The 118,533-nt window shown below is 46.9% G+C and overlaps 1 protein-coding gene across 1 annotated transcript; it reads left to right on the forward strand.

Moving 5' to 3' along the window:
* Positions 1-6,131: 6,131 nt before the first annotated feature.
* Positions 6,132-116,053, forward strand: THRA (thyroid hormone receptor alpha). The gene is made up of 9 exons (XM_028704969.2): positions 6,132-6,319; positions 77,055-77,318; positions 96,007-96,068; positions 101,736-101,836; positions 105,505-105,652; positions 106,056-106,261; positions 110,743-110,889; positions 112,063-112,321; positions 114,560-116,053. Exons 2-9 carry the CDS (start codon positions 77,266-77,268, stop codon positions 114,808-114,810), a joined length of 1,227 nt encoding a protein of 408 aa, XP_028560802.1. The 5' UTR covers positions 6,132-6,319; positions 77,055-77,265; the 3' UTR covers positions 114,811-116,053.
* The last annotated feature ends 2,480 nt before the right edge of the window (positions 116,054-118,533 follow it).

Here is a 118,533-nt window from a genome sequence, read left to right on the forward strand (position 1 = left end):
GTACCCCTACTTCCATTTGCTCCTCGCCTAAGCACAACCTTGCCATTTTGCTTCTGTTAGTCCAGACCAAAGATTCTTCGCTATTTCCAGCGAATGTCGCATGTTGAAGGCATGTCCGAATTTCAACAAGCCAGTTTGGAAGAGCTATTTTCTCAAGAACTCCACACACCACAAGTGAGGGATTACCTCAAAGACTGTAATTGCAGTACATATGCAGGGCCTTTAAAAGAAAATTTATTATATGAAGGTTGTGCACAAGACCTCTGCATCAGAATTCAGTACAGTGGTACCTCTGTTTTTGAATGTCTCCACTGACAAAAGTTTCGTTTTTCGAACGCCATAAACCCAGAAGTAAATGCTTAGGTTTTCAAACACGCCTCAGATGTCAAATATGCCACACGGCTTCCTTATTGAGTTTTCTGTATTGAGTTTTCTGGATCGAGTATTCAGTTTTCGAACGTTTCGAAAACCGAGGTACCACTGTATTCCAATGTGGCTGCATGTTTTTGGGTGGGGGAAAATGTGTGGTTGGTTGTGCTGTTAACGGGGCTTACTGGGTATTTTATATATATAGCACTATTTTGCTAGAAAAAGAGGTGCCAGAACTCACCATGAACGCCTCCCTCTTTCTCTTAGAGTGGTAATGCCATCAATCTGGGAGGTGCTGGAACTGAGCTCCGGCAGGGGGGGAAAAGCCCTGTATATATTCTGTATGTATAGCCATCCAACCCAAATGAAACAGCATATAGGTAAATATTTCGCTTGTGCAAGACCTTGGTATAATTACAAAAACAAAAGGAAATGTATGTTGCTGTTCCCACCTCAAAAGCTCAGCCCTCCATCTTGCCTATTGAGAAACACACTAACTTCGGTCTGGTAACATTTGCTCTTCTTCCAGTGATTTTCTTGTCTGTTCGTTTAAAGGTGTGCACACCCATGCCCAAAATGGGGGGGGGGGGGAGGGTAGTGGAGTGGCTGAGGGGAAAAGACAAAACAACACAGAGCAGAAATATTCCCCAAGCTTTCCTCACAGGTTTGGGCAGCAAACAAACTGAAGAGCAGTGAATATCCATGTGGACTGTGTGGAAGCGATGGTGTCAATGGTCACACACATCTGACTGGCTTGTTTGCGACACACAAAGCTCCCAGCTGGAAGCACCCTAAGTTCCGCAGTGCAAAAGGACTCCGTGTTGTTGGTCACTGTTGTTTCCTGCTCTTTTATTATCCTGTTAAAGTTCAACTAAAAATGTTTATATCATCCAAAAAGAAAGAAAGAAGAAGCGTCATTTTCTCTTCGGTGTGAGGGGATGTCAGAAGAGCTCTGCTAGATCAGACCAGAGGTTCCATCTAGTTCAGCATCCCTGTTTCCCGCCATGACCAACCAAATGCCTCTGAGAAACCTACAAGCAGGACATAGGACATGACGTCTCTCCTGCTGCTCTACCCTAGCAGCTGGCAGTCAGTAGCAAAAGTCGTCCGAACCTGGAAGTAGCATGTAGCCATCATGACTAACAGGAGCTACCGAGAGCTTTTCTGAATGAACAGTCCTTTTAAGGCAATACCTGCCACTTGTACTGTTTTAACTGATCTGAGGGCTTTTCAGCAACTAACTGACCAAACTTTGCAGCCTTAGAATTAACCCCTCAGAGGTGCCCACTCCTGATGGTTACAGCACAAGTCTTTGTTTTGTGTGTGCCTTCTAACTAGAATAAGTCAAGCCCAGAAATGCAACATACAGCCAGCTTGAAAGATGAATAACTTGGCTGGGTCTCTACGCAGGAAGGGGTTGAATAAGCCAACTATTATGGAAGTCCCTCCAGATTTGGGGGGTGTTGCAGATCTCACAGCATGTCATTGATGCAACAAAAGTGCCTTAATGCTGGATTTATACTGGACTGTCCACAAACATTCCTCTTTGTTAGTTTTATGTTCCTACCCCAGTGTTATAACTTTATTGTTTTCTGAAGGGGCACTCTTGCCCTGTGGAGGTTTGAGGTTTTTTTTAAAAAACAGTCAATTGGTGTATATTTTTAATGAAACAAACAAACAAACAAATAAGTGGGACCAACATACCCTAGCCTTGAACATATGGGGTATAAAAAGTTGCAGGATTTCAACAGGAAGTTACGGTACTGGACATGCACTGATGGGAAACGGAGCATTTTGGCCGCCCTGAAACCTTTGCAAGCACAAACGGTATTGAAAGAGGGATGACACAGAACTGCCTCAATACCATTGTGATCACAAATAATAAAGGATCCACAATACAAAGGACGTCAGAAGCGGCCCACAGTCAGAAACCCATAATGTTCCAATTATGCAACACAGCCAATAACGATGCATTAAAAAAAAAGCATTGTTTCCACTAATGAATTTGGGATATCCCCATGCTTCAATTATATGCTAATGCTCTTCTAGGTTGCATCAACAGAAGCATAGCGTTCCGATCGAGGGAAGTAATCGTCTTGCTCTATTCTATCTTGGTCAGACTGCACTTGGAGTATTGTGTCCAATTCTGGGCACCACAATTTAAGATAGATATTGACAAGCTGGAAGGTGTGCAGAGGAGGGTGACCAAGATGATCAAGTGTATGGAAACCAAGTCCTGTGAGGAACAGTTGAGGGAATTGGGTATGCTTAGCCTGGTAAAAAGAAGACTGAGAGGAGATATGATAGCCACCTTCAAATATCTAAAGGGCTGTCACATGGAAGATGGAGCAAGCTTGTTTTCTTCTACTGTGGAGGGCAGGACCCAAACCAATGGCTTCAAGTTACAAGAAAGGAGATTCCGACTAAACATCAGGAAGAACTTTCTGACAATAGGAGCTGTTTGACAGTGGAAGAGACTACCATCAAAGGTGGTGGACTCTCTTTCCTTGAAGGTTTTTAAACAGAAGTTGGATGGCCATTTGTCATGTATGATCTAGTTGAAATCCCTACATTGAGGAGGGTTGGGGTTTTTTCAGCCATGCATTTACTTGGTGTCAGGGACTGGACTTAGGAGGAATGGTGGGGACTGCCCCCGCTCGCCCCGAACCTTCCCGAGAAGAGGAGGACAGTATAGATTTAGAACAGTGGTTTGCAGAAGGTTGTAGTTCAGAGGGGAGAAGCTGGGAAATATTGGGAGAGCAGCAGGAAGCAGCAGCAGGGGAGAGAGACAGCTGGCAGACTCAGTGTTTCTAGAAAGCATTCCTGACCCCCCCTCTCAGGACCCGGCGTGCATTGAGAGTAGTGGAACAGAAAGCTCAGAGGCAGAAAGCACAGATCAACTGGCACAGGGATGACGTAGAATAGGAGAGACAGATGGGGTGGGACTTTACTTGGAGCAATGCCATTATCGGAGAGGCAGCAGCATCCGTCTCTCTCTGTGAATATTAAATAAAATACCATGGTAAGAACTTTTTGGTTTCCCATTTCTGGCTGGCAGTCGTGAGGGAGGGGGGGTCGGATTCCCCGAAGCCTGACACTTGGGCATAACTCCCATTGATCTCAGTGAGGGTTGCTTCCTGGTAGGCAACAGAATGAATGACATGGGCGATAATAATAATAATAGTAATAATAATAAATCCCTTCCTGTAGCACCTTAGAGGCCAACTAAGTTTGTTATTGGTATGAAAACTCATACCAATAACAAACTTAGTTGGTTTCTAAGGTGCTACTGGAAGGAATTTTTTTATTTTGTTTCGACTACGGCAGACCAACATGGCTACCTACCTGTAATAATAAATCCATCCACCTTCTTAATCCTCTTGAATTCTGCTTCCAGAATAATGGTGTCTAAAAGAACAAATGAAAAAAGACCAAAAGCAGCCAAACTCTGTTTCCTTGATTTCCCCACTGAATAACTAGCACCGGTCCTAAATTTGATGGAAGAAGAAACCTATAGAGCTGCCTTCTACTAAGTGGGCATATGTTTACATTACCGCTTACTCTGCAGCCAAGGCGTTCTCACTGCTGTTTTTTTAAAAAAAAAACAAACCAAACATTTTTATCATGCTACAAAACAAATAAAACGGGGAAAAGTAAATCTTTCATCTCTTTCACCATGATGTTAGCCACAATCCATATTGATCCTGTAGTTTCTGGACAAATACTGCTGTTGCTTTGACTTTCCTTTCTCAAACCAGCTTCAATCCAATTTGAAAGCTGGATGTGGAGCAAGTGGTAATGTGAACATTTGAGATCACTGCTGTGCATTAACAGGTGAGAGTGCACATGCGCAGACTGACAGCTTCCTGAATAGGAGTTCCAGGGGAAGGGGATGCTGCAGGGGCAGTCATGTGCCTTGGGTGAAGACATCCTTGCTTACTTTCTGAAGTGAGCAACGTGGTGCAAATGTAGCTTGAAACACAGTGTGGGTACGGGGGGGGGGCAGGGGGGATGACCTTGCTGCGTGTGAACATATCTGACTGATCAGACTGTTTGCTCCTCTAGCCCCGTAATGTCTTGTCTACTCCACTCTTGACTGGCAGTGGCTCTCAGGCAAAGAGAAATGTCTTCCCCTGTTACCTGCAATTTGATGGGCGATGCAAGGGATTAAAACTTGCATGTGTGCTCCAGCGGAGAGTGGTCCTTTTAGGTCAGTGATGGCCAAACTTGGCCCTCCAGCTGTTTTGGGACTACAATTCCCATCATCCCTGACTGCTGGTCCTGTTAGCTATGGATGATGCGAGTTGTAGCCCCCAAACAGCTGGAGGGCCAAGTTTGGCCATCACTGTTTTAGGTGAATGGGGCAGGGCCATTCTCACCAACCTCAGTAGACTCTTAACCAGCCACCACCTCCCATACCTTATTACTTACAATTGGGTGGCCCTAGCTGTCAACACCCTTAGGTAACCTCCATACTTCACTTAATGTGGATTGTGAAGCCACACTTTCTACTTCTTAAATCCGAAGACTCCCTTTGCAACCAATGTAGCCACATGGATGAGAGAGAACTGAAGGAGGTACCAAGGGGGTTGACATTCTGCATTAAGCCAAGGAATGGGCAGGGCCTTGGACCTGGATGGGTCCATTGAACTCAGCAGGGAGAATGATAGGGACAATACAAGTTGGCTCCACTCCCCGTCATTGGTCTTGGACCTCCCTATCTCCCACCCTACCAGAGATGTGTTCTACTGCAGAGACATGGTTTCTCAATTAATGAGTAGGATAGCTGTTAGTTGTGGAGTGGTATGAAATAATAATAATAATAATAATAAGGTCCCAGTCTTTCCTTATTTATTGTGTCTATCCTGAATTTCTTCCATGACATTCAAGGCAGCATAGAGGACAGCCACGTGGTTTAGCTTCAGCAAGATGACCCAAAAAACCAAAATGTGCCTTTCAGACCACACCCTGGGGCTCTTTCCCAAGAACGGGAGTACCAACTTTCCCCACCCTCCAACAGGTATGCCAAAATCAGCGTGCAGCCCGAGCAATGATTGATGGGAACGCTTCATCGGTTGGGTTCCAGTCTGTTGCCCAGACCGTAAAACTTTCGAGGGAAAACGCTGAAAGCTTCAACACCTTGGCACCTTTGTTTATTTATTTATAACCCCGGCAGCAACTCTCCGAGCATTCCCTTTGGAGTTTTGCCCCGCGGAACTCAAGAGGGAATCACTTTCTCATCAAGCCCACGCAGGACCCGGCTTTACAATCCTATGGAAAAAGCTCGAGCAGAGATGCTGCGAGAAGCCGGCGGCTTGTCCGCTTGGCGCGGGCCGGAGTGTCTTTCCGCGCAGCGCGGGGCAACGCTGTCGGGGGACGCGGGCCGGCGAGAACTTGGCGCCGGGAGGAGTTGGGCGCTTTCTCTCTCCAAGAACCCACCTCGGGCCGCGCAAGATCCGCCGCGCAGGGTCCGCCGCCGCCGCGCGCCCTGGCGCACTCGCCCTCGGCCTGCAGGGTGCAGGCGTTAGCCAAGGCGGCGGCGGCGGCGGCGGCTGTGGGGAGGAGGAGGAGAGGAGGAGGAGGAGGAGGAGCCAGGCCGGCCTCCTTCCCTTCGGCTCTCGAGTCCATTTCCCCAGCTCGAGTGACACAAACACACCAGGCGAGCGCCGCCGCTGCCCAAGCCAGGATCTTACAAACCCCTCTCCGCCGCCGCCGCCGCCGCCGTCCCTGCCGCCGCCTTCGCCGAGCCGATCCCCTCCCCGGGGGCTGCACCGAAAGAAGCGCGCGGGGAAACTCCAGCTTGCAAGCAAGGCGAGGGGAAGGGGAGGGGGGCACGACGCCAGCTTCCTGCTTGCAAAGAAGGGGGGCGGGGGGAGAGAGAGAAGAAGAAGACGAAGAAGAAGACGAGGAGAAGCGGCGGCGGCGGCAGCAGCAGCAGCAGCAACCCAAGGTAGGTTACAGCGGGCCGAGAGGAGGCGAAGGGGATGGCGCGTTTCCGAGGATCCTCTTTGGGGAGGGGTGGTGGTGGTTTCCTTCCTTCGCGTTCCTGAACCCCAATATGTCTTCCGTTCCCGGTCCCCCACCCTCTCCCAGCTGTCTCCACCCTGCGCTCCCCGTCCCATCGCAGCTGTTCCTGTCACTGCCAACGTTGCAAATCTAAAGGAGATCGGGCAGGGGTGGTGGGAAAAAGGTGGAACAGCCCCCCCCCCCACTTTCCATATAGGGATTTTTTTTTGGTCTCTGGAATCTTGTGGAGCGCAATGTTTTCTCGTCTCTCTTCCACCCCCCCCCCCTTCTCGTTTAATCTCATCACTTACTCTTCTCCACCCCGCATCTTCTCTCCTCCCCCTTCGGGTTTGGCACTATATATATATATATATATATATATATATATATATATATATATATGCGTGCCATATATGTGTGTGCATGTGTGGCACGCACATACAGACACACATATATATATACTGTCTTTCCCCCAGCAATGGAGAGGAGAGTGCTTTTAAGGAGAGAGGGAAGAAAAAGGGACACACACACACACTTCCTTTAACATTTTTTGCTGGTTTGTTTACTACCCTCATCAAGAGCTTTGTGCCAACTTGGGGTTTGCAGTAATTTTTCCCATGCAGAAATAAGAGGTTGGAATTGGAGTGATTCCCCACAAAAGCGAAATTCTCTATAATGTACCCCAGTAATCAAGATTATGTGTTCTGCAACTTAACTAGGAGATAAAGCAGCTATTTGGGTTGGATTGATATCTCTCTCTTTTTTTTTTCTTGTGTGAATCCAGTACTTGGCACTATTGGTGCCTCGGATTCTAATCCCGAGTGGGTTTATGTTTTTTTTAATTTCATTTTACTTGTTATATTTAACTCTTTTTAAAAAAATGGTTTGCAAAGGCCACAGCTAGGAAAGTAGTTTTGACATTCACTTTGGGGTGGAGGAGTTTGGAGAGGGGATGGCGTTTTATTTTCTATTGGTGTTTAAAGGGGGGCAAATATGGGTAAATATTTTCTTAAAAAATAAGGACGTTTGGCATGTGGCTGGCCGATCACAAGTCTGGGGGGGCTGTAGGGGGGACTGCGTAGTGTTTGTTTCACATTGGCAGCAGGGCCCATTTTCTGGTTGAGCTGGATTTAACTTTGCATGTTGCAGTCCTTCTTGCCCCCCCCCAAAAAAATATGGGAGGGGAAGGGTCGGAGGGGTGAGTGATGAGTTCCCCCTCTTGGCTTGATCATAGAGAGGGGGGAGGAAGGGGGTTACTTTGGGTTGAAAGGGACCCATGCAGCAGGGAGCCTGTCCTTGAAGGAAGGGGGGTCCTGACGGTCGACGCTGATCCTCAGTTCTGTGGTCGCGGTGACAGCTGTCCATGATGGGACATGACTAGGGGGGGGGGGTTTAATCCTTGCTGCTAATGCATCCTGGTTCTTAAAAATCAAAAGCCTTGAGATGTGTGTCTGCAAAAGCTTCTCGCCCCCAGCTCCCTGTGACATATTTTATTTAAATGTGAAAATGGAGACAGCGGTGGTGGCAGTGTGTGTCAGGTGCAGGATAGCTCCGATATGCTGCTGTGGCCTGGAATTGTGCTCCTGTTTTTATGTCCATGGCAGCCCAGACAGCATGCAAGTTTTTGCACGCATCTGGCCCGAGGGGGGAACTGCAAACGCTGCCACTGCTGCTGTGCAAGGAGGTGCTGCTGTGCTCTGCCCCTCCCTCTTCTCGTCAGACTTGGACTTGCTGTTTGTATATGTATATATATATTTAGTTGCAGCAAAAGCTCCCCACTTCCACACATTTTGCTTGCTGGTGCCTGTTAAGGTGGGGTGCAGGACGCAAAGGAAGGGGGGAAAAGAGTGGCCTGCCCTTTGACACGAGGCTGTCCCTAGAGGGCTGTCCCTTACTGTGGGTCAACAAGAGGTGACAGGGTCAAGCCAGGCACCTTTCAGCCCCTTTCCCCTGAAAATGTGGGGCGCAGGGGTGGGGTTTGGATGGGGGAGAGGAGGGGGCAGGTGTGCTGGAGGGGAAAGGTGACTTGGTTAGGTGGAGAATTCAGTTTGCCTCTCAGGTCGGACCTTGTTTCTTTCTGCGTGCGTCCAGCGCTCTCTGTCTGGATGTGTGCATGTGCGACCCCCTCGACTCCCTCTGGACCCGTGTCCCTCTCTCTTCTTTCACTAGCCTTTGGCTCCCACTCTGACCCCCATGTAGGGATCTCCCTATGTCCGCCTTTAGCTGCCTTGCCCTGCCATATCACCATGCAATATTAATTGTCACATTACCTCCCTTCGGTGAGCGAGATGACTTTTGCTCTGTGTATGGGGAGAGGGGGGGTGGTATCAAAGTCACCTTTTACTGTGGGGGGTGGGGAGGCGCAACTGTGCCTTTTCTTTCTTTAAAGAAAGAAATTCTATAGCTAGTAGGCTTTGAAGGAAGTTACAAGTGTTGGTTGCATGTTGGTAGTGGGTAAAAGGGCAAAGGTCGTGACCTGGAGAGCAACTTCAGCCTTGCCCATCCTAAAGGAGCTTATGCGGCCTGTAAGCAATGGAGGGGTGAGCGCAGGCCAGGCAATGTGACTTGTCCAAAGTCAGAGGTCAAAGCTGGGAATCCAACCCATAAATCCTTTATTTTCCTGCGAGAGCAGAGTTTTGTCAACATCGCAAAGAGCTTAGGGCAGACTTGGGGCGTTTTCCTCTGTCGGTACACTGAAAGTCCTTCCCTGTCGTTGTCCCGTCCTGTGTCTCCCCCCTCCCCGCATTCCCTATCCTTATAAAACGTTACAGTAAATATTTTAACATTTGAAATGTCCCTCTTTGCCTTTGTATATCACAATGGCACCATTTGTGCATTTAAAAGACTCTAAAGGAAGTTGTAAGGGTCTTTTGGTAACACATGTGAAAACACCCCTGCTGGATTTGAACTCTGTGTGTGTGTGTGTTACACATGCCCCCCTCCACACACACACACACACACACACACACACACACACACACACACAGACAGACACAGACACAGACACACACACATGGAGGACCTGTAAATTCCCTTATTCCCAGGCAACTGGGGCTTGGCAAAAGCATCAGAATGTATTGTCCCTGCTGTTGGCTAAGGAAAGGAGAGAGAGGGCACTGCTTTTCAAGTATCCTTTCAGTTTCTCAAGAGAGAGAGAGGTGTTGTGCTGTCCAGCTTTGGAAGCCCTTACGTCCCAGTTCCAGAGGCGTGGAAGAAGCAAACTGTGATTACTCTACAGTGGTAGGAAATACACTTTGTGTGTGCTCAGATATGCTGTCCTTTGCATCAAAAAACAGGTTCCTGGCTCTGGTGACTTGTATTTGTAGATGGAACATTTTTGGTTGGTACTGGAATGTAAGTAAGGGGTGCTTGTCCTGAAGGTGGGGCTGTGTGTGTGTGTGTGTGTGTGTGAGAGAGAGAGAGAGAGAGAGAGAGAGAGAGAGAGAGAGAGAGAATATATCTGATAGGGCAAATGGGTGCTCTGCTCTGCTATGGCTGTGCCCAGGCAATGTTTCGTAGGAGCCCAGAGGTGCCACTGTGGGGAATAATCTGCAGTGGGCAGCTCAAGGGCAGCATTCTGGTTGCAAGCCTGAACTGCCTGTACAATATGTGGGTGATTGTGCTTTTGCTGGAAGCTTCCCGACAACAACCAAACAGGTTTCCCTACCTGTAAACATTATTAGCTGTGTAAATAATTATTAGCAGACGAGTGCCCACACTCGCGTGGTACACCTCGGACTTGGTGGCAGCACCGTTAGCCAATGCTGTGTGCCGTGGCTTCTGGCTGGTGAATGCTACAATACTGGTTTGACCTTTGGTTGCGATGACTCTGGGGGATACCCTTCCCCTGGGACCACTGCTGATTCTCCATTCCGTATTGACAAGTTGCTGCTGCCATTGCAGAGAACAGAGCAGACTGCAGGGTGATATGCTGGGTTTGCTTACCCACTTGAGCATTTGCTTCTAGGGTTAATCTTCCATCGTTCATTTCCCTTCTTGCTCAGAGACGTCCCAGGTCAGTCTGTTTACCGTCACAGATTACTGGATTATTTTTCATTGTAAACAGTTCTTTACGTTAACGTGATTGCATGCACCCCCCCTAAACTCAACACTTGCGTATATTGGGGGGTGCTTATGTGTATCTTCCTTTTAGAGGTGTGTACTGGTGTCTGGTCTGCGCATTGTTCGGGTTTGCTGTGCAAGGGTGTGTATGCACTCGTTGTGTGCCCAAGCTTCTTGCTTGCTGTATATGTAGGAAGTATAATATTTGCACGTGCCTTGTAGGAATACAGTACCTATATACATTTGCTCACAAGTGTGCAATTATACATACAGTTAGCACTCAGCTTGCATGACCACCCAAGCAGTTGTGGGGGATATACCTATGAGGAGGCTTGGCCAATAGATAATACCTTGCTTGGAGCCATTTGGTGAGCTTCATGGTCGGGTAAGGGTGTTGCATCTGTCCCTGGTGCATTTGACACAGTAGTCTTTCCATTGCACCACACTGGTTCTTGTGTAGCAACAGCAGCATAGGCTGACCTTTTACACAGTATGGCTGTCTGAGTTTCACTGCTGCAGTGGAGGAGGCCCTGGAAGCGCTCAGCCAGCATTAGTGGCACTATCCTCTGGTGCCAGACACCAAGGACACATGGTCTCTTAGCAGGAAACCCAGGCATGGCAGACTCTCCTCAAAGATTAGAGATCTTGGGTCCCAGGAATGGGCAGAACACTGCCAGAGAAATAGCCACTCTTTGCAAACTTTCAACAAAGTTAAATGACCACTAATAAAACAATTTCCAACAGTGTTTTGTTGTGCCTAGAAACATGTTATTGGGAGCTGGAAAAGCTGTGCCTTAAAAAAAAAAGTCCATATGCACATTGGTTTTCTGAGCTGCGGACTAAAAAGCTGACATTTCCAAGGGCATTCAGAAAACCCCAGAGTGCAGAAACTGTGAGTTGTGTGTTTTTGTAACCACGGTGTGCAGCGGCTGTGTTTGGTAGGGGAGGTTGATGCCAAGAAGGTTATAAAATAAGAGGTGCTGGAGCTCAGACCTAGGTGGGAACCATCTCTTTAATCCCAAAAGTTGTGGCAATTCAGTAATGAGGGAAACACTCTGCACATGCCCATAGGCATTCTTTCCCTTACTATCTTCCAGGCAAATGTTGGTATTCAAGCCTAGAGGTTTTGTGCTACATCAGCGAGATCTGAGGGTTTGTTTCTTTCTCACTGCCACTGGTGTTGGTGGTGGAGTGTGTTGTTATAATAATACGCTGAAAGATGTAATGCTCTGTCTAAATTGTAAGTGCGCTGTGCGTATTTATCTCAGTAATCCTTACAACAAACTTGTCAAGAAGACCGGTGGTGGTATTAGGCTGAGACGCAGTGGCATGCTTAGGACAATCTAGCGAGCAGTTTGTGACAGAAGCGAGATCCTCCGATAACGTGACAACAGCTTATTAATGCCCTCTCTGCCAAAAGTTTCGCGTGGGGAATCAGAACTCCCTGGTTAGATGCTGCAATTTCTCCTTTTGGCCCATATTTGCACCCTCGCTTTTGCTCTGCTTCTGGCAGGTAGCAGCAGCTGAATGCTGCACGCCCATAAGCCACCCCTTTGGTGAAAAGCAGCTCTCGGTCCCTGCAAGGCGTCAGGGAAGGGCAAACCCTGCTGGAAGGAAGCCACCCGAGAAGCTGGTCTGGGGAGAACTTGTTGATCAGACACGAGCCAAGCGGACTCGCCCCTCCCCTGTTGCTGTGGCCTAGCACGTCTTCAGGCAGTTCGCCGTCAAGTTACAGTACAGTATAGGCCACCCCGGCTGGGTCTTCTGAGGCACGCAGGTCTGCCGCCGCTTCTTTTTCTCTTTCCAAATTCCCTCTTGCTTCCCAAAGGGAGATGTGGAAGTGGAGCAGAGTTCACCACGCCTGGCATGAGCAGGTGGAGTTGCTGTGTGAGGGTGGCGGTGGGCGGAGGGTATGTCAGCTGAAACCCACGTGGAGAGTCTCTTCCCCTGACAGTTTTGATATAAATGGTTGATTCAAAGGGGCGGGGTGGGGAAGATGGGGAGAAAACAGGCCCAGCTCCACTGGGCAGAAATGCTGTTTCTGAGGCCACTACAGAGGCCTCCTCTGATTGAGGCCTTAAAGATTCCCTCAAACATCTCCCTAGGAAAGGGGCAAAAATGACATAGCCTGGAAAAAAGTGGAAAAGGAGCCGGGGTGCAGTGTGTAGGAAAATTTTGGCTGAATATTGTCACTGTTACCCACATTCCATCATTTATCCTTCCTCTTGGTTTTAATGTATCTCTGTGGGGTTTTGTTGTCTGCTTGTTTGGTTCCAAATTGCTATTGGATGCCTTGGGCAAGACAAAGCAGCTAAAAAGGTAAAGGACCCCTGGACGGTTAAGTGCAGTCAAAGGCTACTATGGGGTTGCGGCGCTCATTTCGCTTTCAGGCCGAGGGAGCCGGTGTTTGTCCACAGACAGCTTTCCGGGTCATGTGGCCAGCATGACTAAACCGCTTCTGGCACAACGGAACACCGTGACGGAAGCCAGAGCGCACGGAAACACCATTTACCTTCCTGCTGCAGCAGTACCTGTTTATCTACTTGCACTGGCGTGCTTTCAAACTGCTAGGTTGGCAGCAGCTGGGACAGAGCAATGGGAGCTCACTCCATCGCAGGGATCCGAACCATCGAGCTTCCAATCGGCAAGCCCAAGAGGCTCAGTGGTTTAGACAACAGCGCCACCTGCAAATTTAATTAATTAATAATAATGATCATTCGTTCACCTTTGAGGACTTTGCCTCCCATCAGCTATGGGAGTTCTCTCAGGCTCCTGTCTGTTTCTCCATTTTTAGACTACAGCCAGGGATAGTTTTGCAGACATACAAATTGGTCTGGAGGGGCTTTGACCTGGGCACTGGTGTTGTAGCTGTTTCTAAATGTACTGGGAAATCTGGACAGGTGGGAGATTTGATAGGTGAGTGGTTGTTGCATTGGAATTTTATTTTTGTTGAGTTTTATTATTGCCATTAAAAAATTGTTCTTTGAATTGCATATTGAAAAGAGGAAAACTGCACACTGAACATCTCCCCTTGCATTGGCATTTCTGTTAATGCTCAGCCTTTGGCCTTGAAGATACGGCTTCGTCCAAGTCAGGTTACCTGGAATTTAGAGAGGGGACCATTGCCTTCTTTCTGTCCTTGGTTGTTCGGTTGACTTGTTTGAATCTGCCTGGAGGTTCCTCCCAGGCCACTGCCACAAATGTCTCTTCTGTAGTGCCTCTGCTCTCTTTTACACATGGGGATTTCAGCCTTGTGGATTAATGAGCAGATGCAGTGGTGGTGGCAATTTTTTAGAACAGCAACAACAAACACTTCTCATCTTTCCAGTAATGGCGCCATGTTTAAAATGAAATGAAGATGGTAAGGTATGGAAAGCTAACATAGGCTTCAGTGTTAGTATGGGGATACTGCTAGGAGTTTGGAAAATATTCAGACGCAGTTATCAGAATGCTGTCGAAAGGATAAAGGGGCAATACTTAATTGTCGGAAACAGAGGTGACCTGGCTTGGACCTGCATTGGGAGCCTGTCGGCTGCCTTAGAAGTAAGACTGCTTCCTTAATTCCAGATGTGATGGAATTTGCTCAATAAAGAGGGGAAATTAGTCTGTGCATGCTCAGAGGTGCATTATCCTGTATATCAGGGATGGGGAACTGTGGTCCTTCAGATGTTACTGGAGTCCAGCTGAAGGATTAAAACAAAATCCTTAGAAACAGCCCATAAGGAGAAGGAACTCTAAACAGCCCAATGTGAACTGAGCATGCTCCGTGGCTGTGGAATACAGTCCGTTTGCTGATGGTGAGGAGTGGAAGCCTTGATCTGCGGCGGAGAGATGTGCAGTAGAATGAAATGGAGTACTGTATCCTGAGATGTGCAATGGGAGTACTATATCCTGAAAGAGTGGTTGTGACCTTGAAGAGGAGCACTCCACACTGCAATGCTTTGTTGAAGATTACATTTAGAACAGAACATTGTTTTGTTATCTTTGTCTTTTAATGAATGAGGCGGGACCGTCAAGAGGTGGCTAACGGAGAAGGGGACTTCAAGGCCAATGAAACCTGAACATTTATTTCTTGTTTCTATTTACACTTCCCTTGTCTCGTGGTTTCTATCGAGGCACATTTATTGTAAGCTGCAAAAGGAGCCATAGTTGACTTTCTATGCTAAATGCGTGTTGGGGAAGGGGTATAGCATGTTGCATGGTTTCTCTCTCTTGCCCACCCTAATATTTTGCATCTGCGCTGGTCTCTAGCCTAGTCTCTAGTTGGTACGATAAAGCCTTATGGGTCCCCACCCAGGACAATTCACCTGAGCACCTCGTTTTGATTTTTTTTAAACACTTTTTAAATAACTGGGGGGGGGGGGAGGCGGGAAGAGACTGTGCTAAGACACCTTTGAAATTTCAATGTTTCTGCACAGTTTCTTAAAGTAGAAGATGCTGCCTAGGAACCCTTGAGGTCTGTGATGGAAGAAAAGTGATAAATATATAAGAAAAAACGAAATAGTGCTATAATAGTGCTGATGCAAAAGGAAACGCACACACACAGTTAAAATCAGTGTTCAGATTTGTGCTAAAATGCTTGTCAGAGTAGGTGCTATTCTGAATATATTTTAATAATTTTAAATATATATATAAAAGCTGCAAATTAAAAGATTGATTTTGAAAGGGGGAACTGAACTGGCACTGGTGGGCAAACGAAGTGTGCGCCAGTGAAGTTGTGCCAGATTCTAAAGGTGTGTCAATAGATGCACCCACTGGATAGGTTGCTGCGCGGGTCAAAGCCACAGTTGAAAGAGCAGCACCAAGCTGGGACTGCACTACTATTGCCACTTTTTTCTTTTTTTTTTTAGGGTGGCAGTGGGGGGAGGACAGATTTTTTTGAAGTTGCAAATAAGACAGAAGAACCTTACAGGGTTGGGGAAAGCAAACTGATATGACATCATGCCGGTGCCCTGTAAAAAGTGGACAAAGGATAGCTGTCCCACAGTAGATTCCTAGTACTCTTTTTATTCCCATTTTACAGAGAAGGGGCTGGGAGACGGTGAGCTGTCCTAGGCTACAGCACTATGAAGACATTGCTAAACAAGGCCCAAGACTTTTATACAAGGCCTTTCAGATATGAATCCAGTTCTCTGTTCGGTTATATGGATTTGATGGACAGTTAAAGTGGTTCACACTTGTCAGCGATCTCTGCCTGAACACCAGCTCTCTGTGCTTTCTTGTGGAGGCTGTATATGCAGCTGCCGCAACGTCAGGTATCTCAAAAAAGGTGCCGCCACAATCCGTGTTAATCGCAGCATGCGTCCGGTGCATCTCCCCATACAGTTGTAACTTGGAAGTAGGACAGAATCCTACTTCCTGCAGCCAATCAGAAGCCACGGAAGCCCCGCTGGATGTTTGGGTTCCCAAATAATGTTTGCAAACCGGAACGATGACTTCCGGGTTTGCGGCGTTTGGGAGCCAAATCGTCTTGAGTTCCAGGGCGTTTGTTAACCAAGGTACAACTGTATAGAGACTCCAGTTCACACGAACCACATTTCCAGGCAAATTCAGCCTGGGGCAGAGTTGCACTTCCTATTTATATCTTCACCAAGAAATGAGTGCAAGGGAGGAACTGTGCAGAAGTGGTATGTTACTTCACAAGGGCATAGCCCTGGTAGGCTGCCTACAAATCTCTTAAACAAACAAACAAGTAAATAATACGAGGGGGCCTTTAATCTTTTCCCAAACTGCAATGCTACAGGTTTGCAACTCCCAACAACTGGGCTCTAAGCCATTCTTGTTCTAACCTTGTGGGCATTTAGAAAAACACCAGAATGTGGGCTCCCAGATCCTTTTCCAAAGCTTATTAACCCGTTAAACCCAGTTTGGATTTCCACATCTATTGGGCCGGAAGCAAGAAATTGTGGATGCCTGGCTCTTGTGCACCAAGAAATATGCTGCAGGGTTCAAATGAGTTGTATCCAACTTAAGTTGTACTCAATGAGTAGACCCATCAGAATTAATGAACCTAAGTTAGTCATGTTAATGAACTTCAGCGGGTCTACTCTGAGTAGGGCTAGTATTGGATACAACAAGGCTAAGGCTTTTTGAAATATTTATTGTTCCGCTTGGTACATTTAAAACACAGATGTCTGGGCATTTTAAAATGAAGACTAAAACTTGGGGCTGTGAGGTGATTCAGGGAGCCAGTATAACAGAGCAGAGCAACTTGGCGGTTTGAGCATATTACATGGATCCAGGCCCAACTGCACTGGCTGTCGACCGGTTTCCGGGCCCAATTCAAAGTGTTGTTGTTGTTGTTGTTGTTTGTTGTTTTGACCTATAAAGCCTTAAATGGCTCAGGACTGCAATACCTCAAGGACCACCTCTCCCCATATAAACTGACCTGGTCTCTGTGATCATCATCTGAGGCCCTTCTTCGCGTGCCTCATCCAGGAGAGGTCAGGAAAGTGGCAACAGGCCTTTTCTGCAGCAGCTCCCATTTGTGGAATGCTCTCCCCAGGGAGGATTGACTGGTACCTTCATTATATATCTTTAGATGCCAGGCAAAAACATTCCTCTTCAACCAGGTCTTTGGCTGATTAATATTCCACAGCCTTTTCAATGTGTTTGTGGGAGAGCGGTTGTTTTGTTTTGTTGAAACTATTTATTTTGTGCTCTTATCCTGTATTTTAACTTGTGAACTGCCCTGAGATCTTTGGATGAAGGGCGGTATATAAATTTAATTAATAAATTAGCAATAAAGACAGGTTGCATGCAAACACATTTATTGAAGGGCGCCTTATTCCAACAGGCTTTTGAGAACTGACTGCTTTTAATGAAAGGGCTGGTGCCATGCTGTTTTTATTTGTATGTTTTTAATATATATTTCTATTAATGTTCAATTGTTTTTTCACGATATTCCCCCCCCCCCCCAATGCTTTTAGCTGTTCTTATTTTATCCGTAAGCCGCCAAGGGTCCCTGTCAGGGGGAAAAGGCAGGTTATAAAAAAAGTATGTTATAATAGTAGTAGTAGTAATAATAATAATAATAATAATAATAATAATAATAATAATAATAATAATAATATATGACTTTTAAGAAAGAAAAGAAAAACAGCTTTGAGAGGCTGCAGTTTTGAGCAGTGAGGAAGCAGAGGCGGTGTTCCCTATCAGCTCTCCCTGCTCCACCCTGCACAACTGAAGGTGATTTTGAGTGGGAAAACAGCCGGTGGGGAAAGGATTAAGTGCGCCCCCCTCCCTCTGCTTTTCTGCTCTCAATTCCCTAAGTGGAATAACCCCTAAGTGGGAAAGGGAGGTTGGATCAGCCTGTAAGAGACAGATTAAGGGTGAAGACAGGAGGAGCTTGTCTGCGATTGTGTCATGAAAGTAGAATGTACAGCTGCTGACAGAAAATCTACTAGCTTGTCATGAATGTGGCAAGCTTATATTGTAGGCTCCTCATGGCAGGGACCTGCCTGTGTGTCTTTTGTTTTGCCTGTGGTATTATGCAATAGGCTACATACACAGGTAGCCCTGTACTGAAACACATTCCTGTGTTTATCTTTCAAAAGTCACGCTTCTAGTCCCCTTGGGGGAAAAAAACAAAAAGCCTGCCTGCAGTTTCCACCTCTCGGCAGCAAATCTAGCCTCCCTAGGAAATGCTAGGTATCAGGAGTCTCAGTCAGTGCAATCTTTAAATCCTTTGCTGTTCTTGCAGCCGTCCAATCAGCTTCTGACTCTCTCATTCCTCTGTGACCTGTTCCCCCTCCTTACTCTGCTAACTAGGCAGGCTGTGTTGGCAGTTGGATCCAGCGGCTAGAATTAAAGCTGCATTTGAAGGATGGCGTAGCTTTGTTTCCATATGCTCATCTGTTAGTGAGAGTTGGAGGGGTTTCCTGAGTGGACTGCAGTCCTCTGTCTTCCGAAGGTCTTGCATATCCGCTCTTCTGTGCTTTCATGTCAGGACTGGGATCAAGCTTCGTGACAGGAAAAGGCCATAGCTCAGCAGTAAAGCAGAACGCCCCACATTCAATCCCTGGCATTTAGAGTTTGGACTGAGACTGTCTCCTGTCTGAAACTCTAGATAGACAGTACTGAGCTAGATGGACCGATTGGTCTCACATGGAAGATGGAGTATGTTTGTTTTTTCCTGCTCTGGAGGGTAGGATCTGAAGGAGCTTCTTCACCCCCATCATCCAGCCTGGACACTGAGATCCAGCTCCGATGGTTTCTGGTGGTTCCCTCATTGCGAGAGGTGAGGTTACAGGGAACCAGGCAGAGGGCCTTTTCGGTATTCGCACCCACCCTGTGGAACATCCTCCGAGCAGATGTCAAACAGATAAACAACTATGTGATTTTTAAAAGACACCTGGAGGGAATTTTTTAGTGTGTGATGTTATGTTGTGCTTTTTGTTGGGAGGCACTCAGAGTGGCTGGGGCAACCCAGTCAGATTATTATTATTATTATTAATTGAATTTATATATCACCCTATACCTGGAGGTCTCCGGGCAGCTCACAGAATAAAATCGAAATATAAAACCACAAAATACATAATCAAAATAAAAAACAAAAACCCAATAACTCCCCCCCAAAACCCCACATTTTAAAAAGGCATAGAATATCAATCAAATCAGCCAATAGCCTGGTTAAAAAGGAACGTTTTTGCTTGGTGCCTAAAGGTGTATAATGAAGGCACCAGGCAAACTTCCCTGGGGGGAGGATCCCACAGACGGGGAGCCACTGTAGAGAAGGCCCTGTTGTTGTGTTGCCACCCTCCAGACCTCTTGAGGAGGAGGCACATGAACAAGGGCCTCAGAAGATGATCTCAGGGTCTGGGTAGGTTCATATGGAAAGAGGCAGTCTGTGAAGTATTGTGGTCCTGAGCCGTTTAAGGCTTTCTAGGTCAAAACCCGCACTTTGAATTGGGCCCACAAACTAATTGGTAGCCAGTGCAGTCGGACCAGGATTGGTGTAATATGCTCAAACCATCTTGCTCCAGTTAGCATCCTGGCCGCTGAATTCTGCATTAGCTGAAGTTTCTGAACCATCTTCAAATGCTGCCCTACGTATAACACATTGCAGTAATCTAACCTTGAGGTTACCAGAGCATGGACAACAGTAGTTAGGCTATCCCTGTCCAGATAGGGGCGTAGCTGGGCCACCAGCCGAAGCTGATGGAAAGCACTCTGGGCCACTGAGACCACCTGAGCAAAGGATCCAGGAGTACCCCCAAACTACGAACCTGCTCCTTCAGAGGAAGTGTAACCCCATCAAGAGCAGGCGATCTCCCATCCATCCAGTCTAGTAATCTACCCACTAACAGTGCCTTGGTCCTATCTGGATTGAGTTTCAGTTTGTTGGCTCTCATCCAGTCCACTACTGAGGCAAGACACTGGCCCAGCAGTTCCACTGCCTTACCTGCAGATATAAAGGATAAATAGAGCTGAGTTTCATCAGCATACTGCTGACAATGTACTCCAAACCTCCAGATAACCCCACCCAGCAGTTTCATGCAGATGTTAAACAACTCAGGAGATAGGATTGAGCCCTGTGGAACCCCACATTGAAGGTTCCATGGGGCTGAAAAGCATTCCCCAAGCAACACCCTCTGGGAACAACCATCCAAGTAGGGCTGGAACCACCACAAAGCAGTGCCACCCACCCCTAGTTTGGACAGTCGCTCCAAAAGGATACCATTGTCGATGGTATCGAAAGCCGCTGAGAGGTCGAGCAGAATTAACAGGGACATGTTTCCCTTGTCTCTCTCTCAACAGAGGTTATCATACAGGGCAACCCAAGCAGTTTCTGGGCCTAAACCCTGATCGAAATGGATCCAGAAAACCAGTTTCTTCCAAAAGGGCCTGGATCTGGTCTACGACCACTCACTCCAGAACCTTGCTCAGGAAAGGGAGATTAGCAACTGGCCTGTGGTTAGTTAGGTTTTCCAAATCCAGGGAAGGTTTCTTAAGGAGTGGTTTTTACCGCTGCCTCTTTCAAACAGGCAGGGACCACCCCATCTCGTAAAGAGGCATTGATCACCTCCCTGGCCCAGCCAGCTGTTCCCTCTCTGCTGGTTTTTAGCAAGATGGGCAGCATATAATAAATTACTACTACTACTACTACTACTACTACTACTATCAGGACTTTTTCAGCTGGAACTTGCCAGAACTCTGGTACCTCTCGGGTGGGCACCATTGCCATTCTAAGAGTACGAAGGAGGTGTTCATGATGAGTTCCTGCACCTCTTTTTCTAGAAAAATAGCTCTGATTACTATTATTATGAACCAAGAAAGGAGATTCCTACTAAACATCAAGAAGAACTTTCCGAGGGTAGGAGCTGTTTGACAGTGGAAAGGTCTCCTTTGGGAGGTCTCTCCTTCCTTGGAGGTTTTTAAGCAGAGCTTGGATGGTTATCCGTCATGGATGCTTTAGTTGAGATTCCTGCATTGCAGGGGGTTGGACCACGGGGTCCCTTCAAATTCTACCGTTCTATAAGTCTAAGGCAGGGGTCAGCAATCTTTTTCAGCTGTGGGCCGGAGGTAAGAGTCTTCACTACTTCTCACTACAAGGAGTCACTTAGACTGAGTAACCAGCCTGGACGGAAATAATTTATAAGGCCAGGTGTGTCTCATGGAATCATATGGCAACGCTGGCTCATTGGCTCATGGAATCATATGGCAACGCTGAGTACAATGGTACAAGGCCCCAATCTGCTCAGCCCAACCTTGTCACAGGTGTATGAGCTTGGGTCAAGATCTGAGCCAAACCCAGAGTTAGTTCCGCTGCTGTGGTGGTCCACAGATTCTGGAATGGCTTGTAGAACTTCCTGCGCTGTTTCACTTCATCCAATAAAGAGGTATGGTACAGCTCTGATCTGAGGGCAGATGAGATCTCTTGGTGCCTTATTGGCTCTTTCAGCCTTCCTAGCCTCTCTCTTTTTTTTCCTGGCTAATGGTAGAGGCCCTTCTGAACCTCAGCTTTTGCAGAGAGGACTCCAGACTCCTTTACCAACCGCTGCTGTGATGTCGGTGGCCCTCAGTAGGCAAGAAGGGCATTATCTCAATGACATGAAAAGGTTCACTTGCTGAATTATGCAGATCAAGCGGCTGCAGTTATCTGTTCCCCCACCTTCACTGATAATCCTAATTGCAGAGTCACGGGGGATTCCCTGCTGACAAAATCTGAGACCTAAGTAGTGGCTCCTGGAATTCAGTTAGTATATATATTTTAATAGATTTCAACATGGTTCTGATATCCCCCAAAGGGCCTAATTAATAAGAGTGTTGCCTATGGGATCCTTGCCTCCATATATTTTTCTCTCTCTCTCTCTGATGTAGGATCTAATTCCCTCTCCTCCTCTCCCCCCCCCATTTGAATTTCCCTTGCCAGTTGTCGGAAAGCATTAAGCGATGGGCTGCCACTGCCTCTGTGCCAAATGAAAACTGAATCCTTCTTTCGTAGCTGCCTGCCGGGGTGGTAGAGAAAGGGGGAGGGAGTGAATGGGTGGGTGGGAGGAGAAGAGCTGACCCTTTTTCTTAGATGTCTTCCCCTCCCCACTCTCCTCCTCTTTGGAAGCCTGTGTGTGTGTGTGTGTGTGTGTGTGTGTGTGTGTGGAAACAGTAGCTAGCTGTGTCGCTGAGAAATCACTGTGAGCTGAATGACCTTCTCTCTGTGACACAAGGGGGGTTGATAGTTGTATTCCTTTATGGGCAGCAGGTTTGGGAATGAGATGGCAATGCTGAATATCTGAAATGAGGAGGGGCCAGACTTCCCCTGAAGGCCCTGGAAATCTCCTTCCCTACATTTTCTCTATTTTGTTACTTAAGCAACGTGGCGATATTTAATGGATTTTACCGGTCGCCTTTTCTGGGTGCTCAAGCCGACATGCTGTGGCGTTACAGTAAAATCGCCCAAACCTGAAGCAACCGTAAAAATAATGGCTAATGAGAAGCTGAAACTAGGTTCCCCCCTCCTTTGAAAAATTGGGTCTTTAAAAAATTAAAAAAAAAACACTGAGAAGGCGTTTAAAAACAGGACAGATAGTGTAATGGTTGAGGTAGTCAGGCCAAAATTAGATGTTACGTTACTCATGTTGTTAGCTCTTGTGCGATTGTTTTTTTTTTAAAACAATAATTTTCAGGGGGATGAGGCAGATCAGGACTGTGGCTTGGGGGGAAAGGGGTGGTGGTGGTTATCCCTTTGCCCCTTCTGCTGTTCTAGTTGGAATTGGGGTCCTAACTGGAATTGGGGCTTTCCTCCCCCATTGCAAAGAGAAGGGCCTCTTGATCCCAATTGAGGCTATGGCAAGGCCAAAGGCCCCATCCTCTCACCCCATGCCTCACAGCCTCTTGGACTGGGGAGAACTGAGTTTACACCCTTGTACGGCTAAGAGTGGATCCTTAAGTCACAAAGGGTGGCCCAGCAAGATCAAAGCAAGCCGCTGGTTTTAATGGACAGCTCCACAGTAGAAGAGCGATTCTCAGAACCTCTAGTCAGGCATGGCCAAACTTGGCCCTCTAGCTGTTTTGGGACTACAACTCCCACCATCCCTAGCTAACAGGGCCAGTGGTCAGGGATGATGAGAATTGTAGTCCCAAAACAGCTGGAGTGCCAGGTTTGGTCATGCCTGCTAGCTGAAAGGTCCAAGTAACCGGGGGGGGGGGGGAATTGTGCCTAAGGACTCTGGAAAGCTGCTGCCAGTCAGAATCAACTTTATTCTCCTAGATGGATCAATGATCTAACAGGACTTCACATGTTTAAAACGTGACTCCTCCCGAATATGGACAGCAGTGAAAGCTTAGGAACAAGTTGAGGAGATGTAACAGATTTGGCCTGCATCCTTTTCAGTGGTGTTTATAGAGTGAGCAACATATAGCAGCTTACTTTTGATATTTTAATCACATATATTGTGTTTAGCTTTTGCTATCGTTCTCTTATCGGACCTGACTTCTCCTCCCCTCTACTTCTTCTTAAAAAAAAAACAACAACCCACCAAAACATGATAGTTGTGGTTTCTTGCTAGGCCGCAAGCAGTCACCATTTCAAAGCAAAAGTTATAGCACAGCCTCCCCAAACCTGGTGGCTTCCAGATGTTGTCAGACTCTTTTAACCCCTTTCAACTCCAGCCAGCATTGCCAATGGTCAGGGATGGTGGTGTTTTTTAAGAGCCCAGCAACATCTGGGAAAGTCATGGGTTCCCCAGTCCAAGACTAGATACTGGGACTGAGAGATCCATATTAAAGCTGTGAAGGCTTCTGGGTAGCCCTTGACAAATCACGCCTCAGCTTTCCCCTTCTAAAACTGGATTATTACTTGGAAGGTAAATGAGCACTAAAAAAAAGTGCTAAATTAGCACATGCAAAAAGGGGTCTGAGCTGCAAGACAGGCCTTCCTGTTCAAATCCCATCTTAACCACTTAGTTACTAGGTTGGTGGCCTTAATTAAGCCCTGGTCTCTCAGCCTCATTCCACTATTTGCATATATGTGTATAATGCTGCCTTTCTTAAGGAGCGTTCAGGATTGCTGAGATAATGCGTGTGAAGTGCTTTGAAACACTCGCGTGACATTCATATATTGCTTTTTATCACTAATAATGTTAATTATAGTCCGTATGTGGTGGTGGTGGGGCGGGTCTGGGTTTTGCATTAAGAGGGGCTTATAAGGTGGGAAGCTGGTTGCCTAGGCTTGGGCCTAGCTTTCTCAAAGAGCAAGACGGTGAAGTGGCAAACCTTTTCACCACCCCCGTTGCCTGTTCCGCTTCAAACTGCGGTTGGGGGCAGGAGGATAGAGTGATAAATGTGCCCCTCCAGAACCCATTACAAACCCCCTTCACCCGCCTGAGAGGGAGTGGAGATGAGGTTGTGGACAAGAGATAAGAGGAAAAAGGCCTCCTTTGCCATTGTGTAATGCCAAGGGGCCCTTTCACACCACACACGCTGACCGTGTGCATCTGTCACGGTGCTTCTCCGAAGGCCAGGAGGCCCCCCAAGTCATTGGGCGGAAGTTCCCTATCTAGCTGCATCGACCGCCAGTGCTTCCTGTTGAGAAGGACTTTGCAACATCCCTGTAGGGTGGGGAAACCGAAGCCCCCATTTCTCTCCCACAACAGGGACGAGGAACCCAACAAGGCCTGTTTCCAGCCCCGCTGCTCCGTTACCCTTTGGATTCCCGCATGCTCTAACATCGCCATGTTGCGACGATGGGTGCATTTTTAGAACGAAAACACTAAACAGGCTACATGGCAATGGGAATGGGGCCTGGTCTATTCAGTGGCATTCCAGGCTCTTTCCTTACGTTTCCAGCTTTCCCTTTTAAATAAATAAATACATTTTCCATTTTGTAGATTTCAGGAGAAATGTACGTATGCTATTCTACCAAATTGTTTAGTAAGGAAGCGCCCTGCTCCCAGATTCTAGTCTCCCTGCCTGTGAGTACAAAAAACATCGGCGAGATTTTGGCAGCCTTTTTAAAAAAAATTAAATTAAAATTGCCCACACTGGGCGCTGAGCCCAGAGGGTACTGCAGGAGGCATCGCAACAATGACTTAGAATGGAAGGTGGGACAGGGGGCGCTGAATTTTGGCATCTCACAAGGCGCCTCTGAAATTTTTGAAAGCCCAAAGTCCTCCGCTGGGGCTGCGTTTGGCCCCCGAGCTGAAAAAGGTACCCCACCCTTGCTATGCAGGTCTGTTTCAGAAGTCGAAGAAGAAAAAGGACACCTTTCCCACTCTCCAGAACTGCATCCTCTCTAGTCCCTGGCTGCATAAGATGTTCCAGTTCCAGGCTGGAAGCTCTCTAGCCTGGGCCACTTTGAGGGCACCCTGAGCAGAGGGCTCTCTGGTGACCCCCCTCCCCTGTTAGTGGGCCCTGACAAGCCTTCCTGGACAGTGCTGGTGTTTGTGTGCGCTCTGTTGAAATTTACCACAATGTCCAGAGCGACCCTACATTGTAGGAACTGTAGGAAACTATACGGCAGCAGCTAAACCAAACCCATGAGCTTCTTCTCGCAGCAGCAGCAGACCAGAAAGAAATTAAGCTTTGCCTAGGGCTTGATTTGAGCCAAGTTTATCTAGTTTCAGAAGTGGCTAGTCCACCTGTGTGTCTCTTCTTACAAGTAGGGCGTGAAGCTGCTGGATATCTTCTCCATTTTTTCCCTCCCTTTAGGCTCGTGTGGCATTTAGAGATACACTGCCGCTGCACATGGAGGCTCCATTTTCATAATCCCTAACAGTAGCCAGTGATTTAGCTTCCATAAAAATTTGCTTGCCTAATCTTTTTTCCTTTCTTTTTTTAAAGCACCAGTGCTTCTTTCAAAGGTTCTTCTTTTGTCCCCCCCACCCGTCTTTCTAAAATATTTTTAAATCTCAGAGTCATTTAAACCTTGCCTAATTATGTTAAGGCTGATTCCAGGGGACCTTTGACCTGCTCCCAGAATGGTTGCCATAGGTTCTGTTGCCCCCACCCCCGCCCAAGTTTTTGCTGCACATGTAACTTGCATTGCCCAATGACATTGATTGTTTGCTTCAAAATCCGAGCCTTTCCCATGGCGTTTTTAAACAAGAAAATCAACCTTGAGATTGCTCAAGGGAGCTCCCTTTTGCCTCCGCTTCCCACTCAACAACAGAGAGCTGTCACAGAATCAAAAGTACGGAAGGGGGAGAAAAAGGGTGAGGTTGGGGGAGAAACGTCTGGCTGCTACTTTCGCAGAAAAGCTATTTTTCCTGTTTTTCTGGGTGGGTTGGGACTTTGCATGCAGAGACAGAAAAAGTGAGAAATGTAGATTTTTCTCCGCTGAACTTGATGCAGCGCTACACTTTGCAATTGCTGCAAGGACGCAAGGGTGTTACACCCGTGTTCCTGCAGCCAACAAAGTGAAGTGTGTGATTCAACGCCCATGTAAACGTATGATTGGAAACCCTGGTCCAGGCAAGTACACAGGGGTTTAAAGAGGCGTATATGTGCAGGTATATCATTCACACTTCGCATGTTGTGGGCAAGGTTGATGCCAGCAGCTGGCGTCCTTTGGCAGCTGTGGGGCTGATCGCCAAATCCTACTTGCGCCTACATTTGAATCCGCCATCAGGGAGGTGAGCCCAGGTGCTATTTTAATTTTCCAAGATTGCCCCAAATGTAGTGTGACTGTGGGTATTCTGAAAACTTTAAATGGGTTCTGTTTGGAATACTGCTGCCGCTGGGACACACCAACAGAGAAGGGAGTCCCTCCAGATATCACTTTGCCCAGAATGTTCCCAGGCCAGCCCTGCATATAGGCAGCAGCAGTGTGACAACAGGGTCGCTTGCACCAGTTGCACAGCTACCCAAAAATACTTGTGGCACAGTGTGTGTGTGTGTGTGTGTGTGTGTGTGTGTGTGTGTGTGTCAGAGAGAGAGAGAACAGGTGTGTGGGTTGTGCACCTTGGTCCCATTGGGCAGAGCTGACAAAATAACTTTTGTTGGACTGAGTGAGTTTGTTATTGGAATCATAGCTTTGGAAGGGACATCTAGTCCAACCCAATATTTTGCCCAACCTGGGGCTCGAACCCACTACCCTGAGATTACGAGTCTGATAATCTACTGACCGAGCCACACACTCTTGTGTGCGGACTTTGGAATTCCGCAAAAGTAAGCAGCAGCCAGATTTGAAAAGGAGCAGAACCTTGGTTACATGCAAAGAGAACGTGCCTGGGGAAAAAGGAAAGGTTTTTCGTTTTGTTTTTTTTAATGTAACGAAAGCATTCTTTTTTTGGGCGTCCACCTAACAAGCAACACAGCCTGGATAAATTCCACATTTCGCCTAATCCAGCATAGTTTGTGGGCATTTTGGAAATCTCCACCTCGTTGTGAAAACTGCCTTCTACATGAAGAGACCGAAAGCTTGCTCTCCGAACCCAAAGGATCGATTCCTTCTCCCAGCCTGCCTTGACTCATGCTAGCCCAGAGAGAGCGAGAGAGCGCCCTATGCCGTCAGTTCATGACCTCCAGATATAGGTCAGCTGTTTTCCGGATCAATCGTCGGGTCCGCCTGTCACAGGCCCAAGCAGAGGGAGTTCCTCTTTCTGCTTCATGTTCTTGGAATCGGAGGGACGCGCTGGCAAGCCACGTGACCTGGCCCTTTTGTGTTTTTTTGCTTTCTATTGCGGTCTCTCTCTTCACCTCTTACAAGGAGACGTGTCTGTTTCACAATAGCTTGTCCTGTCGCCATGCCGATGGGAGTGTGCTTTGCAGGGCGAGGCATTCTTGGACATACATCTGGCGTGACCTCCCCTGGCGCCTCGGTGTTCTTGGGCTCTGCTTTGAGAGACCTGACGTGATACTGTTGGGTAACCCCGGGCCGTGGATTTGTTGTGGGGACAGGCACTGCGAGTGACTCAGTGTCTCTCCCACTCCAGGGACCACACTCCGTTTCCTTTGCTTATGTCATCCTTGTGGCATCCTCCGTCCGAACCAGAGCTGCTGGCAGTCTCAGCAGCTGCTGTCCCTAAATGCTTTGGATTCCAGTTGGGTTTGCTAATGGAGGGGCTCAAGATAGATCCTCTTTGGGGGAGCATGTGCCCAGGGAACAAGTACGTATTTATTTGCACGTTCGTTTGCACACCCGTTTTTGCACAGGTATTTATTCTGTATGTCCCTTTGCCTTATCCTTGGTTTTGGATCTCTTGAACGTGCTGGCGGCGTGCAGGGTTTGCCCTGCTCGTGACATTAGCTCAGAGGCAGTCAAGATTCCCGTACAGATGCGTGCAGGCAACTCCTGGCCTTTGTGCTAGCTCACTCTTGCTTGCTGGACTCTGGAACCTAAAATCTGGGTGTTCATTTTGTGTGGGGTAAAACCTGTAGTCTGAATAGTTTTGGAGAGATATTGGAAGATATGATGGTGAGAAATGAAAGGTTTGGGATTAAGCATACAAAATGTCCAAAAACAATGTTTTCAGCCAACCTCTCCCCCCACAAAAATAGTCGCAAGTTGCAGTTGCTGCAATAAATTGCCCAAATGTTTACAATCTGCATAGATGTGATGGTCCAGATCTCCGCCTTGGCTCCCCAGATGCTCTTGAACCACAACTCCCATCATCCCTGACCACTGCCCATGCCGGCTAGGAATGATGGGAGTTGTAGTCCAACAACATCTAGGCACCCAAGGTTGAGAAAGGCTGGTCCAGAATCCAGATAGATGTGGCTGCCTGATTCATTTTACCTGGGGGGTTCATAGAAGAGAGCATTCTGTCCTCGGAGGTGGTGAGCCTTCTGTTCACCCACAAACCATAGATCTATGCATTCACTGGAGCATTTACTCAAACCCAGGCAGACATCTGTTTGTGTCTTCAGCTAGAAAGGCACTTAGGTGGGCAGAGAGTGATGGCACAGGCTCTCCTAGAAAAGGAGGCTGAATTTATTTTCCCCTTGTCTCTCTGCACACATTTTAAAAGGCCCAGATTAAACCTGCACAGAGCAGGTGCACATTTGACTTTTGTTATATTGATTGCCATCCACGCAAACCTGTTGGGCCTTGCAGCAAGGTATATCACCTGTTGACATGTCCAGCTGCTATTAGGCATACACATTTGTCTGTATAATATGTGTATGTGTACATATAGATGTATGCATGCATGCAAGCATGCACACACGCGCGCGCGCACACACACACACACACACACATAAAGTGTTTATTTGTTTATTGTTATATTTATATCCCACCCCTCTCCCAAGGAGCTCAAGGTGGTGTGCATGATTTCCCCCTTCCCCATTTTATCCTCGCAACATGGAAACTAGAAATTCAAAATTGTTTTGCCATGACTGCTGTGGCCTAAGGAACCCTTGGAACTGTAGTTCGATCAAAGGTGTTGATAACTGTCTGCTGGAGGTCCCTGGCAGCTTTGTGGAACTATCAGACCCAGAGTTCTTTTCATATTTAATTGTAAATATTTTTAAGCTGGTTTTCTAGTCTTGGTAGTAATAGAGGAGTGAGTCCCAAACAGTGCGATGAGGCACACCATTGCACCGTGAGAGAACTGGTAGTGTGCTGCAAAAAATTTTTAAAAAATAAAATAAAAAGCCAAATAATGAAATGGTTCTGGTGGGCTGAAAGCTCCCACCTGCTCACAGATTAGGCTGCCTCTTGTCTCTCTGTGTGATTGATTGCTCTGGCCTTGATTCCTTACCATCAGTCTCTGCTGTGGGTGGATATTTCTGCCACACCTGTACACTGAGGGAGCTTGAATTATTCAGATGCTCCAAAAGCAAATGCAGCAGCCTCTGAAGAGGCTACCCGTTGTTTCTCTGAATGAGTATGTATGCTGGGTTTACCTCCTTCCATGTAGAAGCCATGTCCAGGTCAGTGCCAGAAACACACAATATGGTCTCCTATGGGGGTAAGTAATGCTTACTCTTTCCATACTCTAAAAGCAATAATACGGGATTTCCAGAAGTGTTTGAATCGGGAATTTTCTTGCAAAATATTCTGATGCCCAGAGATCTGATATAGCATGCTTGTTTGATGCACAGTGTAATCCTATGCATGTTTACTCTGAAATAAGTCCTGTTTTGTTCAGAGGCTCTTGCTCACTAATTGGTTGTGTTCATGATTGCAGCCTCATATTTCATGTGCATAATTAGAAATATGTCATGCTAATTTCATGTGCCGTATAAAATATCTGAAAAGTTGTTCTGGTAGCCAAAAGTAGTTTATTTGAAATAATTTGATTTAAGGGGGAAGGGGGCAGGCTCTATAAATGGCATTTATTGCACATTAAGTTTTATACTCAAAACAAGTGCAAAGCTTTAACCTAGAAATTATTTTCATTGGGATATTTGTAAATATTTTAAGACATGTTAGTTCAGTAGCATACACTTCCCTAATGTTATTTAGATTTTAAGAAAAATGAGGAAGGTGCTGAAAACTGTTTCAACATACTGTATGTTGAATAGCTGTGTGCATGAATATGTCCTTGGAAGAATCACCGGGGGGAAACGTTAATTGCAGATTTAAAAAAATTGAGTCGTACAGTATTATGTCCTTTCCACTTTCAGTTTTACTTTTATAGTGTTAGTTCATTATGTTACTAATTAATTCTATCTATGAGGAAAATACATTTCTAAAAAAGAGTGTGGGAATCCGTGGAAAAATTTAGTACTGGATTTTTTCCTGGGGAAGAGATTGCTACCACACACCACTGTTTAAAAGCAAACTTCTTTCAGATGTGTGAGTAGAGTGGACGTCAGCTCACAGAATTTTAGGAAACAACTCTTGCAGAAAAATACCTGGAAGTGAGTAGAGTTGGGTCTTTTCCCCAGCCCTAGTTGGAGATATCAGGGATTGAGCCTGGAACCTTACTCATGCACAGCAGATGTGCTACCACTGAACTATGGCTTTATAGGGCTGCCCGCCACTCGTATGATTTAGTTGATTATAGGCACATTTGCACATTAATGTCCCTTTTGAAGCATATTGAAGGAAGTGGGTGTGCAGTTGTTAAAGAGTGTTTTGGACTTCCCAAGCTGAAATCCTTGCTCAGCTACAAAGCTCTCCAAGTGACATTGAGTACGTCTGCTCGGGTTTCCTTAGAAATCTGGGGGGGGGGGGGGGGGGTTAAAATGTGATAAACACTACTACACATTAATTAGAAGGAAAAGTTGCCTTCTAATATTTTGCTTTTTCATTCCCTGCTCGAGTACACCAGGAACAAAATAGGGTTTTTTTTTTAATCTAACAAGGGTGCCCTTCCGTCTTGGTCTTGGTGTATGTGGACATGCTGGCTGGGGCAGAAACATGCCTACTATTGTGGCTCCACTTGTAGAAGGAGCCACGCATGTTGCCAGCACATAACTGCCCGTGTTAGTGAACGTGTTGTTGCCATGCGCTTTCGGCATGCGCTAAGACTTGGCCACTATGGCAAATTCCTTGATAACATCTAGATCAGATTACCGTAACATCGCTTTGCGTGAGGTGCCTTTGAAGAATTTTTTTGGAAACTTCAGCCGGTCCAGTAGATGACGGCTGGATTGCTAACTGGAGTTGGCCGCAGAGAGCGTATATCGCATGTGCTTAAAGTGGTACTCTTAGCTTGCAGTGAAGTGAGCTTCCAGGAGCAAATTCAGCCTGCTGGTTTTAACCTATAAAGCCCTCGGCTATCGGGCAGCCGGGCTACATTCAGGAATGCTTTGTTTGTGTGGAATCCTAAGGCGATGGTGTTAAAGAACCTTATTAGTAACTCTGATTTGGAAAAATCAGTCATTTGTGTTCACATTTTGTTAACTGCATTTTAAATCCCACCTGTCCTCCAAGTTGCTCAAGGCAACAAATTCATTTTTCCCCTGGTGTCCTCACAACAGCCCTTTGAGGTGAGTTACACTGAGACTGGCTGAAGATCACCCAGTGAGCTTCATGGCTGAGTTGGGTTTGAAGCCTTGTCTCCCAGGTCCTAGTCCAACACTCTGACCACAGTCCCACACTTGCTCTCTTGTCATGGCAGACGAGCTTCCTGGAAAGACATACTGTATTTTTATTACCATCTTCCCCTGCAACCTGCAGATGCAGGAGAGTGTCAGAGAGGTTCTAAAAGTGCTGGGTTTAAAAGTGGATCTGCCTGATGGGAAATAGTTATAAATCCTGTTCGAAAGTCTAAAGGTCCTGCCTTTAAATGAGGGGCCACAGGGAGTTGGGTCACTTTAGTGCGGAGGCTTATCCTTGTGGAATTTGCATCCCAAGGAGAGGGTGATATTAAGAGGGTGGTGGAAAACACCCCGTGGTCTTCATAGCCCTTATCTGATTTATTATTTTTTTTAGAAGGTGGGTGTTCTTGCGGTTTAATCTTCTCTTTTTTCCTGTGCATTGTTGTATTAATAGTCAATACTGTGTGTTAACTTTTGCCATCTTGAGGGCCTGTTTTTGGACTGCAAGGTAGGGTGAAAACTTTTTTAAAAAGAGAGAGCAAATGAGAGTCTCTAGCATTGCAACCGCACCCATGCGTGCAAATGTTCCCGCCCACCGACACATCTGCAAGATCATGCAAACACTTACGCCTAGCCTTCCCCCCAATCCTGTCACTCATCCTCCCTCTTGCCAGATGTTGCTGATTTTTTTGATTTTTTTTGTTAATCAGCTTGCGTTGTCCCTACCCTCTGCAAAGTGTTCTCTGGATTAAACCTAAGCAGGGCTGAATCCTCACGCAGGTCACTTAACGCCATTCCCTGTAGCCCCATCCCCCCTTCTTCTGTCTGTCTGCTTGCCAGATGGGTGCTGGTTGGCAGCCTTGATCATGCTGCAGTCTGGGGGTGGGATTGGGAAGAGAAGTGGTGGTTCCCCAGTTGAGTAAAGAAGCTTACAGAACCACTCCAGTTGGAAGGGATCTCATCAGATCCCTTTGCCCTAAGCCCCCCACACACCCTGAACCATCTCCAGCAGATAGCAGCCCTGGCTTGGAAAACCAGCTACAGAAAGTGGTGCTTCTTGCTATTTGTGGGGATGTATAATCTGTGGCCCTCCAGATGTCGCGGAACTCCCATCACTCCAGACAGCGTGGTCAGTGGCTGGGGATGTTGTGGTCCTGCAACATCTGGAGGGCCACTCGTTCCCCACCTCTGACCTTCCTCCCCAAGATTGCTTGCCCTAGGGCTGGAATTCTCTGAAAGGTGGAATGTTTTTCCCTAATGCCCAACCCATATCTACCTCCCTGTAATTTATCATAATCCTACAGCAACATCAGTGCGCACAGTGCTTTTCAGAGAGTGCAAGTCAACTGAACCTTGCCCCCAAGGAGCTTACAATTTAAAATATGACACAGGAGAAATGAAAGAGGGGGAGGATGTGCGAGAACTTCAGGTACCTATACATAGGACTAGTTGCAGAAGGATATAGAAGCTTTGGGGTTCTGCCAAGGCCTTCACAAGAGAAGTGGGTTTTGAGGGCCATCGCTTAGTGGCTGAGCATCTCCTTTGCATGCAGGAGCTCCCAGATTTGATCCCTGGCATTTCCAGGTAGTTCTGGGAATTGTCCCTTGCCCACGGAGAGGTCTGTTCAAGGTAAGAAGGAGATGTTCAAGGTAAGGAGGAGGAGCCCAAGGAGGTAGTTCTTTGCATGAGCAAGGGGATGACGACAAGCATAAGGGGACTTCAGATGACTGAGGATGATGTAGCTGGAAGTGCAATGGTCATGAACAGAGACACATCAGGGTATAAGAATGGGGAAATATTGGTGCGGGGGAGGCCGTTGAAGACTTTGAAGTTGAGGCCAAGAATCTTGTGCTGGATCCGGGCGAGGGATCATATTTCAGTGACATTGTGTGGTTTGCATGCAGCACCCGGTCCAATTTATTTTAATTTTTTGCAGCATTTGATTCATGAAACACACCTGGAAAGCTGCTGCCTATGAGCATAAATTGTATAGTGGTACCTCTGGTTACAAACTTAATTCGTTCCGGAGGTGCGTTCTTAACCTGAAACCGTTCTTAACCTGAGGTTCCACTTTAGCTAATGGGGCCTCCTGCTGCCGCTGTGCTGCCGGCACGCAATTTCTGTTCTCATCCTGAGGTGAAGTTCTTAACCTGAGGTACTACTTCTGGGTTAGCGGAGTCTGTAACCCAAAGTGTTTGTAACCTGAGGTACCACTGTACTGGGTTGGACGGACACTCTGATATCCTGTAAATCAGCTTCCTGTGTTCCCATGGGAGCAGACAGGAAGCCTGTGTAGGGATGTGAGGAGGGGCATCATGTTATCAGAGCAACGAGAGAGATGAATGATTTGGGCATCAGAGTGATGGATCGAGAGAGGTGCCTGGTCCAAAGTGATACAGTAGTAGGAGGAGAGGAGATAGCAGCAGTTACTCCAGGTGAGACATTAGCAGCCATGGAAGAACGTTTTTCCCCCTGAGTTTTTTTTTTAATAAAAAAATTAAACACGTGGCTTCTTACCGAAAACTGCAACTAGTCTTTTTTCCCCCTGGTGTGCTTTTAAAATATTTCAATGCCATCATCTGTATCCCCCTCTCCTTGGCCCTTTATGCCATGAATATACCTGGTTCCTTTAGCCTGCCCTGGTGGGTTTGGCACCTGAGACCCTTTTCCATATTAATATACAGCGGTGTGGACTTTTCCCTATTAAGGTTTGTGCTGCAGTCAGTGAGTGGGGTTTTTGCACACAAGGTTTAAATTGATTTGGGCTTATGTTGTGGTGCAACGGGAGTGGACAATTTGATTCCTTTTGCAACATCTGTCGTTTTTTCTGTTTTGTTTGTCGCCGTCTCGTGTGCAAATGGCCTTAGTCTTGAGGATGCCACACGAGTTGCAGCTGCTCTTCTAGAGTTTGTCTCCTCTCTTCTAAGTCTTCCCTCCCAATGCCCCTTAGTTTGTCAGCTTTGTTTTTGGAACAGAGGGGACAGTCTAAAAAGCCGCCTGGGGAATTAAGGCCCCTTCTGCACTATACATTTAAAGAGGTATCATACTACTTTAATCAATGATGGCTTCCCCCAAAGCATCCTGGGAACTTGAGTTTATCAAGGGTGCTCCCATTCCCCTCACAGAGCTACAATTCCCAGAGTGGTTTCACAGTCAATCCCTCTTCCATGGAAACTCTGGGAACTGTAACTTTGTGAGAGGAATGGGAGCACCCTTACGAAACTGCAGCTATTTTTGAAGGGAGCCATGATTGTTTAAAGTGGCATGACACATCTTTAAATGTATATCTTACATATATGTCATGCAGATTGGATAAATTTCTCTTTTTTGCATATCAGTGGGAAGGGCACTGAACTATGGAAATCTTTTAAACATTATACCTCTCTGGCATCTTGCCATTTCTGTAGGTACAGTGGTACCTTGGTTCTTGAACTTAATCTGTACCTGGAGTCTGTTCGACTCCTGAAACCATTCGAAAACTAAGGCGCAGCTGCAGGAGCTTCCTGCACTGAAGCAGAAGCCGCATCGGACGTTCAGCTTCCGAAAAACGTTCACAGACTGGAACACTTACTTCTGGGTTTGAGGCGATTGGGAGCCGATTTGTTCAACAACTAAGCCTTCCGAGAACCAAGGTATCACTGTATTGTCCATGGGAACGGTATCCATCCACACTTTCTTTTGTGCTGAGCTTCCTAGGTACAGGTGCAGGATTTCCAAGTCCATGTCCAAGCGATTCTTTTTTCCTTCTGCCACTGTCCCAGGGAAAATCTGCACTTTACCACTGAATCGGAACCAGCCGCAATCCACGAAAAACCTGGTTGCAGTTTGCTCCGATCCAGTGATAAAATGCTGGTTTTCCTGGGAAAAGTGATGGAATCATAATTTTTTTAAAACCCACTCAGACATGGACCTGGAAATCCTTTTGTGCTGCATGTATAGACACAGCTTCTGGAAGTGTGGACAAGGCCTAAGATCTCAGAATAGACCCATTGAATTTAACCGAACTTAAATTAGTCATGTCCTGATTTCAGCAGATGCACTCTAAGCATGACTAAGGTTGGATGCAAACCTGATGTGTTTTAAAAGCCTATATTTGCAAAAAGGGGGATACACACGGTTGAAATATTCAGAGTGTTAGCCATGTTGGCCTGTGTTGCAGCAAAAGCAACAAAGAATCTTGCAGCATCTTAAAGACTATAACACAGTTATTACGGCATAAGCTTTTGTGAAATAAAGCCCACTTCATCAGATACACAAAGTGTCCTTCTCAGTTGCAAGCTATATTTCCATATGAGTGGGAGGGTTTGTAAGTAGTTAGGTCAGAGGGAAATGAAACGCAAAAAGCACGCGCAATTAGAACTTGAATGTATGAAAAAGAAAGCACAGTGACCCTTCAGAACAGCAATGATAGGTGATAACATAATCAACTTAGAAATTAATATCTTTTGTCTCTATTCAGAACCAAATGAATGGAATTTAATTCCTTGATTAACTGTAAGCATTGGGACTTCGCTTTCAAGTTCCATTGTTCAAGGACGACCATCTTTAAGATTAGTAAGAGGGTGGCCTGGTAGCTTGAAATGTCTCCTGCCAAGTTTCTGTTTACAGTGGTACCTCGGGTTACATACGCTTCAGGTTACATACACTTTAGGTTACAGACTCCGCTAACCCAGAAATAGTACCTCGGGTTAAGAACTTTGCTTCAGGATGAGAACAGAAATTGTGCTCCGGCGGCGCGGCGGCAGCAGCAGGAGGCCCCATTAGCTAAAGTGGTACTTCAGGTTAAGAACAGTTTCAGGTTAAGAACAGACCTCCCGAACGAATTAAGTACTTAACCCAAGGTACCACTGTATAGCAGAGGTTTTCAATCTTTTTGGCTCCATGGCTCCATTGACCAACTATATTCTTTCTGCAGCACCCCTGTGGGGCTAAGGAGCCCAGATATGTCACCCCTTGCCTGCAGAACTGGTAGCCTCTCAACCCTTTTTGAACACCCTTCCTTGTGGAGTGTCCCCTCAGCCTCCTCTCCTCTCTCCTCTGGGCAGCCACTGCTGTCACCCCTGGTCTCTGAGCTGCCCCCCCCCCCACTCCAAAGAGAGGTACCTCCTCACACTGCCCCACAGGAGCCTGGGAAACAACCCTTGGCCGGCCCCAGAGACACCATTCACCTGGGGAGCTTGTAGCTGGGGCTGCTGCAACAAAGAGCTGTGCAAACCTTTGGGAGGCAGAGACACAAGAGGGCATCAGAGGAGGGAAGGCAGGAAAGAGGGACAGAGGCCAGTGTTACCCATGCCACCCCTGACCATCATTCAAGGCACCCTAGGGTGCCATGGCACACTGGTTGAAAGCCACTGATTTATAGTATTGCCATTTCTGTTGTCAGATTTGCGTCCATTGATTCTTTTTCACAAGGACTGGCCCATTTGTTCTGGCTAATAATAATAATAATAATAATAATAATATTTATACCCCGCCCTCCCCGGCCAGGGTTGGGCTCAGGGCGGCTAACACCAAATATGAATTACAATAAAACATAATAGAAAAAAACCAACAACAAACAAACAAACAATTAAAATACAGCTTAAAATACAGCTTAAAATGCAGCCTCATTTTAGTAGTAGCCTATAAATCAAGACCATAAAGGGAGGAAACATCAGATATTCACCCGAGCCAGCTATCCATGCTGGTCCTACATGGGCCAGCAAAAAAGCCAAGGGAAAATTTATATACCAAATCCCATATAAGGGGTCAGAGTGAGTCTAAGCTGAAGGCCAGTCGGAACAGCTCCGTCTTGCAGGCCCTGCAGAAAGATGTCAAATCAAATGCAGAAGGGCATTTCTGGCTGATGATAGTATGTATCCCATTGGAAGATGAAGTACTGAAAATTCAGTTTCTTGAGAAGCTGGATTCTGTGAACTGCAGGCTGGTGATAGAGTTAGCTTCTGAGTCTTGGAAGCCTCGTGTCAACAATCGCAGCATTGTAGTGATGAGTTGTGTTTGGTTTCTTACCTGCTTGGAGAACTCTTAAATCAGCCTTCTTCAACCTGGAGCCCTCCAGATGTCTGGGACTATTAACTCGCATTAGCCCCAGACAGCACAGCTGTTGTAGTGCAAAAACATCTGGAAGGCACCACGTAGGAGAAGGCTGCCCTAAATCTTCCCAGGGAGTGCTTCTGGCCGACTAGCCCTCCTGTACTTTGTACCTGTTCCTTTGGCTCTCTGTTTGGTCTGCTTATTGCTAATTGCTGAAGTGAGCGAGCTTCCTCTAAAGCATCTTACCTGCCTGATCCACTTTAGGCCACTAAGCTGACAGGTTGTAGAAATGGCTGGTGCAGGAAGTGGCCATTGCATTAAGCTTCACAACGCGGCCTTTGGCATGGTGGTTTGTGATGGTTTCATGTCTCTTCTCCATTTGGGCTGCAGAACGTTAAGCCTAAGAGTTTCCTGTGTGTTCATTGGGCATCTTTCGACTTTTTTTTTTTAAAAAAAAAAGACTGAAAGCTTCTAGCCCTTGTGGTGAAACAAAACCTTTGAATGAAAGCCTGGGTTTGATTATTTTTTATGCATGGGATTAGATAAACGGTATCCTGACCAAGGCTTTTGGAAATCACTCGTATTCTTCTGGACTTCCAGAGAAATCTTATGCATGTTTACTTGGAAGTAAGACCCACCGTATTTAGTGGAGCTTAGTCCTCGGTAATATGTCAATAGGATTTGAGACTTAATTGGCTTATGATTTATTTATTTATTTGGGTGGATATTCATGCTGATATGCAGGAGCCATTATTTTAAATGTGCATTTTGTAAAGTGGAGTTGACTTTTTTTTTAATTAAAAGAATCTAGTTTTGAGATGGAAGGAATTTGATTGTGAACAGCAGGTTGTGCATAGGGATTTTGTGTGTGTGTGTGTGTGAGAGAGAGAGAGAGAGAGAGAGAGAGAGAGAGAGAGAGAGAAATTGACTAGTGCAGAAGATCAAGGACTTCCTCTCTCCATATGAACCGACCTGGATCCTGCAATCACCACCTGAGGCCCTTCTTTGTGTGTCTCCTGCAGGAGAGGTCCGGAGAGCGGCAACACAAAAGCAGGCCTTTTCTGTGGTGGCTCCCCACTTGAAGAATGCTTTCCCCAGGGAGGCTTGCGTGGTGCCTTTGTTACGTGTCTTTAGGCACCAGGCAAAAACATTCCTCTTCTTCCAGGCCTTCAGCTAATTAAACCATCTTTGGCCTTTTAAACTGTGTGTGAGAGAGGTGTGTGTGTGTATCATTTTTGTTTGTTATTTTAATATGTATTTTTGTGTTTTTTATATTGTAAACCGCCCTGTGATCTTCGGATAGAAATTTAATCAATAATAACAGTAACAGTAATCTTCAAGCCAGATTCCAGAAAGAACTGATGACATATCACATCGTTGACAGCCTTAAACATAATGAAAGGCTGTGCAATGCCTTACAACATGATGTGGGAGTTGAGGTGTAAGCATTAACAAATCCTATTCATTTTAGGGAATGAGTGATGTGCCCGCTTAAAATAAATAAATCCTGCTTTTGCACCTCATCTGGTTTCAAATATTCTACCGTGCATTGACGATGCACACGCAAGTTTGCTTGCCCAACCTTGAGGTCTAGAAACTTACTTTCTCAGAGAGGAGCCTGAGATTCTCTGCAAACCGGAAGAGGAGATACTAACTGGTGGTGTATAGAAATCATTTCCCTTTCCTTCCCCCACATGCTGTGGCAGAGGGAAGGAACCCATTTGCTTATTATCCCGTTAGTCTCGGTCCTCCCCACTTATCTCATTGCTGCCAGTAAATTTCAGCTGCAACCTTATAACCAACCCCAACCTCCTCCCTTGCACTGCTGTTTATAATCTCCGAGATTTATTATAGGCACATGGATTCTTCTTATTACAGCATGCAAACACCCCCACGCATCTATCCCAAGTTGCTTCTTTGCTCCCTTGTGTGTGTCTCTCTGTGTGTGTTATGCCACACTACAATATCGCAGCAGGGTTCCCTTGCTACACACACACACACACACACACACACACCCTCCTTCGGCCACCACTTTGTTTCCAGGTGCAGCTTGGCTCCCTCTCAGCCCTGGACTTCGGCCGTGGCTTGTTTTGCAGCTGCAGAAGTCCTGAGTCAGCAGGAAAAATCCTTGCTGGGTGCAGGGATGGTGGGAACTGGGAGCCAGCCAGGCGGTTGCATGTTAAGAGGGTTGTTTAAACGGCTGGAAAAGGGGAGCCAGTTTATCTCCTGCAGTGACAAATTTTCTCTTTCGTTCGGGGCTTAATTTGAACTTGGAGCCTGGCCAAGGCTAAAAGCCCTGGAACCTACTTGCAAAGGGTGGTGCAGAGATGTGCTTCTCTTCTCCCTAAGAAGAAGAAGAAGAAGGAAAAAGGGAGCCTCTGAACATGGGCAGAGCACTTTCCCTTCTCTGTCAAGGAGCCAGAATAACCTCTCGTGAATCTTGGGTTAAGAAGAAGGCCAGCTTTCTTGGCAGAGGCGAGGGTGATGTGCAGGCAGAACTGGGACCTAGAGAATCTGGAGCCTGAGAAATAAAGCACAGTTTTGTCTACGTGCCAGAACGACTCCTGACAGAACCGCTCTTGCTGATTCTTCCTTCCTGTGCTCCAGTGACGGTGGCCTAGCCCCATAACCCTTTAGCAGCTGGTGGTTGCCGCGGTCTGATGAGGATGTGCTATCCAGTAATTTTCCACGCAGGTGCAATATTTATTATATTAGGGTTCTCTCCCCTGCCCTGGCATGCCCCTCTTCTGATGCTATCAATCATGGTATCTAGACTGTGCTGCTGGAGTAACATGAGGAGGAGCTGTAGTATCTCTCTGTGTTTGAGGGAGGACCATAGCTCTGTTGCAGAGGATCTGCTCCTCCTGCTCCTTGATCTAGGAATGTCCATTGTCTAAAACCTTCATGAGTTGCTACTGGTCAGTGTGGGAGATGCTGAGCTAGATGGACCAGTGACCTGACTCTGTGCAAGGTAGCTTCCTATGATCCTAGAAGGCATGGTGCTACAGTGCCTCTGACCTTTCTGGAGGGCTGGATCTGAAAGGTGATGTTGCACCCCATGGCTGTTGGGGTGGCTGCCTCAGGGTTCCAGCCTTCCCCTCATGCGTTCTGAAACATCTATGTGAAATCTCTAGAAGAAGTCATCCAGAGGTTTGAGATGAGCTGTCACCACCAGCGTGCAGAGAACACTCAACTCCTTTCCATTAGCTAATCCCAAGGAGGTAGGGTGGGGTGGGATGGTAGGGCAAATATCTTGAAACTTAATCCAGATAAGATGGAAGTACCGTTGGTTGGGAAGACCACTAATGCAAACCGAGGTTTGCAACCAGTTTTGGATAGGGTTGCACTGACCCTGAAGGAATCAGCTATTCGGTTTTACTCTTGAGTAGACCCATTGAAATTAAAGAACCTAATATAGGGCTCATCCAGGTTTCCACTTGTCCCAAACAGATCCACAAAAGGTTATCTTGAAAATGCTAGAGGTGTTCAGTAAGTGGTCTTGGTCATCACCTAATTTTTACAGAAGAGACACCATGAGCCTCCTGCCCTACCATCTTGCAAAACAAACCACCAGGAAGGCCCGTTGCTACATGCACCAGCATGCTTCCTTTTGCCTCCAGGTTCACAGTCAGTGTTAGAAATTAGCCAGGCGCCAGGTGCGTTTTTTGTGACTGGGTTCGGATCCAAATGTGACCACATGGGAGATCTCTGGGTGCCTGGTTGGCAACTAGGGAAAGCAGAATGTCACTTAGAGAAGGATCTGAAATATTTTCCTTGAAACTTGAAATTCTTTTCATTCTGGATTGTTTCATTTGAAGTTTTAATGTGTTGCAAACTGCTTTGAGATTTGTTCTTTAAAATATAAAGCGGTATAGGAATGAAGTGAATAAAAATAATACTAGTAACGAACTTCATTGGAAAAGAAATGCACCTAGACATTCCATTGTGGCGACCGTAACCTAGGTTTAAGGCGCCTTTTAGTGATTAGATTATACTGTATATTTGAATTTCTAACATAGTTGGCCACTTCTTGGGGTGTGTGTGCAGGATGTGGCTCAGTGGTAAACCATTTGCTTCGCATGCAGAAGGTCCCTGGTTCATTTCCCTCCAGCACCCCTAGGTAGGGCTGGGAAAAATTCCCTGCCTACAATGCTAGAGAGCCACTGTTAGTCAGAGCACACAATACTGAGCTAGATAGACCCAGTAGTCTGACTCAGTATAAAGCAGCTTCCTCTGTTCCCATGCTTTTAAGGTTGCAGTATTTGACCCTGGAGTACCCCAGTTGATGTTCCCTACTCAATAACTTGCATGCTGCTGTGCGGATGAAGTATAGAATTGGAGTGTGTGTATGTAATCTCTGAAATTATGTATTTTGACCACACAGCATTTTAATGGCTTCGATTCTAGCGATAGCCGGTGTTTGTGTGCTGTGCGGGAGAATCTTGGAAGTCACGCTGACCTTCAGATCCGCAAGAGCGTTGGCCATCATTCCAGACACTAAATCTGCAGGCGTTGGTTATGTGACATGCTCTGTGAACTGGATTATATACGAGTGTTTGTACATATATTTATATAGTGTGTGTGTTTGTGTTTTTATCTGTTTGTCTCTTTTCTCCAGCTTGAAACCCTCTGGTTATTTGGCACAGTAGGAATTCTGTGTGCTTTTATAGGAAATGATTTGCATCTCTTGTGTTTTGGGAAGTGGCCCGCTTATGATGTTATTGAAATTAGTTGCTGTATTAAATCTCTTTTTTAAAAAAACAACGAAAACTGAAATGACAGTCCTAGACAGCACTTACTCACAAGTAAGCAGGGAAGTAGCAATTGACGCGGATGATTGGGCCTAGCTGTCTGGGAGGCAGACTTTCACAAAGGGCATAAAGAATCCATTTATAAAGAAAGCCATTCGCACAATTGTTAATTGTATGAGTGGCAACTGTCTAAAAGTAAATCGTAGGTGTAAATTGGTACCGTGACATGGGGGCCATGTTGTCGTTTTTTTTTATAAAAAACCTTTGTCCCCACTGCAGTCATAATTTGGACTGGGGCTTCCATGCCCAGTATTTACACTGGATATTTTAGTTGGCGTGAATGGGAAAACAAAAAATTAAAAGCAATCACACCCCTTACCATGCAACTATTTTATCAGTGTTGCTAATAAATAACGCACCATTTTTGATTAGCACTTTCAAGTGTGCAAAGTGCTTCTTCGCCTACATTATGCAGTTACCATCTTTACCTATAAGGTAGGTTAGTGGCATTGTCTCCTATATTGCAGGCGGCAGTGGACTGAGTCTGAAAGAGAGAGCGTGTGGTGAGATTTGAACCCAAGGACTGGTTGCTCAGTCTCTTAGCTTCTCCGCTAAACCACTTTACACCACTATGTCACCACCTTCCCCCAAAGCATTCTGGGAGATGTAGTTCGTTAAAAGTGCTGGCAGTTGTTAGGAAGGCCCTGTTCCCCTCATGGAACTACAGTTCCCAGCGTGGCTTTACAATCAGTACCTCTTCCCAGGGAATTCTGGGAATGGCTGTGCCATAGGACCACACAGTTGTTGAGCTGAAAATTAGCGGTAGCAAACATTTGGCTTGAAAAGGTTTTTTGTGAAGGTGAAAGGTATGCTGAAGAGCTCAGTGGTGCATTTTGTTTCTTTCCTAGAGCTGTGCTGAAATTTTCTCCTTCATTTCCCTCCCCCCGCCAACCACTCTCCCATCAGTTAGCGAGAGAAGAAATTGCATTTGAAAATTATCAAAAGGAAGGGGGAAATGTTTTGGCGAAATTCCACTGTGGAGGGCTCTTGGTGTTCTTAATTTACCTTTGAAGATGCCCTTTTATTTCATTCTGCAAATCATCTCTCCAGTGGCCTGGACCCTGCAGCCCAGGGGCAAGACACCATGAGTTAATTCTTTGCGTGAGCTGGAAGTGTGGGCAGCCAGGGAATCTGCAATGTGCTGGATAAATGTTTATCGGAAAGAAAGAAAGAAAACCCCTCATGCATCACACTTGGCCCCCTCTGAGTTCAAAACCCTTCAGCCAACGCAGTTCTTAAATGCCCTCTGAATGAGGCAGAAAAACAGAAACCTCTTTCCAAAGGGAAGACAACTTTTGAGACATTGGAGGATGGATTTTGGCACAGAATCAGCTTTTTCACCTCCATATTCACAGTGCTGACGCTTCTCCCACCAGCGATGGCAGTTTTTCTCTCGACAACAGAGAGCTGCCATGTGTTTCCAGCAGAAATTCCCTCAGAAATGCTCAACGCCATGGCTCTGAGGGAGCTTGTGGGTAAAAGAAAAAATATGATGGCAGCCCGAACAGTGTCACGTGGTGCCAAAGTGGCCAACTCTGGCTTTAATTCCCAAAACTGGAGGGAAAACCAGAGGTTTGTTTCGATGCTGAATGGTCAAGTGCACTGAGGGCCACTGCCCCCCAGCCCCAAAGCGGCCAGCCCCAGAGGCAGAGATCTTCCCCCTAACTGACATGCTCCTAAGCACAGGGCACCTGTGGAGATAATGGATGCCCGCTTCCTAGCTCCAAGGTAAAGAGGAAGGCTTTGACACCCTCACTGAACAGCCATGGGTTATTTGCCTTCTTGGGGAGGATGGTAGGCAGCTAGCCCAGAGGTATTTGTCAGGCCGCACAACGACCGCCTCATCCAGTTTCCAGAATATTCCGAGTCTACTCCTAAAATGGCTCCCCTTCCATCATACACAGGGTTCAGACCTTGGATTGTATTTGGGGCAGAATGAGACCCCACCCCTAATTTGAAGGCCAGGCTTCTTGTTTCTTGCTCCACGTTGTGGCTGCTGTGTGTGAAGCGAGACGGCTGCAGTGGGTTTGGGGTGACATTAAGGGTGATGGGATGGGAGCCAGGACAGATGGTGTCCTGTGGGGCAGAAGCAGAACAGTCTGCTGTGCAAGCTCTGCTGTGGTAAGCTCTTGCCCAGCTCTGCCTCCCCTTTCAGTGAGGCTCCTGCAAGAGAAACCTGCAAGTGGATTCCCCCCCCCATGTTAATTTGGTATGTGCAGCATTTGGATTTCCCACCTCCAAACCAAATTGCATACTGTAGTTACGCTTCCCCAACCCCCACCGCCTCAATGAGGGTTTCTATTGTCAAGTTGTTTATTTTCAGAAAATGCAGCTTCCAAATTTCACAGAAGCTTTGCATTCCATGAGAATTTTAATCATCACGAGGGTGTGTTTTTTTGGAGGGGGGGGGGGGGCTTGTTTGTTTTAAAAAAGTGACTTTCAATTTACACATCTAAATTTCAGAGGAGCTTTGCCTGTCCCTGCTCATCTGGATAAGCAAATATTTCAAGCATTGTTTTGGCATGTTTTTTTTGGGGGGGGGATCCCATTTGTGTGGAACGCAGGGGTGTTGGGAAGAGCCCTAGTGTGCAAAGGAACATGGAAGGGGGACAAGTCAGGTACAATTTAATTCCTTCCTTCCTGCAGCTGAGCTCTCTTACAAGGCTTACTCTGTGTGTGTGTGTGTGTGTGTGTGTGTGTGTGTGTGTGTTTGCACAACTGCGTGCCTGCACTGTGCACAGAAGAGGGTGTGTGGGCCCTGGCTCAAATTTACGTTGGAGCTATGGTGGCCTCCCGCAACAGATGCTCTGTGGTGGATTGTGCTGCATTGACTGCCCTTTTCTCCTCTCCACCCCCCTCCCCGCTTTTCCAAGCACTTAGGCTTAATTAAACATCTTCCGAATTGGCTGGACAAGGAACTGCCTGGGCCTGGCTGCATGCCACCCCTTGCAGGGTGGAGAGGCTTTAGATGGGGACACTGGCAAAGGGCTTGGATTTGTCACAGTCAAGCAACAGCACCCCCTCCCCATCTTCAGCAGAAAGGTTCCCCCCCTCCCCCTCCGCCTTCTCCTTTGGGTTTCTTTTGGACATACAAGCTCTTTAATCTCCTTTACCTACTCATGCACTCCCCCCAATTCTCTCCTAATATGCATTCAGCCTCAACCAAGATAGTCCAGGCAAGAAATCGCTGTAGGTGTTGATGGCTAGAATCTAAGGATATCTCCCCAACCACTGTGCATTCTGCTCAGCTCTGGTTGTTTAAGTCGGTTGGCTCTGTTAAAACTGGCAACTAGGAATATATTTTTCTGACCCCAGTTGAGTTTCTCACTGCTTGCTGTCCAGTTCTCCTCTTGCTCCTCCTCCTCCTCCTCCTCTCCTAAGCACCACAAGCCTTTTGGCTCACTGATAAGCGGTGGAAGAAGGACTACACCATTCCTGTTAAATCGGGGGAAGTCTCATAAAAATAGGAAAGGGCACACTCAGATTGATGACACTGAGCCTTCGTTTGTGGAGAACGTCCAGCCTGCAGTGGCTCCATCTTCGTTAGGCGGAAGGAGGAGTCAGTGCGGGATGCAGAGCTAAATGTATACATTCAGCAGCATTGGGTGATGCAACTGGTACGATGCTGTACCATTTCCAGCTGCAAAGGGTGGTGGGGGTGGGGGTGTTGCATGTTTGAATAACCTCCCATTTAAAAGACAGAGAGATTCCCTGTGCATAGAAAATAGCCTGTCAGAACTGTGCGCTCTCTTTCTCTCTCTCTCTCTCTGTGTGTTTAATGTTGGAGGCTTTTAAATGTCCGATTTCCCAGCCTGAGATGGTGTACTCCAGCAAAAGCTGCATCCCATAATTTTGTTTACCTGAAGGAAGCAAATTTGATAACCTGCAAGAGGTGCTTCCCCTGCTGGAGTTCCACCACCGCCTCCCCACCTCCCCCAAAAAAGACTGTTCATATACTCAGGGTGGTTGAACACTACCATGTTTCCAGTTTTTAATGCACTCAGAGTGAAAATAGATGAAGTGTTGAATGTGGAGGTCTGTTCTGTGCGCTGCTGTTCACTGTGTAAATGAAGGTGGTTCCTAACTCCCATCCATTAATCTCAAGGGTCGAAATCCATGTTGGGCAAAAGATTCCTGCTTTGCAGGGGGTTGGACCAACTCTATAATTCTATGAAGTACATAAATAAGCTGGATAAGGACCTGAAGATGGGATGTGGGTGGCGCTGTGGGTTAAACCACAGAGCCTAGGACTTGCCGATCAGAAGGTCGGCAGTTCAAATCCCCGTGACGGGGTGAGCTTCCATTGCTAGGTCCCTGCTCCTGCCAACCTAGCAGTTTGAAAACACGTCAAAGTGCAAGTAGATAAATAGGTACCACTCCAGCGGGAAGGTAAACGGCATTTCCGTGCGCTGCTCTGGTTCCCCAGAAGCGGCTTAGCCATGTTGGCCACATGACCAGAAGCTATATGCTGGCTCCCTCGGCCAATAAAGCGAGATGAGCGCTGCAACTCCAGAGTCGGCCACGACTGGACCTTTACCTTTAAGGACCTGAGGTCTCTCCCCCTCCCAAAACACACACAAAAAAGAGGCTTTGTGACACCCTGTATTAAATACATTTCCCCCACAAACTAACTTCAACTTCAGGCTCCTTAATGGTGAGATCCTGTGCGTCCACTGCATTTGTTTGGCCTCACTTCCTGGTGCATGCACATAGGACCTTATTCTTTTGCACCAGTAGTAGAGAACCTCTCTACAATTCTTTTTGCCCAGGTGACAGCCTTGCACGAAGTGGCTGTACAGGAGTAGAACTTCAGGAAATGTTAGGATGTGTATGACCTGGGGATGGGGCTTGAGACGTGTGCGTTCGCCTGTTTCGGGTCTCTGTGTGTACAAGACGCCCTGCCCCCACCAGCTCCTCGCAGGCTGGCCAATTGGTGGTTAATTACCCCTTATTGTTAGCATGGGCTTAGCTAAACCCTGCTAATTCCTTCTAATTTGTCCTTGTTGATCAGGTGGTGCAGGTGGTAATGAGATGGGCAGAGAGTCTCCATCTGTCTATGCCCTGGTGTGGGTGGGTTGGGGTTTTTTGCTGCTGCCTCCGCCCTCTCCACCCACAGCAGTTTCCTCCACCTATGCATTCTGCTTTATTGAGTGGGGTGGGGGTTGTTCTCTCAGGAGCAGAGCACTCTAGGCAAGTAGCATTAGAGGACAGAATCTAAAAACTTGGTGACTCAGCGCCCCCCTCCTTCAAAACAACACCACTTGCCAATTCTCCCCCATCCTCTAAAGAGCAGCCAATGGAACCCCCTGCCATCCAGGCTTGCAAATCTACCTGTTCTCATTCAGATCTCTTTAGCCACTTCCCTGCCTCCTTAGGATAAATATTAGACGAGGCCTGGATTCAAATCCAGCCTTCAGCCAGGAGCTTTCCAGGTGGCCTTGGGGCAACTCTGTAAAGTAGAAATAAGAAGCTTTGCCTATTTTGCAAGGGGACATTCTGAGAATGCATATGCATGCATGCAGCTGAATAAACCATATCAGGTTTGTCCCCCAATGTGCGTGTTTTTCATTCCCTTGCCTTAAATCCATGGATGCAGTTGATACTCTGTGCAACTGGGGTGGAGAATGACCATCTTAAATTTTAAATTAGCGCCCCTTAATTGGTGTAGCTGTTCAGTTTTAAGATGTGTTTGGGCACATCTTCTGATTTTTGGGGATGCCCATTGTTGGCTATTTGACTGTCTTTCCTCCAGTTTTCTCCCCCCCCCAAACTTGGAATAGGCAGTAGCTGGGGGGGCAGGGGGCAACCCCCCCCAAATAAAGTAAATTAATAAAAATACCTAACTGAGGTTCTGGCCTCCCTCCTCAACATAAATCCTGACTACACCCATGGGCACTGGTTGCATGAATATAGCATCCCTAGTGTATGTTCTCTCAGAAGGAAAGATGAGACCATGAGGCCCCCTCCTTCAGCCTAGCTAAGGCCAAGTGCCATTTGACTCCTCCCCTACCCAAACTGTCCATTTGACATAGCCGCAGCAGAGGGAAAGATGGAACAAGTGTTGTTGTGTCAGTGAAGCTAGCACCATTTGATTCCTTCCATCCCGGAACTGCTTTCATTCAGTTAAAGTTTTTTTAAAAAAAACACACCAAAAAAAACCCCTTTGAATGAACTAAAAAAGCTGCTCTTGTGCTGTTATTGGTGACCGCCTTGAACATCACTTGACGGAAGGATGGGTCACAGGTTTAATTTAATAACTAATAAGTTAAAGTATAGCTCTGTTGTAGATATTTCTGTTAGATCAAGGTCCTTCTGTATGATGGATGTGTTCGTGTACTTTAACGAACTGAACAGAATGAAAGATTATGAGTCATTGGGCAGGGAGAAGAGAGTGTGTAGACTTAATACAATTGTTCCTTGGAAGTCAAACAGAATCCGTTCCAGAAGTCTGTTCGACTTCCAGAACGTTCAGAAACCAAAGCGCGGCTTCCGATTGGCTGCAGGGAGCTCCCTGCAGCCAATCGGAAGCTGTGGAAGCCCCGTTGGATGTTCGACTTCCAAAAAAAGGTTCGAAAACTGGAACACTCACTTCCGGGTTTCGATCAGGAGCCAATTTGTTCGGGAACCAAGCCGTTTGAGATCCAAGGTACGACTGTATAGCGCAGGCTTCCTCAGACTCTGCCCTCCAGATGTTTTTGGCCTGCAACTCCCATGATCTCTAGCTAGCAGGACCAGTGGTCAGGGATGATGGGAATTGTAGTCTCAAAACACCTGGAGGGCGGAGTTTGAGGAAGCCTGGTATAGTGCTTTGCTTATTTTTTAAAGTTTTTTTTTAAAAAATATTGCTTTATAAATTATAAAAATGCCTTATTGATTTGTCAGTCGTATGACTTAGGCTGTAATTGTGATGTTTCGCTTATGTACATATATATAATGTACATGTATAAAATACTGCTATGTTGCCATCAGTGGAACTGCCAGCCTTGACTGTTGAGATGGTGTCACTGAGGGCAGAATAAAAGTTCTGTGACTTGTGAGTTGCTGGGTGACGTGTGTCATCATTGCAGAGGCGAGGAAGGTCAGAAAGCAATTTAAAGTTCTCTTGTGGAAGCACCTTAGTTTGCTAACACCTTTTGTCTACAAAACACATGTAAACCAATTTGAAGCTGGTGCTACTCTCTCAGACTGCTTCAGAGATCCCTGGGAACAGCAGTCTGGGGAAGGCGCCGGAACATCTGCGTTGCATGTTCCTTGTGCTCTTGGAGCTGCCATTTCCAAGGTTCTGATAATTGTGACAGACCTAATTCAAACAAACAGTGGGTGGGAGATGGGGAAATAGTCACCTCTGTGTATTTGAATGTGTCGACACTGAGGCAAACTTTTAGCCATCCCTCTGACATACTAGATTTTTGTGTGCAGGGATTTATTTTACTGGGTGCGGGAGATTCTCCAAGCTGTGGTCTGAAGTGGCACAGTCTAGCGTGAGTTGTATGATGTGACCGATGTGTAGAGTTATGATGTTTTTCGGTGGGGAGCAGTTAAATATGCAAGCTCCCTGATGTCTATAACTACATGGTCGAGGTCCAGATTTGCCATCCGCTGTGCTGCCTGCCTAGATTCACCTTTTTAAAGGATTGCAACTAGTTTAAGGTTTTAATGTAGAGACATCCCAAAAAGTCCTGTTAAATTTGTTACTGTCTGAAAAATGTTGTCTCAGCCACCCAAATAAAAATGTTTAGGTGCTGCCCTGACTAAGAATGGGAAAGCTTTTGTTTTGTTTTCTAAGTTCTGTGTCACACCCTCATCATGTGCTTTTGCTTGGCGGGAATGTATAATTGAACCGGGATGAAAACTCTTGCTTGCCTTAATGTTGTATGCGTGTGTAGAAAGCTCTGGCTTTTGCATGGTTATAACCTACTGTACAAAAAACACCACCACCAGATTTGGATAGCTCGATTGGTTAGAGCACGGTGCTGATAATGCCAAGGTTGCAGGTTCGATCCCTGTATGGGGCAGCTGCATATTCATGCATTGCAGGGGGTTGGACTAGAGGATCCCCCTTCCAACTCTACAATTCTGTGAAAAGCAAGAATGTGGAACTTGTGGACCTCCAGATGCTATTGGACTACAACTCCCATCAGCCCTGAGCCAGCAAAGCCAGTGGATTGGGATGATGGGAACTGTAGTTCAGCAACATCTGGAGCTCAGTGAGCTCCCATCCCTGGTACACATGGAAGACTAAATCCACCGCCCATGTTTGCCTGTGACCAGCACCGCCGCTTGTATGCGGCCCCTGGAAAGTTGCCAATGAGTTGCCTTGGGTTGAAACAACTTCCTCACTTCAGACTGTCTACATTCCTTTTATGTACAGTATAACTTAGGTACATTGCTGTCAGGCTAGTAAAAAAGTTCCCTGGGCTTGTAATTTTTTCCAGATTCATTTGCAAGGCTGGATTAGAGGAGAAGAGGGTTATTGGGTTTTTGGTTTTTTTGTAGTTAAAGACCTGGGACTTTACAGCTTTACAGAGACGAATAAGGTCTTGTGGTTTGCGGAGTGTGGGGAGGCTTGGTGTCAGGACATTTGGATTCCGCCTGCACTTCTGCATAAGGTGGGTCTTGTGTATCGTTTTGGAACAGGCTGGGAGCCAAGACTCTGGGGTTCCCTTCCCAGCTTCAACTGCTGGAAGCAAATGGGGCCTAGCTGCTTGCTGCGGTTCCCACAATGCTGCATTCTTTTGGGGGAAATGGCATGCTTGATGCTGGACAGATGCAAAATTGCCCCTGCCTGCCCCGCTTGATCCGCCACGCTTGTCAGCCTTAGCCATGTACGTGCGTCTTCTTGAAATGCGACCACAACCATGCGGAAGCTGCTCTTGTGTGGCAAGCAGATCTGTGCAGAGCTGGTTTAGACGCATTCTTTGGCGATCTCCACTGCTACACAACCTGCAAACGGCAAGCAATGAGGATTCACACCAGCGTGATGCAAAAATTCCTGTGGCTTTTGTTGCGTGTAAGGAAAGCGAGGGTCTCTCTCATTAATGGGTGCTAGAGATTGTAGGCTTGGCCACAAATCGAACAGAGAAACCTGTGCCTTAGGCAAATAGGAGAAAGAGCCCCATGCTGATAGCATGAGAGTTATTGTGGCTCCCACTGCCCTCTTTGCAAATGGTGGCTTTCAGTTTGATAACTAGAGCTGCGTACACACCGTACCTTTTAAAGCAGGCTGCCAAAGAACCCTGGGAACTGTAGTTTGTTAAGGGTGCTGGGGATTGTAGCTCTGCAAGCCGTAGACTGCAGCTCCCAGCATTCTTTGGAGGGGGCGTGGACTATGGCTTTAAGATATAATGTGTTTGCAGCCCTAGACGTTCACATTTGGAGGCAACATTGCTTCTGAGTATCAGTTGCAGGAAACTGCTGGAGGGAACAGGGCTCTTGTGCTTGAATCCGGCTTGCTGGTTTCCCAGAGCCCATCTGGTTGGCCGCTGCGAGAACAGGGTTCTGGACTAGATGGGCCATTGGCTTCTGATGCAGCAGGCTCTTCTTATGTTCTTAAGTCTAGGACTTCTATCTCTGTGAGAAGTTCTTCCACCCACACAGCAGCAACAAGAGTGCCGGAGTGCCGGTTAAGAAAAGGGGCTCTCTTTTCTTAACCCACCCCTTTCCCATTTCCCCTTCATTTGACCCATTCATTTGCTCTATATCACATCGAGCAAGAGTTCCAGTTTGTGGGATTACGGCTCGGCCCAAAAGCTGTCAAGAGGGGCCCTGGTTCGTGGGCCTGACCTGAGCCCAAAACAGGGAGGTTACGACCCTGAGTGCTCCGTGCCTCTCGTGTCTCAGAGAAGGGAGTGGAGGAAGGAATAGGGGATCCTGTGTCCAAGCCATATGCTGCAAAGAATCTCTCTCCACCCTCCCACCCCCCTTGTGCCCCTGTGAAGGACATGGATTCTGTGTACGTCCTTGGCACGCTGCCAGTCTCTATACTTGGCAGTGGCTGGTGTGCGCCAATCCCATATGGAATAAACACTCGTCTCTGCTCTCCCACATATTTACACTTCATGGTATAGGTTCCACAGCTTGGAGGGGGGCGGGAGGGGAGAGGGTTGGGACACTGCGCAGGAATGGCTAGGGAGGGCGAGAGCAAAGGAAAATCCAGCTAGCAGGCAAGATCTTGGGAGCTGGTAACTGGGGAGAGACGCTTGAGAGCTGGTAGGGCGTATAATGGTTAGAGTGTTGGACTGTGACCTCGGAGACCAGGGTTCGAATCCCCACTCAGCCGTGAAGCTCATTGGATGACCTTGGGCCAGTCACCATCTCTTAGCTTAACCTTCCTCGCAGGGTTGGTGTGAGGATGAACTTGGACGTCTGGCAACCCTTAAAGTGAGCTGGGGAACAGGAAATTCCAGGTTCAAAACTCTCACTTGCTGTGATTTCATCCAGAAGGCCTTAGGGAAGCCACCTCTCTCCCTGCCTCACCCTTCGTTTGCAGTGTGTAGGTGATAATAATGGCCTATATTAGAGCCAAATACAGTAATGTATGTGGAGTGCTTTGAACACTCTTTATAAAAGTGCTGTGCAGATGCTGAACTTTGCCACATTCCTCTTTTTGGGAACCTTCTTGCTTATTTGGTCAGGGATTTGATATTCCGAGCCTCTTTCTCTCATTACCTGATTTAACGGGCAAGGGATGACCTTTTGAGCCTCCTGAATCCTAGGCCACATTCACAACACACATTTAAAGCGCTGTGATATACCTACTACCTTAAAACAACCATGGCTTCCCCCCCTCCCGAGAATTCTGGGAGTTGTAGTTCTTTAAGGGTGCTGAGAGTTGTTAGGAGCCTCCAATTCCCCCCTCAGGATAGACGGCTAAACCACACTGAAAACTGTAGCTTTGTCTCCAAACAACACTGCTTTAAAAGTGGTATCGGAGTGCTTTAAATGTATGTTTTGAAGGTGGCCCTGGTATACTGGCCATCTAGCTTGATCCTTCTCGGAGCTGGGAATACTTCTGTTGCACTGTTTCCCCAGACTCCATCCTTGCAGTGCTTTAACCAGTTGCTCCCGCAGCTACGTCCCAGAAACAGAAAACACCAGCCAAGCATTCCCTGTGCCTCCCTAACTCATATCCATTTCCCGCACTGGGATCGAGGAATCCTTGCTCTAACTTGCATACTTTCAAAAAACCTGTGGGAAGAGAAAAGAAGTTCGCCTTTCAACATGCCCGTTTCTCCTCCCTGGGGGGCCCATGGCATCTGCGTGGTTTTTGTGGTTAAAGTGTTGGACTAGGACCATGACTTCTTCGGGAGGGAAGGTGAAATAAATAAATAAATAAATAAATAAATAAATAAATAAATAAATAAATAAATAGGACCTGTGTTTGAATCTCCACTCAGCAATAGAGCTCCCTGGGTGACCCAGGGACAGTGCCTGTCTCTTGGCCTAACCTTCCCTAAGAAAGGGAAATGTCCTTCGCTATTAAGTCTCCTCTTGGCCCTGTCCTGACCAATAGTCTCCACTCCCTAGTAATAGCTGCAGAACAAACCCAGGAGTCTTAAGTGGTCTCGGTTGTTGTCCCGCACACATGCCCTCCCCCCCAAAAAACTTTTCTCTATTCCTGGAACTAGAGTCTAGCCGTTCTGTGACTGAGACCACACACTCCCTTCCCTTCCCTTTGATAACCAGTTGCTTCCACTCCTTTCCAAGTGCTGGGAACAGTAATACTTTAGCCCTTTTATAGCGTTGAAAACACGTCCTTATCAGTAATCGTCACACCGACCCTTTAAGGTAGGTCCATGTTTATTATGTCCATGCTGCAGATGGGGTACTGAGGCTGGGAGAATAATGGGAGGTTGCGTAAGGCTACCAAGGTGAGTTCCTGACTAAGGAGAGATTTGAACCAGGAACTTCTCAGCTAGATTGGCTAGGGGGGGGGGCAGAGCCCCCAAAATCCAGGATTCTAGAGGTATCCCCTCTCCCCCTCTATATAGCTCTGCATTACCAGAACTAGAAAGCAGGGACCCATATGTTTCTCCTCCTGCACCCCCACCTGCAATGGGGTAGAGAACCCAGGTGTCCTAGATCACATCCTTCCTGCTGCCTGCACCCCATTTGTCAAAGCACCTGGGAGATATCTCTGTCTGTAGAGCATGAGATTCTTAATCTCAGGGTTGTGGGTTCAAGTCCACGTTGGGCAACGTTGGGCAAAAGATTGCAGGGGGTTGGACTAGAATGGCTCTCGTGGTCCCTTCCATCTCTACAACTCTATGATTCTATGAAAGTTGGAAACAGATCTTTGGAGTTGTGGCCTGTCTGCTGTTCTGCAGGGGCCCAAGGACGCAGCGCTGTGAGAGTTAACTTGATCTCTCTCTCTCTCTCTCTCTCTCTCTCTCTCTCTCTCTCTCTCTCTCTTTCCCCCCACCCCTTCTCCCCCATATCTGTCTAGGGCTGGGTCATGCCAGAAACTGACTAAGCCGGATTGTGCAACCATTTTTCTCCCCCACCCCCAGCTGCCTGGGGCTGTCTGCTGCTGCTGCAGCAGGCAAACTGCTTAGGGGCTGGGGGCTGAGTGGTGGGGTGGGGTGGGGGCCTTGCAAAGGGGAGAGGTGTGCCCAGGGTGGGGCAGCCAGGTGGCCTAGGGGGAGAACAAAGAAGGGAGGGGGCCTCCCCCCCCCTATTTACCCAGCCTTCAGTGTTTGCTCCGGATGGGTGGGAGAAATGGAGTGTGGAGAAAGGGGAGTGGAATTGATCAAGCCTGAGTTTCTCTCTCTCTCTTTCTGCAATTCTGGGAAGGGAATGGGAGGGTGGCTAGTGGGTTAAAGCAAGGCTGTGGGAGAGCTGTCACTCCCAGCTCTGGGAGAAAGCAGACGCGAGATAAACTTGGAAGCCTAACACTTCCTTTTAATTTGGTGTTGGTTGGCATTGCAGAGCAAGTGAGGAGGCCTCTGCCCCAAGGAACTCGCAGTGTACTCTAGATACAGACAAGGCCATCAGCAGGGAAATGAACACAGAAGGAAACCAGTGCTCTTCCACCGAGGAAATCCACATTTTCACTGCAGAAAAAGATGGATTCTGCCACTTCTATAAAATATATGGGATGCACGCGAATTATCTCACCATGCATAATTTTATATTCTGCACTGTTTGCTGTTTGGCATAGCTGTTCTGTTAATCCCACCATGTGTAGCTTTATTCAGCAACTCATTTGGCTTCTGGGATTTCGGCAGGCATTTACCTACATAATTTCAGACCTAGATCGTCACAACGCCATAAGGGTTAGAAACTTTAAGAAGAGAAAGAAAGTTGTGTTTGCTCTGCAAAACCTCAGTATACGCAGAGTCCTGGGGATGAGTACCGTATTTTTTGCTCTATAAGACTCACTTTTTCCCTCCTAAAAAGTAAGGGGAAAATGTGTGTGCGTCTTATGGAGTGAATGCAGGCTGCACAGCTGTCCCAGATGCCAGAACAGCAAGAGGGATTGCTGCTTTCACAATATTTTTTTCCTTGTTTTCCTCCTCCAAAAACTAGGTGCGTCTTATGGTCTGGTGCGTCTTATAGAGCGAAAAATACGGTAGTTGGTTTGCAAGAGGCAGGTCTACCTTGTGTCTTGCTATACAGTCCTCTGTTCGAAGGACTGTCTGATTTGAAGAGGAAGAACCCTAAGAAGCAAGAGCAGGCGGGGGCATCAAGAGTTAGTTAACATGTGGGGCGCCCCCAGACTGGCGTTTTATTGCGGGTGTATTCTGCAACACGTCATGTGACACAAAAATATAGTGCATTCGTGGTGGATTTATTCTGCTTTATCAGTTGTTTTGTGGTGCCTCCTCAGTGTTACCAAACAATTACTGTCTTGTTGAGATTTTGTGCAACAAAAGCGAGGCGAAACAACAACAACAACCACTCAGAACGTTTGTGATACAAAAAGTTTCAGGATTTCAGCAAGAAGTTACAGGATATGTATGCACTGATTGGAAGTGAACCAGCATGACTACCCCGGAATTTTTGCAAATGCAAAGAGAATCGAAAGCGGAATCCCATTTGACTGCCCCGATAGCATTATGAGCACAAATGGCCGTCAATGCACAACAAAAAAGACATTGGGGGGGGGGGGGTTTCCCAGACAGCAGACTGAGCGGGCACAAAGGTCGCCGGCTCACAATCTTGCCCGTTGTAGGGAAATGTTTTTCCTCAACCCAATTTAAATCATAGCAATCATTTCTAAATTTGAAACTGTACTTATAATTCAGCAAATGCAAATACTATTCAAGCCTCTGCCCACCTTTTGTGGGCGATGCAGCCTCTCTTTTCCAGCAGTGCATAAGTAACCACCCTAGGGGAGGGTACAGGTAGTCATAGGGAGGTGTAGGCAAAAGAAGGGCATTTTTTTGCTGAAGGCTCAGATCTGCACGCTCTTCAGCTGTCCTGTCTATCCTTGCAATCAGGCGGAACGACAAAGAGTTCTGTGGGTCCCTGAAGAATAAGTAAACTTGCTGGACGTATTTGCACGAAGCATAAGTTCAAGGTAGCCAAATCTGGAGTGGTTAAGCGGGGACTTCATTTCAACGTGTGCTTAATCTTTCGGTAGTGATTGCATATGAGAAGAACTATGAGGGCATGCAATCTGTGCGTGCGCGAACACTTTTGAGTGTGGTTTTTGTTTGTTTGCATTTGTTTAAATTTTATCCTTATGGCAACCCTGTTGGATAGATTACGCTACGGCATTTCCAAACTGCATGCCGCAGGAGAGACTGAAATGTATAAATAAGTTAAGCCACCATGTTGGATTGCATCCACCGCCCTATGCAGCATTGATTTCCCTCTCCCCCCCTTCCCCCCCTCGGTATTTTCCCTGCCAATATGTGATGTCATCTCCAGAGGAGTATGCACCAGAGTTCCCAGGTGGAACTCTGTCCTTTGCAGTGTGATGAGCACGGGGAAATTGTAGAAGCACCTTCATCACCCTGAAGGCACATCCCTGCCCCCAGAGCACTGACTAGGTGAAGAGGAAGGTGGGGTGCCATGCATTATAATTATTGACTGGGCTAGCCAGCAATCTCTGCTTTTTTTCACAGGACCTGGGGGGGGGGGGGGAGAGAATTAAAGGTGCAGCATCCAGTGTGTAAAACTGAAGTTTGCTACCATGTTTTAATCTAGAAGCAAAAACTACTGCAGCCCTAAGCATTAAAAATTAGGGAAACACTGCACTAGAGATTAACTAGAGATTTGAACCCCAAACTCCTTGGGCATGATCCGCACAAGTTCTTTTCCTAAGCAGACATTCAGGTGCAAGGGCAGTATTGGCGAGGCAGCCAGGCAGAATTGGCCGTCAATGGTGGATCGGTGTTTTCCTGAGAGAATATCTAAGCAGCTGAGATCATGGAAACTTAACTGGTGACCTGAAAATCTTTTGTTTCTTTGCACACTGAAAAGCTTGCACAACCAGGGTGTTTGCACAATAGCTGGGGCGAGGGGGTGCTGGCAAAGAACACCCGTAGACTCCCTAAGAGCAATTGTACATGGGCTGGTCTTAGTCTGTAAAAAGAGGGTGAACCTGGCAATGCTTACTGGGGGGCAAGGAAGCTAGTTTTCTGGAGGAAATTCAGCTTTCCACAGGCACAGTGCCCCACCGGTGCTTTTGGGCAACCAGGCAGGTGCAGTGTGATTTTCGGCGTACCTTTAAAATCCCAGCAGTGTCCATGGCCTTCATCAGCTTCTTGTGTGAAGAAATGTATCTGAAAACGAGCTGTTTGGTGATGGGGTGGATTCTAATTCTAAATTTATTTACTGTATTGATTTATTGTATTTCTATCCCTCTTTCCTCCCAAATTTGGGACTCGAGGCCGATTACAGCATTTTAAAAAGCACCTTTTTAGAATGCAAAGTAATAACAAACAAGTTAAAGACAGAACCAGCATCAAATTACTGATTTGCCTGGCAGCAGCTCAGTTGTCTGCATCGCCTGCAAGTGCAACCACTCTCAAACAGGAAGGTCTTAGCCTGCCAGCGGGAAGATAGCAAGGAGGGAGCCAAGCCTAACCTCTCTTGGGAGGGAATTGCACAATCTGGGAGCAGCCACAGAAAAGGCTCTCTCTCATGCCATCATTAACTGTGCCTCTAATGTTGATGGCACTGAGAAGGTACTCACTAGAAAGAGTGAGCATTCTTACCAAGGGAAAGGGGCATAGCTCAGAGTCAGAGTATGCAGAAGGCCTTCGGGGTCCATCAGTGAGACCTCCAGCTTGGGTTTGGAAAGACTCTTTGTCCGATACCCTGGAGAGCTGCTGCTTCCGCCACCAGCCCAAGGATGGGGAAGAAGCTGTTGCTCTTCATATGTTTGTTTGGGCCACAGTTCCCTATCATTCCAGGCCACTGGGTGTGTCGGCTGGGGCTGGAGGGCCATAGGTTCCCCATCCCTGGTATAGACAGTGTTGAGCTTAGAAGACTCAAGTGGCCTGACTCATAGCTTCCTGTGTTGCTTCTCCCCCGGAAGACGTGTTTCAATGCTTCATTTTATCAGTTTACTTTACTCTACTCCTAACTTTTCTTTTACGTGCGCGAAAACATTATCTCCAGATTTACCGAACTGTTTATTTTAGGAAGCAACAGTATAAATATCTTCTTCCCTTCCTCCTTTTAGGAACAATCAAGCTGGTGTGTTTTTTTTTTTTTTAAAAAGAGGGCTGCTAAATTAGCACTCTGTTCGCAAACCATGCAGATTTTGCAGGTTCAATCCCTGTTATCTCTAGGTAAGGCTGGGAATATCCCCAGTCTGCAACCCTGGAAAGCCACTGCCAGTCTGTGTAGACAATACTGCACTAGGTGAACTAATGGGTCTACTCAGTGTAAGGAAGCTTCCTGTGTTCCTTTATGCCCCAGTTAAGAGGCTCTTGGGCAGCTGAACAGTGAAGGGTCTCTACTGTGCACTCTGGAAAGCAGCTGCCTGTCAGAGTAGACCGTATGGGAACCATTGATTTGACTTGGTGTAAACCAGCATTTTATATCTGAGATGCAGATCTCACAGAGAAAGATCTGGGAACTCTTTCATTTTCCTGAGGGGGCAGTGCCTTTCGTCCTGGATTCCTAGGAACGGTAGGGTTCCTCCGGAGTTTATCAAGGGTTCCTCGCTGAGGAGATCAGTTGACAGTAGCTCAGCTGCCCAGGAGACTTCTTGTCAACCCTTTTGCTGATTGACCCCCAGCAATGTGCAGCTGTTGGGGGTGGTGTTCGAAGGATCACTCTCAGTATGCGCAAAGTGATGTCATCACACAGCCCAAGTGCCATAGCTGTGGGTGGGGTCATCGTTTCAGGTTTTCGGAAGGTAGGGAGAAAATATTCCAGTTGGGGTAGAAGGCAAGATTCACAGTGTAGCTCTTGATTTGGGGGGGGGGGTATAGGAAGGAAGTCAAGTTTTGAAATGTTAGGATGACTATAAAATTACACTATCAAAATGTATAAACCTGAAAATTATAAATCAATCAATCTTTGGGATTCTTGGTTTTTGTTCAGCACTCTAGTGTAGAGAGGGTTTGTTGTGAGGGAGAGGGAAAGAGAGCAACCTTGAACCTTGCTGTAAGTCACATCACCTTAGAAAAGTAATCCCCAAGCACATCCACTATTCCTCACACCTAGTTTGCTTTCTTGCAAAGAGAGAGACGGAAATTCCCCCTCCCTTCTCAGCTGAGCCTTTTCCACTTTAGCTTGCCAGTAGTAGGTTCTCCATCAGCCCTGACAGACTATGACCACATTCACAACACATAGCTAAGGCACTATGATGCCATTTTAAACAATCATGGCTTCTCCCCCAAAAAACAACTCAGATGTCTGTAGTTTGGTATGAGTGCTGAGAGTTGCTAGGAGACCCCTGTTCTCCACTCAAGAGCTACAGTTTGCAGAGTGGTTTAACCATCAGTCCCTTTCCCCAAAGAACTCTGGGAATTGTAGTTGTCTGAGGGGAATAGGGGTCTTCTCCTAACAACCCTCTGCATCCCTAATGAACTCCAGTTCCCAGAATTCTCTGGGGGAAGCCATAACGGCTTTAAAGAGGTAACATCGTGTTTTAAATGTGTGGTGTGAACATGGGCTGAGATGTAAAAATGAGGGAAGGAAGTTACTCCTTCAATTTGATGCTGTTTATGGGATGGTGAAATGAGTACAGCATCTCACTAATGCTCTTTTTAATTTTATTATAGCACATTCCTACCCTGCCTTGTATTCAAGGAGCTCAAGCAGAATACATGAATCTCTTACCCATCTCCCATTTTACAACAGCCCTGGGAGGTAGGCTAGGTTGGGATCACCCAGAAAATTTGAATCTGGATTTCTTCGTCCTAGTCCAACACTCTAAGCGTGCGGTGGCTAATGTGCTGACCTTCTGAGATGACAGTACCCATCAGCCCCAGCCAGCAGGGCCAGCAGTCAGGAATGATAGGAATTGGAGTGCAATAGCATCTGCAGGACATTGCGCTTAATCTTAAGATTTGCTGGCCAGCCTACAGCTGCACTGGAGAAGCCAGAATTTGTGTCTTATTTGCAAATGAGAGTCCAGAGGATTTTGTACCTCTTGCAGAGGCTCTTGATTTTTGTACAGGTGAAAGAATTTCTTCCCACCTGCCAACACGGATTCAGAGGTATATGCACTGGGGTTCCTCAGCCAATTAGTACAAATATGGGTTTGGGAGGCTAGGAAATCTGAAACTCCCTGCTGGAATGTTGCCATGCTGTCACATGCTGCCTGTGAAGGCACTTGAGAGATGAAGAGGGCAACCTCAGATGTGACGATTCTGAGAATAGCATCTCTTTGTAGGAAGAAGTGTGCAAATGGCACACTGGCAGTCATGTGACGTTTTGTGCTCACAACTATTTTACTGCACAGGCCAATGCCTAGAAGCAATAACTTTCCTCCTGGTATGTGATTGCTGCATGTATAACCAGCAAAGTGATATGTACTGTCCTCATGTGTGATAGCTGTGAATGAGAGCAGGTGTACTGTTGTGTTTAAGTGTGTGATGTGCAGAGTCCTTAGTTTAAATCTCAGCCCAGCTTTAAATTCACTAGGTGACTTTAGGTAAGCTGCTTTTTCTCTCTGTCAGCCTCAGTTCTCTATCAGCAACATGTAGATAACAATACAGGCCTACCTTTCCGGGTTGCTGTAAGGCTTACAACAAGTTATTGGCTCAGTTCTGATGCGGTTCTAAACCTTAAAGGTAAAGGTACCTCTGACCGTTAGGTCCAGTCACGGATGACTCTGGGGTTGAGCGTTCATCTCGCTCTATTGGCCAAGGGAGCCGGCGTTTGTCTGCAGACAGCTTCTGGGTCATGTGGCCAGCATGACTAAGCCGCTTCTGGCGAACCAGAGCAGTACACAGAAACGCCGTTTACCTTCCCGCCGGAACAGTACCTATTTATCTACTTGCACTTGACGTGCTTTCGAATTGCTAGGTGGGCAGGAGCTGGGACCAAGCAACGGGAGTGCACCCTGTCATGGGGATTTGAACCGCCGACCTTCTGATTGGCAAGCCCTAGGCTCTGTGGTTTAGTTTAGCACTATTACAAGATCGGACCAAAACAAGCTATGGGTTTGCACACCCCTCCCCTGTGTGGCCTCAAGGAGGAAGTTGGAAGTCACCATTTTGATTACATCCAACAAGGATAAATTGTTTAGTTTACACCATAGTTGGTGAACAAGCCAGGATTACAAACCATGTTTCAATCCTTGCTTGTTTCAATAAACCATAGTTTAAGCTAACCTTTTTCCCCCATTGTTGTAGATAAAAACAAACTATGGTTGATTTAAAAATAGAAAGCAATTTCTTCCATTCATTGCATGGCTGCAAGGAGGGTGTATGCAAGCCTGATGTTCATTCCAATCCCATTCTGCTAAACCAAAGATGGGGAATCTGTGGCCCTCCAGATGTTGTTGGATTCCAGTTCCAATTAACCCCAGCCAGCATAACCAGTGATTGATCATGGATGATAGGAGTTGTAGTCCAGTTACATCTGTTCCCCATTCCTGTCCTAAATCATGGTTTAGCTTTATGGTCTGAAGCAGGCTAATGTATGTGGACCGCTTGGAACAGTTTAAATGTGCTGTATGAATCTTGTTGTCGTCATTATACAGTTCTGCTCTTGCAAAAAAGAATTTCTCATTTATGGAGTAACTTGACAGTTTTTGTGCTATGTCTTGTTCAATTTTTATTTTTTTAAATGGACGTCTTAGGTCGAACTTTTCAAAATTGCTTTGTGGAAATGCAAACTGTAGAGTATGGTATGTTGCACTACTAAAATACTTTGAGAAAGGAAAAAGGGGTTTTGGACCAAGCAGGCAAGGCTATTTATTATTATTTCATAACAATTATACAATGCCTGATATTATATTACAATTCTATTGATGCTGTGTAAAATGTGTTCTTAAGTGCTGTGCACTGCCCTGGGATCTTTTGATAAAGGGTGGCATGTAAATTGAATTAGCAACAACAGCAATAAATAATAAAGCTAAAGTGGTTTACAAAAAGATAAAACAAGAAAATCAAGAAAAATTTCACAACCCTACTTCAAAACATACAAAAGTTAAAAATAACAAAACATTAAAATTACCTCAACTTTCTAAGCATCTGGGTTGAAGCTGAAGTGCCCTTCAGTGATTTGAAACCTAATTTGTGAGGAAAGCCTCCTCCTTACCCAACCCCACCCCACCCCACCCCCTTCATTTCATGATGGTATTGCACCTGGGTTTCAAAATGTGTGCATTTCCTTTGGAATTTGGCCTTTTCCACCACTCCAGATTCCACCTTCATATTCACACGAGCCCTTACCACAGATTTTGCTGCCAAAATATGGTTTTTGAAATCCGAAACTGGTTTTACGAAAACAGTATTTCTTGCTTGCGCATTTACACACACACACACACACACACACACACACACACACACACACACACATCTGTTCCCTTCTGGAGAGACCTTCCCTCTCCCTCTCCCTCTCCCCCCCTCTCTTTTACACCCCCCCCCCCTTTAAGGTCAGCATAAGATCATGTGTAGTGAGAGTCCTATTTAAGGAGAACCTATTCTTGGATTGAAACTCTCCTCCCCCCCTCTATTTCTGACGAACAGCTAAAGCTTCAGCTTGTCTCGCCCACTCCCCACTTATCCCTGCGACCCCCCCTCCTTTTCTCTCTTTTTTAGCGGCTCTATGCTGTACTTGCTGCTTTATAAATCCATCAAAGGAATTTCCCCCCTCAGCCAAGAAAAATGTGACCTACTTTCCGCCTCTCTAGTCTCCGTCAAAGGCGCAGGCAAACAGCATGGGCAGGAAAGTCTCCGTGGGGGGGAGTCATTCTTGCCCCTCAACCTTCGCTCTCAAGCGTGTATTTGCTGTCCTGGGGTGTCCTTTTAGAGCCCCGCTGCCTTGTTTCTCTGAGGAAGAGCGTTGTGGCTGTTGGATATTGCCAAAGCTGGCATCAGAATGCACCACACTGTGAAGGTTTTTGTGCTATTTTCTTTTTGCAAGGAATTCTCCCCCACCCCCAAAAAAAAGACAATAAAAAGGAAAGAGAGTGGACTTCAGTGGGAATAGTGGGACAGTTTACAGGTACCTACAGCAGGGGTGGGTCAACATTTGGCTCTCCCAATGTTGCTGGATTCTCAGCTCTCATCAGCCGCAGCCAGCATGGTCAGCGGTCATGGATGATGGGAGTTGTAGTCCAACTCCACCCTGACATATAGGAACACTTTCCCCTGTTTTTCCCAGTGGTAAAAATCTCACCTCCCGTTTGCCCTGCTGCTTTCCTCTGGGGAAACCTGCGGAGCAAGCAGCACTCGGGAAAGTTGTGCAGCACATTTAATACCTCACGGAGCCATGCCTAGAAAACATGGGGCAAGTGGAAAACCGCTTTCTGGACATGGGACAAGCAGAAGTAGGGACGAGCCCTCAGACATCATTCTGGCACCTGGATAATGGGACGCATGTCTTTTGAAGACAGAAAATTGTGAATCCCACATTGTGATTCAATGTTATTTTTATTTTTTTTAATGTACTCTTCTGTCATTGCTGCTTCCCTTCCCTTTTAAATCTCTCTATCTGCACGACGTTATTGTGGAACAGGTCTTTAAGGGAGCCATTTTACAGATGAGATCAACTGAGGCTGATGGGGAACTGGCTTTCATGAGGCTACCTGAGGAATTAATGGCGTGTGAGGGATTTGAGCCCAAGTTGCCTCATGGTGCTTGCCCATGAGGACTGAGTATAGATAAATGACTTGCCCATTAACCCGCCCTGCCCCCAAAACCCATATTTGACTTACCACTTTAAACTCTCAGACTTGTAGAAAGCCTCTCCGTTTGCCACCTGTGACAAATAAGAACCGCTTCCAGGCTGGGACGCTATACGCTTGTTCTCTTTTTGCAAATTTTTGTCCATGAGTAGGATTTTGTGGCAAGTGGGTTAGTAAAAATGTTGTAAGCCATTTTCAAAACCTTCTTGGTTTCCAGAGTCAAGGTGGTTAAAAACTGATAGGACAGGTGCCCCGTTCAATTTTTCGCAAAATAATCCTAAACATGTCTCCTCCAAAGAAAGTACCGTTGAATCTTGTGGGACTTAGTCCTGTGCAAGTGGATAAAGGATTGTGTGCTGAGGGTGGGTTTTTCCAATCCACAGTACCATCTATGAGCACAGAAAACAGGGCAGGGTCATTTTCCAGGTCAATTAATATAGAGTGCAAATGTTAAGAAGCAGTGTTTGATTTCTTCATAAAGAGTAGAGGGGGAGAGAGAGGAGACTGAGGAGTGAGGGTTTTTTGTGTGTTTTTTGGCGGGGGAGTCAAGTTTGCCAGAAAATCTCGTCCTTCGCCTTGCCTGCCCTGCATCCTGCCAATTCCTGGGTTGTGTATGTGCTTGGCTGTGGGTTCCTGCTGTTGTGAACCAAAGGTGCTCCACAGTATATTGAGAGTAGGGTTGCCATATTTCAAAAAGTAAAAGCTAGAACACCCCGAAAGTTGTCTTAGGAAGACCCCCCAAAATCCAGACATATGGCAGCCCTAACAGAGAAGCACTGTTGCTTTTGTCTCTCCATGTGTATCAGGGATGAATCCTGTTGTGGAAAGCAGTCTCTGGGGTGCGGGGAGTCCTCCTGGTTCAAGTTAAGCTCTGATCCACTAAACTACAGCTAAGTGAAGAGACAGAACCAGGATTGAATTTTTAATGATTAAATACTGGGCCTCAAACTTGTTGGGGGAACTATACCTGATGACTACCGCTACTACAGTATTATTTCTACTACTAGTAATTAGTGTATTAATTTTGGGGATGTAGTGAGTGATTTAGCATTCATTTGTGTGTGTGTGTGTGTGTGTGTGTGTGTGTGTGTTTTATATATATATATATTAAGCCATCCAGTGAATTCATGGCGGCATACAGATGCTGGATTATGGTATATTATATTTAGATTATCTTATACTGCTAATATGTGTATTGCTCTGCAACATAAGCCCAAAAAGAATCCCTGGCCTCAAGGAGCTTAGACTCAAGTTTCAGAGAGTGAGGAGAAGAGGCAGTTCCTGATCTGGAAGACATTCTCTCTCCTCCCAGATGCATGGAGGTAGACTGGATTATTTGGTGGCTAGGCCTGAAGTTCTTGCTCAGAGGAGTTGTTGCTTGCTATAACAGTTCTCTTACAGGTTCCTAGACTGAGTCTTGACACTGAAAACTCGTGGTAAGTGCCTGACTTTGCAGAGGCGCTGTGTACAGCCAGCCTCTAGTTCCCTGTGCCCAGCTGTAGGCTTGAAGTGACCTGTGGGAGACTCGACTTCCTCCTTTCCGTTGTTGCAGAGGGATGTGGAAACTGCAACAGCCTCTTTTTGTTGGTTCGTGTGGAGCAGGGAAGCTGTTGAAGGGGGTGGATGTTGAAAGGAATCCGCGGTTGCATGTTTTATATTCCTGAGGAAGGAAGTTATCACGAGGTAACTCGGGTTTCTTCAAGGGCAATCCTCCTGACTCTGCAGAGGAAATTAGATGGGCACTGTGCCACCTTCCTCCACGAGAGTGCGGCTGGAGTTCTGCATGCCCAGGTAGGCCCAGATACCTGCCCCTTTGCCCAGGAATGGGGAATCTGCAGCCTTCCAGATATTGATGGGACTCTAATGCCCACCATCCCTGGCAATTGAGGGGATGTGGGTGGCGCTGTGGTCTAAACCACTGAGCCTCTTGGGCTTGCCGATCAGAAGGTTGACGGTTGACGGTTCGAATCCCCGCGACAGGGTGAGCTCCTGTTCCTCAATCCCAGGTCCTGCCTACCTAGCCATTCAAAAGCACACCAGTGCAAATAGATAAATAGGTACCCCTGTGGTGGGAAGGTCAACGGCGTTTCCGTGTGCTCTGGTTTCCATCACGGTGTTCTGTTGCGCCAGAAGCGGTTTAGTCATGCTGGCCACATGACCCAGAAAGCTGTCTGTGGACAAACGCTGGCTCCCACGGTCTGAAAAGCAAGTTGAGTGCTGCACCCCATAATCGCCTTTGACTGGATTTAACCATCCAGGGATCCTTTACCTTACCTTTTACCCTGGCAATTGGCCATTTTGAGTGGGGCTGATGTCAGCTGGAGCCCAACATCGTATGGAGGCCTGTGTAGGTCTCCACCCTGGCATTATTCACACCCTCTGATGTTCTGATAAAATGTTGGAGACCCAGATGTGCCCTTCTCTGGCATCGGCACCAGAAAGTTTGTTTTCTCTCTGTGAGGTTCCAAGAACTCATTAGCTAATGGAACAAATGAACCCTTTGGTGTTGCTGCTTTTCCAGTTGCTCGTGTGTGTAAAAACCACAAAAAATGTACCGTACGTTCCTTTTGTGGTGCTGGAATGGTTCCTTGTTGGGCCTGAAAGCATCTTCATCCCCTGAGGGGATGGAGTGGCAGTTTGTATGTTAGGGATAAAAAGCAGGGGTAGTTATTACGTAAGCAGCATGTGACTTGACTCGCTTGCTTGAGACACCTGGAACTGTTTTTTTCTGCAGGTCTCTTTCCTGCAGGGTGTGAGTGCTCTAAGCTTCTAGTACACTATGGCCTGGTTTGGGTGACCTTATCTTTGGGTGGACAGCAAGTGGAGCAACGTGTCTTTCAGCCTGTGTTGTGAGTCCCGGGAGTGTCTGGTTCATATAAGAACTAACCATGGAATCACTGGTTGGCCTTTGGGCAGGCTTGCTGTTCTCTCAGGCTTAACTCCCACAGCCATGGCCATCTGCCTAGTGAGGATAAGGAGTGCTCTAACTTTTGATAAAATTGTTATACGGAATTATGAAAACATTGATGAGAGATGAGAGGCAGGACTGCGATTTGGAAATGCTTCGGAATTCAGACCGTGGGAAGTCGCAAAATTAAGATTATAATTTGGAAGACAGTTTGATTTTTATTTCATTTTAGCTTTTTATTTTTATTGGATTGTGATTTGATATGTTAATTGGATGTTTTTTATTGGAAAAGTAATAAATGCTCTAACAAAAGAAAAAGAAAAAGGAGTGCTCTAACTTTTGGGGCTGTTTTAATAGTTACACATCAGTGGCACGAGAGGCAGCAATTAATAGATAGGAGCCAGAAGGCCCATGAGCCTGGCTGAGGCTTGTTTGTCTTTGTTATTTTTACTAGATTTATGTACCACTTGATTGTAATAAAACCTCAAAGTGGTTTACAAAGAGAATAAAACAGAAAGATGATCAGTTTAAAGCCTGTTAAAAATAATAATTTAAAACATTCAACACATAATTAGCATCAACAAAAAGCTTTTTAGAAAAACAGATTAAAAACTCATGTCAACATTCTACATGTTTGGATAGGTTTGCCTAAATAAACATTTGTTTTAGCAAGTGCCAAAAAGAGAACAGTGAAGGCACCTGCCCGATGCCCACAGGCAGGGAGTTCCAAAGTTCTCAAAGATCAGTTTCTTACAAATGTGGAACGAGTATTACGTGACACTCATAACAGTGCTAATTCTGCAGATCGAAGCAGTCAATTGGGCCTGTATGGGTAAGGCGATCTCGCAGGTAAACTGGTCCCTAGCTATTGTCTTCCTGCCTGCCTCTTGAGAACTGTAGACCAGAGTCAAAGCTCACACCAAGGAACTGGGAATCCGCAGTACAAAATGACATTATTATCTCATGCTTTGGACTTGACTTCCTGCTGTCTGGCAAACTATAATAATTTTAATAATAATAATAGTAGGCTACCACTGGGCTCACTGAGGTAACATATATGCAACCCGGCAAAAGGAATGCAATGCCATTTCAATTAGTTAGTTGTCACATTTCATTTTAGATAAGCGGGTGTGGCTAGGCGGCCTTGATTTTTATGGGGCAGTGTTCACTTTACATGGCAAACATATGTGCTGCTAGCCGATTACATTTTCTCTGCTTATCATTTGAAAGGGAGAACGACATCCCTAATTGCACTGGAGCAAATATTGTTTTGTTGTTGTTTTTAAGAAGAGTGCTGCAAAACCTGTTGGAAGAACTATGCCATTTTCCAAAAGCGATGTTGATTTATTTTTATATATTTTTTGCTACAACCACGAGGACAAGAAACATTCTTTAAAAAACACAAATGCCCTGGAGTGTATCGAGAGTATGGGCTCATTGCAAAGCCAAAACTGCTGCATTTACCCCGTGCTAAATGGAAACTGTGTGTAGTAGATTGACAGTCACATAACCCAACCAAAAGAGGCCAGTCAAACCCTTCTCCCCCTCTTAGTTTATGAATGTCAAACTAGGCCTGAGATGAGCTGTAGGGCTGCCATACATCCAGATTTTCCCAAACATTATCGGGATTTCAAAGGCAGAATTGACATCTGGGGGGAATTTTGGAAAGGTAGCACTTTGTCCTGGATCTTAGGCAAGTCAATTGAAAAATCACGGGGGGGTTTTGGACAATTTTGGGGTGTCCTGGTTTTTACTTTTTGAAATATGGCAAACCTAGATGAGCAGATCTTGAAATCACGTAGAAAATAGGAGACAGGAGATATTTGGCTTAAGGGGCAGAAGTGCAGACCCTGTCCCCAAGCACTTTCCTCCCAGCTTGGGAATAAGTTCTGGAAGTGGGCTTAACTGAGAGAAAAAACACTTTTGAGAAAAGGGGGGGGGGGGAGGATATAAGTCATGGGTCTTAAATCAGAACAGTTCCACAGTCTCCACATCTGTGTGATTGTGGCAGGCCATGGCTTAAACCCCTGAGATCAGCTGCCATTGTGGTGGGAGACAGGAGGTGGAGAGAGATTCACTGTAGATGCCCACATAATCTGATGCAGCCACCCCCAATCTCATGCCTTCCAGTTGTTGTTTATTAGGGGGGATACAGCTCCCATCTAGACAGCATCTTAAAAAACCTAGACAGCATCTTAAAAAGCAGAGACATCACATTGACGACAAAGGTCCGTATAGTTAAAGCTTTGGTTTTCCCAGTAGTGATGTATGGAAGTGAGAGCTGGACCATAAAGAAGGCTGATTGCCAAAGAATTGATGCTTTTGAATTATGGTGCTGGAGGAGACTCTTGAGAGTCCCATGAAGATCAAACCTATCCATTCTGAAGGAAATCAGCCCTGAGTGCTCACTGGAAGGACAGATCCTGAAGCTGAGGCTCCAATACTTTGGCCACCTCATGAGAAGAGAAGACTCCCTGGAAAAGACCCTGATGTTGGGAAAGATGGAGGGCACAAGGAGAAGGGGACGACAGAGGACGAGGTGGTTGGACAGTGTTTTCGAAGCTACCAGCATGAGTTTGACCAAACTGCAGGAGGAAGTGGAAGACAGGAGTGCCTGGCGTGCTCTGGTCCGTGGGGTCATGAAGAGTCGGATATGACTAAACAACAACAACAACAGCTCCCATCAGCAGCACCGGCTGCGGCAGAATCCTAGACATCTTATTCCTAGCTTGGCCCATCACTGCCTTCGTTTCCTAGGTTTTATGCTCTGCCGCAAGTGTTGCAAGAAGTCCAGAAACCATGTTTATTTCATGTTCAGCAGCCACAGTGAGATTTTGAAAGAGGCTGGGAGGAGGCAGGAAGCAGGAGTGTCCTCAACTCCTTTCTCCTCCTTGGTCACAAATGTCCCGTTGCCTTCCCAAAGCTCTTTGCCTCCCAAACGTTAATCTTCAAAGACAGAAACCCCAAAATCTAGCAGCCGTTTGGGATCGGTCTGGAAAACAGTCGCCGTTTGCAAACTTGGGTCAGTTTGCCAGTCACTTTTGCAACCTGCTTTCGAAAGCAACAATAGTATATTTGTTTCCAAATGGCCGTTGCCTTGACCCAGCCCGTGGGGAGCATAGGGAGAATTTGGACTTAGAATCAAACCAAAATAAATAAAACCACAGCAGCTTGATTGGCATCAAAAAAATGTCGTGAGAGCAGCAAATGTTGACAATGGATAGAATCAGTGGTGGGTAGTTCTGGAGCACAGTATCTTAGTCCTTCAGTATTTGGAGCAGGAGGGAACAGCAGCTGAGTATCCTTGTCAAAGGAAGTTGTCATCCACCTCCCCACAGTTACTAGAAGGGAACGCTGTGGACTCTTCCAGCTTTTTTAGGGAACAACAAACAGGAACAACACTAGCTTAGATCACAGGAAAGTCTCTCTACCTGCCCCGAGTTTAACCTTGCAGGCAATCAGAATACATTCCCAAACTTACCTGTGTATCCGAGCTTTCAAGTTGTAGTTTACAAAAGTGGTACCGTTAATTGTCGGCTTCATATTGGAATGTTTTTGCAAGGACCCCTGAGAAGAGGTTGCAATATATGTTTGCATGCAGATGCTGCTTGCAGGATCTTTGTCACTGAGGGCCCAACCTTCCTCATTAATTAGGACAGGCGTAGGCAAACTGTGGCCCTCCAGATGTTTGGGACTATAATCCCCATCATCCCTAGCTAACAGGACCAGTGGTCAGGGATGATGGGAATTGTAAAAAAATAACTTACAGAAATGCATTACGTTAGAGGAAATGGCATGCCAAACTCCGTACATTCGGAGGAATGTGCACTGAAATGGTGACACTTTGCGGGCAGGGGAGGCATTTAGAAAACAAATTCGTGCATTGATGTGCAAATGTGTTGAATATTGGGGAAAATGAGAATCTGAAGGAGACCAAAAATGGCAGATTCATCCATCCCTACCTGAGAGGCACCCCGCCCCCTGTAAATCTAAGTGTATAGAAGCCCCTCCCCATTCCATCCTTTTTTATTTAGCTCTATTTTGGTGGATGCCATGGTTAGAGTAAATAAAACGGACCATGTAGATCTGACAAGCCTGAGGTCTCTCCTTCAGGAGGCTACATTCCAGCCATGCGAAAAACAATACAGAAGTTTCTATCCACTCAGACATGCACACACCTCCTTCCTCTGTCCAGGCAAGCAAGATAGATTGGTTCTCAAGGACACATTCCAGAGAAGCAAACACTCTTGAGAAGGCTGTGAGGTTGGCCTGGGAAGAGGCCTGAGGTTGAGAACACGCTCTTTCTGGCCCTGAGGCTCAGTTGCCCTAGAAGGTTCAAAACTAGCTCTTACACAGAAATAAGTTGTTCTTGTTTTTTCCCTTTTAATTGCAAGCCACCGCAACTTAAAAATACTAGTAGTCAGACAGGCTTAGAGATTATTAATTATTGCTACCTATTTTTATTATTGCTATTACTTTTTAAGGTGGGAATAGTGAAGCATTTCACTACTGAGCGATAAACGATGGAAGCGAACTTACCTTTTTGTTGATAAAGGCCGACAGCAACGCACACTTTCTGGCTCTGCGAATAAGCGAAAACAGTCCCGAGGGCCATTACATAACAGTTCTGCTTCTTGCACCCCATGATTCTGCCGTGCCGGGGGTGGGTGGGTGGGTTCAAAGTACCATTCCCCCTGCAGGCTCCCTGCTCACCCAGCAGATTCGCTGCCTCCAGGGGTTTAAGGCCAGCAGCGTAGTTTCTCTCTCCTGGAACTTGGCTGCTTCCCACCCCCTGGTGCTTCCCCATCTATGAGCATCCTGCCCCATGTCCTCGGGTAACCCTGGGTCCCAGCCTTGCTCTTAGCAGCCCATTGCAGGAGGGTCTAATCCCCCAATGGGGGGAGGTCACTTGAGGACACAGCCGGGGCCTCCCTGCCTTTTCTTTCTCCTTTCTCCTTCCCCATTCTTTCCCCCTTCTGGGGAGGCCGGCGGGGGACCTCTCGGCCGCTGTTGTTTCCATGCCGCCTTTGATGTTACAGCGCTGGCAACTTGCCAGAGAGAAGCTGCAGGTTTCCTTACAAGAGTGCTGTGCATGCAGACTGGTGGGGGGGGTTGGGGGGGTGGCCTGGCTAGAGGCGGTGGTGGCAGCGGCGGCGGCGGCCAGAGAGAAGGGGAAAAGAAATATGTCGAGGAAGAAGTGGGCCGTATGCAGGGAAGAGGAGGGGCATCACCGCTTCTTAACCTCTTTTTAACCTCTGTGTGGAGTAAAGGAGGCGAGATTCCAGGCAGCGGAAGATAACACATGTGTGGCTTGGGAAAACTGAGGCAGCATTTCTGCCCCCCCCCCCCCCCGGTTTATGTTTTTGCCATTTCCTTGCTTTGATCAACTCTCTGTCCATCTCCCCTTTTGTGACACAGTTTCTGCCATCCCTCCAATGTCCACCCTAACCTCCTTTTATCACGTTTCTGTTCCTCTCGAGGAAGGAAGTCAGCGTGCGACAGTGGAACCTCGGTTGCCGAACATAAACCGTTTTGGAAGACTGTTCAATGACCGAAAAAGTTAAGACAACTGAGGCGCAATTGCCCATTGGCAAAATCCATTGAAAAAAATGGAGAAATGCGCCTCACAGCTTCGAAAACGGAAGCATTCACTTGTCAGCGTTCGGGTTCCAAATTGTTTGGCTTTCGAAGCGTTCGACAACTGAGGTTCCACTGTAATTGCTATGCAGTGGTACCTCAGGTTACATACGCTTCAGGTAACATACGCTTCAGGTTACAGACTCCACTAACACAGAAATAGCACCTCAGGTTAAGAACTTTGCTTCAGGATGAGAACACAAATTGTGCTCCAGCGGTGCGGTGGCAGCAGGAGGCCCCGTTAGCTAAAGTGGTGCTTCAGGTTAAGAACAGTTTCAGGTAAAAATGGACCTCCGGAATGAATTAAATACTTAACCTGAGGTACCACTGTATTGAGGTGTTTGAGGGCACGGCTATTCCTGGCTGCCTTGGAACCCCAGGCGCCCAGTGCTGGGGCTGGTGGCTGGTTCCAAGTGCCCCATGTTTCTTAAGATACACTCTGCACATGCTCAGAAGCGTTATTTCACTCCCGGTGCTGAAAGCAGGCTCCGGAGCCAAACATTGGAGCTGCCAGATCTTGAGCCAGGAAGATTAGCTCCGAGAAGGGTGAGGTTGTTCTGGTTGGAGCACCAGACACACCCCCCATCCGCTCCCCACCGCCACTCCCTTGAACTGAGGCACCTTCCCAGAGTGGGTGGGGAAGGCAGAGAAAATGTCCATGTTTGCCTGACTTTTGTTTAAATATATACCGAGTGGTGGTGTTCGTCACCCTGCGCTTTTTTGAAAAGGGGAGAAAAGAAAAGGAGAAAATGTCTGGAGATGCAAACCGGTTGGGGCCACTTGAAACCAGTTTGGCAGCTCTCCTTCCCACCCCCCACCCCAGTCCTCCCAGCCCAGTTCCCTCTAGCCTTAGAGGGTGTGTGTGTGTGTGTGTGTGTGTGTGTGTGTGTGTGTGTGTGTTTTCAAACTGCCAATCTATAAATGCAGAACAGGAGCTGCAGCACAGCCTGGTGTTGGAGGTTCTGCTGCTGTTGTAGACGTAGGCCTAAATATTTTCCTCCCCTGTAGCATGCAAGCAGACTGGCTGCTTCTGAAATTGGTTGCTAGATGAGGCAGTGACTCTTACTGTAGGTCCCCCCCCCTTTTTCTCTCCCACCTTCCTTCAATGTGTCATACACTGTTCTTCTGTTTTATCTTCACAACAACCCTGTGAGGTAGAGTATGCTGAGAAACTGGCTGGCGCAACAACGTCACTCAGAAAGCTTCATGGCTATGTGGAGATCTGAACCTGGGTCTCCTCAGGCCAACTCCACGCTGTCTAGCCCAGGGACGGAGAACTCATGGCTCTCCAGATGTTCCTGGACTACAGCTCCCATCTTTCCTCACCCATTTACCATTCTGGCTGGGCCTGGTGGGAGTTGGAGACCGTCAGCATATTGAAGGCTGCAGGTTCTCCATCCTTGCCGTCATCGCTACATCGCACTGGTGGTTGTTCATTTGACCCTCTGTGCTTCAAGGCAGGTTACCTCTGAATACCAGACGCTGAGGACAGAAAACAAGGGACATCTGCTATGTCCATCATGAGCTTCGCAAAAACTGTGTGGGCGCAGTCCCAGATTGACGTTCCAATCAGTTCACATGGCTGAGCTGGAAGGCCTGTATTCAGATTCTGGCTCGGTCCGAGAGTCCTTGCCATGGCAGCCTTGAGCAGATCTTTGCTTCTCAGCATCAGAGAAGAATAAGCTGGTGTGATTTCCTCCTCCAACCCCACAACCACCAATAATAACGTTACAAGAATTAGAGAAACCTTCCTGTTAAGCCACCAGCCTCCATGGTAAAAGGCTGCCCTGGTTTGCCACGTACCACTCCCTCTGGGCTTACGGTATATGTCACAAATGGAGAGCAGGTATACTTCAGAAAGTTAGTCAATGGGGAAGCAGCTCTGGGCTCAAGCAAGTGAGCCAAGCTGCATGCTAGGGCTAAGGAAGCATCTCACCGTTTCAGCTTGGTGCATATTCGTAGAGCAACATACGAGGACGATCCGTTGCATCCTGTCTTTTAGCAAAAGAAATCTGACAAGTCTTCCAGTGGGAAAAATTCCCCGCTTTCTCCCACTGTTTCCTTCTCTAACTTCGTCTAATAATAATAATAATCCATAGCATTTATATTGTGCTTTAGGGCATCTGTAACCCTTACAGCAACACTTTAAGGTGGGTTGTTGCTGCTGCTGCTGCTGTTGTGCTTGTTCCTAAACTGCAGAACATTGTCTGATGGTGAGAAATAGTGGCTTGCTTTGTGACAACATCTGAGTTCATAGCAGAGGCAAAATTTGAATCGGAGACTTCCTGGTTCACAGCTTGCACTCTTTATCAGCCACAAGGGATGTAAGAAGGCAGCAATTGGTAACAACCAGCGCTGTTTTCCATTCTGCTGCACTTCAGTTTCTGCCAAGAGCTATGTTATTTGTCTCGCTGTCTGCTATTTAACGTAACTTATATAACCGACACAACTATTTACATAACTTCTACAACTTATATTTATTTCAGTGTAAACGACACATCAAAACAATGTAAAAAAAAGTGCAATTGATTACGTATCATTTGCAGACTTAAAAACAAACAACAATGCGAACAAATTGTGATAGCGCTCGCTTGACTGATTTCCATTCCTGACCACAGGCGAGCACACGAAAGTTCCGCTTTCTTTTCCATTTTTGTTGCAATTTTCTGACACCCCCAGCAGCTACTCTACAATTAACTCTAAAGAGTAGCATACAAGAAATGTGATGCACAGACTCAAGTACCACAACCAGCAATTCTCTGTCTTCAGTCTTCAAAAAGGATTGTATTTCTAGCCCTCATGGAAAACTCCAGCTCCAGTTCCAATGATGCAGAGGTGACATGGAGGACAGCTGATCTCTATTATTACTTTTTATTGGGGTGCGGGGGGAGAATCCATTAGTGGTCAAATGTTAATGAGGAAAAAGGCACTTTGCATATGCTCAAAGGCAGTGTCTGAAAAGCTTTGGTGCCTGTTTCTTCCCCATGGCTGCTACTTCAAGCCCTATAATGTAGCAGTGCTCAAACCTTTTCCTTCTTCCATTTGTCCTTCCCAGTACAGTGGTACCCCAGGTTTAGAACTTAATTCGTTCCGGAGGTCCGTTCTTAACCTGAAACTGTTCCTAACCTGAAGCACCACTTTAGCTAATGGGGCCTCCCGCTGCCGCCGCACCACTGCGGTGTGATTTCTGTTCTCATCCTGAGGTAAACTTCTTAACCTGAAGCACTATTTCTGGGTTCGCGGAGTGTGTAACCTGAAGCGCATGTAACCTGAAGCGTATGTAACCCGATGTACCACTGTACTTGAGTCTTTACCAGATTATTCTGCAGTGGAGGTGCAGAAAAAACAACAACCCCCAATTAATCCTGCATGGTTTGGAGCGAAATAATGAGGAACTTTGGGTGGGTGGTGGGTTAGAATTTCCACAACCCATACACTAAAGTAGTATCGTGGTTGGGATCTTTTTATTATTGTTATTACTGCGTTGTGTTCCGAAGTCGAAAGAGATAGGAAGAGCCTGCATATTAAAAAAGTGAATTTTTTAAAAAGTGAACCGTTTCTCCCATGTGTTGTTGTTTTTTTGTCTCCTCAGCGTTCCACCGCCACGTTTCACCCCAGAATGCTTGCTGCTCACCGACACTGAAGGAGGCGCAGATGGGGCCTGACTCCTAACTCCGGTCCACGGCCCCCTCCCAAATCCCAAATCCCAAACCCGCATCTGTCGTGGCGACCGCGGAGCGTCGCCTCTGGGGGCGGAGCCCACCTTGGTCTCTCCTTATTGGTTCTGGATGGAATTGCGGTGAATGGAACAGAAGCCCAGCACGGTGGAGTGCCTGTCGGAGCCAGAGGACACCCGGTAAGGGCACACCCACTCAGCAGGGATCCTAGCGCACTGCAGATTTTGGGGAGTTCTGCTTGCGTATACCCCAACCGCAACTGGTTGTTTCAGAGGACGCCATTAAAAAAAACCTTCCTTCTCTCCATTTCCGTCCACACAGTAACAGCGAGTTCGCTATTAGAAGAAGCAATAGAGTGTGTGCAGCTCAGAGGGATTTTTGGTGGTGTCCAGTATCTGAATCTTTCATTTCTGAATCCGTACCATGCAAGTAGCAAATGTGGAACTGAGTGTCTGGATGTTGAATTCAGGATCATGTGTTTCCTGTCAGCCTTCCCTTTAAAAAAAGAAAAGAAAAAGCTTGAAATGGAGGAACAATTTTCCACTGCCCCCACCCCCCGGCCGCCATTTTTCATCTGTTACTCAGGGTTGTAACCAATGATAGTCAGAGTAGACCCATTGAAATTAGTGGACAATGACCGACTTGGGTCGCTTGTTTTATTTATGGCATTTATTTATTTACTGGATTTGTATGCCACTTTTTCCTACAAGCTGCCCATGGTGGCATACATGATTCTCTCACTCCTCTTTTAAACCCTGCATCAACCCTGTGAGGTTGGTTAGGTTGAGAGACGGTGACTGGCCCAAGGTCAGCTTCATGGCTGAGTGGGGATTCGAACCCTTGTCTCTCTCGTCGTAGAGCGACACTCTAGCCACTATGTCACACTGACTCTTTAATTACCGTACTTTTCCGTCTATAAGACGCTGCCGTTTATAAGACTACCCCTATTTTTGGGGTCTCAATTTTAAGAAAATTCGGGGAGATGGCTCAGTTGTTGAGCTTTTTTTGGGGGGGGGGCTGTCCCATCGCCTGAAGAAGCTGCAAATCACATGCCCAACTGCCAGAGCGTCAGCCAATCAACACGCACAATAGCTGCTGACAGACACGGCAGCAACTAATCAAACGTCCATCCTATGCACTACCCATGTATAAGACAACACCCTCTTTTTAGCGTGATTTTTAAAGAAAAAAACATAGTCTTATAGACGGAAAAGTACGGTAAATTCATCTCAGTGGGTCTGCTCAGAGCATGACTAGCATTGGACTATGCCTTGGTCCTCCATCTTGGCGGACTGAATGCATTCTCACATTTTTAAGGAGTGTCAGCCTGATACACTGGATCAAGCAAGGCAGATTTGACCATAAATCTCAGGCTTGCCTATGGTTTGCATCTTTGGGTGGCATGCTGCATTCCATGTTAATTTCCCAGCACTGCAGGGCACACTGATCAGGTAGCTTCTAGCACATCACTAGGAAGCCACAAATTAAAGGCTGCTGAACCAAAAGCCGCTACCTGCCAAGGAGTCTGCTCCCTCTCTCCTCTGGGCATTTTGCTCCTCTGTTCTTGCCTCCTTTCAATCAGCCTCCATTAGGGGTGAGTAATTCTGCCCTGTAGCTCTATGGTGTATGGTTGGATCATTCAACTTCTTTGACTGTGGAAATGCAGAAGTACAGTGGTGCCTCGCAAGACGAATTCGTTCCGCGAGTTTTGTCGTCTTGCGATTTTTTTTGTCTTGCGAAGCACGGTGTTGGGAAAGTTTTGGAAAAGCTTCAAAAATCACCAAAGTCTTCAAAAACCTCAAAAAAGGCTACCACACCGCGTTCTATGAGTTGCTCCTCGAAGTCAAGTCACAACTGTCTTAACGGTGTTAAGAAAAAGGAAACAAACTTGCAAGACGTTTCCATCTTGCGAAGCAAGCCCATAGGGAAAATCGTCTTGCGAAGCAGCTCAAAAAACAAAAAACCCTTTCGTCTAGCGAGTTTTTTGTCTTGCGAGGCATTCGTCTTGCGAGGTACCACTGTACCGTATTTTTCGCTCTGTAGGACGCACTTTTTCCGCTCCAAAAATGAAGGGGGAAAGTGAGTGCGTCCTATGGAGCGAATGCAGGCTTTTGCTGAAGCCTGGAGAGCGAGAGGGGTCGGTGCACACCAACCCCTCTCGCATTCCAGGCTTCAGGCAGCTATCTGCAAGCCTGCAGAGCCCGGTGGGAACTGCAGAGGCTACAAAGGATGTCCCCGAAGCCTCAAGCCTTTGGAGTGCAGCTGCGCTCCAAAGGCTTCAGGGATCTTTGAGGCTGGTGGTGGGGGAAAGCAGCGCTTCCCCCCACCACCAGCCCCACAAGCTCGGGGGGCAGCGGCAAGGCCTGCTCTTGAATGCACCTTGAACGCACCTTGTTTTTGAGGGGGAGAACAAGAACCCCCCCCCTATTCTCCCCCTTCTATGGTCCGGTGCATCCAATAGAGCGAAAAATACAGTATATTGCTTACTGGGAAGCTACCCATTGCATCTCTGCATGAGTCAGCATTAGAAACTCAAATATATACCGGTAAGCTAATTGCCAGTGGCGCCTTAAACCTAGGTTATAGTCTCCACAGCGAAATGTCTAGGCTCCTTCTCCCCCCACTAAGGAATTTATTGCTGCTGCTGTTTTATTTGTTGTTATTTTCATTTCTATGTCGCTTTATATTTTAAAGGAAAAGTCTCAAAGTGGTTTACAACTTGTTTAAAACAGTAAATAAAACAATCCAGAATAAAACAAATTCAAGCTTCAAGGGCAATACAAGGGCAATTTCAGATCCTTCTCTAAGTGACATTTTGCTTTCCCCATATTAATCTACCTACCGTGTTTATTCAGATGCAACGTGCACCTTTTTTTTTTGGCCAAATAACGTTGCTAAAATTAGGGTGTGCATTAGATTTGATAGTGCATTTACACTCTCCACCGAATACTTTTTCGGTTTTGAAAATTGAGGTGTGCATTAGATTCAATGGCGCATTAGATTCGCGTAAATACGGTACATAATTTATAGAGCTGCCCCATAGCCGAAGTACTCTAGGAAGCCAGTGCAGTGTAGTGGTTAGAGCATGGGTAGGCAAAGTAAGGCCCGGGGGCTGGATCCTGCCCAATCGCCTTCTAAATCCGACCCACGGACAGTCCAGGAATCAGCATGTTTTTACATGAATAGAATGTGTCCTTTTATTTCAAACGCATCTCTGGGTTATTTGTGGGGCCTGCCTAGTGTTTTTACATGAGTAGAATGTGTGCTTTTATTTAAAATGCATCTCTGCGTTATTTGTGGGGCATAGGAATTCGTTCATTCCGCCGGCCCCCCCCCCCCCAAAAAAAAAATATAGTCCGGCTCCCCACAAGGTCTGAGGGACAGTGGACCAGTCCCCAGCTGAAAAAGTTTGCTGACCCCTGGGTTAGAGTGTTGGACTTGGACCTGGGAGATCAGGGTTCAAATCCCCACTCAGTCATGAAGCTCCCTGGGTAAGCTTGGGCCAGTCACTGCCTCTTAGCTTCTTAATCTACCTCACAGGGTTGTTGTATGGATTAACTGAGGCGGGGGATGAACCATGTACTCCTTGGAGAAAAACGTGGGATATAAATGCACTGAATAAGCTCTTCTGCTTACTCGCTTAAGAGAGCTGGAGGGCCCAGCCAGATGGAGATTTCAGTTGCCAATCTGGCATCCAGAGATCTCCACGTGGTCGCAATTGGACCTGCGCCAGGCACAAAACACACCTGGCTAATTTCTATCTCTGTGTACTGGGCTTGCCTCCTTCCAGTCAAGAAGCACCCTTCAAAAGAGTAACTCACACAGAAATGGGGCGAGTGGAGAATCTGTAACTCTTACATGGTCCTAAAGTGAAGTTCATTATTTTTTTAAAGTGTAAAGGTGATTCCAGACTGTCACTCTCCTTGGGTGGGATTCTGCCACATCCCAGCAAACATTGTTTGTGCAGTTAGAGCTGATTGGGGCAGTCTTTCAAGAAACCTGAAAAAGAGGGGAATTGCACTGGAAAGTGTAGGGCAACAAATCAGAAGCGACCTAAGTGAAATGCATCATCTTTCCTGAATTTCAAGTATGGTTTGAGGTATCAGAAGTTTATCGCTGCAGTTGCATGTTCCTTCGAGTCCTTTTTTTTTTTTTTTTTTTTACTGTTAATATAAATCTGCTTTTCTGAGAAGTAGTTTGGTGTTTTGCATTTAATCTGGTAAGTAAGTCAGGAGAAGCATTTCCACGAAAGCTTATTAGGGTAGAGGCGGAGCGGCTTTTGAACCTGCGTTCTCCTTTGATGCATGAGCCAAATAACCTATATGTCGAATCCCAGGGCTCCATAGCTATGGAGCTAGGGGTGTGCTATGCTCTGGGTGGGTGCCAGTTGGGGCTGCCTGAGATCCCAGCCACGGGTGTGAATGAGGGTGCAAAAATGTGCAGCGGGCTCCAGAATAAGATTTGCACTGTGCATTTATGGTGTTGGCAAGGGGAGTCTGTTTTCATAGAATTGTAGAAGAGGTCATGAAGGTCCTCTAGTCCAACCCCCTGCAATGCAGGAATCTCTTTGCCCAACATGGGGTTCAAAGCCACAAGTAATACATATGTGTGAAATGGATCTGTCCCACTAAATAAAAGATAAGAAGGAAATGAAGATCCGAAAGCCCAGGTGAATAAAAAACAGATAATGATGGCTCCAGGAGTGCCAGCTCAGGTAGAGCACTCTGTAAATGGGGTGCCACCACTGAGAAGGCCCATTCTCTGGTTGCCGCCCTCCGCACCTCCCTTGAGGAGGGCATGCAGAGAAGTGCCTCAGATGCTGAATGCAGGGTCTTGGTGGTTTCACGTGGGGAGAGGCAGTCCTTGAGGTCTTGGCATCCTGAGCCACATAAGGCTTTATAAGCCCAAACCTGAACTTTGAATTGGGCCCAGAAACTAATTAGTAGCCACCGCCATCAGGCCAGGATTGGTATTAATGTGTGCAGACTGCCTTGCCCCAGTGAGCAGCCTAGTTGCTGAATTCTGCATAAGCTCCTGTTTCTAAACTGTCTTCAAAGGCATCTCCATGCATAAAGCATTGCAGCAATCTAAGCTAGAAGCTACCAGTCAAGTGCCTTTGGGTGCTTGCAAGCAGGGCACAGCGGGGCTGGGCCCTCTGCTGTGGTTTCTCCCCATCTTCTTGCACTCAGAGGTGTATTACTGTTGTATGCACAGGTTCCATTTGGCTACTGTGGCTAATAGCCCATGTAACTCACAGTGTTGTTGCCTCGGTCAGCTCACTCTCCCCGTTGAGGCTACTGTTCAGGGTTATTGCTTCGAGCTTTGTGTGATGAAAAGTGTCGCAATTTGGAGAGATGCTGGGAGCCTTCAGATCCCCGTAACCTCTCTCAGAATGCAATAAATCAGAGGGTTGCATTTGGACACGGAAGACCCAAGTTCAGCCACTGCGTATCTTTCAGCCCGTCTCTGCCTCATCTACCTTGCAGGGTTGTTGTTGTGACAATGGAAGGGTATAAATGGGGTACAGAACCCAGGTGTTCTAGATCTCATCTTTCCTTCCTCTCTGCTCCCTATTTGTCAATAGCTCAGTTGGTAGAGCACGAGACTCTTAATCTTAGGGTGGTGAGTTCGAGTCCCACGTTGGGCAAAAGATCCCTGCGTTGCGAGGGGGTTGGGCTAGATGACCCTCGTGATCCCTTACAACTCTACGATTCTGTGATCTACAAAATGAAGTAGTGCAGCTCTGTGTTTATTGTGGACTTTGCTGATGATTATCTTGCAAGTGGGTAGACCGAGCTTAATCCTTAGCATTTGCATTTTGCACTTTGTAGGGTTTCAAAGAATTGTTTCCTTTTCTTGGTAATCCTTGCAAAGACCCTGCAAGGTAGGCCAGTATTACTTATCTCCGTTATAATACAGATTAGGGGAGAGGGCTGAAGAAGAGAGAATGGCTTTTCCTAAGGCCACCCGGTGATTTCAGAGCAGAGGTGAAGCTCGAATCAGACAGTTCCTGGGGAGAGAGCGGACGTGCTTTGCCTGCAGACAACCCCAGGTTCCATCCCTCCCAGACTCCAGTAAAGAGTTTCAAGCAGCAGGTAGATGAGGAAAGAGCTGTACATGAAACACTGATGGCCCACTGCCTGCCAGAGTAGACACTACTGGGCTAGATAGATAAACACACTTGCCTGGTATAAGGCATCTTCTTCCTATGTTCAGCTCAGTCTGTGAACCACTGTGCTAGAGTAGCTCTCATTGATGCAAATATAATTAAGCTGCATAATTTAAGATGCAGAGGCATTCCTTGATATAGAACAGAGAGAGAGAGAATACGCTTGGGAGCTTGATGTCCTACTCAGTCTCCTGCCAGAACAGCTGTGATTTTTATCTCTTTCCCACAGTGCTGGTGCTGCTGCGAGAGCTGCAGTCCTAGGAAGGGCTCGCCTCTATGTGTGCCAGGCCGCAAGCCCATCCTGTTTACCCCTTCCATCTGTGGCATACGGAAGGGCCAAGGGGAGAGGGTGGGGGTCAGGATAATGGGCCCATTCTCCGACACTGGCACCGGCTGGGCCCTAATGGGCCCCACAACTCAGCAGGTGCCTTTTTTGCCAGCGAGACTGTCTGCTTGCCTGCCCGTCAGCCAGCTGTGCTGCTGCCTCTGTTTGCCCAGACTTTCCTGGCACGTAGCGCTGGCAGCCAGAACAGCCGTGCAGGGTGGGGGTGGGAAACCAAATTACGTAGGAAATAATCTCCCCTCCTCCACCACCACCACCTTCCACCTGTCCCCAAGCATTGCGGCTGCCTTTTTGTCCATGCAGCTGCAATATCCTTCTGCACGTGTGCAAAGTGTTTTTATTGCCTTTGCCCCTCCCCACAAGGTTCCCCCCATTCCCTGTTGTACAAATGGGCAGGGGAAATGATGGCTGTGCCAAAGGCCAAACAAAGAGTCAGTGGCAGAGTGGAGTCCGGCCTTCAAACCAGCCTTCTCCCCAGCACCTTTTACAGTGAGTCTGGAGAAAAACAAGTGATGTTGAGGTGTGGGTGGGTGGGAGGAGCAAGCGGGGGGGGTGTGTATGTGTCTGCACCCCAAATCAGCCCCACATCTGGACTCTGTGATGCCCTCCAAACATCACCCTCTAATGGACTAGCTAGGCCGTTCCCGTCTCCTTCGTCCCTCTTTTTGATGGGAACGCAGCCTGCTAGCCGCTTGCTACCAATCCCAGACTTCAAATATTTGCTGCTTGCCCTGCTGGAGGCTGACACTAGGCCTGCCAGAACTGCAAGGGGAGAAGAGTACATCCAGCACACTGCAGTGGCTCAGCCAAGGCAGGAAAATAGGAGGCTGAAAAGGACTTCATTGAAACCATTATTATTATTATTATTATTATTATTATTATTATTATTATTATTATTTCAGATTTCTTACCCTGCCCTTCACCATGCGCTCCCAGGGTGAGATGTAATCATTTAAAAAACACAACATTAAAACAAATTACAGCCAAGAGAATAGGGTGGGCACTAAAATATATTGGGTGTTGAAAGCTAGGGTAATTTGAGATGCTTTCAGTATATGTCGAAACCTACGTAATGAAGGCACCAGGTGAACATCTTTGAGCAGAGCAAATGGCCCACTTCTGCCCTCCCTACCCCTGCAAATAAAGGGTGCAGAAGAAGTGAATCTGGGCCTGTTTTGGAAAAACTCAAAAAGTCACACCACACAGGGGCGCTTCCTTGCAGATGTTGAGTTTTCCAGTTGTAGCGTTTACATAGGTATGGGATTAGGGGCTAGCAAGGAATGTGCAGGATTCTTGTGGCAAGGAAACCACATCAATGCAGTTCAAGCCCTGGTGCTAGGAAGGCATGCTGGCGAGTGCAAACTCCCACCTCCCACCCCAAGCACACACACACACACACACACACACACACACACACTTCCCCTGAAAGCCACAGTGAGCCATCAGCCGAGGGAAGTTACACACCGCAGAAAAGATGGCTGAAGTGTAAAAAGGAGCTTTAGATTTCTCAAGGAAGCAAGCCAAGCCGCAACTGAGGAGAAATATGAAAACCACCCTGGGTCGCAAGTCAGTTTGTTCTGGAGGGAAATCCCTTCCTGATGCCAACTTTCATAATGCCTCAAATTCAAGTAAAACCCTGTTTATGGAATCCTCCACAAGGCAATTTTATTTTTAGGGAAGGTAGTGGAATCATTCCCGGACCACAGTGTTACTGATTCCTCTTGCCCTGCTCCCCCCCCCAACCCCAAAGCAAAGGGCATTGTAGAGTAGCTAAGAGGGTAAGTTGGGAATTGTCCGGTTTTTAACTCTGCCATAAACTAGAAACGGAAAGCCACTGGCCTTATCAACCTCAGCTTCCCATGTGCAGCAGCACAATGATAACAGCACCGGCCTACCTTACAGGATCGTTGTAAGGTCGCCGAGCCAAATGCCTGTGTAAGTGCTGCATAAATACAAAGCATTTTGCTTGTTACTATTATTAGCCATTAGCATCATCATTTTGCTGCAGTTAAAGGGCCTTGTAGGTAGCTGCAGAGAGGATTCCTTACCAGGTGTATGCCAGGAAATGCAAACCTCACGAAAGGCATCTGCAGTCCAAACAGTGCTTCAAACAGCTTCTTCATTCCCTTCCCACCCCAGGGTTGGGAAATTTGGCTCCCGCCAAGCGCCAGGGGGGAAAACATCACTTCCAGTCCTTTGAGATGCTTCTGCCTTTTTGCCGGCAGTAATCTTGGTTTTGTGTTGCAAGATCATCTGCCGCAACACGCTCGCACCTGTATGTGCACTTGTATCATTACACAAGCAGCGGTGGTGATGTTCGGAAAGGTGCTGGTGGGGTTGTTTGGGGTTGTTTTTTACCTGCCTCATGGACTTTCTTATGGCCATTTTACGGGAGGGTCACTTCCGCATGTGGAAGTCTAGATGCGGCAGACACGATGCGGTTCTGGGGAAACTCTGCATGTTAGTGACCTATGCAGTGCAGGCTTGGCAGCCTTCCCTCTGCAAGGAGAGAAGTGTCATCCTGCTAGGGCTGTAAAAGCTCCCTTTCCCCTGCTGTACATATACCCCTTTGGCAAAAAAAATTAAAATAAATGCTGTTGTTCAGGTGTGATGATCACACCTGGCCACATGGTGGCAGACTTGCTCCATAACATACCCTAGGCAAAGCTATTCAGAGAGCAAAGGGTAAAGGGCACTGGAGGTGGGATGGTAGGCAGGACTTGGGACAGACGTGGTTGCAGCTGCAGCACAGAGCAGCCAGCGATTAAGAGGAGAGTTTGAGACTGATATGTAATCACCAGCCCAGCAAGGAAGGGGTTGGCAGGCCAACGGCGTATGGGCATGTGCCATCGAAGTTGTAAATGGCCAAGCAGGGTTTCGATTGAAGCCAGTAATCCGCCTCTGGATGCGTAGCTTTAAAGCACAGTGCCCAACTCCAAAGGATTCTGGGCAGTGTAGTTCTTTAAGGGCTCCTGGGAATTGTAACGCTGTGTAGGGTAAAACTACAGCACCCAGAATTCTTTGAGGGGAGGGAATGTGCTTTGAATGTGCTCCAAAGGTATAGTGTGTATGCAACCCTTATCTCTGGACAGTAGGCCTCAGACCAGCCACATAAAAACCAGAGGTTTCAACATTGACACCTCTGCATCCAGTCCAGCAAGAGGCATTATTGCAGGTCAGAGACAGGGAAAAGACCTGAACAAAGGTGTGGAGTTGGGCCAGTTGGAGGTGTGTGGCCTGGGAACAGTCCCACAGGCCAGATAGAGAGGCCTGCATTTGACCTGTGTGCCTGAGATTATGCACTCCTGCTTTACACAGATGGAAGCACATTCTGTCACCCTCAAAGGATTCTGGGCAATGTAGTTTGCTCAGCGTTTTTGGGAATTGTAACCCTGTGGACTACAGTGCCCAGAATTCTCTGAGGGAAGAAAGGCACTTCGAATGTGCTTTCAAGGTATCTTGTGAAGCGGGGTGGAGTGCGTTTTTCCTGCGCCTCGTCTCGTCTCCATGTGTCTTGATAAACCGTGTGTGCAGTATTCAGGGTGTGCTTTGTTCACATACGAAGAACCTCATTGGGCCCCATAAGGATGCCCGGACTCCGATCTCTCCTGGTCTTGGATTGGGAGCTGGGTGTGCCTTGGGGCACAGCCCTTGCCACAGACATGCCCCTGGCACAACCTTCTGTTCTTGCCACGGGGCCCCAGGGCAGGCAGGTTTGTTCTCACGGCTTTGCTTGCCGCTCCTGTCGTAAGCAAATAGCGAAGCTCCTCCACCTGGGATGGGAAGGAGAATGTGACTGGGCAGCTCTGTGGTTTTGCTTGCCCCACAGAGATGGGGCAGGACCTCTGTTCCCTAGTCTCATGTGGGAGGTAGGAACAATTGTGACGGATAAGGTATGGTTTTGTCACCCCGCTCCTTGAGCAACCACTGTTCCGCTCGCTCGCTCACATGCACGTACACCTCACTTAGAAAGTATGTGCTCACCAGAGCCCAGGTATGTGCAGCTGACCTCTGCCGCCTTTGTCTCGTGTTGCTTATGTGGTTGGCCTTTGGATTAGCTGTGCATGCTGCTACGATTCTTTGGGAGCCGAGACAACTGCAAAAATGTGTCGCTGGCTGCAGGAATCAACTTCCTGAAAATCTCCGACCTCGTTGCGAATCAAGTTCCTGGCCCTCATGATTGTGAAGTCTAGGGTGTGGGTCTGAAGGGGTATGGTGTAAGATTGCTAGCCATCACGCTGACAGGGTCATTTCTCTCCCCCTCCTCCTTGTGGGTGGAGCCAATGGACGTCGACCACACTGCCACCTGCTGCAAAGAGTTAGTGCTGCATCCTAGTGTAATCAGCAAATCTCTCACCCCCCCAAAAAAAATCTGTATGGCTCTGAGAGTTTAGGAAATCGGGGATTGGATTTGTTCTCTCTTTGTGTGTCTGTTTAAAGATGAAGGGTACTAATGCTTCACCAGGAAATCCGCCTGATCCCTGTTCACACCAAGGCGCTGGCCTATGCTTAAACAAGGGTTACAGGAGCTGAAACCTCCTTGGAATTCCTGGCTTCTAAAATGATCCTGTGCAAGCTGGAACGGCTCTAGTTGTTCCAGGGTGGCTCCTCCTTTTCTGTTCTGTGCCACAAATGATTAACAACGCGAAGGTCTGCCGGTAGAAGATATATTGAGGGATAGAAACTTACTTTTGCAAGGGTTGGGGTAGCATGTGTTTACCAGAAATTCCAAAATGTTTTGAAAGTACTCTGTACTTGCCTGTTCATGCCCTGTTGACTGTGAGAGAGTGATTGTCAGCTACAGCGGTTGGAGGAGCGAGGGCCAGGACTCTTGGGTTCTCTATCTAGCTCTGTAGAAAACAGGAGGGACATCTGATTCACTGGTTATACATTCTGTACAGGGGAAGAGGCTTGGCCACGTAGAAAAGAAGTCGCTTCGCAACACACATACTTGAGAGGCACGTTCTCCTTGGGTCCATAGGAGGGATGTATTGGCTATTTAATTTGCCGTATTTTGCTCAAAATTAATGTGGGTTCATTGGTTAACTTTTTGCTGTCTATCTGCACATGCCTACTTTTTTGCTGCATGAGATTATTTACTTACTTAGTGTATTTAAATTTCCTTTAAGGCTTCCCCCAAAGAGTCCTGGGAACTGTAGTCTATCAAGGGTGCTGAGAACTGCTCTTATTATCATTACCATCATTATATTAAATTTATTACCCTTCCCCCTACGGCCCCAGGGCAGACTACAGCATTAAAACGCAACATTACAACGGCCAAACGAATAGCCTTCCTAATGTTTACACTGGATGGGGGGTAAGCTGGAGATAGCTGCCAAGTTTCTGCAACACGCAACGAGGACTCGTGAACGTTACACAACAGTGTTTTAATTGTTCGAGGCAGATTTTGCTGGTTTTATTGTATTGAACCTTTCGAAATTTTGTCCATATGTCAATAAAAGGTTTGAAAACATGACAACGCAATATAAAAAACAGTCTGAAGCAACTTAAGGTGGGCTCCCCAAAATATACAGGGCAGAGAGGAGGTCCTTAAAGTACAGATTCCAGAAATCTTGGAGCGGGCAAAGCCATTACTGTTAAAATGGCATTGGAGCACTTTGAGATGTGTGGTGCAGCCGCGCGGCTGCCTCCTTCGGGGTCTGCAGAAGAGGCGTCACCTATGGACTCCTTGCCCTGGAGCCCAGAGCGAGAACATTTTGATTCCGTCCCCTGCTCCACCTTCTCCCCACCTTATTGCCCACCCAGGGAATCCCAGGTGCCGAGAATGGGCACCTCCGTGCCTCCCGTGTCTCGCTGCCGGGCACACGCTGTCCTCAGGTGCCGAGCCGGCCTTGCTGGCCAGGAGCCAAGCCTCCTCATGCACAGCCCCTGCGGAGGAACAGCAGAGCACAGTCTGGCGCTGGTCCCAGGAACTCCTGGTACAAGCCGTGCCTACAAGCCTTACGTGGACAAGAGGACATCCTGTTGGGGAGCTTTTGCAGTCGCCTGTGGGGTGCGGGGGGGGGGGAGAGAGGAGGAGGTGGACAAGACAAACTGGTAGTACCAGCCTTGCCTACCCACCCCTCTCACTTCCCCCCCCTCCATTCTGTAGTCACTGTTGACGGTCTTTTTTTAGAAGCGTGCATTGTGTACATGCTGATGTGTTGTGTTTGTTCAAAGGCTGCACGTACGCACCGCCCCGGCTTGTGTTATTGTTGGGTCCTTTCCCCAAACGACACTTAAATCATTTCTCTCCCCCCCCCCCTTCGTGTTTCCTGTTGGTGTGATTCAAGCGTATAAGCCCTCTGTTGGCTGGGGGGGGGGGAGCCTCCAAATGGAAATGTGTATCAGAGCAGCTGTTCAAAAGGACTAGTTCTCTCTGCAGCGGCAAGAGCTTTTATCGCTTTGGACTGTAGGTGAGGGCTCATATTGTGAAGCTTTCACCCAAGCAAACGTGTGTGTGTGTGTGTGTGTGTGTGTGTGTTTGGAGGGGAGGGTAGATTAAAGCCCTTCTCCCTGAAATCTAGTTCTCTGAGGGAATGGCTTTTGTATGGGTAGGAACAGAGTCCTGTCAGCCTCAATCTGCTGCCTGAAGCACCCAAGCACAGGTGCAGGACTAAACCAAAGGCACAGGAAGCCTAGCAGAACAAAATGATGGCATTCCTGCCTCACCGTGAAGGGCCTTCTGGCTGCCACAACATCTTTCCCTCTATTTCTGATGATCAGGGTGTGAGTGCTGTTTGCAGCAAAACAACAGCAGCCATGCACAAAGGGGGGGGGGGCGTGTCAGCAGACCTAGGGGGACATGGAAGCTGCAGAAATAAATAAATAATAATAATAATAATAATAATATCCTTAGGTAAGAAAGCTGGGGGGAGGGGGAAAACCCAAAACAGCCTAGTGAGGACTGTGCAACGCTCATTGATAATGGAACATTGATTGTCTATTTAGGGGAGATGGACAACTGGGTGCAAGGGGATGGAGTGGAGTTTCATCACAGAGGAGAGCATCAGTGGCTAACTGGAATAGCTAACAGGAACATTCCATGCCGCAACATTTTGTTGCAGTTCTGCGTATAATAGTTTCCCTGATTCCTACCCCCCCCCCAATCCTCTTGCTTTGAAATCAACCTATTTGTAAAAGTCATTTTGAAACCTGCTGTGTTGGGTGACCCTTGCTCTGAAAAGCGTGATCAAAATTAAAGGGTTCAGGAACTCAGACTAGACCAAATTTCATAAAATCATACACAGACTTTTATGAAAACAAAACTCTACAAGAGAGGAAAACTCCAAAGAATTACACAGATTAAAATAGCTCAGAAGGTAAGAAAACAACAAACACTAACTTATCCAGCTAACATAAATGCTTACACTTAAATCTCAGTAGGTTGAGCAAAGGGACAAGAAGCTGTCAAGCTCATTATTTCTGAGGTTCTAACCTATTCCCATAAATCAGGCTTAAAGGGGCGACATCATCACACTTGCTTAGGAAAGGAATTATTTTACTGATTTTAAGAAGGCTGCAAGATTGGGCTCAGGTGAGTTTCTTTGGGTAAGAGACCCCACAGCCCTGGGACCTTTTGCCCAAGGAGGCCCATGTAAGCCAAACATTGCAGCCTTTTAAAAATCCGTTCAAACATTTCCTTTCCTAAGCAATCTTCCAAACATCTCTTGCCAATAGGGTGGTGCTATTAGTTTCTGTATTTCAGTACTATACATTTGCAAAAATGTATGTCTTCTTGGCTCCACCTTCTGCATTCCACTCGTGCCGCTGCTGCCAATGGGGTATCGGCATGCAAATAAGGCTGCAGTGACTGGCGGCCGATTGGGTGAGCTGCCACTGAGGTCATCCTTTTTTGTTGTTTTTTAATCTAGGCCAAAAAGGACATTTTGTCTTTTGAATTTAATTTGGAAGGAAAAGCTGGGGGCGGGGGGGGGGGAGACACTTTAATGCACACAGATTTCCCCTTCTTCCTTGGTTTGGGAGCAGGTTTACAATTATTTAAAACGAAGGGTGTCCTTTAAACACATTGCAAAGATTTTTAAAAACCTCCTCTTTAAAATCTATCTATATATAAATGATATAAGCTGTTGAGAGGTCGGTCCCTACAAAATTGGGGCAGTGGGTGAGAGCTGATGGAATACCATACAAGTTTTTTAAAAAAACACACACAAAAACCCCCTACATTATTGCTGTTTATTTACTATTTTTAAAAGTGCCTCAATGCTAGATGCTCTACATGTGAATTGGAGCAAATCCTGTTCACAGGGTGACATTGGTGTGTGTTTCATTTTTTTTTTTTTAATGCATGAATCTTGAACTCCTTCCTATTATTCAACCCTCCCACATTTGAGTTGTGATCTCCCGATAGCATTCAGTTGCCTTCACTGCCTAATCTGTGTAGCCTTTTCCTCCTGAATTGCAGTTTCCTCCCTTTCCCAATCCTCTTGAAATTGGGGGGTGGGGAAGAGCGAGATTATTCAGTTTGCAGTTAATCCTAACGCTGTTTTTGGGGTTAAGCTGGTTTAAAAAAAACCCAGAAACCCGATCACCACTGTGTGTCTCCATACACCTCTTTGGGAAATTGAGAAGAGCTATAGCTCATTGGTTGCGCGGCTGATTTGCATGCATAAGGTTCTAGGTTCAATCCTCCATATCTACAGGAAGGGCTGGCAGGTACCCTGGAGAGCCACTGCTGCTGCCAGTCAGTGTAGGCTTTACTGAATTAGATGGGCATAGAATCATAGAATTATGGTCCTGGAGGAGACTCTTGAGAGTCCCATGGACTGCAAGAAGATCAAACCTATCCATTGTTAAGGAAATCAGCCCTGAGAGCTCACTGGAAGGACAGATCCTGAAGCTGAGGCTCCAATACTTTGGCCACCTCATGAGAAGAGAAGACTCCCTGGAAAAGACCCTGATGTTGGGAAAGATGGAGGGGACAAGGAGAAGGGGAAGACAGAGGACGAGATAGTTGGACAGTTTTCTCGAAGCTACTAGCATGAGTTTGATCAAACTGCGGGAGGCAGTGGAAGACAGGAGTGCCTGGTGTGCTCTGGTCCATGGGGTCATGAAGAGTCGGACACGACTAAACGACTAAACATCAACAACAGAATCATAGAATTGTGTAGATTTAGTCATCCACCCTTGGGTGGTTGGCTAGTAGCTTACTTGGCAATTTCGCTCACTGGCTTTTGCACCGGGAAATATGCATAAAATGAAACCAGCCATGCAACATCTGCTGCAGTGTTCAGTCAGGGGCAGGGAGGAGAAATGGAAGGGAAATGACATCAGATACAAATATAGCCACCCTGCAGCTTCAACTAAGCCTTTTCAAGCTCAGAAATCCTGTTGAAAGCACAAACCACATCAGCTTCCTGATTGCCACCAGTCTCTTGTTCCCAAAATCAGTGTGGTGTTGTTGTTTTCAATTATAAAAATTGCAAACGTATAGACTTGGCCGTGAAAAGCAACTAATAAATAACTGGAGCAAAATAATTAAATAAATGCATCATTCCAAAGGAATGTTTTAAGAATACACGTTCCAGTTATTTATAAACTGTTTCCACTTTTACCAGAATCTTAATGGGTTGTAAGAAGGCAGTCAGCTATGTATATAGCTAGAGATAGAAGGTCAATTTTTCCACCTTGGCTATGCCCAATACTTACCTCAACTCTTTGGAAATTGGAACGATCGTCAGTGATTTCCAATACTTAACTTACTTCAAATAATCTTTTCTGCAAGATTTAATTTTTCAGCAAGAGTCTGGAGTATTTTTCTTGCATAGTTTAGGAGGAGGGAGAAAAATTAGATTCTCAGAAGGTTGGCTTCTGTTCACAAGGCACTTGCTCAGCTTTCGAACTCGGTTAGTTTCTTACATTTTTTTTTTTTTAATAAATATTTATTAGAGTTTTTAGAAAAAAGAATACAATAATAATAAACATTATTACTTTTGTTTTAACAAAATTTCATAATATCCTTGAACTTCCTCACGTCTCCCGCTCCCACTTACATCATTATTAAATTTTGTCAAGCAAATTATCAGCTTATTTCCAAATCTATAACCACTTACTTAAATACAATAAATTAATTCTCCTGCAAACTTGTTTCTCTTAATCTCTCTTATCATCAATTCCTGATCTATTTTAGTGATGGCCAATTATTTATAACCAAGCATCCTTCTTAACATTCCACTAAATCACAATATTTCTGTAAGTAAGTCTTAAATTTCTTCCAATCTTCTTCAATCCTTTCTTCTCCCAGATCTCGGATTCTGCCAGTCATCTCCGCCAGTTGCATATAGTCCATCAGTTGCATCTGCCATTCTTCCAGTGTGGGTAGATCTTGAGTTTTCCAATTCTTAGCGAGTAGTATCCTTGCTGCTGTTGTTGCATACATGAAAAATGTTCTATCTTTCTTTAGCACCTTCTGGTCGACAATGCCCAGAAGAAAGGCCTCTGGTTTCTTGGTAAAGGTATACTTAAATACCTTTTTCAGCTCATTATATATCATTTCCCAGAAGGCCTTCACTTTGGGGCAAGTCCACCAGAGGTGGAAGAATGTTCCTTCATTTTCTTTACATTTCCAACATTTGTTATCAGACGAATGGTATATTTTGGCAAGTTTAACTGGGGTCATGGTTAGTTTCTTACATTTGGATAGGAGATGTTTTTGAAAAGTTTGGATTGCCCTATATATGGGTTACAAGGAGTTTTGGGGTTGGGACCGCTTATGAGTTAAGTCAGCTTTTTATTAAAAATGAGCATTCTGTGATAAAAATCATCTAGATTTTAATGTGTGAACTCTTGACGAAAGCAAATTGAAGATGCATAATGTCCCTCATTACTCCTTCCCCAAATCTGCAGCTCCTAATGGTGGCTGAATTGGGAGCTTGTGACGGCAGGCATTCCCTGTACTACTAAGCTCTTCCTTCTTCTCCCTGTTTCCACATAGCATCGACAATTCAGGTGCAAACTGAATTGCCTTCACATCTTTTCCCTCTTACTTTCCTTTCTGGAGGTCAAGGGCAAGGATGCATTCCCACCCAAAAATCCTGGGAATTGTAGTTTCCCCCTCGCAGCTACAACTCCCAACACCCTTAACAAAATTCCCAGGATTTTTGAGGGGGGGAGAGAATGTGCTTTAAATGTATGGTGTGTGCTCAGCCATAGTAGTTATTGTTGGACTTAACACTAGAGAGTTTTGCTGTGAAGCTCACTAGGTGGATTAGGTGTTTTTTTGTTTTACTGAGCATGACAAACATGGGTTGGCATGGGCTGCAATGTCAGATACTGAGATATGAAAGCTTGGAGCTAAATGGCACCTTAAACCTGGGTTATGGGCGCAACAATGGAATGCCTAAGCACGGTTTTTTATAGCAAGAATACAAAGCTGAAAATGAATGAACTGCAGCTAAAATACTATGTTCATTTTTCACATGGTCTAGTCCTTCCCACCCCCCCTAATATTCATAAGAGGGTCTCTACTCCAGTCTTCACAGAGTACAGTCGTACCTTGGTTCTCAAACGCCTTGGTACTTGGATGTTTTGGCTCCCAAACGCCGCAAACCTGGAAGTGAGTGTTCCGGTTTGTGAACATCTTTTGGAAGCCGAACATCCGACACGGCTTCTGCGGCCTTAGTTGTCGAACGGACTCCCAGAACGGATTAAGTTTGACAACCAAGGTACGACTGTAGCTGGAAGTGGGGAGGCAGAAAAAGGTTCTCCTTTCCTTCAACTCTGCAGTTTTGATCTGAAATCTTAGGCACAGTAGTGCGCCCAGAGCTCAGAAATGAAATTCTCTATTGCAACATGCGCCTAGAACAATGGGAGTTCTAAACGCTGGTGGGCTGGATTAATCTGAGTTTCTGGTGGTGGTTTGGCTTCTCTCTTTTGACCTCCTGCTGCAGAGTCATGCCGGCTCTGGGGTGAGCGTGTTCCAAAGGCCGAGGCAAAGGAGAGCATGGGAATCTCAGGTCAAGAAGGGGCTAGCTATGTCTCTACATCTGCATATGTGTGTGCGTATGTGTTTGTGTGCATGGTGAACCTTCTTCCCAACCCGCTTATCACTTCTGCTTCTCTCAGATAACATAAAGTGAGACCACTTGTACTGCTCTCCTCGCCTCCTGGCTTCTTTAAGAGGTGTGGGATGATGGAACTGGAGCTGTATGAAGCGAGAGGGTAAAGCTTGTGTGTGGCGCTTGGGAAAGCTTCTTAAGGGAAGTGGGCTGCAGATTTGGATAAAATGCTATAAGGCTGTGGCAGGTGAAGGGCCACGCAAGGTTGTCCCTTCCCCTGATGAATCCACGGTTCTGTTTTGTTTTAAATCTCCTCTCCCCTTCTTTCTTCTCCGCAGGTGGCCGGATGGGAAACGTAAAAGAAAAAGCAGCCAATGTTCGGTGAAAAGCAGTATGTCAGGTAAGCCACCCTTTTCAGGCTCTTTAAATTTGTAGAATCGTAGCTATTTGTCCGGCTCCCACCAGCACCTCGCTTGCATCCCTGATCGCTCTGCTTAATCAAGAATAATCAAGAACAAAGTGGGCCTCAGCGAGCGGAGACCAGGCCTTCCACAGCCACAGGCTTGCGAAGCCAAATGCCTCCCAAATGACTCGAGCAAGTGAGCCAAGCCACATACTTCAGAGCCAGGGAATGCGTAGATATGTATTTGAGGCAGTTTGAGCTGACAGATTAGTCTCTTTCTGGCGCCCCTGCCTCCAATCAAACTACTGTTTAAGCCTTGATGCTACAGCAATCTATCCCTCAAGATTCCTCAGAAATATTTTTAGTGGTATGTGACGTTTAGTTCCACACAATGGTTTCTCTCTATAAAGTTGTAGCAAAACCTTCTCTTGATGCCCTAGAAAATAAATACATATCAGAGGGGGAAGGAGAAATGCAGGCGAGAGAGGTGGGAGCCTTCATTGATGCAAACAAGCGATGCCCTGAGAATCCAGAATATAAATAACAGGATATCCTCCCGAAATTTATCAAACTCTGTCCTTGAACCCATGGAAGTCCTTTTGATGTTTTCCACTGGCCCAGAGAAGGAGGTCACGGGGCAGCTCAGGATATCGGTTCTCAAACGGCAGAGTCTGCAGCCGGAAGATAAACCACTAAAGGGCTGGGGGGTGCAAGAGGTGAGGCCACAATGGGTCATGGGGCAAAGGCGCAGTGATGTGCGGGTTTGTGAATGAGAGTACTCAGCCGGATATTTGCTTCTTAGGATAAAATACTCCCCATTGGTCTGCCCACCCGCTCAAGTCAGCCACCCTCTCCCCACACAGATACACATTCCAAATCAAATCATTTTGATTCCCATCTCCTGTTAAAACCTTCAGTTCTTCAAAGCTCTCACTTTAATAATACTTGAGGTTTCTCCCCAAAAATACAGTAGTAGAGGTCGTATTGCTATTAGTATTGCTACTGTTATTACTTTTGCTATTATAATTATAATTATTACTGCCGTATTTATGAATCGCTTCCCATGAGGCATTCCAAAGCCTCATACAATATAATTTTAAAAGTTTATTATGTGGTTACATGATTAAAAGCAATTGCGCACATAACAACCATTTTAAATAAATAAAACCTTTTCTCATATTGTTGTATGAGAAAAAGGTTTTATGTATGTATGTATGTATGTATGTATGTATGTTGTAGACCGCCCTGTGGTCCCTTGATAAAGGGCGGTATATAAATTTAATAAGAGCAACAATTTTATTTGTAGAGTGTGTGTGTGCGCGCGCACACACACACAAAGCAACAATAGCACATGTGTAGAATCAGTTCAAATCCCATGCAGATACCAGCTAGGATAAAGATCTCCATTTAGAAGACATGAGGTAGCTCATTTTACAACGAAAGGAGCAAGATGCTTCGCGGGAGAGGGAGGGAGGGAGGGAGAGAGAGAGAAATACCAGGTTCGAGATTTTATGTAGCAGGTCCCCTGGAGAGGAGGGGACTTAGGCAGCTGTGGAAAGGCAGGGGCCTTCAGTCTCCGCAAATGCTTCATAGGGGCAAGACCTACCAAAGAAGAGTCACTGTGCTCGTTAGGCCTGACACATCCTGTGCAGATCCAGCTTTTCTAACCACTTGTTGTGTGTGATTCACTGCTGGTTCGCTGCTGTCATTGTGGAAGTGTCCTAGTTCAGTGCCACAGCACACCCACTGGATACAGAAGGTTCACCAGGTTCAGCTTCTGTGATCTCCAGGGAGGGTCCTATGTTCAGCTTCCCCATGTTCCTATTCTGTCCTCTACCATCTTGAATAGGCCTGTTCCAATGGAAGCTTCACTGTTTACAGTACGTCCAGCATTACTATTTTCCTATTGCTGTTTGTGGGTTGGGGGAGGGTTGTGCTGGTCCTCCCGGCCTGGTCTAAAGGGCAAAGACATCCCTTTCCTTAGAAGAGTCATTGTAAGGGGCTGGGTCCATGCCCTCTGCTCCAAGGGAAGGCAATACCTTCTGTGACCCTTGAAGGACACAGGAACTCATGGTAAAATAAAAATAAAAATCCTCCTTCTCATATTAAATGCACGATGTAATGTGTGATGTGGGTGGCAGTCACATATGGCATGCCGTGTGCCATTTGCGTGGTCCATGCATACTAGTGTATCTTCTGTGGCACACATTAGATTGTAACATGCCTGTGGGAAGTCCATTAATATGTCACCCTAAAGAGGATTCCCTGTTCGGTGGCTGTGTAAATGGGTTACCTTTTCACAGTCCGTTTTTCGTCTCATGGAAGCCGATTTTTCAGTCTCAGACGTGGAAATGTGAATCGGTCTAACATGGCTGCAAATTGTGTGGTCTCTTGGGGAGGGGGAAAGCGTCACAGCAGAACTCGGTGCTTTCTCTTCCTACCCAGATGCTAGCTGTCTTGCTGGCAAAGGAGAGGGGAGGGCTTCTCGTCTCCCCCCCCCCCCCCGGCACCAAAAGCCATCATGCTTTCATGTTGCTAACAGCTGTATTCCAGATGAGTTTAAGACCTTGTCTTTCTTCTCTCACATCCTCATCCCATTGCCTCCATCTGGAAAATCACACAGGGTTTGAGGGACCTTCTGGCTCCTAAACTACAAGGGCCAATTTGCGGCATGATACTTCCCCAGCAGGGATCTATACTGGTGTAGGGAAACCATGTGTAAATTTGTCATGTGTGCACAAAAGTGCACAAGTATGTGTGCCTGTATGGAAAACGTCGCGTCGGAATTGGCCCTCGGCCAACTCTTATCCTGTTTATCTTTTGAGAGAAAGCTCCAAACTCCACTCACCAAACACAACCACTGGTGTTTCTCACAGTGAACGTGCGGCACATCCGTAACATGCATGTGTCGTTTAAATACTGATATACATACATCAGAATCCCCAAGCATGTGCAATGGGAGATTTTAAAGAAAATCACATCTTTCATGTTTGCTTCCAGATGCTCTTGGCACTCACTCTCACACACATATCATATAATTCTTTATAAATTCTATAAATCGGCCATAAATTCTATAAATCGGAAAAGGCCAACGAAACAGAAGGGCCAAGTTGAACGTGAGCATTTGTTGGCAGGAAAAGGGAATGTGCAGGCAAAAGAGGCTTTGGGGAGGGAGAAGGGATTGTGGGCCAAGCAGGACGAGAAGGTGGCCTGAATTTTGCATGTTTCATTTATTTATTTATTTGGATCTCTTGCTCCTTCAATCCAGTCTCAGATGCTGCAAATATCTAAGCAACATGCCACTGCTTTAAGGCAGCTGAGACCCAGGCTTTATCCCCCTCCACACAGGCATACCAATGCCGCAAGGGGGGCACGTCCCCTCTTCCGTCATGGCTGGGTCATCCTAGGGTCACGTGGAGGTGACCCTTGCCACAACCCTAGACAATAGGACATTGTGAGGGCAGGGGGTGAACGAGAGAACACAGTTCTTCCTGGAAGGGGGCAGAGGGGGCACCTTCATTATCAGGGCTGATGAGGCCCTGGAGGGTAAGCAAGGTTACGTGAGTTGGGGGGTGGTGGCAGGAGATAATTGGAAGGGGGGGTCGCAGGCTGCTTCCTTCCCCTTCAACAACCCCCCACAAGCCCAGAGATAAAGAGCCTTTTTGTGGACGTACATGGCTGTTGTGTTTTCTGCATGAAAGCCCCCTCGTTAGCGGTACTTTAAATAGCCTTTCAGAAAGACTAACGAAGCCTGGAAGTGGGGGGATCAGACAAGGACAGGCCTTGCCATTGCCCCCTCCCTCCTGGAATGTGGGGTCAGAGGGGATATTGAGAGCCATTCAGGCCTTGGGGTGCCTGTGCTGTGAGGGGTGGACCGCAAAGGAGGCCTACAGTCTCCATGTTTCACCAGCAAAGCAAAGTTGAGTCAGATATGAGGCAGCTTAGAAATTAAAGTTGGGGCAAATACTTGTATCCTGCCATTTTGCCCCCCCCCCCAGGTCATATGTGGGGTTGTCCCACATAACAACCTCATAACAACCAAGTCAAAGCAAATGGCCCAAGTTTGGCCCAGTGAGCTTGCTGTGGCTGCAGGTAGATTTGAAACCAGGTTGACCTGGTACGAGTTAGCATTCATAAAGAGAAGAGTAGCTCTGAGCATATACTCAGATTTCCAGAATGGCTTTTCCAGAAGACCTAGTCAGAAAGGGTTTGGGAGGAAGTTGTAAGGGTTTCAGGAATGATCCCCGACTGCTGAGACATGAAACGGGGCTCGCCAGCAAAGCATCTCTCTGGCCTTCCTTGCTCCATATATGCTCCACATATACAGTCACTAGCTTTCTCAGTCTCCATCTCTGTCCCTGCTCTCTGATCCTCAGTCACTCCACCTGTGCTTCCCTCCCTCTAACAGTGGTCTAACTGGGAAGTCACTACAGCATGGATCACTAAAGGCCAGGCTGACCCAGGCCCAGGAATGGCTGCAGCTGGTGAACCAGCCTAAGCTGGGCATAAGCTCCCCTTGCCTAAGTGGCTCCAATGACAGGTTGGAATCCAGGATTGATCCCAGACTATGAACCTGTTCCTTCAGGGGGAAAGCCGTGCCTCCCAGGATAGGCCATACACCTAATTCCCGGACACAGAAGCCATCTGCCCACAGCATCTCCATCTTTAATAGCCCCCACCCAGCCCTTCACCACTTCCAGACACCAGTCCAGCACCTTCACACTTCACAGATAGAATGGAGAGAGAGAGAGAGAGACACCTTCCAGACAACAATACAGCGGTACCTTTGTTCTCAAACTTAATCTGTTCTGGAAGTCCGTTCCAAAACCAAAGTGTTCCAAAACCAAGGCGTGCTTTCCCATAGAAAGTAATGCAAAATGGATTAATCCGTTCCAGACTTTTAAAACAACCCCTAAAACAGCAATTTTACATGAATTTACTATCTAACGAGACTATCGATCCATAAAATGAAAGCAATAAACAATCTACTGCAGTCACACAATCAATCAATCAATCAATCAATCAGTAGCTGAACTGGGTTCCACACAGCCACAGCCACAAAAATGCAAAATAGTTAGCAAAAACAGACAGACCTCAGTGTAACACTCAAAACAGAAGTGTGGCACTCAAAATGGAGCACGCTTTACTTCTGAAAAAAGTTCGCAAACCGGAACACTTACTTCTGGGTTTGCAAGTGTTTGGGTTCCAAGTTGTTTTGAGTACCAAGGCATTTGAGAACCAAAGTACCACTGTAATGTGGTAGCATGGGGGAAGCTTCACAGGACCATTAATAAAGCAGAATAAATTTGCCACTAAAGCAGTGCTACTGTACCAAAACCACGTTGCAGAATACACCGGCAGCACAACACCCATCTGGAAGGGCTCGTAGTGTGTTAACCTTGTGGTTTTGTGCAGCTTGGTTGTGTTGCTTGTGTTTCTAAAAGGGAGACGACTTTGAGAGCTGTGAGTAAAGTGTGTTGCTTTTAAAGAGATAAAATTGTGATATGGCCCCTTTGCGTTTCAGAGATGATATGGGTCTAGCCAACAGGTAATGATGACCAGTGAAAGAGAGTAAGGGTGGGCAGGCCCATTGAAGTCTGGTGTGTCCCAGATCTGTATTCCCCCTTCCAGCCCTGACCTCTCCACTCTTGTTTTCTCCTCCAGGGTACATCCCTAGCTACTTGGACAAAGATGAGCAGTGCGTTGTATGTGGAGACAAAGCCACGGGGTACCACTACCGATGTATTACCTGTGAAGGCTGCAAGGTAATGGAAACATGGGAAGGCCATCTCGCCCAGAGCGGCTCACTAGAGGGGAATTCTCTCCTTTGACTTAGTGCCCCTTCATGACCCCAGGCAGCTGCCAAGGACAGCACTGCCCAGGGCTCGGGTTTTTTGGGTGCTGCGACTGGTGGGAAGCATTTTGGTCCTTTTTGCAGCAGGGGCCAGAGGAAGGCTGTGGGTGAGCCTGGTGCTAAGTGAGGCAGGAGAAGGGTGTGGAAGGTTTGAGCCAAATGTGTGAGCAGCAGTCGCCCAGGATTTCTGGGCCAAGGTTCACTGAGATATATAGAAGGATAAACTAGAGAGTGGAAAAGGAATTGATATGTCTTGGCAAACTGCAGTGTGGAATGGATAAAGCCAGATTTTGACAGTGATGGGAGCTAGACAAATTAATATTTTCCGTGGTTTCTGGTTACATTTCTTAATTTGTTGACTCTTCTTCTGTTCCACGTTTACCTTGCTGATCTGTCAGCCTCCTCCACTGCCATCACCCTTCCCCAGTATTATTTTCACTGCCTCTGTCGTGCTCTTTCTCCAAGGGATTTGGAGTGGGGCATGTGTGGGGTTTCCCAGCTTTCTCCTCAACAGGTTAGGCTGGCAGGCAATGATTTTTGCCCTGTGCATTTCATAGATGTGTAGGTGTTTGAACCCGCATCTCCTAGGTCTAGGGCCAACTGCCTAGCTGCCACCACACCACAGTAATGGCCATATGTCACTAGCATGCTTGGGGCTGCATAGGACACAATCTTGATAAACTTTTCTGCCCAAAGTGTCTGCTAGTCAGTACAGTCGTACCTTCAATCCCGAACGCTTTGTAAGTCAAATGTTTTGGCTCCCGAATGCTGCAAACCCGGAAGTGTGTGTTCCGGTTTGCGAACGTTCTTTGGAACCCGAATGTCTGGTGTGGCTTCTGATTGGCTGCAGGAGCTTCCTGCGGCCAATCGGAACCCATGCCTTGGTTTCTGAATGTTTTGGAAGTCGAACGGACTTCTGGAACGGATTCCATTCGACTTCTGAGGTACCACTGTGTTAGGTGGACAAAATCAGAAGATTTGGAAGTAGAGAGTATGGCTTCACAAAATAAGTGGGGATGGGGTAGAGTAGAATTAAAAGGCCCTTGAGGGACAGGTGAGATTTGCCTGAGGAATGGATCGGGAAGGACTTTACTGGATGAGAGGATCTTGACAGAACAGAGTCTGCTGCAGGCAGATTAATCAAAGGCAGGGAGATGGGAGAATGAGGCCAAGGGGCCTGGTTAAAAACAACCCAGCAGTTTTGGGAAAATTCAAATGGCACCCCACATCCCATAAATGCAACTCACCATGGCATCCTTTTGCGCAAGCCTCATTGCGGTGGGCAAGAATGCTGCCATTTATGTTGATTTTTGTACAGCAGAACTTTCTAGTGCATTGTGTGCCTCGAGGGTCAGATCCTGTGTAAAGCCAGTATGGTGTAGTGATTAGCGTGCTGTGCTAGGTCTGTGAAGACACTGGCTCAATGTCTCCCCCTCCTCCCAATCCACAGTGCCCAATGGGTGACATTGGATCAGTCGTACCCTCTCAGCCTGATCCACCTCACCATTGGTTGGTGAGAAGACAACATATGTGTCTATGTAGGGGAGAGTCGTGCTTGCGAGCTTGAGCTCTTTGGAAGAAAGCCAGGTTACGGATGTAGCTTACTTTAATGAAATACGTGCACATCTCGCTCAGCTGCCCTTAATGGTGTCTAAAACCTATGAACTGAGGTGGCCGCTTTGCTGTATGTGGGAGTGTCAACTCCAGTTGGCAAAAGAACTTGTGAGAAAAGGTGCAGCATATGGAGGAAGGAAACAGCAAGGAGAGAGGGAAAATAGAATCCACGCTGAGAAATTGAAGGAGGTTGTGCCAAAAAGAGAGAGCAGGGAGAGTACTGTTTCTTCTGTAGTATTGACTTCCAGACATTACTTTTGAGTGCTGATCTTGAGATTTCCCGGCACAACATGTGGTTTTCCCAGGCGAGAGATTTGTTTTATTGCACTGTATTAAAGTCAGTTTTGTGGTGCTGATTATGACTTAGTTAGGCACTGGGTACTGTTTGCAAAGAGGCACCTCTCATTCCAGTGCCCCCCTCCTCTCATGTTCTTGGCACATGGTGAGCCATCCTGGGTGATCTAAGGTCACTGGGGGGGGGGGGGTCTTAAAAGGGCAGTAGTGGCAGGGTAGAAGATTCTGGGGTTAATATAACAGCATGGCTGGATAACCAGTCATACTGAGCTCCTAATGAGGGAGAACACTTTTTAGGACCAAACTTAAGTAAGTGTGTATTTAGCAAATGAATAAATCACGCCCACTTGCCTATATGTAATAATAATAATAATAATAATCCTATTATTTATACCCCACCCATCTGTCTGGGTTTCCCAGTGTGCAAATGAGTGTGCATTGGTGGGCGGGGTTAAAACCTCCCCCTCAACTCGGCTGCTTTAAATCCTTTCTCCCCAGCTCACTTCCACTATTGAACCCAGGCAGACAGGAAATAGCTTGGAAACAGTTGAGTGCAATAGTTTCCAATTGGTGGAACGTGACCAACAAACTGCTGTGCCCTGACCTAAAGTGGGTCTCTTGCCAAAAGCATTCCCCCTGCCCCCCCCCCGCCCCGCACACACATTCTTCTTTGAGAGAGAGAGGAGAGAAAGAGAGGACAACAAAACTAAACAAAAAGAGAAAAGGGAAAGGCAGGCATGTGCAGTAAAAGCAGGCAGAGACAACTCAAGACCTCTCTGTTCCTGAAGCGGAACATTCAAACGGCGGAGATTTGAACTGTCCTTGATTCTTACCCTAGAATCTACTGACTACCTCAGATTGCCAGCCCTGGGTGCAGGGCGGAGTGCAAGATGGGGTGCTCCTGGCTTTGAAAGAAGTTGAAAAACTAGTGGCAGCTTTGAGTCGGCGTTAAAGGTTTTACAGTGGTACCTCGGGTTACATACGCTTCAGGTTACATATGCTTCAGGTTACAGACTCCGCTAACCCAGAAATAGTACCTCAGGTTAAGAACTTTGCTTCAGGATGAGAACAGAAATTGTGTTCCGGCGGCGCGGCAGCAGCAGGAGACCCCATTAGCTAAAGTGGTACCTCAGGTTAAGAACAGTTTCAGGTTAAGAACGGACCCCGAGAACAAATTAAGTACTTAACCCAAGGTACCACTGTATAGAGAGAGAGCTAGCATGAGGCACAACCTGCTGAGACGTTCTCTAACATACACCTAGACAGAAATGAATGGGAGCAATATGAGAGCACAATAGGGGGTGGGAAACATCCTTGTCAGTTGTGCCCCATGTTGATGAATGGGAGGCCTTTGGGGCAGCCCCAGGACTTGTAGATTAGAACCACAGATTAGATTAGAACATGGGAGCGCACCACCTCAACTTCCGCAATAGAAAATCACCCATTTGCCTGATGGACTTGTATTTCTAAGATGCAAGCCCTAATACGCTTGGCAATTATTATTACCAATTGTTATTGGTGGTTAGAATGGGCAGGAGTCCCGTTGGAAGTGCCAATAGGGCTGCACCCCGTTGGTTAGAAAACAAGACCCAAGTGGGTGGCTTGGAAAACGGAAGACGCTCCTTCCTTCTCAGGACTGCCTGGTTCTGATTCCGCTCTTCCCCTCTGCAGGGCTTTTTCCGGCGGACCATCCAGAAGAATCTGCACCCGACATACTCCTGCAAGTACGATGCCTCCTGCGTCATCGACAAGATCACCCGCAACCAGTGCCAGCTTTGCCGATTCAAGAAGTGCATTGCCGTTGGCATGGCCATGGACTGTAAGGGCGTTGCGCCCGCTATGGAGGGATGCGAGGGTTGGGGAAGACGAGGGAGGGAGCGGTTGCAACCGGGGATCCCATCACGGAAATAAATGTAGCCAAGGATGTGGGGGCAGGGAGGGGGCATGCTGCTTGTTCCAACATAGAGTTGCGTGGGACCATCTATTAATCCCAATGTAATTGGGGCCATTGTTGCGGCATGAGAACCCCACGGGCCGGAGTAAGCGGCCTCAGAATTCCGTAGGCTGTCACAGGAGCCGGCCAATCAAATGGCTTCTTGTGAGGCCATTCAGCGCATTGGTTAGTGGGCTGCAGGATGCGACGGGCACCATACAGAGTTCTGATTGGCTGTGTGTGAGGCCCCACTGCCCACTCATGCCTCTCCATTCTTCGCGCCCCCTAGTGGTGCTGGATGACTCCAAGAGGGTAGCCAAGCGGAAGCTGATTGAAGAGAACCGGGAGAGGCGGCGCAAGGAAGAGATGATGAAATCCCTTCAGCACAGGCCGGAGCCAACCACGGAGGAGTGGGAGCTGATCCACATCGCCACGGAGGCGCACCGCAGCACCAACGCCCAAGGCAGCCACTGGAAGCAGAAGCGGAAATTCCTGGTAAATGGTGGAGGCGGGTGCGGCAGGCAGAGCCTTAACCAGGGGTTGCATGTATTTGTCAGAATTGATCTGGTGCAGGATCCCACACAATCTCTTCTTCTTATTCCTTGCTTTCTTTTTGGATTAACATTTCCTGGCTCTTCTTCCCCGGTTTCTGAGCGTCCATATCTTCCCCCCAACCTTTGCATGCTCGCTCACAGACATTGTGAAAATCTGGCAGAATAAAGGGTGCCAAATGAGCAGATAACAACAGGTATATCTTGTTTTGCATCAGGGCTAGGTTACGTGTCTGTGTGTGCATGCAAAGTCCACGTAGCTTTGCTTAACACTTTCCTTTACTTTGGGTTTTTGTTCTTATTCTACCATGCGTAAACTAGGTTCTGTAGAGAACAGGAAGTAGCATGGTTACTACCTAGGGAGCTAGCCATGCATACAGGCCACTTCTGCTGCATGTCTTCCTAATCCTGTGGAAACAAATGCACAATTTTATGCTACGCAAATGGTTTAACACAAGCTGGAAGCACACATCCGGCCCAAGGTATGCTCATGTTCTACCCGGCTTGTTATTTGCTACAGTGGCATACTTTGCACTGTGGCTTTGTGCTTCATGAGGAACCCTCCCGCTTTCCCTGCTTTGGTCATGCTGCTGCCATGCTACTGGGACCAAGCCATGGTTTGAGTTCGTATTACATCCGAACCCAGGCTTATGGTTTGTCTCGCTCCAGACAAAGCACAAGCTTCGCAAGCCTAGGTTTGGACACAACACTATAACCAAAGTCAAGATGTTCTTGAGAAAACAACAACTTCCATGCAGTCTTCCAGGTTAAAAAATTATTACTATTACTATTATTAGTTATTGCTTGTACCCCCAGCCACTCTGAGCGGCTTCCAGCAGAATACAAAGAACACACGCTACATGCTCCTTCGTACCTAAAGTAATAATAATAAATCCCTGTGCATAGAGATCTAGCATGCCAGGAAGAAGAGTCTAGCCTGGCCTTTTCTTACAAGCTTACAAAAATAAATGAATGCTGGATCATTTAGCTGTGTGGTTTCCTATTAATAAGACAAAGAAGCAGGTTTCCCTCTTACTAATACTATTATTATTATTATTATTATTATTATTATTATTATTATTATTATTATTTCAACTAGGCCTTATTCACAACTGAATTTTGCTGTCTTGCAGCCACATAGTATCATATAATTTTCCCCTTCCTTTTTAAAAAAACACACTTTGATTAACATTCAATAGGACCACAAGAGCCAGACAGTGGCATTTTTACCATGAAGTACCAGTTCATCACCCCAGATTATTATTTTTGTTTAAAACGCAGTTTTGTAGTGCAATCCTAGGCATGTGTGTTCAGATGTAAGCCCCACTCCTAAGAGGCTGTCTTCTAAGAGAGAGGGTACAGAATTGCAGTAATAAATGTATTTTAAACTTTTCTTTTTACTTTTAAACCTCTTTTAAAATTGTATAATAGCCTGCATTTTTATTTGAGCTAATTTTTTGGAGGCTAGGGTTATTGCCCTTCAGCAGGTCAATGCACACACACACATACACACACACACACACACACACACACACACACACACAAATACGTGTGCAAATATACAGTCATACCTCGGCTCCCAAACGCCTTGGGAGTCAAACGTTTCGGCTCTTGAATGATTGAAAACCAGAAGTGAGTGTTCTGGTTTTTGAACGTTCTCTTGGAAGCCAAATGTCCAACGGGGCTTCTGCGGCTTCCAGTTGGCTGCAGGAGCTTCCTGCAGCCAATCAGAAGCCGCGCTTTGGAAGTCGGACGTTTCAGAAGTAGAACGGACTTCTGGAATGGATTCTGTTCGACTTCCGAGGTATGACTGTATATCTATAGTATAAAACCATACACGGTGGTGCACACTCCAGCCAAATTTCCAATAAGCAGTTTTGAAGCCCCTTCTATTTCAGAAGGATATATGTAGGCATGAGCTAAACCCTCTAATTGAAATTGATTGGATTTAAAACTGCTTAACATTGGTGGTGCCCACTCTGAACAAAACGTATCGGTTTCCTTTTCCAGACTGCCGTATGCGTTAAATCTGACCTTTTTTTTTAATATATAATGTGGTGAGATTGTAACCCATGCTTAGACTTAGCACTGGTAGTAAGCTCAGAAGTCAAAACATATGGCAATAAAATCCAAGATCTCAATAGTTTTAATTAAATCAAGGTTTCTCCTCCTCCCACAGCTTTAGCAAATGATTCAGGCCCTACAGAGGGACCTTTGAAGGGTTAAAGTGATTGAGCAAAGGGACACAGCTGTGACCTCTCAGCTCCCTCCAAGGGCAGATGGGCCGGAAACCCCCCAACCCAGCCCTCTCCCTTCCCCCTTGCCTTACACGATTAGGGATTGCTGGTGTGGGGTGCCCTCTTCTGGCCACAGTCAGCTAGTGCCAGGGCAGGTCAGGACATAGAGGTCAAGGGAAGTGGGGCTTGAGGGGAGGGGGAGAAAGGAAATCAGAGGCCAGCAGGCAGGGTGGCTCTTGGAGAACATTTCTCTCTCGTAGTCCTTCTCCTTCTCCCCACCACCAAACACACACAAGGGTAGAGGAGGGTAGAGGGAAGTCAGGGAATTGGAAAAATCCCATACAGTATTTTGGTACTGAATTGAATGTACAAACATTATGCAAAATGATACAGTTGCTCAAATTTTTATTTTTTATTTCTTAATGTTTATTGTTATAAGATGCTTGTTATAATGAAAACCAATAAAAATATTAACACACACACACACACACACACTTCTAAGCTTTGCAATGACAGACAAACACATTCCTAAATTAAGCTACAGTTTTGAAATTCAGGCTGGGCAATGGTCTGAAAGCAACACAGGTGCAGTTTTAGGCATTCTTTTAAGGAACGGGGGAAACAAACTGCAAACCTTGTTTTAAGTTCTGCAAAGGAAGAACAGGAGAGAAGTGTGGTGGGTTCCAATGCACCATTTTTACTGGTTTTAAAAAAACACACACCATAAAAGCTTCCCCAGCTCCCACATGGGTGGGTCACAGCATGCCCTTAACGAGGATTAATGTCCTGCATTAAAAACAGAAGGGGTGCCTTGCTCCAGAAAGGGGGCGCGCACAGGGCACTCAGCAAGGGCAGCAGAACTTCAGGTGTCCTAGAGGATAATTGGAGGAATCCTTCAAGGGGAAGACGCCTGCAGGCCCTTGTGACAACGGGCACTTAAGGTGCAGGAGCAATTCTGTCTCCTCCCTGACTGCATTCTTTCCCCCCCCCTCGCTCCACATAAGTAAGTGGAGCGTGTTTTTCGTTTACTTGCATGGACTAGGGTAAATCAGGAAAATATTCATAGGGACAGAACACAATTTGTCTTTGTCCAGCGTAGACCACTTGAGGAGGAAACAGTTCCTCTCTGTCCCCCCGTATCCCGGCAGAGAGACAACAGATTGCAAAGCAGGAGAAGCCAAAATGAATTTTAACAATGCAGGAAAGTAGTTTGAGATTGCCTTAAACTAGAAATTGATCAACCTTTCGCAACTCCCTTTCCTGTAAAAATTAATGAAAACAAAGCCATATTATAATTCACAGTACTTTTGAATGCACATTTCACAAAACACACAGCTTGTATGCGTTTTGCTGCAAAATAATCATTTCTAGGTGCGTTTTGGTACTTCTTTTGAGCCAAGAATGGCATCGCATAATCTAGGGAAGCACGGAGAACTTAAATGCTTAAAAATCACTGCATTCTGATCCTCCCCCTCATCCTGGAAGTGCGAATAACTTAAAAATGAGGGCTGGATGAAATCCTGGAGCTTCCCTACCTTCAACACATGAGGCTGTGGCTTGCTCCAGATCTTGTCAGCACTGTTGACAGAGCCCCAACATGAAATGTGTGCTGGCTCAGTGAGAGACATCAAGGTTATTCACTTTGAAAATGAAGCAGCAACGTGGTGGGAAACTGTGGGTTTTGGTGTGAGATACAGCAGTGAGCTTTTTCGTGTTGGTGGACAGATTTCTAACCCAGAGAAACTTTTCTGGGCACTAGCATAATCTAGCACACGCTACTCCAGCCTGTTCTAGAGGATGCAATAGAATGCTTCTTTCAAATCTAATTTCAGCAGGGCAGGGGATCCTGTGGGTGCCATGTTGTTGATATGCTAAAGTCTACCTTGCAAAGTTTTATGTTGCCAGGGTTGTGCGTCCTTCAGAACCAGAACGGACAGTTCAACAAGGGGGAATTGCCTAATGGTACCGTGTGCCTTAAAAAGAAGGCCGTGTTTCAGTGTGTTTTGCCCATTAGTTCCCAGCAAGCTGCACGTGCAGCACGCATCGACAGAAGATTCAGAACGCGTAGTTCTTCCTGTTGCAAAAGTAGAGTCGGATTCTGGTGGGTTTTGAGACTGGAAGGTGGATTCGCGCCAAACTTTTGTTCTGCAGAGTCATGATTCTGCCTCTCTTCTCGCCCCACTCACAGCCCGAAGATATCGGTCAGTCACCTATGGCCTCCATGCCCGATGGGGACAAAGTGGACTTGGAGGCATTCAGCGAGTTTACGAAGATCATCACCCCCGCCATCACCCGTGTGGTGGATTTTGCCAAAAAACTGCCCATGTTTTCAGAGGTAAGCGAGGTGGGTGGGTAGATTCCGTCAGAGGGTTGGGGAGAAAGGAGTGTGGTGATAATCTCTTGAACGTGGAGAGATCACAAGTCTTGCCGTTACACTGATTAGTAAGGGGAAAGCCACAGGTGTGGAGCCAGCGTCTTGCTTCCTCCCACCATAATAATCTCCATGGTTTGCCGCCAGGAGGAAATATTAAGGGGCAGGTAGAGAGGTATGATGGGATGCAAGCAAGCTTGTTACTGGTTTGTCCAGTCAGGCTGAAGTGCTGATGACGAGTAGGCCCAAGCCAAAAGTGACAGACAATTTTCACGACCATGTCTGCCAGTGTCAGAAGGTGCTCCGTTCTTTCAGCAACCTTTCCTAAATCAAAACAAAAAGGAAGAGTGTTGCATTGACTTGGAATGGGCTTCCTGATTGGCTAGGATCACCCAAGTGACCAGTCCAGGTACTCTGAAATAGCTTGATTTGGTCTCAGTAATGTAAACCGAGCATGTAGAAAAACCAGATTGGTTGTGAAGCATCATGATGCCATTGTGGCCACTATGTGATTCCTGATTAGCTGGGATCACTTGACGAAGGCGAAAACCCTAAAAGGGAAAAATGGCTGTGAAGCTGTAACGTATTGGGCGACTAATGGCTGCAAGATGATGAACGTTCTCAGAGGTAGGAGTTTGTTTCAAGAAACATTTCAGGATAGCTGTGTACATTCCAATTCCCCCCCCCCCAAACCATGCATATAATAAACCTGTAACTTGGAATACTTCTTCATGCAGCTGATGATATGGACTGTAGTCCACAAAAACTTGTGCCACAGTAAGTGTACTAAGGTGTCAGAAGACTCTTCTTCCTTCAAACAAATGGCTTTTGAAGAGAAGTGTCAAGTTCTTGCCCTCTCCCAAGCGATTCCTGATTTCCCGTTGCTCCTCACCCTTCTTTGATTCATGCCCAGACTCTGGCCTTTCTCCTTCAATGATCTCTCCTTAGCGCACCCGTTCCTTGTCTCCTCATAAACCCTCCTTGCTTTGCTCCTTTGTTGGGGGCAGTGGAAACATACTAACTCCATGGAGTCTGGAGCAAAGAGTGCAAAGGGCCCTCTTCTCTGTGAAGCACAGCCCTAGTAAGCCGAACGGCGGCGAGGCTGCCACTGACCGCCATGCCTCTCCCTGCCTACAGCTGCCTTGTGAGGACCAGATCATCCTTCTGAAGGGCTGCTGCATGGAGATCATGTCGCTGCGGGCGGCTGTGCGCTATGACCCCGAGAGCGAGACGCTGACGCTAAGCGGCGAGATGGCCGTCAAGCGGGAGCAGCTGAAGAACGGCGGCCTGGGCGTGGTGTCGGACGCCATCTTTGATCTGGGCAAGTCCCTCTCTGCCTTCAACCTGGACGACACCGAAGTGGCGCTGCTCCAGGCTGTGCTGCTCATGTCCTCAGGTACAGGATTCGGGATATACGCTTTCCCCCACTCCAGCCCTGGGTCTGATTATGCATACGCCTCCCTCTCCACCCGACGGAGGTGGATAGGAAGCTGCCTCATACCGAGTCTGGCCATGGATCTGTCCAGCTTAGCACTTGCTATGCCAGTGATGGGCCACTGCAGTGCGGCCTCCCCATCTGGCCCATAGCACCCCCAATCTGCTCACTCTCAGCCATCAGGCTGGGGGGGGGAGCCTTTTCTTGGAGCCAATCAGAGGCTTTTCTCAAGCCTAATTTTGGCGGGTTTGATGGAGGGGGTCACAGTTGGGGTGGAAGAATGAATCCTCCACATATGCTGCAGCAGTGCCAAAAATATAGAATTTGGGCTTTTTAAGAAGCCCGTTCAACCACTCCAATTGAAGGGTTTGGTTTTTTTTAGCCAAATTGCTACACTGGGCTTGGGAGCTGGTTGCAGCTGGAGGGGGAAGGGTTAACGCCTTCCTTGTGCCATGTGACCCACTGAACACCGCCCCCTGCTGCTGTTAAACTTGGGGGAAACCCTTACTGTCTGCTCCAATAGTAGGTTTCCTCCAAGCCTAATTACAGCACATGGTGCTGTTTGTGTGAGTGCAGAAGGGGGAGGAAGGGTTAATCTTCCCTTCTGCAGCGGCAAAAATCTGCAGGCGACTGTGTGTGTTGCATGTATGGCTATGAAGTGGAGAGCATGCCTGCTTTGCCAAAACCTCCTTTTTGCCTCGATCACACCTGCTGCTTGACTAGAAGGTTGGTCCAGTAGGAATCTGGGCTTCCGCCCCAGGGGGGTTCCCCACTTCTTGTCTGTGTTGACTTGCAGCAGCTGGGCAGGGTTTTGGACAGGCGTCTGCCTAGAAACGCTGGGGATTAAACCCCAAGGCCTTTTTGCATGCAGAACACATCCTCTGCCGCAGTCTGAGCCCTTCCCTTAGAAGGCATAGACTTGGGCCCACCTAGGAACATAGATGCCTGAGCCGCTACTGCAGGGCATATGTGGCATTTTGAGTGGGGTGTATTTGGGTATTGGGCAGGTCAGTGCAGGCATGGAGGGACAAGGAAAGGGGTGATATAGTAGAGAATATGATAACCACTCAATGGGCTTGCCAGGAGGAACGTAATTCAGCCACCTCCAAGGTCAATTAAATTGGTCTTGGAGCCAGTGGATATTAAGAAGGTGGGTTCAGGGTCATTGCAGGTGGGGTGCACTGAGTGGCCAGCTTGAATGTAGGGTTGCAGTTGGTCAGACAGTCTCATTTCACTTTTACCATATTTTTCCATGTATAAGACGCCCCCTACTTTTGGGGACCCCACATTTAGAAAATGGGCATATGCACTATCCATGTATACAACGCCCTCAGATTTTTAACCTTATTTTAAAGTAAAAAAAAAACCTAGTCTTATACACGGAAAAGTATGGTAATTTGTATACTGCCTTTCTATATTATTATACACAAGGCGGTTTGCAGCAACAAAATATACAACAGAGAACACATACCTTATAGTGATCTGATCCAATACCACAAAATCACAATAAAACATAATTTAAAATGGAACAACTTATATCGAATAATAAAGTAATACTCGGTGATTGATTAGAACAGTAAAATTAACTCTCGAAGTTCAGTTTGTAACTACAAACTATGATCAATAAAAATAACTGCAAGTCACAATGCCTAAAATACCACAAGGCGTACAAAACCATGCAAAAGGATCAAACTGAGAAACAAAGGCACCCGGTTGGCTTCCTTGGACTTGCGTTCCTAACCTGAGATTTGGCTGGAGGAGCTGGCTGTTGAGTTGGCTGTAAGCAGCCACACTGGAATCCAGAGCCGGGATAGAAATTTCCAGCTCAGGGCCATCCAGCCGAATGCTGGAAGATTTGGGCCCAGCAAAAGCAAGCATACAGTGCGCAGTAAAATTCTGGAGCTCATTGACCCTAAGGTGGCATGAGAGCCGGCAGCTCAAATGTCTTTAGCCAGGGGGTGACATTCGTGGAGGACAAGCCGACAGAGGCACGTATGTCAGAGGCACGTATGCACTCTGAATACCAGGTGCTGGGAGTCCCAAGTGGGAGGAGGCTGCTGGGCTCATGCTCTGCTTGTGTGCTGCTTGCCATCAACATCTCGGGAGCCACTGTGGGGAAGTGGGAGGCTGGGCTAGACAGGGCCTGGGCCTGGCGCCGCGGGCACCCTTCTCACGCCCTCTCTGTTCCCCCCTTTGCAGACCGCAGCGGGCTGATCTGCGTCGACAAGATTGAGAAATGCCAAGAGACATACCTGCTGGCATTTGAACACTACATCAACTATCGCAAACACAACATTCCCCACTTCTGGCCCAAGCTCCTCATGAAGGTGACCGACCTGCGCATGATTGGAGCTTGCCACGCAAGCCGCTTCCTGCACATGAAGGTGGAATGCCCTACGGAGCTCTTCCCCCCGCTCTTCCTCGAGGTCTTCGAGGATCAGGAAGTCTAAGGGGGGGAAGGGGGGCAGACAGGGGGGCGTGGGAGAATTGGGGAGATGGGGCAGTTTGGGACTGGGGCGATGTCTGGACTTCTGGGCCGCGGGGCCCCCACCCCCAACCTCATCACCTCGGACACAACAGATTTTCTTTTTTTTTTTTGTTTTGTTCTGTTTTGTTGTTTTCATTTTTCTTTTTTGTTTTGTTTTTTCTAAATATTGCACGTCAGCGTCAGTGAATCACATGGAAGGGGAGGCAAGGCATCGTGGATGGGGGTCGGGCCACCAAAAAAAAGGTCGAAACTATACAACAACAACAAAAGAACCTTCGTTATACGGTAGACTTGTGCAGCAGCCAATACTTTTTTTTTTTTTTTGTCTAGGCAGACAAACTCAAAAAATTAAGTGGGCAATATGTTTCTCGCTCACCCCCTGTTTATCTTTCTTCCTCCAATACCCTTTTCTCCCAAAGCTGTCTTTCCAGGGTGAGACATCTGTCTTAAAATTTTTGACACAATGTTAAGGAAATTAATCCATATTTTACTCCCCCACCCCAAAACCCCCCCCCCCCACCTCTTTGCCCTTCTCCTCATTCAGTAGCAGTTCCCCCACCCCTGACAGCACTGGAACGAGTCAGCACCTCTTCTTTTGCCCTGATCAAACCTCTCTCGTTTAAACGGACTTGATTACCAATATATATAAATATATATATGTTTCTTTTGCACATAACAGTCCCAGGAAACGTCAGAGTGTGTTTGGTTGTTATATTCTTTTTCTTCTTCTTTTTTTTCTTTTAGAACTCTTAGCATTTAGTTACCCTCCCCAGGAGGCTAAAATATAAAATGCACTTTTTTTGTAAAAGAAATAAAAGATTTTTAAAAAAAAAAAGTTAAGAAAAGGAGCCGAGAGAGAGAGTGAGAGAGACAGAGATAAATCCTATTAAATTATTGGAGGTCGGGTGGGGAGGGGACATTGCTGCAGGTGGTTTTGGCAAAACACAGGCGATTAAGGAAAGACAAGAAAGAAACCCCAAATTGAGGCTTAAGGTCCGCACAGGAAGGACAAATGCACTTTGGAAATAGGCAAAGGCTCCCCCTCTCCACTCCCCCCCCAGTGGGAAAAACAGGTGATTGAATAAGAGATCTATTATATTTTGCTTCGAATCGCACTGCAGGGCTGAACCGAAGAGGTGCCTGCTTTGCGTTCCAGTGCTGAGGGGGTCCAGGACACACCTCTGCCTTCCTCCCTGCCCCTGAAACCCACCTCCCCACCCCGCCCTAGGCTTCAGCCAATCTACCTCCATGTTGGGCAAGTTGGGCTGGTCTAACGTGGCCCCGCCCAGCCTTACACTGCCCCTCCCCAAGCTGAAAGTCCGCATGCAACGTTCCCACCGGGCTTCGGAAGGGCCCTTGCTCGTTCTTTTGCACACGCTTTCCCGCGCGCCGCGTGGCGGTACACTTCTTGCTGCACTATAATAACCTTGCTGCCCTCCCTTACGCGCTCGGCTCTCTGGGGAAGCGGCGAGCCCGGGAGCCCGGTTCCTCAGCCCTCCGAGAGAGCCAAGTAAGGGTTGAGTCCTTTACCCCCCTTTCTCTTTATTCGTCGTCGTTTTTGGGGGGTGTTTTGTTTTGTTTTGCAAATGGCACTTATCAATACAGGAGAAAGGACGGCATCCCTGCAGAGGTAGCAGCGTTCCTTCCGCCACCCAGACACCTACAGGCCACCTTACTAGCATTAAGAGATCTGGAGGGTTCCTAGCCGAACGGGGGAAGGTGCCAAGTGTTTGGGGTTTTTTGCCCGCCACTTAAAGATTTCCCCCGCCCCGTAGCATCCCCCGCCCCATACACTCTTCAACCTTCAGGGCTGCTGTAGCACAGGTGAACTCATGCCCAGGGAAGGGTGGCAGGGCTGTGGGGAAAGGCCTTTCGAACTGGCTTCTCCGGGGCAGGGACATGGGGATAGCACTGCCTGATCCAATCTAGCTTTCCCCCCTTTCAGAGGGGGGCTAGGTCACCCCATCTTCTGGTGCGCTTATACCTCCTAACCACCCAGGGTGGTCGTGCCAGCCGACCCTTCATGCCATGGGCAGAACTAGGCCCCCTTCACCTCAGGAGGCAACAACCAGGTGGGAGGAAGCCCAGCTGGAAACCTGGGTGCATTTTGGAAAAAAAGAATCAGCCAAGCTGGCACGAGGAACGCAAAAAAGGAACGCCTCAGGTTTCCGGTCTGGGTCTTGCCTCCATCTGCCATTTTGACCCTTCTTTCCTCCTCCTCCTTCTTCATTTTAGTATTCTGCTTCTCTGTTTATTCCTGGTTGTTCAGTGAACAGGCAGGTCCTCTGAAGACCTGGGCAGCAGATAGTCTCAAAGGAGCGTCGCTTTGAGGAGGGAGGACGGAGCGTGGCAGCGATAGGGCCAGGCTTCCCTCCCACTCCTCAAAGCAGACTTGCCAGCCAGTTCCCATTGCCATAGCCACCCCCACCCCACCCCCAGGGCCTTTCACACAGCTCTCCTGCCTCTGGGTTGGCAGGGGGCAAGTGGGCAGCAGTTAGAGCTTCGGGGGCCGGATTCAGCCCTGGAACTTCCAGTTGCTGATCCCAGTTGCTCTACAGATTGGGAGAAGTGTTGTTTGGTGTTTTTTTAAGGAGGAAAAAAAAAAGACTACCAGCTTTCCGCTTTCTTCTTCCTGTTTGTTTTCTGCCCTTAATGCAAACCAGACTGTGATCCCCTTATTTTGGCACTTAATGCTGTTAATGGGTCAGAACTCTTGCCTGAGCCACATATTCTGTGATACATCCATCTCTTTGTAATCTGTCAGCTAATCCTCCCTCTCTCTTTCTCCCCCTCTTTTTTTTTGCAACTGTAATATTGGGGGAGCGGGGGAGTGATAATCTTTTTCTTTGTTTCCCCCCCCCCCACTCTCCCCTTCCTTTTCTTTCTCTCCTCTGTCACTTGGTTTCCGTTGGAAAAAAACAAAACCCTTTACCTCTTACCTCATTCAAGACGCCGTGGGGAACGTTCTTTAACGCGATAGGTTGGGTGCATGTCAGATGTACCGTTTTGAAGGTTCAGGGGCCGGCGCATGGAGAAACACAGCTCCAGTTTAAGCTAATATACAGAAAAAAATATATATATAAGTATGTATAATTTTTTTTTTAATTAAGAAGATAAAATCTTTGTACGGGTCTGTTCACATAAAAGAAAAAAAAAGAAAAGAAAAAAATCACGCAAACGAAATTGGGGTTGGAAGAAAAAAAAGTAGTCTTTTTGTTTTGTTTTTGTTTTGTTTTAATCACCTATAAAGATGTGGGATATGTTTGGGGGAGGGGGGGGCGCGTTGCTGCTGAGCCAATGGCATTGAATAGAGCTTAGAGTTCCAGGTTGCCGCCACAGCATGGCTGGTGATCTTAGAGGGCTGCGACTGGTCCATACAGACACAGGGACTTGGCATAGGACACAGGTCATCAGGAGTCCCAGTTCTCAGAAAGAAAGCTAATTCCTAGCCGATTACGGCTGCAAAGATAAGCTTGGAAAACCTGGTGAAATATCTCGGAGTGGGGCTAAGTGGAATTTCTCGTGAGGAGGGTAGGAGAGCACAAGGCTCCATTGCAGAAGCGGAATACATTATGCAAAATAAGCACACATAATGCAGTTTTGCTCAATTATTCGGCTTTTCTTAGCACAGCACCCAGCTATTCTCGATGTGGGATTTAGACGTCCATTTGTTTTTAAAGCGCAG

Source organism: Podarcis muralis, chromosome 13, assembly GCF_964188315.1.
Source record: "Podarcis muralis chromosome 13, rPodMur119.hap1.1, whole genome shotgun sequence".
NCBI lineage: Eukaryota > Metazoa > Chordata > Lepidosauria > Squamata > Lacertidae > Podarcis > Podarcis muralis.

Excerpts from the sequence above, each read along its gene's own strand:
- THRA (XM_028704969.2), top strand. The coding sequence starts at position 77,266 with ATGGAACAGAAGCCCAGCACGGTGGAGTGCCTGTCGGAGCCAGAGGAC. Across the intron at positions 77,319-96,006 it reads TCGGAGCCAGAGGACACCCG|GTGGCCGGATGGGAAACGTA; the intron begins GTAAGGGCACAC and ends TCTTCTCCGCAG. Across the intron at positions 112,322-114,559 it reads TGTGCTGCTCATGTCCTCAG|ACCGCAGCGGGCTGATCTGC; the intron begins GTACAGGATTCG and ends CCCCCTTTGCAG.